We start from the raw sequence: 144179 nt of genomic DNA on the forward strand, positions 1-144179 counted from the left end.
ACCTTTTTACAGCCCTTCAGCAGGGATGTCATCCTTCCCAGGTGCCTTGCAGGAGGTGAGGGAATCCAGGACCGCTTTTATTTCTACTAAAGTTGGCTCATTTTCCAACTCTTCCAAGACAGGCAGGCATTCAGTGTTACTTAATGCCTCATTGGTTCCTACGTTCTCTCTGGAGTATAGCTCAGATTAGTGCTACACCCAGAGTTCGATCTGCTGTGCTCGGTCCTGGATGAACACGCGTGTTGCAGACTTCAAAGGAATAGATTTCTTCTGTATTGGACCTAAAGCCTGCTTGATACTGTCATGCATTCCCTTGATGTTACCTGTGTCCGCTGCTATCTGTATCTGAGAGCAGAGCTGAAGCCATTTAATTTTTTAAAAAATAATTATTTTAAAAAATAATTAGGCTTCCTGTGAATCACGTAGTGAGAATTTTTTAAAATCGATTTCAAACATGGTAAATCCAATTTTAAAATGTTGTTTAGTTATTAAGTCATGTCTGACTCTTCATGACCCCATGGACCAGAGCACGCCAGCCCCTCCTGTCTTCCACTGCCTCCTGGAGTTGGGTCAAATTCATGTTGGTAGCTTTGATGACATTGTCCAACCATCTCGTCCTCTGTTGTCCCCTTCTCCTCTTGCCCTCACATGTTTCCAACATCAGGGTCTTTTCCAGGGAGTCTTCTCTTCTCATCAGATGGCCAAAGTTCAGCTTCAGGATCTGTCCTCCCAGTGAGCACTCAGGGTTGATTTCCTTCAGAATGGATTGGTTTGTTCTCTTTGCAGTCCAGGGGACTCTCAAGAGTCTTCTCCAGCACCACAATTCAAAAGCATCAATTATTCGGTGGTCAGTCTTCTATATGGTCCAGCTCTCATTTCCATACATCGCTACTGGAAAAACCATAGCTTTGACTATGCGGACCTTTGTCAGTAAGGTGATGTCTCTGCTTTTTAAGATGCTGTTGAGGTTTGTCATCACTTTCCTCCCAAGAAGCAAGTGTCTTTTAATTTCAGGGCTGCTGTCACTATCTGCAGTGATCATGGAGCCCAAGAAGGTAAAATCTCTCACTGCTTCCCCTTCTATTTGCCAGGAGGTGATGGGACCAGTGGCCATGATCTTAGTTTTTAAACTAACTCCATGGACAGAAACAAAAGGCTAAAATTAAAAAATAGGGTGGGTTTTTTTTTTAAAAAAATGTAACCACATTCTTAGATGAAACTTAAGTGCTGCTGGAACACAGAACCAAATCTGATGTCTAGTTCTCACAGACAGTAGATTGATAGCCAAATGCCCTGTAGTATTTAAGACTGTCAGGAGATTTACATGAGTGAATAACCATGAATAAAACAAAACATATGCATATACATAAAAAAGTAATATGACATTGGGAAAAAACAGCATGGCATTTTTCTATGTATATGCTTATTATTTTCCTCCTCAGAGAGCGCCATTCCATTACCTAAGCTTTCACATATGGAGAATAAAGTGATATAGTTAAGATATAGTTTTACCACTTCATCTTGCATATGTGAGAACGAGGCCCTAGTGTAGATTACTTTTACATTTAACAAAATTGCTTACCTGTAAGGGTCCCTGGATGTGCAGTGTAATGCTAAAACATTTCATTTTAATAGTCCAGGTTTAGAAAACCTATATACACAGAAGGCAAATATAAAATACTTAAAATATTAGGACTTACATCGGGCACAAGGGAATAAATTTACAGCTGGATAAATCTATGATTTTCTTCTGTTGCCTTAAGTGAGAAATAACATAAATATTTCAACAACTCTGCAAAGCATAAGTTGTTTATTTAACAATAGACAGAATTCTTTACGTTCTACTAGTTCTAAGGTATGAATAATTCTCACTTTTAATACATTAAACATATCATTTTCAGGAACTGCATATTTCCTATGAGGCCTTGCTCCAACTTTAATTCAGTGGAAAGAAAACATGAATGTGTACAAGAAAATTAATATGTTAGAAATCTGTTATCTTTAAATCTTTTTTTAAAAAAGTGAAACAATGTCTGATTACTCTTCCACCTTCTGGTTTCATCTCTATGAAAGCCTTGTCAAATTAAAAATTGATGGTGAGTGTTCATTTGCAAACACCCATGGATTCTTTGAATCAACTTATCTTAGGATTCAACCCAATATTATTTTTACTGAAATCAGAAAAAGCTATCCGGGAGGAGTTAACCATGACACCATTTCTACAGAGTAATACTGGGTTTATGTGGAATTAGAGCTCACTTTTGAATGGCTTCAGCATCTCATTGTATTTTTTCTTCATAGGAAATTTTAGAGCTCTGACTGCTAACATCACTTTTTGAGTAACATGTTCAGAAATGTATGAAGTTAGTAAAAATTAGTACTTAACAGATGCTACTGCAAGTTAAATGTCACATAGAGTCAAAAGTTTATTCCTGTTAATCGTAGATCTACTGAATCTTGTTGAAATTTTTGTTATCATTGATATTGCTTTATAGTTTTTGCTATTTACCCTTTTTTTTTACTCATATACTCGAGTATAAGCCTAGTTCACAGATATTTTAATCTGAAATGGTTCAAATTGTAACTAAGATATTAAGGATGTTGAAATTAACCAGTAAATACTGCTTCTGAAAACAGCTGTTTATATTTTGCAAGCCAGCCATTAGTTAATGCCCTCGTAAGGCACAGAACAGAAATTGCAAAAACAGAAAGAGAGCACTATTGTTCAGCAAAACACACTTCTGTAATTCATATCACGTCTGGGGTTTTGACTTTCTTTACCCTGCTGTTGACTCTTACAAGAAATAAATCAGTCAAATCCCATAATGACAGTACAGTATTTAATGGTACCAGAAAAAGCCAGCCACCAATTTAATTGCACTGGCAACCATGTAAATGGTGACAAGATTTTATTGTGGTGGAGGTCTGAAGGGGGAATCTGCTGTTTCTTGGTGAGCTATGTAATATCTGCAAACAACACTCTTATTTGTCCAAGGTTGGCCATTTGGGGATAACCCACACCCTGGTGACCAAAGTAATTGCCTCTTATATGCCTTCTAACCCATTCAGGATGTACCAGCGTTGTTACTTCCTGTTCAGGGAAACCATGACCCCATTATGCCCACCCTGGATGCCAACAAGCCTGAAAACAAGAATAATAGATTTAAAGCCTTTGGCAAAGTCCTCTGCAGAAGGCTTCTATACAAACATAGCAATGTAAGGACAAGAAAATGAATCATCTTTTTGATCTATTCACACTTTCCAGATATTGAATTGTGGATAAAAATAACTGAGCAGAAATGAACATTCTGGCCTTTGACAACAGTGCTCTAACTAATGTCTGTGCCCTCTCAACAATGCAAGCAGCAATGACATATAATTAAACAGCATCTTCAGATTTTGAAAACCACTCTCCCATTTCAAACTCAGAATTACCAAAGACAAAGCAGGTGGACCTCTGTATATGAAAGTGCAAGGGAGAGGGTTCTCTTGTACCCAAATGTACTTTGGGGCTTCCCAAACACATTTGGTCGGCCACAGTGTGAACAGAACTCTGGTCTGATCAGGCATAGATTTTCTTATGTCTCTAAGATGACAACTGGCAAATGGGTCGTAGCGTGCCCATCACACGACGAATGCAGGCAACATAAGTTATCTCAGGGGACAAGTGGTTCTGCATCTAAAATATACGAGAGAATGTTCTTTCTGGCTCCTGGCCAGCACAGGCTTCGCCCTGTGTTTACCCCCATGCGATCTTACCTTTGAGCCTTATTTTCTTGGTATAAACTGCACAGAAAGCAAATGTCAAGTTAAACATATCAAATAGCATTACTCTCTCTCTTTTAGTGCGAGAAGACATAAATTTTTCTCAACAAATGCATTCTTCCCGTGCTTTTAATTTTTCAGTATTGATTGATTACTTGATTGATTGATTATCCTAACATTACTGTTATGTAGGCAGATAAAAACTTATTTGGTCACCAGTTTTATGGTCAGGTGCATTCGATGTATGTTCATTGTAATTTGATTTATGTACATAGTTTAACTGCCTCAGGGCAAAGTGAAACCGTGTGAAATATTGCTATTTATCAAGTTCATGCAAGACAGATACACAAGTTTGTTTTACCCTGAGCTAATTCATTTCTTAGTGTTTCATTTTTTTTCAAGGCCTTCAATTGTGGCTTATGGCAATTTGGAATGACAGATGTGGCTTCTTCTATAGTCTATCAAATTTGTATCCAGGAAGCTTCCTGTCTGAAAGTATGAAAAGATTAAGAACTACCAATATGGTTAGTGGCTCTTTCGATTATTACCTGTGCGTAGGAGCAATTGGGATTAGAGTCGTGAGGGTTAACACGGGCTCATAACTAGGCCAACAGCCGTCTGCACTGAATTCCACGTAAGGTGTAGAGATGTCCCCTTTTAGGCTGGATCTACACCTCAGAAAAATGCCACACAAAAGCATATTTAGAGCCTTGGAAATGCATGGTGCATAGCCCACCAGAGTTAATATATAATAATACTGTATATAGTAAAAATAGATCCTTATGTTGCTACAAAAGAAAAATAAATGAAACAGTGTCCATTTTAATCCATAGTGCCAAATGACATCATGCGAAAGAACAAGAATAACGGCAGGTCAAGGAAAGATTAACAGAGATCTATAGACCCAGTCTTAATTAACCGTAATCCAAGTACAAGGCATTTACTAGTACAGGAATGCACACCCTTCTCGGGGCTATATCCAGTGTTTGCTGGTGGCTGGCAATCACAGCTGGGGATGCAGGCTCTCTACTGTTGTTTCCCACATATCCACAGTTCAATGTGTGGGGATGTGGAGCTTCAAACCTCCCCTTCCAGACTCCTGACATCTGGAGATTGTGGGGGAGGGGGAGGGGTGAGAAATGGAAGTCTCGCTCATCTCCCAATGACTGCCTCTAAGGGCAAAATTATGTATTACAGGTAGCCTATGATTAGAAGCTAGAAATCTGTTAGTGTTCCAGAGGTATAATTCAGGCAGACATTTGTGGTTACGCAGTGGTCCTTACAAACGAAACCTGCGTTTATATCCAAAGATCAATTACAGAATAAAGCAAGCTAATTTACAAACCAAGGAGGTTGTGTAAACAACTCTTGTGACAATATACATCACTGGCATTTAAAGAATACCTTCTTCTAATCATAGTCTGTTTGTAGCCTATAGTTTGGCCCGAAGATCACCATTTCATTGCCACTAATAGTTATAGTAATTAGTTATAAGTAGGTACTAATGGCGGGTGAACAGAACCCTCAGGGGTTAAGGGCCTGGGAGAAAACTTTCCTTTAATATCCATAGATATATTTTCTAATTTAAAGCTGTCTTTTCATCACTGTACAAATGTACCTGCATTGAATATAACTGAGACTAAGCTACCTCTGAGTGTCTATAATGGTGTTTTCAATGACAAGGCATAAGGTGGCACTTATTCCAGTCTTGAAGCAATTTTTGCAGAATCACCCACATGCTTACATTTGTCAATCTATTCTGCCTCTGCAGCACACCTTACTACTTGCAGGTGGTGGTTTATAGAATAAGAAAGTTGTTGAACTACTTAATGTTCTATATTACTACTTGGCATTTGCTGTGTATCCGTCTCACATAAATTATGATAAGCATCTTATAAATGCTTTGAAGACACAAATGGGTACAATTTGTTACTATGACTCCGCGCACATGGGAATGTTCCAAAAACTTTTCAAAAGACAAAATATCCCCAACATGAGAGGTTCTGCTAAGCCAAGCCTATAAATTAAATAATCGTTTTCAAACATGATGTAAATTCTGCCTTAAGCTCAGGTCTGTTTGGCCAGAGTCCAAACAAAGACAACAAGAAGAATAGTTTTATTTACAGTCCTTAGACCAGTCACAAAACAAAGACTATTTTCTTCTTCTCCTTCTTCTCCTCCTCCTCCTCCATTTTATTTTTGGCAAACATGCTCTAATTTGAAAGAGTTAGTCTCAAACTGATCATCTATTGGATTTTGGTCAAACTCCTACATTTGAAATTGGAGGAATTTCGATGGATGTCCATGGGTGAACCAAATAATAATAATTACCATATTTTTCGCTCCATAAGATGCACTTTTTCTCCCCCAAATACTGGGGGAGAAAGTATGTGCGTCTTATGGAGTGAATACAGTAAAAAAGGGTTCAGCCACCACCACCCAGAAGCCTCCCACTGCCATGCTGGGAGGCCTCTGAACTGGCACCAGAGGCTGCTTCCTGGGGCAGCCACATTCGACCTCACCATTCTGCCATCTGCACTGTTGGCTTTCCAGGATCTGCTTCCTGTAGCCCAGCTGCAAAACCAGCAGGGCCAACAGGCCTATAGCAGCAAATTTAAATGGTTGAATGCAATGAAAATAGCCAAGGAACAAAGGGAAAATAGTGATTCTAAAAAGATCAGGGGAAACCATAAACACAAACCCCCCCATTACCACAAACTGGGCAGTTAATTTTCCCACATTTGGGGAAATCACAGGCATCACCACATCCAAAGTGCAGTAGATGAGCCTTACCCTGGGAAAACCACTTTTACGATCATGGTATCTCCCCTGCCAGGTATGAGTTGAAATGGCCCCTGCAACTCCTGCCCCTGTCTGTGCCCTGTCCCCCAAAGGCATGGTGACCCCCCCCCAGCTGCACCTCCTGATCAGAACAGGGCTGCACAGCCCCAGTCCTGCCAGAGGACAAGAGAGCTCCTCAATGTTTTGGGGTGCCCCACAGGACCCCCATCAGGGGCTGGGTGTTCCTCCCACAGTGCACAGATATTAGCATACCTAATATGCAGGGAAGGCAGGGAACGCGGGAAATTCAAACTTTCAGTTAGTGAAGAGGCTGTTTGTCTACTTCCCTGCTAGAGAGAGACCTGGGACTGCCTGGTATTGTCATTTTAAAATGTAAAATTTAGTTTAAAAGCTGTTTGTTTGGGGTTAGTGCTTGGGCGAAAAGGTGCTCCGTTTGAGTTGAAACCTGCTTGTGTAGAAACGTGCATACTTGCTTTAAAATGTGTTAATTTTGCTTTAAAAGCTGCTTGTTTTGGGTTAAACTGTGCTTGGGTGAAAAGGTGCTCCGTTTGAGTTGAAACCTGCTTGTGTAGAAACGTGCATACTTGCTTTAAAAGCTGTCTGGGAAGCCTTTTAGACCAGCACCGATCAGCTGTTACGTGGGGAGAGGGGAGGGGGCAGGAGCAGAGATGAGCACAAAATGGCTGCCGTCTGCCGGCTGGCTTTCAGCTGTTTGGTGCTCTTTTTCAGCTGTTTGGGGGGCTACAGTACCTGGTAAGTGACTTTCTTTTAATTTTTAAAAAAGTTTCTGACCTCCCCCCCCCTAAAAATGCATTAATTAATTTTCAATGCATTTCTATGGGAAATCTGGATTCAACTTGCAAACTTTTCAACTAGTTCTGGGCATCTAATAGAGAATGTATTTCCAAAGGGTGTTGCAGCAAGGAAACTAACTGTGTTAACAGCTGTTAAATAGTTTAATTTCACTATTTATCCTCCACACAACTAAAAGGGACCTCTTAATGCAGTGCCAAATCAGACAAACTATTTCTAACTTAATATAGGCTTGAGCTGTAGCTGGGCACAGTTGCACAACAATCTCATCTGTCATTGAGACATTTCTATAAGCATGGGGAGGAGGTGGATGAAAGGAAATGTAAAATATAGGTAGAGTGGTATAGGTCTTATCACTGGCTGATAATGGTCTATATGTACTTGACTAAAATTTATGGTACACAAATTTATGGTACATAAACTAGAGTACACAATCCTTTAAGTCTCTCCATTCGTTAATGACAGTGGTAATGGTTCTTAATGACACTGTTGACTGCTGTTCACTTTACATGGTTCAAATGTTATTCTGTTATAGTTTATTAAATATTTTATTATACTATTTGGTTCAGAATATATTTTCCCTGTTTTCCTCCTCTAAAAATTAGGTGCATCTCAAGGTCAGGTGTGTCTTATGGAGCAAAAAATACGGTACATGCTGTCAAGTCAGTTCTGACTTATAGTGAACCTTTCCTGGGTTTTCTAGGGTGCTCAGAAGTGGTTTCCGGGGGGGCAGAAGATTCTTCTGGATCTTCTTAGAAGGCACAGTGGGGACAGAACTCCCAGCCTCTGGCTGAACAGCCAGGTACCCATCTGATTGAGCAATCCAGCCAGGATGAACTAAATCATGCCAAAAAGATTTGGGCAGTCTTTTGAAGCAATCTAATGTTACGGTTGACTAGAATGGGCCTATAATGTGGCATAAAGGTAGTTTTTAATTGGTTGCGTCACTTCAGCAAAATAGGCTAATCCAATGCTAGGCCTACCTACCTGGACCCATCAATAAGTGAGTTTTAAGTTAGCTGTGACTAATTTGGTTCCTGACTGTTGAGTCAGAGTTTGGGAGTTCTGTTCCCGCCATGCATCCTCAAAAGGTCAGCCTGTGTGTTCCCTGAATGGAATGGTAAACCACTTCACAATGAAACTACATACTCACCAGTTAGATCAGACTCTATAGAACAGTGGTCCCCAACCTTGGGCCTCCAGATGTTCTTGGACTTGAACTCCCAGAAATCCTGGCCAGCAGAGGTGGTGGTGAAGGTTTCTGGGAATTGTAGTCCAAGAACATCTGGAGCCCAAGGTTGGGGACCACTGCTATAGAAGACAGTTATGGGGAAAGAGGTGCTGAACGGCAATGGCTCATAGCTTGCAATAGCCTCTGCTTGTCCTCTTATAGATGGAATCTCCATCTGTGTTATACTACTCCCGGCATACTGACTGTAGATAGCATTGTTAACTATATCACATCAGGTTTACATTGGATCTCACAGAAACAGGGAATGTTTGCTTATTTTTCAATGTCTTCCAGAATGCCCCAGCCAGTAGGGAAGGAGTGTTCATGCTGGATCAGGTACCACAGAAGCTCTGGTGGAAAAACAACAACCCCTCATTTCTGTGGTCTCAGTAAATATCAGAAGAGATTTCATTTTTAATTTAATGCATTTCTTAGCCATCCTTCTAGACTTACTTCCTCCCTTAAATTCAGGTTAGCCTTTTCATGAGATTCAATTGTAAAAAGACTTGGGTCATATTATAAAGCAACAAAATAATTGCTGCGATTTGTACCTTAGCTAAATAGTTCTTTGCTTTAGTTCAGGAAGGCTAAAGGCCGAGTATGAAGAAACTGATTTTTCTAAACCCCTGCTGTAATAATTAATATATATTTTTTTAAAAAAAACAACCTTGCTGTAATGCTGCAATGATTAATTATTCCCAGAAGTACAGCATCAAAGGATTGCTTTATTCCAAGCAGAGCTATGGATGCCAACTGGATAGTTTTAAAAGGTTTTCAAAAGATCATTTTTAGTACTGTGCCTTATTTTCCATCAATTCTATCCACTGGACAATCTTGCATATATATTATTGACATACTAAATAATAATTATATGAGCAACTAACATTAAGGAGCTACCGAATGAAGGAAAACAATATGCTCACACTCATTTTTAAAATGTCCAGTTAATGCCTATGTTTTAGCTCATCACCACACTGGAGTGCTCTCCCCTCCCCACCCCACTCTGGTCATAAGCTGCCTATAATTACTTCCCACTAAAAGAATTTCAGCTTTTCAGCTTTGAAAATTATGCCCCTGTTTAAGTATATTGAATCATGCCTTATGATGTTTGCACAATAACTACAAATATACAAACATTCAGTTACAGTGGAGGAAGAAAACCCACATACTGGTGCCAATAGCTGGTCTTCAGGCAGGGGGCTGTAAAAACATCCCCCCCCCCATGCTCTGTTTCCCTTTGGCTCGCAAACACAGTGCTTTAACTCTCCGGAGATAAAATTAAATGGTGTTTGGTGTTTCATGTTTGCCACATTACATCTGAGTGCAATAAGAGCTCTTTCAGAAAATTCATTCAGCTGGAACCCCTGAGTGAAGTAACTGTAACAAATATTGCTGTAGTTGATGAATGTCACCTTAAAAGCAACTTTTCCAAGTGTATTTCAAGGCAGGAAGAGTTTTCCCTCCACTTCAGTTCTTCAAAACTATAGAGGTTGCTGTCTATTTATGAAAGAAAGTAGGAAAGAAAGCTAATATATTACAGATCCATTTGGAGAATTATAAATATTGCATCCATATGGCAGAATAGCTTGGTTTTATAATGCTCAAGGCTTGTTCTTTCCAGCTTGTTTATTTTTCCTGAAACTAAAGGGACCCTCTTATGGCAGGAAAGAATGGGATTCCTGACAGATTGCCTATGGGATCTTCAAACTGTTTCTATGAGGGTCTTGGGCAAGCTGCACAGTGCCAAGGCACTCCCAGAAAAAGGGAATGGAAAACACACTTCTGATTATTCTCTACATTGAAAACCCTGAAAAGGGTCACCACAGGTTAGAATTGACTTGATGACATATGATTATTATTATGAGAAAGGAGGTAGACCCTAGGTTATGCAAATTCTCTTCCCTCCAAATATGAAAGCAGAAGAGAATAAGGTAGAGACTACCTTTTAACTACATTTTCTCCATTCTCCTCCTTCCTGGTGAAAATAGTGATACCAAAGTCCTTCATTGATGCCACAATATGCTGCAGCATTTAAGGATAAATCCCCAGCTAGAACTTAAGAAAATCTTTACAGCAGTCCCCGTTCCATGGCAAAACAGCAATGCCACATGCTTATTTTCACCTGTCTTTTTTTTTTAAAGCTTTTAAATGGAATCTCATGTTCAATTTAACACAATAATAACATTTCATATTTGAAAAAAGATGGAACTGTTCTGGGCCTAAATCAGGCCTAGGGCAAACGAAAAAGCTTTTTCAAAAATGCCAATCACAGCCCCAGAGGCTTCTAGAAGTACACCGTTAATTGTTTTGATGTTGTTTCAAGGGGGAGTGCAGGTGTTCGAGGGACACAGTAGGCACTGCAGGTCCATGGAGCCATGCTTTGTCCACTGCTACTACAGGGCAAAGATAACCAACCTGTGGGTCCAGGAACATAGGTATAGTTCTTTGCCTAATTCCATGAAGCTTTCAGTCTAAATTTTAAATTACTTCTGCAAGACACCTCTTCACATTTCCGTCAGAAACAATCTAGCCCTTTCCTGTGAGACCAGTATGTGGGAATAAAGAGGATGAGGACTATACTTATGTGGTGGAAAGAAAGGCAAGGCGCAAAAAAGAGAAGAAAACATGGCCCATCTATTTTAGCTTTGCTGGCTTCTGTTTTGCCCACCACCAACATAAAAGCCTCCTACAGATTCTCTGAGTGGGAAAATAGCTTTCTTTTTTTTAATAGCTTTATTTATTTATTTATTTATTTATTTATTTATTTATTTATTTATTTATTTATTTATTTAATTTATATGCCGCCCACACTACCCAAAGATCTCTGGGCGGCTTACAGCATTTAAAATACAATAAAGATATGTACAATTAAAATACAATTAAAATACAATTAAAGTTGCCATCAGACCCACAGCTAATATTATTTCAGTTAAAAAGCCTTTGCCTGCTGTACAGAAGCCCATACATGAGACTGAAAGCAAGCACGAAAACAAACAATGCATTTGCTCCCACCACTGCTTCCAATCCTACAAGTTTTAAGTAACTTTCAGTCTTCTAGGTCAGCCATTCTCAGTGGGGGCCATATGGCCCTCTGGAGGACTCTGGCACATTTGAAGGGGGCCACAGACTGAAAAATACGAGAAGAGGAGCCCAAAGGACCTATGGGGGGGGGGGCTGGCAACTGAACCAATGAAATACTCCCCCTCTCACTCACTCACTCTCTGAGTATATGCATGTCTGTAAAGGTTTTTTTTTTTTAAATTAATTTGGTTGCTCTATGAAATTCCATTCTCTTTATCAAAACCTTGAGTTTTAATCCTGAAGGGCATGGGATTTGATGACATTTGCAGCCTTTATGATATGACAACTGAAAGGAAAGGTTGGAGACATCCTCCTAAGTTTTTAGCTGCTAGGTGCTCCCTAGCAGCTAAACCTTGGGTTTTGATAATGGTCAAATGTTCTAGAAGTCTGTCTATATACCAGGCAAAGTACATTGAGTATAGTTCATTCACTCTTAGCTCATTGCACAAACAGCCAACCTAGTGCAAACTTAGTCCCAAGTTATGAGAAGACCATTCTTCACACATCACCTTATAAGGTTTGTTTTGCGACTTATACAATCCTGACTCAGCCTATATTTCTTTAATATTATGTCTATATTCAGTATTTTTCTAAATTAATCAGAACGGCTAAGGATTTCTGTATTGTTCGTTAAGTCCATTATGTGTTCCTTATTTTCCTTATAAGAAGTGCCTCATGATCATTTATATTATTTTCAGAAATAATTTTGCCCATGAGTTCCTTGGCGAAGAAAACAAATATCTACAGTATATGGTGGAATATTTATTGAATAATTTCATTACATCTCTGCAAAACCCATCTTTGCCTGTGTGTTTAAACTGCATGACTATATTTTCAAGTGAATGCATGAAGCCAAGAAAATAGGAAAAAACACTTGAATACCTCTCATCCAGAAAAAAAAAGATAAACCCTTGGATTTAAAAACCTTTGAGATAATTTTGAGAGAAAGGCAACAACTATACAGCTGCACACTCAAACATCACAGAAATTGTTGCATCATACAAAATTAGTGAACTGATTGCTAAAACTAGAAATGCTGACGATGTTGGTGAGTCCTTTATCCTGCCTTCAATGTCCATAATTATATCTGATGTCATGAATTTGAGTGTCAAAGAAACAATTCAGGCAATTACTTTGAGTAACTCCTCTGTTGCCAGAAGAATCAATGAGATGACACAGGACCTTGGAGAGGGATTGGTCGGTCCAATCCAATTCCAAAAAAATTCTCTTTACAAATAAAACACGATAAGAAGACTCTTCTCATGGCGTATGCGAGATTCTTGAACAGAAATTAAGAGATGTGGTTTGCCAGGAAGATTAAAATGTATGCTAAGGGGCTGTCTATTTTTTAAGAAGTAAAAAGTTACTTAAGCAAGAACAATATTCCAATGGAGAATATAATTGCTTGCACAACTGATAGTGCTGCTTCTATGGTTGGTTGATACAGAGGATTCATCACCCATCTAAAAAAGGTTATACCTTCTATCTTTACTATCCATTGCATGATTCACATGGAGCACCTAGCAGCCAAAAACTTAGGAGGATGTCTCCAACTTTTGCTTTCAGTTGTCATAAAGGCTGTAAATGTCATCAAATCCTATGTCCTTCAGGATCATCCTTTTTTAGAAGCTGTGTGAAGAAAATGATGCATACCCAAGGTGCTTTCCAAGCAAACTGTTTTCAACATTTTGTTACACTCTGGGACACCATAATTTCTTTCATATCTGATAAAGGGCATGGAGAAAAACTAATTGAAGCTAAGGCAGAGAGATTTGATCTGGCAGATGCCTTTCAGAAACTAAACTTTTTAAACTTTACCTTACAGAGAAAAAACAATAACCTCATAGATCAGTGGTTCTTAACCTTTGTTACTCGGATGCTTTTGAACTGCAAATCCCAGAAACCCCAGTCAGGACAGCTGGTGGTGAAGGCTTCTGGGAGTTGCAGTCCAAAACTCCTGAGTAACCCAAGGTTAAGAACCAGTTTCATAGATCATAAGTAAGCCATTGTTTCTTTCTTTAAGAAACTTGAAGTCTATTGGCACATCAGGAAATTTTACAATTTCCAAACCTGAAAATGATTACAGAGGCACTGTAAAACAATGATCTTACCATTTATGTGAAACATCTCAAGCAGATACACAAGGAAATGCAAGAAAGATTTAATGACCTGTTAAATCTCAGTACTCTGGATGGGATGTTGAATCCATTTGAAGCACAACCTACTCAAGTTGAGGAAAACATTCAAGAGAGTCTGATTGATCTTCAGAGTGATATAATTGCACATCATCAGTTTGGTCAGTTTAAAAAAAGATTTTTGGATCAAGGGAGATCTGCTGAATAAATTTCCAGTGATGTGGAAAAAGTCTCAATGATTTTTTATTGCCTTCCCCTCAATATATTTAGTTGAGTGTGGATTCAGCAAGGCAGTTTCCTTGACAAAATCCAGGAACAGAATTGACCTTGCTACAAAAAGTGATCTCTGACCATCATTGTCTAATTTGGAGCCTGATATCATGAAACTTGCAGAAAAGCACCAAACTCATGGATCACGTTAGGCCTGAGAGATGTTTTAAAACCCTTAATTTCATACAATATTTTAAAAGGTGTTTCCAGTATGCTGGAACGTTAAGTTTCCTTGGTGCTAGTTTGTTCATGTTGTATCCTTGTTTTTTGGGGGGGGGGCTGTAACCTGAGAAGAGCTACTAAAAGGAGTGTGACTCTTCCCCCCCCCCAGTTGGAAATGGCTGTTCTAGGCCAATGGTTCTTAACCTTTTTGAAAGAAACACCCCCTTGAGCCTTTTAGGAAGTTATCATCGCCCCCCCCTCCCCGCGGTGATGGTATCTTTTATTTATTTATTTATTTATTTATTTATTTATTTATTTATTTATTTATTTATTTATTTATTTAAGACACTTAAATCCAATGACCCATGAAAACAAAATTCAATTCCAAGAAAATGAAATGCCCCCCAAAAGTAACATTTAATGATTTAGTTGCAAACAAATTTTAAGACACAAAAAGAAATATAAAAAGGGCATAAAAACAAACCGCAATGCAGGAACTAAAAATTTCAAGATGAAAACTCTGAAACTAAATTAAGATTGGAGGAAAATATATATTCATGCACATTGTAAAAAGGCTGCAGCCATCTTCACAGGTTTGGCTTGCTCCAGCACCCCCCTACCGCCCCCCTTCTGCTCCAGCGCCCCCACGCCACCCCTTTTCGTTCTACCGCCCCCCTGAAAAATGAAATCGCCCCCTGGGGGGCGTTATCGCCCACGTTAAGAACCACTGATCTAGGCAATAACATTGATGCAAAAGACAACAATAGCAGCCTGGTGAGAAAAGTCACTTCCAGAGCGAACATCCTGAAGTTGGTGATAGAAACAGGGGTGGAGTTAAAAGATGATGGCCAATGGTACCTGCTCGAGGGTTTTTTTCTGTCTACTTTGTACATATGCAACTGCACTACCCTTAGGGGTACCAAATTATATAGCAGGCATCTCTATAACATTGCAGAATCAGTTACTTTTGATTAATCTCTAAGCTCTCAATGCCTTGCTTCAGACTCTATGGCTGACTTCCAACCTTATGCTGATGAAGAAAGAGTGTGAATATATGGAAATGCCACATGCAGGGCAAAAGGTTCTTGCTTTTAAGATACCAACTGCCATTTTCAATTGCTGCCCTAAATCATTATCAACAAAGGAAATGACTGAAATGCCAGTTAAAGAGTCATCTGGAGCCATTCACCTGGGGACAAGAAAACCTTTATTCCGACATGTGGGTGGTAAATGGAAACAGCATGTCATAAACACAGAAAATGAAGTTGGACATTGTGTTAAACACAGGCTTTTCTAAACGGATGAAGGGAAACGGTGCTGTCAATGAAGGCAGAATGGAACATTGAGATAAACAATTGAAAGTATGTTGGAGGAAAGGCATAGAGGAAACAAAAATGAATCAGAGTAAATGATTCTGATATGGAATAGATGGTTTCAGAAGAGTTTTTAATGAATTCTGGGTGTTTTCTGTGATGACAAATGTAAAAACAAATGAGTGACCAAATGTTGAAATTTTGTCTGAAGTTTTACTGACAGCACACAATGGAACAAAACATACAGGCTAATAATTTCATTTTAGTCAAACCTGTAAAAGCCTATAATTTTACACCCTGTTTTCTGCTTCCCAAAGAGAGGAAGAGTTATCAAAGGAGGCTCAAGCATTTATTACATTCTCATCCCTTCAATAAATTGCATTCCCTTCCAAAGAATAATATGGAGAAAAGATCATTACAATTAAGGAAATTATTCTATTAGACTTAACTGTTGGCTAAATTGAAACCTGTTTGTCTAGATTTATCCTTGCCTAAATCTATTCAGCAGTCTCTGCTTTGAATTCATACAACGCTTGCAATATGGGATCGCTGCCAATATTTTCCACATTTTATGTCACTTCTCCATATGGTAATAAAATCTTTGTTGCTGCTGTTATGATTCTGCCACCATCATTTGAAAAAAAATCCTTATTATTCTGCACTTTTTAATTTGGTGAGAATTCCTTTCATTCAAGCTGAAAACAAGGCTTATTTTTTAAAAAAATGTATGCAAGGACCACATGGCATTTTCTTCCTTCACCCAGGCCATATCAAATATGTAACAATATGTTCAATTTTCATTTAAAATAATGGCAACAATTTGTATTGTTTTAACAAAGCCAAGAAAATAATGAAACCTCTTTTTTTTGTATCTTTAAACCTCCGTTTCCAACAATCCAAATTGCTCTTCTCCTGCAACTAACTCCCTATGGAATCTCACCAGCCAATCAGGAATGAGATATTTGATTCCATTCAGTATAATGTTAAAGATTACAGATGATAATATTTAGAAGACAAAAACAATGAGTGGATAGTATCTTTTTGCCTAGACATGGAACTGAATACTGTATTAATTGCATGAACATCCTCTCCACTGCAGTAGTCGCCTAGTGCTTGTTCTGAGCAGATAGGCGGGGTATAAATTAAATAAATAAATAAATAAATAAATAAATAGACAGACAGACAGACAGACAGACAGACAGACAGACAGACAGACAGACAGACAGATAGATAGATAGATAAATAAATAAATAAATAAATAAATAAATAAATAAATAAATAAATAAATAAATAAATAAATAAATAGTCTCCCTCTCACTTTCCTTTTGAGAGGGAGCCTCATGGCACTGTGGTTAAATTGCGGTACTGCATCCAAACTGTGCTCATGACCCAGGGTTCAGTCCCAGGTAGCTGGCACAAGGTTGACTCAGCCTTCTATCCTTCCAAGGTTGGTAAAATGAGTACCCAGCTCACTGGGGGGGGGGGCAATGTGTAGCCTGCATAATTAACTTGTAAACTGCCCAGAGAGTGCTTGAAGCACTATGGGGCAGTATATAAGCAGCACACTTTGCTTTTGCTTTGCTTTCTCACACTGTTCTTGTTAGGCATCCTTCAGTCTCAAGAGACTATGGTAATGTGCTCCGTATTGGGGACTTGGGAACAGCTTCTAGTGACTGAGAAGGCCAATTTGAGAGTGGCAATCCCTTTCCGTGTTGTTTCGGCGCTGTATGCGAAGCTGGAGTGTCCTCTCCAGGGCATGAAGCCTGGGTAAAATAATATGGAGGATAGGCTGCTACCCAACCGGCAAATCCCCCCTCTCCATTTCACTGAAATAGTCCAATGGAAAGGCAAGAGCCAATACAACTGGTTTCAGCGATGTCACAGGAGTTGCCAGAACGACACCAACTGCCTCCGGGACTCCGGCTTTGGATTTTGCCTCTAGGTTAACTCCTGAAGCCTTTTCCATCAGTGGATATAGCCACAAGGCAGTGGAGGTTTGAAGTCAGAGTTTTCCTTCTCCTAGATGGGCTACCTCACACTGGTTGCAATGGATAATACAGTGGATATCATGCTGGAGCAGCAAGAGGACACTTACATGATTTCACTTCTGCTTTATGTTTCGGCATAATAATACTAGCCAGTGATCCCAGAAGTGTGATATACCTTACCTGTATACAATTAAGAAATCAAAGTTATTATTTTCCATGCCTCCAATCATTAGCCAAAACAGAGAAATAAGTGAAAAGAAGATTGAGACTGAAAGGGTAGCTGTGAAGCAACCAGAAGAGATTCCCTAAGCATAAAGATGTGTCACTGGAGACCAAGATCATTCCACTATGGTGTTCCTGATTACTATGTATGGATGCAAAACTATGTATGGATGAAGAAAGCGGGCAGAAAAAAAAAGAAAAGAGAGATTAATTTGAAATGTGGTGTTGGAAGAGTGTTTTATGGATATGTGTGGGCTGCCAAGATGACATATTTGTGGGTTCTGAATTAAATCAAGCCTGAACTCTCAGTAGAAGCCAAAATGACTAAACTGAGCCTGTTGTACCTGGGGTGTATCTTGCTGGAAAAGATAATAATGTTCAGAAACATTGAAGGTAGCAGAAAAAGAAGAGGACTTAACATGAAATATATTAACTTAATACAGGAGACAATGACATTTTGTCTGAAAGATCTGAGCAGGACTGTTAATGGCAGGGCCTCATGGAAATCATTAATTCATAGGTTGTTGTGTGTCATATGACTAATAGAGTTGTCCCTTTAATTAATGTGAGCTGCAAAAAAGAATGATGTTTCACCATTATAAGCCTCAAAATTGTATTTCTTTCCCTACAAGCGTTCTGAGTTTCAAACTGATCTGATAGCTGTAGCAGATACAGCAAGTTAAGAGTATTGTTGCCCATGTAAGGTTTGCAGAACTTGCCATGGCTAATTGGGTCTAGCTGATAAGGTGCCAAGGCAGGTCTCGGTCACATGCATCTGATTGCACTACCAATGTTTTCTCTGGCACTCCATCAGTCAACTGCAATAAGACATGACAAGTTTAGCAAACCTTACATGAACCTCAGTAGGATTCTGCCTGCTATTTGCTCAGGTGCACCATATATTTCTGTCAATTTTGGTAAAAAAAAAAAATACTGGCATCAGTTGTTCAGACTTGTTCAGGAAGGCAACACTTCATTGACTTGATTACAGTCTGAGCAATGGTTCAAAAGTCATTAAGGTCTTCCTGCTCCACTACAGACTATGTTGACAAATGTTAGCGAAATTATGTTCTGCATGCTCAGTTTCATTCTGGAGTTAGAATGCTGTAAATACTCCTGTGTTTTGAGGGGGTTCTACAGCGCTATTCAGGCATCATAGAATGCCAACACATTTAGTGTTTCGCTCCACGCAAGCAAGAACCTAGATTTTCCAGAAAACCAGAATCACTCCTCTTCAGACTCATCCTTGCTTGTGTGAAGAAAGTGATAGCAGCGAGGATGGGGTTGGCAGTTGCCTGCAAGCATGTTGACAATGCAGGATTCTACAACATCTGAATAGGGCTCTGGTCGTACAGGGAATCTAATGGATTCTATTTTTAATGCATTTTTAAAGATTATGAATAGAGATGGGGTGTTCGTATTTGTATATGGATCTGAATCCCCCCGCACAGGTGGTGATAACAAGGGTCCAGCCCCCTGGGGCCAGACTGTCCACTCACAATTTTGCCACTGCCGCCGGCTCCACAATCCTTCCTATCACTCACGATTGGCGAGCCACTCTTCAACCTGGCTTGGAGTCTTCTCGTCCCACCTCCTGCCAGGAATGGCAAGCCAATCACGAGCTCCAGAGTGATAGGAAGGATCCTGGAGCTTGCAGCAGTGGCAGAATTGCGAGTGGACTGCCTGGCCTCATGGGGCCGGACCCTTGTTATCGCCACCTGTGCGGGGGTATTTGTATTCATATACGAATACCCCCATCTCTAATTATGACTTGAAAAGTTCAGACTATATGTTACTATGCAGATCAGCACCCTATTGTGGTAAAATAAGGAGTTTAACTTTTCCCAAACCTGCACAGATAATCAGAAGTACAACTAGGTTTGGCCCTGAGCAGCTGCCATAGAGATTCTAAAGCAGATTTCCCTTTTTCTTTTTTGGTCAGCCAGTTCAGAAGGAGAGTAGAAGAACTGAGAAAGGGGAGACTACGGAGAGAGTGTGGGGGAAAAATGAGCTAGTAGGAATTTCAAATAAGAATGCAGAATAATGACTATTCAGGCCACTATGTGACTAGACTACTTGTATTTATGATCACTGAGGTATAGTATATAGTTTTCCTAGATAATATAACCATACACACACATGCAGAAACCTTTATTGGCATTACAGGGTACAGGGAGTACACAGGATAGTTACCCCCATACTCCTGAGTGATTTCTCGCCTTTTATCGCCAGTCAAGTTGCTGACTTTCTTCTAACTGTTATGAAGACCTCCCCTCCCCCCCCTACCCTAAACCCTCTGTAAATCTCTCTGAACTTAGCCTACTATAATCCCAACCTCACCCTTCCCCCCACCCGGTATTGGAACCATACACAAGCTATGCTGAACATATTAGACCTTATTTCTGTGTTGATGAGAAACTGATTGATTTTTTTAAAAATTACCTATTTACTTAATATCCCCAAATTTCTGATTTCTACAATTTGTTAATCAAGAACTTAGAATATAGCAGCAGATTAGGCATTCTTCTTTCTCGAGAGACTATGGTAACGTGCTCTGTATATAGCAGCAATGGAAGAAGTATTGTATCACATGTTCTTCTAGATGATACAAGCTATGAAATTACTGGGTTTTTTTGTTTTCTGGCTTGGGATGGTCTTACTCAATTTGAACTTTGATGCCTATATCTGGTCAGTTTCAGCCATTCAATCTGCCTTGTCACTATGCAATTGTCTGGTAATAAAGGAAAAAAACCCAAAGAAGTTATGCGCCATCAAGTCACTTCTGATGTGTGTTGACTGTAGGAATTAATGACCTCCCAAATGACCTGCCATTAATAACTCTGCTCCGATCTTGCAAACCAACATCTCATGTTAGGTTGTTCTTATTTCCTGTTGCCCCTCTACCTTCCTAGAAATGTGTTTTCCAGTAAGTTTCCTCAGGTCTTGTAAACTAACAGTGGTGGCTTCCTTTATTGAGACACTCTGCTTTGTGTTTGGTTGAGAACTGGTTAAATAACAACAACAACAAAAAAAAGATTCAGCATTTGGGATCTTCCCTTGCTTGGTGTCCCTTTATGAATGATAGTAAGCACAAGAGGGTATCACACAGACCATCCTGACTGCTGACGTTGCTGTCAGCAACCTTCAGACTGGCCTTTACTATGTAAAGTTTGGCATTCTTTTTCCGCTGGCAATGCAGGCATGATATTGTGCAAGAATACTGGGCCATTCATAAACTGGTGTTTTTTTTTAAAGGAATTGAACAAAGTGAATTCTCACATCATTCAGTCCCACTGCAGCACCATACAAAAACCTTTTCGATATTAAGCCAGCATCAGGATAGTGGACTGATGTGGAAGAGGGACTATGCTGAACATTTGAGATGGCCACATGCTCTACATGTGCTGAAAGTAAATTGCTGGAAGTTGAGAAACATGCGACCGTGCTTGATATTGTATGCCTAGTGACAGATATTCAGGACTACCTCTCTTTACCCTACTTAATTTTTACTTATAGACTGATGCTCTCAGTGATGGCTTGTTTTCTTTTACCTTCAGCTTCTCCCAGAATGTAGCTGACCTAGCTTTAGCTTCTCAGCCTGTCCTTCTATTCCTGGATGGCGTTCCTATCATGTTTATTTTCCTTTTTTTTTTCCTTAGCAGTCTTTGCTGCTAAATCAAAGCACCACACTTCCATCCATCTTTCACACACACCTGTTCTGTCAGCATTCCTGCACCACCAGGCTCTTGGGAAAATAAACCAGGAGAAGAGGAGAATCACATAAGCTATGGGAGAAGAATCGGGCAGACAGCTTCACATTTGTTTTAATTCACTACTCGTAGGTGCTTGTTAGTAATCTTTTCTTAAATTGAACATGCCCAGTAGAGTTCCTCAGTATTCTGATAAGGAGCTGGAAAGACCAGAAGGTAACTTCTCCTATCATTCAGCCTCACTGGAGCGCCACACAAAAACCTCCTCAGAGTCAATACAGCAGCAGGATAGTAAAGTAGCAGAAGAAGGATTCCCCTCACAGTGTGATCTGTCCCTCCAGGTTGCTGATGTTTGCAACAAATGTGGTTCTTTCTGTGGTAATTCTTCTAGCAATACTGAAATGCTGAAATGATTCATGAAGCCCCATACTGCCAGAACAATGTGCTGTGTTCCTGCTTGTCTCAGACACTCCATCATCCTCATCTGGTTTGGGTTGAAACAAAAGTGTGAGAGCATGGAGGGTAACTTGTAAGCAGACATAATTTATGACACACAACATCACAGAGCATGTGTCTGTTCTGGCGCATGTCTGCTAACAATCTGTGGCAAGCTATACGTTACATATGATCTGTCATTGGAACTGCAATTGCATTAGTGTTTCAGAGAGATGATTCACTCTTGCCAATGGAAAACATACTTATGTCCTGAAGACCAGTCACAAAACAAAGCAAGCTTATATGTGGAGTCTGAGATACTGGAAAAGCTTCTGTTAGGACAACCGTACAGCAGCTAAAGAATTCCCTTTTTTAATGGTTATCCGAAATGTATATATAGTTCAGGTTTCAGACTTAGGTTACAGTTGTTGGCTTTTTTGTCAATATGAGAAAACCTTAATCTAGTCAATCGGGCATTTAAATTTTGGGATCGCTATTTCTGTCTCTCTGCATTTGTATGTCTGTATATTTTTTGAACATCAAGAAAATTCTCTGTTTCACCACAAATGTATATTTTCTACTACATATCCAAAAATCCGTAGATCTATCACACATTTGGATATGTGTTCCAGATTCCTTGGGAAATCTGCATGCAAAACCTTGTTAACTGGTTGGAAATGAGGCAATCAACAATATGAGGTGTTTTGAAGAAGTTATTTTGACACAGCAGGAGTCATTAGCGGTGACTTTTAGCCAAGATAATAATAGTGTGTCATATTACATATTATTGCTGTTAGGATGGGGTTGGTCATAAATCTAGCAAACCAGATTATAATATTGTTTGAAGTACATTTTTTTTTTATTTAAGATCCCTCTTAGCCAAATCTCCATTACTGTGATTTCACATGTGGGAAATCTTAAGTGTTATTTTCTTTCCTATATTTTATTCTGGACATTCTAATAGTATGTTATACAGTAATGTGCTTCATGTCAATGGAAGGGTTGCCTTTACCACCACAGTAATGAAAGGCAGAGTAACTGTCACAGTGCCTGGCTCAAAAATACTTTAGACACTGTGAATAGTATTTATTAGCATACTGCACAAACCACAAAACGTAGCCACTCTTATAGAATTGGCGTCTTTCTCCAGATGAAGTTGAAACATCACTTTTTAAATTAGCTCACCATATGAAGCATCTCCAGATGCACAATCTCCCAGTCTCACTAATGGAATGGTACATCTTCCACTTCCTATGTTTTCCCATGTTGACTCCAGAGCTTGAAAATATTACTTTTTAAAAAATTACAATTACCAGAATCCCACAGCTAGCATTGTGACTGGTCTAAGAAAGTGGGTTTCCTACATTCTGGATTTTGTAACAGTTCATCTATTCTGTTTTCCTTAGAAAATCTGATGCATCGTGCTTTGGATTAGTAACATTGGGAGCCCTTCATTTGGAACTACCTTCATTGATGTCAGTGTCTGACTAACTAAATTCAAATTCAGCTCTGTATCCTTTATCTATGAGATGAAAATGCAAGCAAGTTCAGGGCATATTTCCAAATTAAGTGGGCTCTAAAATAAATTCAGAGGTATCTGACTGATTGATTGATTGATTGATTGATTGATTGATTGATTGATTGATTGATTGACTGACTGACTGACTGACTGACTGATTGATTGATTGTATTTTTTAGCCGCACCATTACCAGTGGCCTCTTAATGCCATAGCTACGGAATATATTTGGAAAATGCTGTAATGTTTGTTTTTTGGATTATAATTCCAAAATTCTGTGGTCAGCATGGCCAGTGTCAATACTAGCTAGAGCAACTAGCTAGACCAACAAACTCTGGAAGTTATACATTAAAATGCTGTGTTCGTTCTTATGTAAGGAAGGTGAAATTATTTCAATGCTATGATAAAAATGTAATTGGAAAGGAAGACAGATCTACATTGCATAGTTTTGTTTGATTATGTCCTTGGTGGCAGATATTCTGTTTTTAACAAAAGCAACTTTGTTTGGAGTTCCTTGCAAGGGCGACTTTCCTGTCTCTGCCTTTACTGGAAAATGAGGGATTTTCCACTTCAGAGGAATGCTAATGTATTTTCCTTCCATCATTTTTAGAATGAGACACTTCCATTATTCCTTTTAATTGCAGTTAATAGTGCCAGGAAATTACTGATTTACATAATTCCCCAGTGAAGCAGTCAGAAAAAGGTCAAAATGGGACTTTATCTTATTGTGGGCAGGAGCCTTCACAATATAGATGTGTTTTTACTATATTAACCCTTCCAGTTGCATGTTAGTCATGGAAAACATCCATACTATTCATAAATTCCCTTTTGAACATGTAGAGATCATTCTCTTCTTACACTTACATAGGCCTGCACACCATCTCCTTGTTTGCAGGGGCAGACTGTGCAGATACACAGCAATACTCGTATATTCCCTTGCTACTAATTTGTCTGTGCCTTGAGTACTGAAAAATAGGTTCACAAGGCTCTGAGCCAGGGTCACTTTATTTTTATGGTATGCTATATCTCCCACAATACTTTGCACTAAAACCAGTTCATAAAGCCAAGTAAACGTAGTAAATATAATTACAGCATACAAATAGGTCACTTAGCATTCATATTACATTTCAACAGCTTAAACAAGACTATAACACAACAATAGGTCAGTTAACAAGATCAAATATCAAGGGTATAAAGCCAGGAGTCTGGTCAGAGAGGCATGCATCTATGGAAGCATGGATAGGATTGATTGTAGCCATAATTTGTGTTTGTGTTATCTGCAGTTGTGTGTGTGTGACTCTTGAGATGACTCAATTGCAAGAGCAGTTAACCTACTGTATATATTTTTAAATCTAATCACTTTGCACATGCTCTTGATTGGTAATTTCTGAGGGACTCAGTTATAAAGGAGGCTTGGTCCAACTTCGCCTCACAATTTCTGAGGATACTCCACCCATCCCCATCTAGTTTTAAGGAAAGCTGGAGCAGAGCCCCCCCCCCTTCATTCTGGGGTTATTCGTGAGCAGAGTTTTACTGCTTGGTGCTTTGAAGCAATATCTTCCTTTCCCTGCTTTTTGAGCGGAAGCATAGCAAATACTTGTAGACACAGCCCGACAGCATGATCCTGCTTTTTCCCAATAACAGGGAAGGGGGAGCAAAGTCAGAAAGGAATTTCTATTTTCTCCAATCAATGATCAGATTCCCTCTGGAACTGAGCCTGGAAAAAATTATTTTTGACTGTAACTCCCCAAAAGAGTGGGGAACATCAACATTAATTTCTCACAAGTGTAAATGCACCATTACACAATAAGAACAACAATGTGGTAACAAGTTGATTCTGACTTACACTTACCAGGGTTTTCTGAGTTCAAAATACTCAGAAGTGGCTTACTGTTCTTTTCAGTAGGGTGGTGCCCTGGAACTGTGCAGCTTGCCCAAGGCTACACAGACTGGCACTTTTTCTTCAAGGGGGGAACTACCCATCTTTGGGTGCACAGACATTGCACCCAACTCACTGAGCTATCTACCCAAGCCACTAATGACAATGATGACTGTGTGCTGTCAAGTCAATTCTGATTTACGGTGACCCTTTTCAGAGTTTTCCATGTAGAGAATACCAAGAAGTGAGTTTACCATTGCCTTCTTCTGGGACTGTGCAGCTTACCCAAGGCCACACAGGCTGGCTCTACTTCACAGGAAGCAGAATGGGGAATCTAACACCCAACCTCTGATTCTGCAGTCAGATACTGAAACCACTGGGCTATCCAGCCAGCTCATACATATCATAAACAGAACACTCAGGTATTATATATTATGGCTTTCCAACAGTAAAGATAGATCATGCACACCAGCTTCTGAGAAAAGAAAAGAAACAAGTCATCTTGCACATGTTTAAATGGATTGTTGACCCTAATAAAAATATTGACTGTAGATTTTGAGTTGTTTCATCAGGTTCTGGTCATCTCATATGGTTTCTGCTGCCTTGTTTGCACACAGGGGAGGCAACAACATTGTTGTAACAGTCGATGCCCCTGATGCCTGTATCTAAAGACAGTTCACGCCATTTCCTGGGAAAACAGTGTTCAAATCACGGGGGAGGGAAAAACATTTGTTCTAGGCCCTTGCGAGGTTGCGACTTGGCTCCCGATGGAACGTTTTGCGGGTTTCCCGAAGGTCCTTTTCCTTTTACCGCGGCGACTCCCTCACAAAGAGAAAACAGGAGGAACCCTGCTGAGAGGGAGGACACGTGTCCCTTCTGTGGGTAAGAAGCTGCTCACCTATGGGAAGCCGAACAAATGAATCCAGCATACCTCTCAGACACCGACCCGTTGAACAGAAGGGTCATGAAACAAAAGTTGGACTCCCGCCCGCCCTGAGCGCGAAGGGACCCGCCTCTCCTCCTCTGTCCCCCCCCCTGCCCGCCGGCCTGCCCGCCTTCGTCCTCCTCCTCCTCCTCTCCCCTCTGTGGGGAAAGAGGGAGACGTCAGGCCGGAGCGGCGATTAGCAGGCGCTTTAAGTGGATGAGAAAGCGGCCAAGCTCAGGAGGAGCGAGCGGCGGAGGGAGCGTCGCAGGCAGGCAGGCAGGCAGGCGCCGCCGTTCCCGCCCCTCTCCGGCTTCAGCCTTGTCGCCGGGCGTCCTTCTCGCTCCCTGACCAGCTCTCCGGAGAAGAGGCGCCATGCCCCAGACGGTGGCTTTGACGGGCCCTTCGCCCTGGGGATTCCGGCTGGTGGGAGGCAAAGATTTCAGCACCCCGCTGACTATTTCCCGGGTAAGTCCGAGGGAAAGCACCCAGCGCCCGGGAGAGACGGGTCGGGACCTTGAGAAGCGCCTCAGGTGATGGAGGCAGGAAGGGGCTGCGCGGCGGCACCACAGCTCCTTGCGCCGGCTTGGGCACGGCATGAGGTCTATCAAGGAATTGTGGCGGGAGAAGGTGTGTGTGTGGGGGGGGGGAGGCAACAAGCAGCCCCTTTGCGCCCCTTCGGTGCGGATAGGTTCTCAGTGGAGCCGGTTAATCGAGAAGTGGGGGAGGGGTTGGAAGGGGCTCCCCCGTTGCCCCGCACCTCCGTTTCCCCCTCCCCCTCCTTTGCGCTCTTACGGTTGCATCTTGTCCGAGGAAATCTGAGGCAACCCCCCCCCCCGCCGCCCTTCCCCGGGTGGTGGGGAAGGAGCGAACAAAAGAGCGAGGCGGCACTCCGGGGGCACCAGCCGCCCGCTCGCCCGCCCGGCACAGGCACCGGCTGCCTGCCTCAAGTTCGGCTGCAAACTTTCCGAGCCAATACAGCAGCCGGCGAAGCAGCCTCAGGAGGGCCGCCCGGGAAATCGCCGTCCGCGAGGGCAGGACGCTCGCTCCGCTGCTTCGGTTTCTAAGGGAACATCCAGGACTCACTCACTCTCTCTCTTCCTCTCTCTCTCTCTCTCGTTGGGAGGGAAACTGCACTGGGAATGCTCTGAGCTGCGATCGGCATGAGTTACACCGGGTAGCAGCTTCGCTGTTTTGGAGCCCAGTCTGGAAAAGAGGGTTTTTAAAAACAGAGGAGAAGGAGTTGCAGAAGGACTACGAAAAGCGGGGGGGGGGGGGAGGTTCTGGTTTCGCACGACTCGGTTTAACTAGCGTGCCTGGTCCCATGAAAGCTGTCTGAAGGAGCCAGTGAAAAGTTTGCGTATAGTGGACCGACGGCAGGATGAGTTTCCCTTCAGCAGTGAATGCACTGAGAATAAATCGCCAGCCGAAGGCATAGCACTTCTGCCCTCTGGAGCATCATGTTCTCTACTATTATCCTTTTTTGTCTCACTGTTTCGGAGAATTGTGGGAGTAAAACAATTCAGGGCCGTGTTATTCTCGGGAATGACACTACAGTATTGAAGTTTATGGAATTATACAGGGGACAAGTTTAATTTGTTCTAACAGGCTCATTTTTTGCTCTTTTAAGGGAGCTTTTCTGAGAACTAGTGGGATTTCTGAGTAAATTTGTATTGGTGTTGAACGCTTAGTTTAAATTCACATTCCGAAATGTACTTCATAAGATGTATTTTAGAACTCGGTAGAATCTCTGAGAAACCTGTATAAGGCCAGCAAATTCTGGACTATATAGGATCATTCATACTGGACTATTACACGTAATTGTTAATGCATTGTTATATTGATGTGTGGGTATAAAGTGCATATAATGAATGAATACATAATTTGTCTACTGACAACAATACTTTATTTCCAGAAACCTTTCAGAAAAGGCATGTCTCTTCTGGGATGAAATGAGTGCAGGCAGTGATCCACCCAATAGTATTGTAACCTGCCTGTGTAACCTTCAGTCATTTTTGCCACCACGAACCCTCCAGTGACTGTGTGTGCATGACAATGGATAGCCTAGACCTGTTCCTCTGGTTTTCCATTTGTCTTGCACACCATCCAACTTTAGTGACATTGAGTTAACTCCTAAACTGTGACGGTTATGTATATCTTTAGGATTGTGGTGTTTTGCTTTGGAGTTCCTCCTGTGAAATATTCATGTGTATCTGGCAATAAACACATGGTTTTGGGATTTCTGAGTTTCCTTATAGTAGAACTGGCATTTCTTTCTTTCTTTCTTTCTTTCTTTCTTTCTTTCTTTCTTTCTTTCTTTCTTTCTTTCTTTCTTTCTTTCTTTCTTTCTTTCTTTCTTTCTTTCTTTCTTTCTTTCTTTTGCTTTGAAGTAATGAAAAAGATGTCTTATGTATGCAAACAAATTACTGTATCTGCAACCGTTCAGCTGTGGATACCCATGTGTTTCATTAAGCAAAGTGGATATACCACTGGACCAGAGTTGGTGAAAAAACTGAGCCAGCTTTATCCAGGAGGCAATATGTTTTTGTCTTGGGGAATTTTTGAAATGCTTGTTCCGGAAAATACAGTTTCCTGTAACAGAGTGCACATATTTAGATACTCTAGAACAGCGGTCGTCAACCTTTTTCAGTCCGTGGACCAGCTGGGGAAGGTGGGGCACACACACCCCGCACACACTCGTGTGCATGTGCAAACAGTGGCATGGCACTTGGGGGTGGGGTGGGAGATCTGTTTTGGCGGCCCGGTCAGGCTCAGGCCACGGACTGGCACCAGGCCATGGACTGGGGGGGTTGGGGACCTCTGCTCTAGAACATTGTGAATGTTTCCCTGAAATCACAGCACAGATGTAATCATATGCATATTTACTTGGATGTTAAGTCCCATTGAACACATTTTGATGGGCTTGTGAGTAAATGTGTTTAGGTGCTGAACAAATGCTTCAAAGCATTTTTAAATTTTCAACTTGGATATGGATAGAGATCCCATTAAATCTGTGATTAAATGTAGTTTTCACCTTTCACTTTCACATCTACAGTACTAACGTGTTAGTCATGTACTGCTTTCATAGACCCACAAAATAAAACAGGAGGCAGCAGGGACAGTTTTACTTATGTGTCTGCCCTTTTCCTGGGGGGGAAGTTAGACCCCACTTTACTCTGCTACGTTATGTTGTTTCAAATGCTGTTCTCCCTAGTTAATTCCATTCTCTCCTGTGATTTCTCTGGGTTGTATTTTAGGATGCCTTCCTTGATCCTAGCTGTATGAAAGAGGCATCCAGTTAAAACAGAAAACAAGCAGATTTTGTGGGAAGTAATGATTCTGACAGCTTTTCCAGAAAAAAAAGTCAAAGGACATAGAGCAAAGGACAAAAATCTGAGGTGCAATACCTGGCTGACGTTGGAGTTCTCCACAGCTATTAAGAAAACAATGACAGAGTATGATTTGTGTTGCTGAGTCAGACTGCAGTTTATGTAGTTCGGTATTATATTTCCAGCAGTGGCCAGTTGGACACTTCTGGAATCCTACAAGTGGATGGGAGAATGATAAACATGTCCTATTGGTTGCCTCCTCTGTCTGTAGAGTTATACTGCTTTTGAACACAGAAACTGTCATAGTCATTAATGGGCATCTGCAATGGAACTGCTTTGATCTTATAGGAGCATGGCCACCTGAAGTGCCCAATATGAGATCAGTTTATTCCAGTCCTTAAGTATTACCAACTTGAAGCAAACCTGTTGAGTTCAATGTTGAGGGAAGAAGATAATACATTTGAGAATGCTGAGGATTGGATCTTTCAGCTGAAAGGAATCGATGTGGGCTCTCGACTCTGATCTGGCAAGAGGGAAAACGTAAAGCATGAGGGAGTTTCTCAGAGCAAGAAGTGGTATCTTATTTGTCACCTCTCCTTATCACATAGAAAGCTGTACATCTCTGGAAGGCAGAAGTAAGTTACGTGTGATAGGACCAATAGTGGCTGGTGCCAAACACAGCTGAGGCTAAGAACTGCATGTTATGGAAAAGTGTGCAATGCTCCAGATTAGAGATGGGCATGAACCAGCAGTTCGGCAGAGTTCATTTCCCGGCCAAACAGCTGATCTGTAATTTGATACCTTGCCCCTTCCGATGGACACCCACTTGGTGGCAACGCCCCATCCTGCCTCCTCCAGGTGCTGCCTCTGAGTGGGCACCTGTTGGAGGAGGCAAGGCACTGAACCGCAGGATCAGCTGTTTGGCCAGGGAATGAACTGTGCTCAGCTGCCAAACCAGCAGTTCATGCCCACTTCTATTCCAGATCACACCATTTTTAAAAGGTTTTACCTGCTCACCATCAGGATTTGCCAGATCTATTAAACTGGCAAGAAGCATGGAAGAAACGTCCTGGGAATTTGGAAAATGACAAGGTACTGACTTTTTTTGGACAGTTTTATGGATTTGGAGCCTTTTCCAAAGGTGTAAAAAGAGCCTGAACAGATCTTGACAACTTTTTTATGGGCTGTAGTGGCCTACTGCTTAATTACTGTCTCCACATGCATGGTGTAAGTGACATTTTACCAAAAAATATGTCAAGCAGTATGGTATGCAAAACAAGTACCTTTTAGAAACATTTTGGAGATCTGTGTGCGTATTTTTTTTTCTTGCAGATTATAAGAAATCAAGTTGCTTAACATTTCTTGTTCTTCTTGAAACAAAAAGGAAGTGGAATGTGACAGTCTCAGTTGACCTGCTGTGAGACTATATTTTCTGAAGCAGCACTTTGAAATCATGTTCTTGTAAAGGGAATTTCAGGCACAGAAAGAAGATGGTATTGCACATGATGTATGCAACAGACTTGTTAATACAAAGCTAACCTTGCTATAATTTAACCCAGCTCTTGTTAGCAGTTAAAGAACAGTGCTGGATTTTGGCTTTCAAACAATTTGACTCTGGAAGTGCTTCCATCTATAATTATAACCCCTTTGGTCTTTTATAAAATTTTACTTTGAGTCCTTCTCCAACAAGAAGGAAAATGTCTGAAAAGCTACAGTGAAGTCTTCAATCCTATAATATTTTCTTGAAAGTAAGTCCCAATAAACTCAGTTGGGAGTGTATAAGATTGTACTGTACATGTCCTAATACAGTATATTTTCCTCATAGAAGCATTTACTGCGCAAGCGCAGTGAGAATATTTGATTCTAAATTCAAAAAGAAGATGATCCTACATTAAACTGTGACATGTCTTCTGGTTTCTCTGAATAATGTATATGCAAGAATCCTGGAGCAGAATGTACATGAACAAAAACACCGAGCTAAAAAATATGGAGGGGTAAATTAGATAATCAGTGCTGTTTGAAATGCTGTCATGAAGACATAGTATGAAATTTTCTCTGTTTGATTTCTCCATTTAATATTAAAACATGCTTTAGCTTATTTTGGCATAAAAATAGCAAAGTCTCTGAAGTAGATTAGCATACATGATCCTGCCCTACTTGGAACATTCCACTTTGATTTATATTGTGGATCTGTCCTATGATTTTGACTGTTAATATACTGGCCTCCCTTGTCTTTTCATAACAGAAGTTTTGAACCTTGGGTCCCTCTCTGTATCTTTAACGTCTGAGCTGTTTTCCCCCACCCATCTTTGAAGTCAGAAAGATAACTTGCTTTGTTTATAATACTTTTGTATCCCATTTGTGTTTGAGATAGATATACAATAATGGCTCATAAAGCTGTCACAGGCGTTGCAAGGAGAAACAGATGTTTAAAAGGTGTTTTCCCATTTGCAGCCGTTCTCTGTAACATTACAGAAAATTTTACTGCCGTAGAGGAGAACCACAGCAGAAATGATAAAAACAGGCGCACTCACTATGTCTTTAAACTATTCTGTTTCTAACACTGAATTTGAATATTTTTGGCTGGAAAGCTCTACAAATTGTTTTAATCTCAGGTTCTTCTTAAGTCTCATTGTTTTATGGGGACATTTTAATCATTCAAACATTATAGTAGCAAGCAAGAAACATGTGATGAGGCACTAATGAGGAGTAAGTAAAATAATACGTACACCTGTTAAACAAGCACATAATAGATATGCCCACTGAGATCGCAGTTAGTTTCTAGGTATCAAGACATTTTGTTTATTTTAGAAAGCCTGCTAACTTTGTCTCACTCTCCCTGACACCTTTTGGTCTTGACAGAATTTATCTCATGCACAGAACCATCAGTTAGTTACTTAATCAATTCTTAAACATTTCTCGCTGTCTTTTACTGTTCACTCAGAATTAAATTGCCCTAGCCCAAATCCAGTTATTAGGCCCAACTAGAGTAGGTCTAGGGACGTGGTGGCACTGCAGGTTAAACTGCAGAAGCCTCTGTGCTGCAGGGTCAGAAGACCAGCAGTCGTAAGATTGAATCCACACGATGGAGTGAGCTCCTGTCACTTGTCCCAGCTCCTGCCAACCTAGCAGTTTGAAAGCATGTACAAATGCGAGTAGATAAATAGGTACCTCCTCGGTGAGAAGGTAACAGCATTCCGTGTCTAGTCGATCTGGCCACATGACTATGGAAAACTGTCTTCGGACAAACGGTGGCTCTACGACTTGGAAATGGGGATGAGCACCATTCCCTAGAGTCGGACACGACTTGTCTAAATGTCAAGGGGAACCTTTACCTAGAGTAGGTATATTGAGTCATTGATTGAAATCCTTTTGTGTAGCTCCATATGCACAATGGAAATGATGTCAGCATTGGTGGCAAATTTCTGCAGATTTGTGTATAATACTTTTATCGGCTACATCCTTGTTCCTTGATCTTCCTTTCGACTGACCAGAAGCATCTCTGTCTTGTCTGGATTCCATTTATTTCAATTTATTCACCCTCATCCAGTCCATTACTGATATCAAACACTGATCTAGAGCTGAAGTTGCTTCCTTGGATTTAGGTGGCAAGGAGAGGTAGAGTTGGGTGTCATCCACATACTGGTGACACTGAACCCTAAAACTTCAGACAACCTGTCTTAGTGGTTTCATGTAGATGCTAAATAACATAGGAGACTAAACAGAACCCTGAGAGCCAGGGTGTCAAAGAGGGATCCCTCAGCACCACCTTCTTATTGTTTTCCTCCAGGAAGGACCAGAGCCACCATAAAACAGGGTCTCCAAGTCCCATCCCAGAGAGACATAGTATCCAGAAGGATACTGTGGTTGATGGTGTCAAAAGCCATGGAGAGGCCCAGCAGTACCAACAGAGTCACACTGCCCCTATCCAGTTCCTGGTGTAAGTCATCCACCAAAGCATTCTCCCTCCCTTAACCAGGCCTGAAGCCATATGCTGTTAAGGCGTATGCATTTATTCATGACTATGCATTGTAGTTGTAATAGAAGCTACAGCAGTAGCCTTTCAAATACTGCACTTAGTTTAATTTAGTTTTAGTCACTTAGTCTTGAACATATACCTTTGTCGAACTAGTACACTGGAATTTCTATAGAAGGAGAATGGTAATTTTTCTAAGAGAAATGAGAGAAAAATTATCTATTGCACCTGCAGAAAAAAGAGAGAGAAAGCCAAAACATTAAGAAGTAGATTATACTTTGACCAAGTTTGCAAGTTATGGTTATGCAAAACCATAACTAACTCTACCTGCAAGAATCTTGATGCATTGCCCATCCCTATTTTCAATGTGGTTATAAGGAAGATGACAGAAGTATTCAGTTTTGTTTTCAAGTATCCATTTTTTTCCTGTGTATTAAGCTGGGATTGTGGGTAGTATTAACTGTGGTTTATTGAAACAAGCCAGTGTTGTCATCCATTGCTAGAAGTTATCTGAGTTCAATAAACCATAGGGAACACTAACCACAGATTAGTGGTCAGATTGGCTCAGATTAGATGTCAGAATGAACACTATTAGCTGAAAAGCACATCCTTCTGATATCCTTTTTCTTTGCACACACAAGACAAGGAAGAGAAGGTAAAGGGTGTGTATAAGCCGAAGGCTTGTTCACATACTACTCAACTCTGGTTTTATAATACTCCTAAACATACTGTAGTGTGTGTGTCTTTCTACTGGAGAACCTGGCATTCTTGTAGATATACCTGTGCTGCTGTACAGTGTGTGCATATCATTTAATCATGTGACAGAATGGATCAGACTTCTAACCAAAAACTATGACTGTACTGCATAAGGTGTACATGAGGTTATTGTTTCCTTTCTTTACTTCACAGCAGTTGCTTCTTTCCTTCTAGATCAGTGGTTCCAAACCTTGGGCTCCCAAATGTTCCTGTATAACAAATCCCAGAAATCCTGCCAGCACAGCCAGTAGCAAATACCGATACTTCTGGGAGTTTTAGCACAAGAGCATCTGGAGACCCAAGTTTGGGAACCAGTGCTCTAGATAAATGGACACTTTATGTATCTGTGATGGAAAACTAAATTCCCTTCTACTAACTTTGGAACAGTGTAGTAGTACTAGTAGGTTATAGTACTGGCTCAGTTTTAAAATCTCCCTATTTTTATCCATCATCCCAAATTTCTTCTGACTTCTGAAGTTAATAGCAGTTTTCTTTTTTTGCATATTAGCTAGGGCATAATATAAGTTACTGCAATTAATCAGCCACACTGATTATCCAAGATAGGAAATCGGGTGAAAGGAATGATTCATATTGTCCCATTCATTCAGGGTTTGACCTTGGTGGAAGCTTAACAAAATAAACCTCACACACCCTGAACACTTTCCATGTTTGCCATTTTGTTTTGCTGGACAGTACAAAAAAGTTCAGCGTAATGGAGGGGATTTACAGGACTTTTATAATGTTAGTGTAATGACATCAGTGTTTCTAAAACAAATTTAGAACTATTGTTCTCCTGATGCAGGTGCTTAGTTACTGTGGAAATATTTGCAGACCTTAAGGTGTATAATGTGAACCAAAAACTTGAACAAAGTTTGTCAAGTTCACTGTAGCAGTTTTACATTTTTCAGTAACAAAACAAGTAAAATCAAAATAGAATACAGAGCCTGTGAGATCTTGATCTTGTGACTGGAATAAAAGGGGGAAAAGATTGATTCCTAATAGCCATATTTGTTAAGACAGAATCATGTAAACTGAAGAAAATGCTATTGTGCTCAAGAGTTATGTAAAAGAAATAAGGGGAATACTGCCCTGCTAACCTTGTTGTTATAGAAAAGCTCTGAGGGGGATTAAAACGGGCAATTGGTTGTGGAAATTGCCCAAAAGGTGAGAAGCTAACTTCTGGTTTTTTGGGTATACAATGGGGGGGGGCTTAAAGGCATGAGGGTAGAAAATATTCTGCCTCCTTCCAATATCTGTAGCCCTCTGTATATGAAGGGTAGTTTCCTAGTGGAAAGTGTTCCCCAGTAATGTATAGAGTTGTCATGAACCATGGACCCTTCTCTGTTCATAAGTTTGCTGTCTGTGATGGGACACTGCAGGGGCAGCTGTACTCCCGCCCCCACATTTAACCCACATGCTGTTGAAAGCCAGAATAGGGCTATAATATAATACTGTACATAATCACCATTCATAAAATACATAACAAACATCAATATATTTGTATTGTTGGGCTCCTCTGAGTGACTATGTTGACAGGCTAGAGAGTGAGACAGGGTTGACTGAGATTAAGGCAGGACTTGGCTTAGTTAAGCACATTGTATCTCTTGAATGAGAATGTTCTAATCTTTTAATGACCTCTGTGCACCGCCTTGGTATACAACAGAACGAATACTGTTTTTAAAAAATCTTGTGTTGTCTGACATGTAGTATATGGACCATCAGTACATACTGGTGCCTTACTTTGGCTCACCCACAAAACTAGCAGTCAAACAGTGACTTTGCTCAGTAAGATCAATGCTAAGGGCCACCAGAGCATGGACAGAGTTCCTGCTCCAGTCCTCTGAAGATGCCAGCCACAGAGACTGGCGAAATGTCAGGAAGAACAACCTTCAGAACACGGCCAAGGAGCCCAAAAACCCCACAACAACCACTAAGAGCCACCATTTGATTTTTTTTTTGTGGTGGATTGTAGCCCATTACTATCAATTTATTCTTGCTGCTACCACCACTAGGTAAAACTAGCAAGAGTCAGCCATAGAATTTCCCCATTGTAGGAATGGGTGATGCTCAAGGTGCTCCAGCAAAGCCTTTTACTTTGTATGGAGCAAGAAATACCTGATGTTCAATCTGGATTCTGAAGAGGAAGAGGCACTCAAGATTGTATTGCAAATATCTGCTTGATACTGCAGAACTTGTGTGAATATCACTGTAAACCTCACCGTATATGTTTTTGTCCCCTCTTTCCCATAATTTCTGGAACAAAATGTCTAATGTGATCTCAAAGTGCCAAGTTTCTCTGTTTATACTGTACTTGGTTTCAAGGGCATTCTGGTATTGTGTCTTCCCTTCCCTTCACTTGAGAGAGAATGCAGCTGTTCTTGACTGGCAACAATATTTATATCTAGGATCATATATTTTAGCTGCAAGCTTTTGTGCTTTTGAAAGAAGACAGTCTTAGATTGCAGATGTGAAGGGGGAAATGTGTCTCTCTCCTGGGGACAGCACTCCACACTTCAGCAAGCTGGAGTCAGTCCTCACAGAAACAGTAGTTGGTTCCATTCTCCTAGTTTCCTAGCTGGAAGAAATAGCGTGGGAGGTAGTGCTCAGAAGGCTGGGAAAGCAATGGGAGTGAAAGAGCTTGTGTCTTCATCTAAGAGGTGCGCCTATTATCTAAGCCAGTGGTTCTTAACCTTTTTGAAAGAAATGCCTCCTTGAGCCATTGAGGAAGTTATCATTGCCCCCCTCCCCACCGTGATTTCTTTCTTTCTTTCTTTCTTTCTTTCTTTCTTTCTTTCTTTCTTTCTTTCTTTCTTTCTTTCTTTCTTTATTTATTTATTTATTTATTTATTTATTTATTTATTTATTTATTTATTTATTTATTTATTTATTTAAGACACTTAAATCCAATGACCCCTGAAAACAAAATTAAATTCCAAGAAAATGAAATGCCCCCCAAAAAGTAACATTTAATGATTTAGTTGCAAGTGAATTTTAAGACGCAAAAAGAAATATAAAAAGGGCATAAAAACAAATGCAGGAACTAAAAATTTCAAGACAAAAAGTGTGAAACTAAATTAAAATTGGAGGAAAATATATATTCATGCACACTGTAAAAAGGCTGCAGCCATTTTCACAGATTTGGCTTGCTCCAGCGCCCCCCCTACCGCCCCCTTCTGCTCCGGCACCCCCACACCACCCCTTTTCTTTCTGCCGCCCCCCTGAAAAATGAAAGCACCCCCTGGGGGGCATTATCGCCCACGTTAAGAACCACTGATCTAAGCCGTCATCATCTTTCTTTAAAAGAATCAGAGCTTAGAAAAGTTGCTTTATGGACTACAGTGCCCAGAATCCCCAGAACAGTAGCACCCGCCTCCCAAAAAAGGTTATTTTATGCTCTGAATAGAGCTGGCACACTTTACTTGACATGTTCATTTGGCCAACAGTTCTCTCTGAGGATGGGGACGTGGTGGCGCTGTGGGCTAAACCGCAGAAGCCTGTGCTGCAGGGTCAGAAGACCAAGCAGTCGTAAGATCGAATCCACGCGACGGAGTGAGCACCCGTTGCTTGTCCCAGCTCCCGCCAACCTAGCGGTTCGAAAGCATGCAAATGCGAATAGATAAATAGGGACCATCTCGGTGGGAAGGTAAACAGTGTTCCGTGTCTAAATCACACTGGCCATGTGACCACGGAAAGATTGTCTTCGGACAAACGCTGGCTCTATGGCTTGAAGAGCGGGATGAGCGCCGCCCCCTAGAGTCGGACACGACTGGACAAAAAATTGTCAAGGGGAACCTTTACCTTTTTTATCTCTCTGAGGATGGGGTAGGGACTGGGAGAAAATGACTGCGGTCTTCTGTCCTAATCCACACAATGGAAAGGCAAAGAAAAAGAGGACCGTTCCTCAGAGAGCAATGAATATTCTTGTACAAATTCATCCTTCATTATGGTTGTAGTTCTGGCTGCTGCAGGTGACCTGATTTGTTCATCACATGACAGTGAGTTTTATGATAAAGGAGTACAGGGCTATTGTGCATTGTAGGTAGTTTGAAATGTGCTTTCTATTCTGAACTCCACTGTACCAAATATGGGCCACTCTGCGCCCATTGCTTGTTCCATCCATTGTAGCCATATGAATACAAAAGGGAGTATCTGGGTTGTTTTTCTGAAGTGATCATAATTCCTGCTGTAATGAGCATTTGATTCTACTTGATCTGTTACCACTTTTAACGTTTTCAGCTATGGGAAGACCACCTTTTGGAACATGGTTGTGAAGGAGGCTAGATTAATCCTGCCTAGATAGAGATGGGGATATTTGTATTCGTATTGTGTGGAATACAAATGTCCTCCACACACCTGGCCCTAACAAGGGTCTGGCCCCCGGGACCGGACCATCCACTTGCTGCAGCACTGAGTCCCACTCATCCTGCCAATGGCACCCGGAGCTCTGCTCTCTTCCTGCTTGGCTGGCCACTCAGCAGCCATTTTCCGGTCCCCTGCCTGAAGTGTGAGTGGACAGCCTGGTCCTAGGGGTCAGGCCCTCATTTGGTCCAGCTGCATTGGAGATACAGTATTCATATTCGTATTCAAATACAAATATCCCCATATCTATCTTGCCCTTTTTGTACTAGCGTTGAGTGATGGAAAGTCCGTATTCCTAAGGATCTCATAGTGTGTGTAAATCAGTGTGATCACTAAGTGTCCTGATGACTCATGAGAAAACACATGTTTTGGTGACACAGGATTGGCAAGACAAGGGCAGAACATATAGGTTAAAGGTGTCAGAAGAGGAAAGAGAGTGACAAGGCCCTGTGGGTGTTGCATGATGTGGTCAGCATTGAAATCATGGAGATGAGAGCGGTTATGGGGTTTAGGCAAAACCCACAAAGCAAATAATGACTTTGGGTGTTTTCATCTGGAGTAAAATAAAAACAATTTGTTGTTTAGTTCTGAGGAATAAATAGAAGACTTCCAGAGATTCTTGACCATCAAGAAAGGCAATGTTGGCAGAGTGTGGCACTGGGACCTCCCTATGATAGCTATTCAAAAAACCCCAAGGGACTAGATTGGGTGACACTTGGTAGTTCTTCCAGCCCTGTGATGAAAGCAAATATACTGTTGTTTCTTAAACATGGATGTTTTATTCAGCTCCTAAACGCAATACAAAATGTTCAAGTTTAGAAAATTTTCAGCTCTCTCGACTTAATAAAGAACAAATTAGAGAACCCAGCTATATTGGACTGGGTCACTTAATTATGATTATGAAGTCCATTATAAGCCTTTCTTTGCAGGGTTGAAGTAGTTTTCCTTTCTTCCCCATGAGAGTTAGCTCACATGATTGCCCAAACAGCTGTTTATTCCCTTCTGGAATAGCTGCTGAAGATGATGTTATTGTAATTAATAACAGTTAGTGGCATTTAAGATCGATCTGTTGAAATGTTACTGTCTTGTACTGTTTTAATATAATTGCTGAATCTTGTCAAAATGATAAAAGTATTTTTCTAGGATTTGCCTCTGCTTCATTAGTCATTAACTGGGGCAAGTCTGAGGTTAATAAAATATGTTTTGAATTTTTGCTTTTCCTAACAAGCTATTATAGGTAAAAATAAAAAAAAATAAAAAGAACAAATAAAAAAGACAAAAACACGACGACACCTTAAAGAAACTCACATTAAAATATAGTATTTAAGGTGCCATAATGTTTTTGTCTTTTTTATTTGTACTTTTATTTTTATTTTGTTTTTACCTATACGTTTGCACAGACTAACAGGGCTACCTCTTCTCCACATAACAAGAAAGTGTTGATACATAGATTTTGTTGTGTATAGGTTTTCAACATCTAATAGTACAGTATGTCATTCCTTACTTACCTTCATTTGTTTTTTGTTTGTTTGTTTGTTTGTTTGAAAAATACTGCCATATAAGAAAAACAAGGTGCAATAGTGAGATGAATTGCACTTAAATTTCAGGGGGGAAACGAGCTGTATAGTGTTCTCTGTTAATTTTTAACAGAAGCATGCCATTACTGAAACATATTGTTGAGGATCTCAGTTGCTTCTTCGGGCTTTGCCATTTCCAAAGCTTACTACAACTTCTGTGACTTATCAAGTGATCTCTTTTGAAGTCCTGTTTGTGTTCCACATTTGGGTCAGAATTGTAATTCTTTATTCAGTTGGCTGGCTGGGTAGCTCAGTTGCTTAGGTACCTGACTGTGGAGCCAAAGGTTAGGTGTTCAATTCCACACTGTGCTTTCTGCGAAGTAAACCCAGCCTGTGTGGCCTTGGGCAAGCTGCACCATCCCAGGGTATCCCCACAAGAAGGAAATGGTAAAGCACTTCAGAATATTTTCTGCCTGGAAAAGCCTGAAAAAATGGTCCCCATAACTCAGAATTGACTTGATGGCACACAATGGTGATTCAGGTAAATTCAAATAAGCCTTAAAATAGAAAATAACTATGAGGATGAGGTAGGGACTGGGAGATAATGACTTTGGTGTTCCACACAATTGTTCTTCCTAAAAATCAGAGGGGTAGCCCAAAGGTACAAGGTAAGGATCTTGGAGGCAGGGAGGCAGTGCGATCCCAGGCTTTTTTTTTCATGTAGGTGCCGTGCAGCTGTTGCTTGTATGCCTTTTCACACAAAGAAATATTGTACCATAGACTGCAGTGGAACTTACAAAGCATTTGATATACATTGCAGGGTTGGGTGAGGTGAGCTTAATGTACTGGAACAACAATAATCGTTATTCATGTTGCTCACACATCAAACCAACAGAACAGTTTTCAGTAATAATTGTTAGTGTAGTTGTAATTTTTTTCAGTGCTCAAAGCCCTTCATGTACAGTATTTTATAAGGGATATTAAGCTGTATTTTGTGTCATTTCTAAGGTAACATGCATGGATGAAGTTTCTGTAAAGGTGATTAATGTCATTACCTCTACAGACTACATCAGGAGTAATTGATCCTTTTAAAAGCATGGGGTTTTGAGATATCTAAGACCTCCTTTGAATTCCTGGCTTGGACAGATTTGAATGAGAACCTTTTCCACGGATACAGCAACAGCTATGTAGTCAAATGTTAGCATAACAAAGTACAGAGCATAACACAGCATTATAATTTACATGGGAAAAGCAAGACAAAGAAACTGATTTCAGAGAGATTAGGTTAGCTGTTCCTGAGGATCCCCCCCCACCTCAAAGAATAATTCTCCTTTGTCTTCTGTTATTTTAATTTGTTCACTGCTTTTTGTTCATTGGCAGAAAGGCAATACATAAATATAGCAAAACAATGATATGTAAATATGTAAACTATTTTGTAACTGATCCATATTTATCAATTTATTCTTATAGAAAAATTATATTACAGATTATATTTAAAGATGAAAGAGATTATTCATCCCATGAGAAACGCAGTCATAATCATTAACAGCAGATAAGATTAACCAAAACATCAGAGAACTTTCCCATTAGATAATGCTATTCTGGCTTAAGCTTTTATGGACTGTGCAGAAACAATAACAGATGTTGTGAATGAATGTTGAGGGTAAAAATGGGGTTAAATTCCTCACACATTTATTGGCCATTGATCTGCTGATATTACATCACTATGAATTCATCTCAGGGGAGAAAACCGTATTTTTTCTGATACAGAAAAAACGCCCTGTGGTTACAAGGAAAACTTTGTTTCATTTTGGAATGCAGTATCTCTTCTGTTTTATAAAAAAAAAAACACAACTACAGATGTTACCAGGATGTGTCATTAGCCTCCCTCAAAGGGAGTTACAAGCTTTGCAAGATTTTTGGCATTAACACAAAAATAGCAAGGGGGGAGCTAAGGAGATTTAATAAACAGTGTGATATTTCACGCATGACTGGAAAGTGACAGGTAATTGAAATAGGAGTCAGTGAAAGCTGTGAGGGAAGATAACACCTCTGGAGGAAGCTGTTAGAATAGTTGCTGCCGTGTTGACTGCTTCTTTTAATTGGGGGAATTAATGTCTTGTTTGGCCTTTGGTTCCAAGGAAGTGATCCCAAGTGTGTTACAAATCAGTTAAGCTGGAAAATCAAAACTGGGGGTTTCCAGCATCCAAGCCATTTATAGCTTGACCATGATGAATGTTGAGCAGAAGGACCTGATTTCATTTGGTTTCCCAAAGAGTCTCTGGATTAACTGTGCTCCAGGGTGTTGCCATTAATTTGGCAATGTACAAGCTATTTGTCTGTGGTTAAAATCAGGAACTGGAATAGGAGTGCAAAATAAGAAAACCACACCAAATTGTCCACATATTTTTAATCTGCAAACTGGGCAGACGAGATGAGGACAGGACGCTTTATTGTTTCTCTACCAAGACATCCCTCTCCTACCATGAAGCACTGTGTTCCCAGTACTCTGGTGTGCCTTTTCACTTGGCCATGGAATGGAGGTGCGGGGTACGAATGCTTTGCTGACAGAAACCATCAGAGATACTAATCACAGAGGAATGGAGACATATTGTATGAATCTTAATGTTTTCAACTTCCCTGCACTTGAAGAGACAAAGAAACACCCTTCTTAAACTTTTGGGAGGTCCCTCTGTACAGCTAAGAGGAGAAGATAAGAAATGTTGGGTAGAAGAATCTGATTAGTCCTCTGGGTTTTGTGCACCTTCCCCACTCATCTGAACACTTCTTTCTTTGGCTTACAGTGTTTCTGTTAGTTCAGTTTTAGCATTTTTAAAAAACACCGGCTGAGTAGAATTCCCAAGGATTATAGTACCATATTTAAGAAACCAGCTTTTCAAGTAAGTAAGTCAAGCACACAATATGTTGTCTGAACTTCAAAATCAAGATTCATTTGGGAAACACTGGATTTATGTGTAGTGTTCTCTCTTAATATTCTATTGTTGTTGTTGTTGTTGTTTAGTCGTTAAGTTGTGTCCTGTCCCACATAGAGATTTTTCCGGAGATAGTGAAGGTGGTCAGGTGCTCCCATATCTTTAAGAACAGTGCCCTAGTTTGCTGTAGTCCACACAGTCAAAGGCTTTTGCGTAGTCAATGAAGCAGAACTAGATGTTTTTCTGGAACTCTCTGGCTTTCTCCATAATCCAGTGTGTTTTAGTAATTTGGTCTCTAGTTCCTCTGCCCCTTCGAAATCCAGCTTGTACTTTTGGGAGTTCTTGGTCCACATACTGCTGAAGCCTACCTTGTAGGATTTCAAGCATAACCTTGCTAGCGTGTGAAATGAGTGCAATTGTACGGTAGTTGGAGCATTCTTTGGGATTGGGATGTAGACTGATTGTTTCCAATCCTCCGGCCACTGCTGAGTTTTCCAAACTTGCTGGCATATTGAATGTAGCACCTTAACAGCACCGTCTTTTAATATTTTAAATAGTTCAACTGGAATGCCATCACCTCGACTGGCCTTATTGTTAGCCATGCTTTCTAAGGCCCACTTGACTTCACTCTCCAGGATGTCTGGCTCAAGGTCAGCAACCACACTATCTGGGTTGTCCGGGACATCCAGATCTTTCTGGTATAATTCCTCTGTATATTCTTGCCACCTCTTCTTGATGTCTTCTGCTTCTGTGAAGTCCCTACCATTTTTGTCCTTCATCATGTTCATCTTTGCACAAAATGTTCCTTTAATATCTCCAATTTTCTTGAACAGATCTCTGCTTTTACCCTTTCTATTATTTTCCTCTATTTGTGTGCACTGTTCATTTAAGAAGGCTCTCTTGTCTCTCCTTGCTATTCTTTGGAAGTCAGCATTTAATTTTCTGTAACTTTCCTTATCTCCCTTGCATTTTGTTTCTATTTTTTCCTCTGCTATTTGTAAGGCCTCGTTGGAGAGCCACTTTGCTTTCTTGCATTTCCTTTTCTTTGGGTTGGTTTTTGTTGCTGCCTCCTGTACAATGTTACACGCCTCTATCCAAAGTTCTTCAGGCACTCTGCCCACCAAATCTAGTTCCCTAAATCTGTAATTCACCCCCACTGTGTATTCATAAGGGACTTGGTTTAGATCAAAACTGACTAGCCCAGTGGTGTTTCTTACTTTCTTCAGTTGAAGCTTGAGTTTTGCAATAAGAAGCTGATGATCAGAGCCACAATCAGCTCCAGGTCTTGTTTTTGCTGACTGTATATTGCTTCTCCATCTTTGGTTGCGGAGAACATAATCATTCTGATTTTGGTTTTGCCCATCTGGTGATGTCCATGTGTAGAGTCACCTCTTGTGTTGTTGGAAAAGAGTGTTTGTGATGACCAGCTTGTTCTCTTGACCAAACTCTATTAGCCTTTGCCCTGCTTCATTCTGAACTCCAAGGCCAAACTTCCCTGTTGTTCCTTTTATCTCTTGCCTCCCTACTTTAGCATTCCAGTCCCCTATAATGACAAGAACATTTTTCTTTGGTATCAGTTCTAGAAGGTGTTATAAGTCTTCATAGAATTGGTGAATTTCAGCCTCTTCAGCATCAGTGGTTGGTGCATAAACTTGGATTATTGTGATGTTGAAAGGTCTGCCTTGGATCTGTATTGAAATCATTCTATCATTTTTGAGATTGTATCCCGGTACAGCTTTTTCCACTCTTTTGCTTCCTGTCAGGGCTACTCCATTTCTTCTACGGGATTCTTGCCCACAATAGTAGATATGATAATTGTCTGAATTGAATTCGCCCATATCTGTCCATTTTAGTTCACTGACAACCAGAATGTCAATGTTTATTCTTGCCGTCTCCTGTTTGACCACCTCCAGCTTCCCAATGTTCATAGATCTTACATTCCAGGTTCCTATGCAGTATTTTTCTTTGCAGCATCGGACTTTCCTTTCACTTCCAGGTGCGTCCGCAGCTGAGATTCCTTTTAGCTTTGGCCCAACCACTTCATTAGCTCTGGAGCTACTTGTACTTGTCCTCTGTTCTTCCTCAGTAAAATGTTGGACGCCGTCTGACCTGAGGGGCTCATCTTCCAGCATCATATCTTTTAGTCTTTTATTTCTGTCCATGGAGTTTTCTTGGCAAAGATACTGGAGTGACTTGCCAATTCCTGCTCCAGGTGGATTGTGTTTAGTCGGAACTCTCCACTATGACCTGTCTTTCTGAGGTGTCCCTTCACGGCATAGCCCATAGCTTGTCTGAATTACTCAAGCCCCCTTCACAACAAGGCAGCAATCCATGAAGGGGAATATTAATATTCTACTCCTTGCTACATTTTAATATTCTACTCCTTCCTAAATATTCTACTCCTTGCTAAAGAATGAGTGATTTCTTTCTGTTCCATTATGTAATTCTTTGGAATTTCTGACACACTTTTGCTTGTACTGTATTTGCTTGTATTCTGCTTCAGTTTCTGGAGGGCTTCTAGATTTGAAGTGTCAGATTGAATCTGCAGTGCCCACATTTGAGAGTGGTAGAGGAAGAGAGAAATACATGATAGCCAGAATCCTTTTGCGTCATTATGCCAGCAAAAGGGAAACTCACTAGTTAATGAGTCTCTGCTTGGATTCCTAGACCAAGACCAAGTAACCTGACTGGTGCACAATGGGGAATCCAAGCAGGAACTTGCTAATTAGCAGCAATCTGCCATGTCCCTTTAACCAGTATAATTATACAACAGTTTTGGACAATCAAATTTTGAAGCCAAATGGCTGTGTTTCAATAGTTACATTTTTATAAATTATACACTTGTAATGCTTCTTTATAGTGGACATTAAATTGTCCTTGGATGTGGAGAGCTCTATTCCTTTACTGTTGATATAGTTACTCTAAAGAGGCAAATAAGGAAACTGGAATCCCATTTCACCTGGTTTGCAAAACCCTGAAAATGTACCTCCAGAACACCAATGGTTTCTGATGTTTTGAGTTTTGCTCTGGCAAACATACATAGTGTTTCAATGTGCAGAGGAAGCAAATGTCCTAAGCATTTTTGGCTTTTTACTGTCTTTCAATGCTGGTGTGTCACATTGACTCCAGTGGATCCAAGTTCAAAATAATTGTACTGTATGTAGAGCTAATATATAGGATTGTATGTACTGTGAGCTTCAAGCTACTGAGCAGATTAAGTCAAGAACAAGTATAAAACTGGTCATATTATTAAGAACATTCAGAGAAGAGAGAGGAAAAGAGAGAGTAAGGTGGACTCCAGGTGCAATCAAATGACATTTTAGATCCTATTTTGGACTGCTTGTGCCACAGTCATGTTCAATCTGTTTTCTGGGGACTAAACAACATATAGGAAATTGCTTACTAGCCCGACCCTTTTCCTGCTCATTTGGACCTTTTTAGGCTCAGCAGTAGGTCTAGTCCGGTGGCTAACCTTTTTTGGAGTGGGCTGGAATGATAGGTATTGGATTATGTGTGCATGGAAGAGTCACTTTAAATCAGATTGCACCCAGCAGAGCAACCGTTTTCCAGTGAGATCCAACACAATCCTTCACCTTTTAATCATATTCTTAATGCATCTGGACCTTGTATGGTAGAGAAAGTTTGACCAGCAGTTTTCCTGAGAAAAGATTGTACGCTGGCCATCAGAGTTCAAAATTGTTCACTAAAAGCAGCTCTAAGAATACTATCTTTCGAATAACTATGTTGCTTTATTTAGTTCCATTAAATTTTGTCCTTGATGTGGTTTTTCCTCCAATCCCAAACCCTGAAGAACAAATATGAATATCCTGTTATCAAAACATTATAGCTTATCTCTCTCTTTCATAGATTAATCCTGGAAGTAAAGCTGCTCTTGCCAACCTTTGTCCGGGTGATGTCATTCTGTCAATTAATGGTGAGAGCACAGAAAACATGACACATCTAGAAGCACAAAACAAGATCAAAGCATGTCTGGACCAGCTGACACTGTCTGTGAACAGGTAACTAACTATCTGTGTTTACTGGCTATTTTTTCATGCTGAGACTCTACATTTGTCCACAGAGTCAGTGTGTCTGTAAATACTGAATGTGTGCTGGACTCCATGTCCATGTTTCCTGCATATTATAGTTTTAAATACCTACAGGTACACCCACTGTTTTATTCTTAACCTAGCACTTAGTTTGATTCTCACGACTTCTTTTGATGTGAAGAAATAATACATATAAACATAGAAGTGGCGGTTATAAATTGACTTCTAGGTTTTACATCATTACCATCAATATATGGTCTAATGGGGCGGGGTATAAATAAATAAATAAATAAATAAATAAATAAATAAATAAATAAATAAATAAATATGGTAATATGGGACTCTTTTTTACCTTCCTGCTGACGCAGTCTGCTTATACAGGAGGTATTAAATGTTACAAGCCTAAATCCAGCCTGCACTTTGGTACACTCAAGCCCATGGCAATCAATGAGTCTTAAGCACCCCAGCTCTGCACTGGATTTACTCAGCAAGTGATCCCAACATTCACATGGGCAATGCAGGCTTATGTTCAGAAAGCTCCTAGTTTTTTTCCTGAAAATAATGGGAAATGAAAAGTGCCATCTGCTGTACTCCACCTTTCCCTGGTAGGGTCTTCGCCTTTGGAAAGGCAAAATTAGGAAAGTAGAAGGAAAACCACATCAGCAAAGTCAGAAGTCACTGAACAGAAGACTTGGAGGCAGTTCTTAGCATCTAGAGCTGTTAGAGAAAACCTGTAGATCCTTAAAAGAAAAAAAAATCCAAAAATTGATTCAGGGTAGTAGCTATGTTAGCATTTGGCAGCAACAACAATGGAGGATTCTGTGGCACCTTTGAGACTAACAAGTATTGTTTGGTACTAGGGCTGAAAACATTATTGCTTTTAGTTTATCAAACCCCATCATTATTCCCAAGTTTGTCCCTGATACTGGCCAGTGCTGATCCCGAAGAAATATCTTAGCATTTATAGATTATATTGTAAAGTTCAAAAATACACATGATTTAGTGTAGGTGTGTAGCTACAGGGAGGACTAGAAAGACCTGGACACCCAGATATTCCTCAGAGTTTTCCTGACAAACATGGGACAGTTGGTCTTTGATCTCCTTAGGCATTTCGTACCCTGCTTGAGTGCATATTTATTTCTCCATGGAGGATATAACACATAACAATTATAACTATGTGCTGTCAAGTCAATTCTGACTTAAGGTGACCAGTGTCTTGTGGGTAAACAGTATTCAGCAGTGGTTAACTATTGACTTTTTCTGGAGGGCACCCTGGAACTGTGCAGCTTGCCAAAGCATAAACAGACTGGCTCTTATACCTAGAGGCATAGTGGTGAATTGACTGAGGTGAATTGAACTGCCAGCCTCAGGCTCCATTTCGTGCATAGTTTCTATTTTGGGGAGGAGGGCAGATGTTGCAGGGAGTGGGGCTTTGAGGAACAGACATGTCATAAGAAACTACACACTTCTCCAGATCCAGAGAAGGGCAAAAAAGACACACACACCCCGGACTCTCATGGGTCACCTACCCCAAGCTTAGACATTAAATAGGGAGTGAGTATTGCAATTAAATGCCTATGTTCTAAAGACAGTTAGCAATAGAACACACTGTATTAAAAAATAAACACAAAGTCAGTCCTCCTCTATTTCAGTTAATTTAACTATTGGAATCCTACATATATGCAGGCAGATTGCCCTGAGATTTCTCTTCTAACAATATCACTCATATAGTTTAAGGCAATTAGATGTACAAGTGTGTTGGTTTATCTGCGTCACGGCAGTTCTGAGATATGGTAGCTGTGATTGGATGGGCCGAAATGTGTAGAGACAACATGGTGTCCTGCTTTCAGTAGCGTATGTGTTGTCATACTGCTTTAACTAGCTCATTTCTGAATGACAGCAAGCAAGATTTTGATGAAAACTAGATTGACAAATGGTTACAAATCTCAAATACAGTATGTTCACTCTCCTTTTTTCAGTTTTAGTTTTCATCTGAAATATTTTATTCTCCAGTGCTTCAAACTGTTGGGAGTCTGTATCAGCACCTTCCTTATCCACAGCCCTGTTGCATAGGGCTTGTCTAAGACGTGTTACTTCCTGAAGCAAAGACTGAGGCTGGACTCTGTGCAGAAAAGTTGATCAGATTGTCAATGGAATTAAACTCTGAGAGTAGTACATCAGACAGTGTATGTATGTCACTAAACAGACAGCAAACAGCTTAGCGGGTACACCCTCTGCATCACACAGTCCAGCCTTCCGGCCCCTTACTATCTCTTCCTCCCCTGTGAGGCAGCCATCTTAGTCTGTCTAATGGCAAGGCTGGCCCTGTTACTGAATGGGCTGTTTCCCTTCTTAAGAGTTCGCTTATTCTCCAGAACTTTCTGATGTTACTAGAAGATACAGACTCCTGTTAATTCTTTCCGGTCACAGTGCATTGCATGAGCAGCTGGGCATTTTCCAAGCTTTTGCACGGCGGTATCCAGTTATACAGTACTTCTTCATGCAAACCTGGGGACTGTGCAACTGCTTGCACAGAGGACTACTGTGCAGGTCAAGGATTCTTTCCAGGGCTTTTTGGCCCATTCACTTCTCCATACAAAAGGACACTAGTAAGTTTCTGAACCAGAGTAAGCATTTATGAATACTTACGATAAACATCTCTGCACAATTTACATCTGTAACACATCTTCTTCCAAAGTAGTTTTTTTAAATAAAGAATGAAAGGTCCTTACAAGTGGAAAAAGTCAAGCTGTTTATTTTGTACAGTAGGCAGAGTAACTACAGTAACACGTTTACTAATTCTGTTTTTAGTCTGGATGAAATTAAACATCTGAGTGACATGGTTTTTATATTTCTCAGCTTCAGTTCCAAGCCATTCTGTCTGGCCAATAAAGTTAGTCACTGCTAAAGTCAGGTCCAGGCTTATTTTGTGACTGGACATGAGTCATCCTCGTGGAGCAGTGTTTCTCAAAAGACAAGTGAAGCCAATTGTATCAGGAAGCTGTCCTAGTAATAATTAAGTCAGACCTCCCATGTTCAAATCCTTTCATGGACTGAGCACCCTTTATGCCTGTTTCCTATGTAAAGTATCTGTATGCTTTGTGAACAGGAAATTGCTGTTATTTTTATAGTCAAAGATGAGGAGTTCAGAGTGCATTTACTTTAAATTTCTTGTTTTCAGAAATTCTGAGTTCCTTGATCACTTCCACATAAACTCATTTAGAATTTATGATGATGTTTTGTTTGTTTTTTAAATGTCTGTGAGGTATAAGAACGTCAAAACCAGAAGATACAATAAAAACCTGTAGTGTCCAAGTCTCCCTAAGGAGCTTAGCACTCAGTCAGAGAGTTCGACAGGCCACTTACCTACCACCTTCGCAAGACCTCAGCAGTGCGTAGCGTAAGCCCCTTGAACAAGTCTGACCTTAAAAGAACACTTTATTTTTGCTTAGTAATCTGCAAGTACAGACACATGGGCTTTGTGATTTCTTAGAATTCACAACAGCTCAGTTAGGTAGGACTCTTAACGATAGCTAGTTTGTGGCCTTCGCCTCTCCCTTGGAATTAGCCAGACCCTGCTGTTCAAAAGACCAGTCCTTTGTAAGGATTTCTTATAATTAATTTTTATTAGAAAAATAGAGTTTCATAGAATCAGTTTACAGCGGTGCCTTGCATAACGAGCGCACCATTTAACAATGAATTCGTATAGCGATCCGTTTTTTGGGATCGCTAATGCGATCGCATACCGATGGTTCCAATGGGCAAAAATCGCTTTGCGAAGATCGGTAAGCATTTCGCTTACCGATCTTCACATTGCGATGTCGGGGGAACAGCTGATCGGCGGTTCCAAAATGGCCGCCGGAAGACCCAAAATGGCCATGCACAGCATTTTCCCGCCCTGCCCTCACTTACTGAGGGCGCGAAAATGCCTGCACTATGGAGGAACATCGCTGAACGGTGAGTTTGGGGCCCATTAGAGCGCATTAAACGAACCAATGGGTTTTTCTATTCCTTTTAGCGATGTTTCCGAGTAGCGATGGTTAATCCAGAACGGATTAACCTCGCCATGCCAGGCACCACTGTATATTGCTCAGGCTTTAGCATAAAGAACATATTCAAAGATCATTACAGTTAAATAAAATAACTAATACCCATTAAAATAATAAACACTACTAAGCTGGCCTAAGGTGGGCTAGCCCCACCTCCTTCTTTCTCTCCACTTACATTCTTTCTCCTTAAAGCCATATACTCAAATCATCAAGTTCTTTTTATCTCCCATCATCATGGAATAGAACTTCTGAACTTCTTCCACATAACCCATCATCCATTTTCTACATTCTCTAACTCCTCCCTTCTTCTTGACAATTCATGGCTGTTAACTGATTAGCCTCAAGGGGCTATAACATCTTCCTCCTCCCTCAATTCCCATGAAAATCCAGGTGTTTTATCTCTTCTCAAATTAGCTCAGAATGTTGAGTCTTTCATGGGCTCCTTGTATGACCTTCAGCTTTATCTTGAACCACGCTGTACCGGTCTTCAGAAAAACACTCTCATAGCACTTAGAAAAGCACATTCCAATGTGTCTCAAATCATCTTCACACAGAACCTTTCTGACTCCATCTTACATTTCTCTGACTACATATCCCATACTGCTTCAACTCAATCACAAAGCATATAACAAAGCAATGATAAAATGTTATAATAATAAATTATAATCTTAGAATAATAAAATATTTATTAAAATCAGTTAAATTGTTACCCGAGCAGGTGAGCAAACAGAAAGATGTCTGAGCAAGCAAATAAAACATCAGGTGCTGGGTAGAAACACCCTACAATGGGAGGCCTCTTGATCTCAATAGGGATATCATTCCATGTGCATGAGCACCACAACCCAGGAAATCCTCATCTCCCCATGACTACACAAACTTCGTTTGGTTAACTGTATGGTAAGTACCCCCCCCTCCCCAGATTGTCGAGTGCACGAGAAGGATGTACCTCAGATAACCTGGTCTGGAGTTGGCCAAGGCCAAGCAGGAACATTATCTTCATTGTACTTGCATTTTTCCTCTGTTCAGAGGAATGTCGTATGTGTTTCTCTTTCTTAAAAGATGAGTGCTGTGGGTCAGATTCCCAACTGATAGCTTAGTTGGCCTCAAGATTTTAATTTATTGACTCAGTAAGAGTGGATCCAAAATAAACTTCTACAAACATAGACAGAGACACCGTGGTCAGGCAGTTCTCTACAGTGTGGGCAAATGGTTCCTGCACTTTTGAGACACTGTTCTCACACAATTGCATTCCTATCAATGAATAATGTGACTGCTTTCCTGTTTATGTCCTTGACATATTCTGTTTTGTTTTTTTCCACCCAACGGAAAGTCTGGGTGGTGGGGTCAGGGTGAGAAGTGTAACCAAAAATCTGGGTTTTGAAAAACAGTAACAATATAATTTCACTATTTTCTGTTTACTGAGAGTTAGGAAAAGAGTGAAGACAGGGAGACTTCTGAAGGCTGATGGAAATAACTTTGTTTACAGATTTGTTTCTCGTTCTGTCTGCTGAGTGAATCCCCATGGAATTTGGTGCTGCTCATTCTTTGCCAAATAAGGTTCCTTGGATACCCAGCTATGACTGTGTGATTAATGGTCATGACAAGCAAAAAGGACACATCTCAATGAACATCTTTCAACCTCTGGCAGCTGTTTTTCTACCCACTATCCTTTATTCCATTCCCTTTATTCCTATTATGTTATATACAGATTCACCACATCTCCCTGTGCTCAACCTGTGCCTTTCCACTGGAGATTTTAGCTGATTTTATTATAGAGAATATTTCCACATCAACATTAAAAGAAGATTTTGATCATGAAAAGTGGGAGTAAACAGCAAAATTTTTTATAATTTCAGTCAGGACTGTACTTTCGTTAATGTTTTGAGGGATTTCAATTGAATAGCACTCTGTTCTATTTACATATCATATTTTTCAGTCATATCAGGGGTCAATGAGAAGTTCTTATTTGAAAAAGAATCTTCAAAGGTAGAGTGAAGAAAATTAAAAATAACCCTAGTTAGTATCATGACAGAGAATCCCAGCGTAACATAGATTTAAGACAAATATCTGTATAGAAACCTCTTGGAAAAATTCAAAGCCCAGTATCAAATGTATCAGTATCAACACAAAGCAAACTCTCAGGGAAGGTAATTGCAAAGCTAAGACACAATCCTATCTCTACTCCTGGGTCATATCTCAGGGTCAAGAGCATAGAGGGGGGGTCTCTGGAAATGACCACATTGCATAGGCAGCTTCATGTGGGTAAAAGCAACTCTTCACTGAAGTGTTCCTCTTAAAGTTCTTAAATCCCATGGATTAACTCATGGATATGTGAGACTCTTCATGAATTACAGTACATTGACTGGATAAGTATAAGACAGTAGCCCATTTGTTATAGGGTAGTAGAAATTTCTGAGTAGCTTCAAATGCAGCTCATTTATGGAAGTGAGTCATTTATGGTTACTTGCACAATTTGGGAAGAATTACCTAGATGTTTCCTTGAAATGTAGCAGATTTCAGGGCGAATGGTCTTCAGATCCAGCATTATATAACAGTAGCACATAATTACTAGTTTATATAAGAGAAATAAGTGATGGGCCTGAGTTTTGGCACAACAATTTTGGCTATAAATCGACTTTGTGTTTCTGTGTCTATTCTTAGCCAGTGTAGAGTAAAATATGGGTTTCATTTATTGTCTTTCTGTGTCCAAAGGAGACTAAAATGACAAGTCTCTAGCAGATGTTTAAGCAAAAGGTTTCTCTTAATATTTAACGTGGTTCTGCATCAATTATGTATGGTTCACTGAATGTAATGCAGATTATTTATTTAGCTATTACATTCAGAGGACTGAAAGTATTTGTTTTAATAAGGTTTATTATCGGTCAATATTATGGGTAACCGAAGCTGCTTTAAGCACTTCAAGTGCTGTGCGGTGGTATATAAGCAGCACATTCTGCTTTTTGCTTTGCTTTTCCTTCCCAAAGTATAGAAAACCATCTCAATCCATTATTTAATATACAGAATAGAAAAACATGGGCCTCTGGCTTTCCATATGCCGAGGCTTTCCAAAAGAGTGTATCAGTTTTATCAGCCTTCCCAGACCTAATGTTCTTTTTATGCCAGTCTGGAGGATGACTTGTAGCCTATCCCATCTGGAGGTCACGAGGTTATAGAAAGCTGGATTGCTGAATAACAATATGCAGAGTGCCTAGAAGAAGTAGTTTGGGTGGTTTATGATTTATCATTGGCATGGCTAGCACGCATGTTATGTTGGTCTCTTCTTGCCAACTCATTTCCACACAAAAGGAGTACAGGGTGGGGTCATTTGCCGCTGACATCCTGTATATTTTTTCTTAGTATAACTGAAAGATATTGATGAATATGCAAGGTATTACTATATATGAAAACATCATGTTTTCAGAGAGCATGCCACTGAAAATATAAATTACACATGTCGCCTCAGCTTGCTTGTTTTGATTTGCTTTTAATTATGCAGCTTATGGTCCTGGGAAGACACAAATGCTCATCAGCAATTTTATTTAAGAATGATTATTAGAAAACAAGACATGTTTTATTTTATTTAAATAGGCCTTTGGTACAGTACTGTGTTTTAGCTGCTGTGCTGTTTTAATTTTCCCTCCCTATTTTTAAGGCAAACTATTATCAGTATTTTGTTGTGAGTATTTAGGGTTTTTAAAAAAATGTAGTTGCATTTTAATAATATGAATTTAATGTTATTTTAATATTTGTAATATATTACATTTTAGCTTAAAAAAAAAGAAACTACATTGTACACCGCTTTGGGTCCCAGTTCTGAGGCCAATTCTTTAAAAAGTCAGATTTAGTACCAGGCAATCTAAACATCTTTAGACTGTCACAAATATTCAGTTTAATGGCAAGTTGATCAAGAGGGTGGTGGCAGACTAATTGCAAGCATTCCTTGAAGAAGCCAACTCATTAGACACATTCCAGGCTGGGTTCAGCCTGCAAAATGGTTCTGCATGTGCTGCATGATGACCTGTTAAGAGAGCCTAAACCAAGTAATATGCCCCTGTTGGTTCTCTTTGATTTCTCAGCTGCCTCTGATACCATTGACCACAGTAGCTTCCTGGATAGACTATTAGGGTTGGAGGAATCAGTGGCCTTTCATGAAGCTGGCTCCAGTCTTTCCTTGAGGATCCACTCCAGAGTGTGCAGCTTGGGGAAGCTGTTTCAACTCCATGATTTCTCAATTGTGGGGGTCCCATAGGGATCAATCATCTTCCCAATGTTGTTTAACATCTACATAAGGCTGCTAGGAGAGGTCATGAGGAGATTTGGAGCTTTATGCCATCAGTATGTAGATGATACACAGTTGTATCTCTCCTTTAATTCATCTACAGTGGATGCCATCAGATGCCTAGAGAGCTGCCTGACTGCACTTCTGAATTTGACAAGGAAGAATATGCTGAAGCTGAATCCAAATTAGATGGAGATCGTGTTGTCAGAGGGGCCACCTACCTCTGGGGGGGGGGGAATATTTCCCCTAAACATGGGGGATTTACCCTGCCTGTTAAACATCAGGTGTGCAGTCTGGGCATGATCTGAGACCCAGCATTGACCGTGGAAAGACAGGTCTTCGCTGTGGTCCACTCTCTCTTTTGTCAGCTTTGGCGAATCACCCATCTGTGTCCCTACCTAGATAACAGGTCACTAGCAACATTGGTCTACACATTGATAGTCTTGAAAAATGACTACTGTAATGCACTCTAGGCGGAGCTTCCTTTGAATCTAGTATGGAAACTTCAGGAGGTCTAGAATGCACCAGCCAGGTTGATCACTGGGTTAAGGAAGCTTGGCCATATCACCCCAATTCTGCTCTGCCTGCACTGGTTACCGGTCTGCTTCCATGCCAGGTATAAAGCTTTGGTTCTAACACACAAAGCCCTAAACATTGTGGGGCCTCATTATTTGTCTGAATGTGTTTTACCAAGTTCTGCTGCCCATCTGACTCAGTCTTCACAGAACCTCATGCCTACAGGTGCTGACACCTCAGGAAACTAGAAACTGGGCTTTCTCAGCAGTGGCACCTTCCTTATGGAATGCTCTCCCTCAGGAGATTACAGCAGGCGCCCCCCCCCTTCATGCATTCAAAAAACTCTTTAAAACCGAGCTGTTCAGAGAAGCTTTTGAGGAGGTTCTCTCCATGTAACTGGGACAGCGGATGAAATGGAAGAGGAACATCTTAGTGTAGGATTCAAAATGGTTTTTGCCACCTATCTTGCTGTTTGTTTATTTGTGTTTGTCACGATTCCACATGGCCCCTGTTTGTTTCACTAAACAAAGATTAAATTAGACTGGTACTGTGGTTGTCTGTGGCAATTAAACAAAAATGATAAGGAATTATGCATGGGTCGAGAATTGTGAAGTAGATGTCAAGATTACTGTCAAGTGCAAAATTTTTTAGCACAACCAATGAGACAATCTGTGTAATATTTTAAGAACATACTATCCTGAAAATAGTGTCAGGCAAACTTAAATAGTAAAATAAAAAGTAAAACTATAAACACCCCCCCCCCAAGAAGTGTTCTTTGTTAGTACAATAAAAAGTGAAGTAAATAAGTGTCTTAAGTGTGAATACTTCTTATGAAAGTGTTTCTGTGCTCTGTTCAGGCAGTGCTTTCGTTGGGCTCCACCACTCGCACTCTGCCTGGTGAAAACACAAGAGATATTGAAGATAAAATAAGTCGAGCTATCAACTTCAGAGAAAGTACACTGCTGCATTCAAAATAAGTTACTTCAAGATAACTGGAACCATGTGAAGACTATATATTTATTTATTGAAAAATAGTATTTTGTTAATTGATTTGCTGTAACAAGTGTATGCCCATGTTTTTTGTGGGAATGAATGGTGACTCGTACCAGAAACCATACATTTCACAACTGCACATTTCACAGAATGCAACAAAAATTTCAGAAGGAGCCAAATAGTATCAATAGTATTTTAGGGCTACAAGTGTTCCTCTATCCTCAGAGCCCTCTAATGAGCATTTGAAGTACCATGGACTCCTTTAATGAACATATTAATCAGCTGCAGCAATATACTGAAAATCTGGAGTTTGGTGCAGATATAATTACTAATTGTTTTTAACCATGGCCATGTGAGTCTCTGATACCTATGTAACAGAGACAGATTTTTTTATCCCACTCACTGCCATTGTCCAACCTTTGCTGTACAGTATAAGTGATTCCTGGAACAGAAATCAAACATTTAAATTATTCCTGCAGCACTATTGGTTTCCGTTGTTGTTTTGCTATCATAATTTTAAACTCACCTGTTGTCCTTGTCTGTAATATGGATTATAGACAGAACAGAAGGCAGGTTTCCCTTTTCTGTGCAGTATAGATTGTTCCTGGACCAGAAAAATGTCTTTCAAAAGGAGTGTTTTGCGAATTCACACAAAACCTCTTTTATAGATGTTATCTTAAAATTAAATTTCCTCAGTTTACAGTGAGCTACTGGTCTCAAAAAGTGCTTTTTTACATAGCCACGTCAGGGTCTTTGCAAATGAGGTTAGTCAGGAAACTCGGCTTCATAGGCTTCATCTACAGTGACTTCATAGTGGCACAAAAGTGAGTACTAGTTGCAACTTGTGTCCAAGAGTGGAGACAGTGTCTTAACTATGGTTAAAAGATTAATACTGATTTGTCTATATTGTGCAAAACTGTGCATACCTCTATTAGAGCACTGTAATACATTTGCGGTAAACCATTGTAGACTTGTGATAGTGGTGAAGGAGATGCAGCTAGATACAAAAGCCTCTTTGTAAAACAGAATGAAACAGATTCCATTTTTTGTTAAGGAAAGGTTGATGATATATGAGAGACACACTCCCATCTCTTTGGCCTAGTTTAGGAAAAGGGTTTTTTTTTAAAAAAAAATACAGGAATAACAAAAGAAATTAATGCTATTAGTTAACCAGCTAGTATGTTTTCCTAATGGCCAAAATCCTGTTGATTAGAAAATCAAACTAGAGGAGTAAATAGCACTAGAGTAAATCCGTTGAACCAATGATATTTATAGAAGAGTTGACTCACTAAGTTGACTCTCCATTGATTCAGTGGGCCTGCTCTAGTGTGATTTACTACATCAAGCAATAGGATTTTGGCCATTATGTTCCTGCTCTGTAAATAAATTGTACTGTTTCCTTTTTAAATGCCATCAGAGTTTACCTGGTGAGGAAAAATAGATGGAATTCAGTTATATACCTATAAACCAAGCACATGCAATCTGAGCCTTTAGTGAAGTTCCTTTGGTCCCTTTAATAGCCTTCCAAGAGAAGGAATAACCTGGCATAATTTGGAAAATAAAAGGTGACATGCTTGGGTCATTGTAAGATACAATTCTACAGTTTGCTAGTTCCTACCTTGCTGCCTTCATGTTTGTTTCAGAAAGAAATTTTCAGTGAATGAAGTGGGCTGTGCATCAGGATATGTGTGTATAGTTACATTTCAATATGGTGTGAACATAGTGCATAATAAATAGCATTTAAGTTTTATTATTATTTTTTCAGACTTTTGATTTGGTGTGGGGTGTATGTGTAGGTGTGACAGAAGGAGAAAGAAAGAGAGAGAGAGAATCCTGAATTCAGGTTCAAATTCCTTGAGAATAAATGACATGCTACATTGTTGTATAGCAAACATGCTACTTTGGATTTATCTTTTCAGGGCTGAAAGCAAGGTGTGGTCCCCTAATATTTTAGAAGATGGAAAGGCACAAGCTTACCGAGTCAATGTAGAACCAGAACCACAGGTATGTGGCACTCCTGCTTTTAACAGTTTTTACTGTTTTACAATATAAAAAGGAATGTTATCTCCTTGCACAACAGAAAATGTCAATTCCCTGAATAATAGTTATAGGATGCATGGTTATAAAAATTGAAAAAAGAATTAGCTTTACTAAACCCATACAGTTTTTCTATGTATGCCATTTACATTTACTACAGCATTGTAAGGTAGGCGAAACCTAAAGAGCCTGTGTTATTAGTCCACGGTAATCTAGAGAGTTTCATAGCAAAATGAAAATTTGAGCTCTGATCCAATTCTGTCTAAACCACCTCTGTATCTGTTGTATTCCCCCTTTCATCTGCTAAAATCTTCATACCATTGATCTTGATTAGGGTTAAACGACACGCTGAAGGAAATGCATGTTTCCCATTATTATAGTATTTCAGTGCTAGGCACACAGTCACTTCAAAAGAACATGTCGGAATAATCAGATTTGTAAATGAAATCTATGTTTTCCTCCTGGTGACCACTTACAAAATAAAACTATGCTAATTTGTAACACAGAATGATATGAAAAATTCATTCTAGAATAAATAGATGCTTTAGATCACATAAGGGAGCTCCATTTCTCACGATGTGCTCGCTGTATTGTCTAGTTTTAGCTTTAGAACCATAGTAAGGCTTTTAAGATCCTGAAGCTGAGGCTCCAATACTTTGGCCATCTCAAGAGAAGAGAAGAATCCTTGGAAAAGACCTTGATGTTAGGAAAGTGTGAAGGCAAGAGGAGAAGGGGACGACAGAGGATGAGGTGGTTGGACAGTGTCATCGAAGCAACCAACATGAATTTGACCCAACTCCGGGAGGCAGTGGAACATAGGGGGGCCTAGCGTGCTCTGGTCCATGGGGTCACGAAGAGTCAGACATGACTGAATGACTAAACTACGACGAAGGCTTTTAAGTATTCCGAGATAAAAAGCAGAACAATGAGTCGTGAACTCTTACTGACCCTCTTTTTTAATCTGCAACATCAAAATCTCCGCTTTGGACAGGATGACGTAACACTGTTTCTAAGAGGTGGTCTAACAATTTTATCCCAATCACATCTAGAGTGACTTTATGTGGTTCATCACCCCGTACACCAGCCCTAAAGGGCTACAGTGATTTAAGTCTGCACGCAGTGACAGCAAATCACAACATCACCCAGTTTAGGCATTAGAGGTTCTGGACTGCAGGTACAGGATGATAGACTTGCCATTTAGAGTTAGAACCAGAGTTTAGAAACAAAATCCTGTGGTTTGATTGTATATCTTAACAGTCTAGAAAGGTAACTGAGTACAACAACAGAGGAGATGAAGGGGATTTACACTGACCTCGCTGCTCTGCATTAGCTGCTGCCCTGGAAAGAAGTAGAGTTTTCAGCACTGTTACCATGAGCCACCAGGAGAGATTTTTCTGCACTTAATGGTTTCATCTGTTATGCTATGGATGATTTGATGTCTCTTTGCTGGCAAAGCATGGGCATTGTGGGACCAACCAGAAAACACAGGCCACCAGTTCCAAATGGGATTGCGTTTCCATTAATAGGTCATATTGATAATTTGGCAGGTAATGTACTTCTGGAGCAGATATTGCTGGGGGGAGGGGTCAGGTGGCTGGCTGTTGTGGCCCAGAGTGCTTTTGCCTACATTTGACTGGTGCACCAGCGGCACGTATTTTCTTGAGAAGGTGGATTCGGGCACAGCGTTCTGTGTCTTGATAGCTTCTTAGAATTTCTCAGCACACGGTTTGGTGCCAGAGCAGCTGTAGGACAGCCTCCTCCCCTATTAAACTGATTGCATGGCAAAGAATCTGCCTTCTTTCTTCTAAGCCACTAATATAGACCTCACTGCCAAGGTTGGCTTCCACCAGCACCCAAGGCTCACCAAGCTGTGGGGATGGGGTCTCTTTGCCTCCTGTCTTGGAGGAGGTGAAAGGATTGTGGAACACTGCTTATGTCCCCATGAGCTCACAGTGGGGACTTGGGTGCCTTATAAAGCTTCCCTGCCCCTCTCTCACCCCTTAGGGATAGCAGGGTTCCTGGGGCATGGAGCTCACCTTGTGTTTCAGGAGAGGAGGTCAGGTGGACACTCGGCTCCTGATTCAGGTTCCTCCGCACTACAGCAGGACCTCCTGCAAGAGGTTAGAACTTTGAGTTTAATTGTTTAGTCAAGTTGTGGTCTTAGTTAAACCCATTCTCTATATTTTGCTTCTTTATTCCAGGATAGGGTGGGCAAAGAAGACACTAATATAGTAGATGCAGATATTCTATAGGGCCTCTTTTGCAATAGCATCCTCCCAAAGGAGATCCGAATAGATCCACATTTGAATAGCTTTTGATAGGCAATAAATACATTTAAATTTTTTATTGAAAGAGTTTTATTTCATTTTGTTTCAATTATGATTGATGTGTTCATAATTTTATATTGTTACTTGATTATTTTTAAAGTTCTGTGTACCCTGGATATTCTTTCAAGTGGAAAGACAATTCCTAAACATTATTAAGTAACTAAAATTTGTTTGAAGTGACCTCTGTGAGGCAAGTGCAGTCTGTGTCCAATTCATTCTACATGTATTGGAGATATCGGATGAACTTTACCTTTTGTTCCCCTCTGATGTTTCTTGGATGTAATTGCTTAATGAATCAGTTAGTATAATTTGTTGTGACAGCTGTTTTCAAATGGCTTTGATGTTTCCCAAAATTCTTGTGTAAGGCTTAAATAGGGAACATATGTACGAATTTTTACTGTCAAATACAACAATTTCTTATTTATGAAGAATATTAGTTTGATTCCTCTAATTAATGAACATTAAATGCAGTATTTGCTTTTCCTTTTTTTAAAAAAAAATAAGTTATTTGGAAAATAGGCCGTGAAATGGAAAATCAGACTGAACTAACCTATATTCTTCTTAAGATATATGTCACATTATAACAACATTTAAAGTCACTTATAGTAGCTTCCATTATTACTATTCTAATTATTAAGTATTCCCATAGGTAACATCCTTGGTTGTAGAGAAGCCCTGCGTAAGGGTGGTGTCTTGAAACTGTTGTGTAATACAGTATAAGCAAACCTTTTCAACAAAACATACTGGTTAAATATGTCACTTAAAGCTAACAGATGTTTTCAGTTTTTCCATGAGAGGAAAAATACTTTAAAATATTAAGTTCAGAGATTTAATCTACTGGTGGAATTTTTTGTATATTTTTTCTAGAGTCATTAATTTTTGCAAATAATTTTTGAAGGAAATCTAAATTGCTTTGCATCTATTCTTTAATAACTCCTGAAAATGTAATCTGACCAGTGTTGTATGTCTCTCTTCTGTTTTATTTCATCATAGAGCAATCCTGGGTTGTTGTTGTTTTCACTTTTGTCACTTGCTTAGCAAGATCTTATCAGTATATGCATGGTCTCTGTGCATGGCCTTTTCCAAGATAATGCTTTGGCTTCTTAATTATTCATCAGAGAACTGAACTGGCTTAATAGCTTTATGCCCTGGGGAAATTCTCATGTAGTAATTGTGCCCAAAACTAATACTAAGCAGAGCTGGAACAGTTACATTTGAGGGAAACATCATTCTCAGCCACATTGACTGCCCATGTTCTTTAACTGTGATGTGTGCAAAATTGGCTTAATGTGTTTTTTCTTTTAAAGAAAGGGTGATGTATTGAAATAGGACAAGCAACACTATGGTCAAGAGGAATGACACCCTGAGTTTTTCATAGCACATGCTAGTATGTCTCTAATGAAATACTTAAATATTGTGCATGTAAACAATATTGAAATAGATAATCAAGTACAGGAGAGGCTTTAAAAAGTAGTAAAACATTGTAGCTATGAACAGTATTTAACCTTTAAGCATTTTAGTGGACCCACATGCAAAATATTTTAAGTGCTCATCCATCCAAGCCAGTTTGAATCTGTGGAGTAAAGTCCCTTATTTATTTATTTATTTATTTATTTATTTATTTATTTATTTATTTATTTATTTATTTATTTATTTATTTATTTATTTATTTATTTATTTATTTATTTAAATATGTTCCTGCTGCTGCTACATGATGCCTGACACTCCTTAGTATCTGTGTTGTTGATATTCAGTGTGTGACATGTTGTATTACATAGGTTACTCTTGCCTCCTTATATTTATATTTTTCTCAGTTGTTTACTTTTCCCTTCCACTCGTAAACAACTAAATTTTGCTGGTACAGTAAGTTTTCAATCTCTGTAAATTAGGCTATTTTTAATAAAAATCTTTATTGTTTTATCAGGGTGGCAAAATATGGCTCTTGCAAACTACAAGACTAGCAAGCTGCTGTTATGGCAGATAACCTTTATTTTGACTAACTGGGTCCCTGCACCTGAAGGAATAGTAAGTTACTTGGGTACCATTTTACTGGGTAGGCAAAATGCCATTAGCATAAAGTGCTGGTAAACTAAGTTTGTAAAGCACCAATTTCCTCTATCCACCTTTTAGGACTCTAGGAGGTCTTTTTTCCTCAGTGTTATGTTTTTCTTTCTCCTTGTGTATTTCTTATCATTTATTTACATCCACACTCAAGTATTAGGTCATGATGAAAGAGATTCTTTGAGAGACATGTGAGATGCGAGGCGAGAGTGTAAAGGCTCTCACCGGAGTGTCGTCCTCCCTGAAAAGAGAGCAAGAGGCGCAGACAAACCCGCCTACACAGCCCATCGAGACTAAACAGTGGGGAGTTGACACCCGGGAGTTGGAGCGGGAACTTTCGAAAATGACAGTGGCCACACAGACGGGTGGTGAATTGGCAGGAAGAGAGGAAAGGGGGAGGTCTGCCATAGAGGCGGGAATGGGAGATATAAAAGGGCAGGTTGAATTGATACCAGGGGGTTGGGAGATGATATGGGTAGAGGACCCATGGACCAGTAAATGGCAAAAGGTGTGGGTTCCCTGAGAAGAAGCCGATTACCAGAGAAGAAGGGGTCAACTGCAATGTCCTTCCTATTGGGGAGAGTCTGAGGCCAGAGAGTGGGACAGGTGGCTCAGGGAGGAGAAAGAAGTGGTGTCTAGAGATGAGAGAAAACCGCCGGGCATGGCATTTAGAGGAAGCCCAGAGGAGGGACTACTTAACGGGCCCTGGACCCCTCTACGAGCAGAGGAGGATGCCTACAGGATGGAGGGACAAGACGATGAGACCACCCCACTTCTGAACCCAGAGATAGAGTCTTGTGAGTAACGCGTTTTTGAAAGGACCTTGGGACGAGTTGAGTAACAACTCCTTTGTTAAAGATGTTTGGATGCCCTCACCAGACTCGTTGGTGACGAGAGAAAACATAGAAGCTGAGTTTGCTCAAAAAGATTTATTGTTACATATTCCAATAAAGACTCATTATAATTTTACATCGGGCGTGTCTCCATAGTCTCATTTAGATATTGGGGAGGCCAAATACGAACCCTCACAAGACAATGTTATTTAAAATTGATTTTGCTTTCAGACTTGGTTAGATAACTGGTTGTTTGTTTCACAGTGATTTTTAGTAAAATGCTGTTCAAATCTCATTTTTAAATCATAGTGTGCACTTTCAGGGGTGCTTTTAATACATTCACCTTAATTATTTTAACACTCTCTATATATAAAATGTCAGACTTTGACAAAGTGACTGGCAGACTTAGGCAAGCCAAGCTACTGGTTGTAGACACTAAAGGACAATCTTTCATGCCTTCAGTGCATGTTTTGGCTGGACATGGCTCCATGAAGAGATAACAGGAAGCCATTAGGAGCTTTGTATACAGAGAAAAGGGCCACCTCACTCCCAAAATTGTTGATGCTGCAGTGTTTCCCATCCCAAATCATAGCCATTTACTTTCTGTATTTTCAGGTTTTTCTTTTTTTTTTTTCTTGACCCAGAAACATTCAAGTTACAAACAAATGTCTCCAGGAATACAAGAATGAATCAGTTCAGGCCTTGTGCAGATCCATTTGGGGTGGGTTGAACTGATTTTTACAGCAAATATTTGGATACAAATCAGATTGGATGGTATTTCCCACACCCCTATTCCATTGTCTGTTATTCTCCATGAGTGTTCTCTGTTGCTTCCTTGTGAAGTAGTCATGATGCATTTCAGTTTTGTGTATAGGCTGCCTCAAGCATACACAGATATTGTTAAAGCCATTATTATCCGAACATTAACAATGTGAGTCATGGTCAGGTTGCTAATTGTAGGGCAATCATCTCCCTTATAGGGGATAAAAAAATGCACTAGAAACATCTAAAAGCTCCTGCTCTGGATACATTTCATCTTCTTTGATTTCTCTAAAAGTCTTATTTCCTTAGTTATCTAAAGAAAAGTAGCATTTTTTGCTTATTGTTGAAGAACTCCAATTGTGCAGTGGTTAAGATAGTGAGCTATAAACCAGGATTGAAAGCACAGAATTATTATTTTATAAAATGACTTGCCTTACAGTGTTGGAATAAATACTGTGAACTTTCTAAAGCACTATATGAATTCTACTCTTAGTATTACTTCCACTTTTGTTCCAAATGTTCCCTTAAAAACAATTTGCCCAAATAAAGTCCCTTTTCCTCTACAATGCAAAGAATGCTTCGTACTTTCGAAGAGAGCGATTCATTAGTATATATTCTCCCAATCCTTTGTCTCTTACAGAAATTTAGTCAAAATACAACCATATGGTGTTAATAAGAGAATGGGATGTTTGCTTTCTTGACCACTAGCATAACTGCCAGATTTGACAGCTTGCTGGCATAGCAGATATTGGAAACTCATGTTTCAAACTGTGAGGTCAGACTCTGGTCTTGTTCATTGACAGTAGTTGGAGATTCCTGGTCATTAGGAGGAAGGAGAGAAAGGATTGCTACAAAAATGGGCATGGGCAGCTTCCTGGAAATTCATGAGGCAGAACTGGAATAAAGAACAAGGAGTTTTACAATACACTGCAGAGCCTTTCATAGTGAGGTCACAGGTTCATTTCCAGTCCAGAATAAGAATGATCAGACTTTTCTAATGAATTCTGTTTTGGATTTCTGCAGTCAGAGATCAGTGATCATACATAAAGCAGCCCATTCAGCTGCCCAGTGCTCCTGACTAAACAGACACCTTTTGTTGAGCTAGCTGTACCACCCACATGAAACATACATTTAGAGTCTTTCATTACCTCTTTGAAGGCTTACATGACAGTAATTACAGCATTTAGTGTCATTCTGTTACTCTAACATGTCATTTCTCCATCTTTATTTCCTGTTGGGCAACACTCCCTTAAGAGAAACACAAGGAAACATGAGTATTAACTGCTTTTAGATCAAAATTTTAGTGTTAAGATGTACAGAAAAGAAATAATGTTTGAGTCTGAGGAAACATATTGGATGAAATCCTGCATCACCTACAGTAGTTTTTTTATATATAAATCAAAAGTATTCTAGTTCTCCCTCCACTTACAAAGATTCTTAGACTTTGTGGGATCCCGTTCATCCTGGGGGAGCCATTGGAGGCTCCAGGATGGTGCGGGGAGGTCTTTAATTTCTGAAAATTGCCACTGTTGTTAAAATCATCCCAGTGGCCACGGTTTTTGGTAATTAAAGATTCCCTCCCTCCGCTCTGTAGACCCCAATGGCTTTGCCAGGATGAAAGGAATCTCATGGGAGCATTGGAAGCTTTGGGGGGAGTCAAAAAATTTTAATTTACAAAAAGCCACTGCATATGAATGTCATCAGCATTATGGAGTACTGTATAGGGTGAAACGGGATTTCAGTCTGTAACATATTATCAGTCTGGATATTGTTAAAAGTGGAGGTTTTAAAAGAGTTACAAATGAGCTGTGTTGTTTCTTAAATGCCAAGTTGGGAGATGCCACAAAACTGTGCTGAAAACAAATTCTTGCTTTGCTCGTGAAAACTGAGCAAGGCTAATTATCCCTGAATTTCACATGAAAACAAACAGAATAGTACATCAGGAGGCTTAACATCTGTCTCACCCTGCGTTGCTGACTGTAATTGGTCACAGATGCAGTAAACTTATTTTTTAAAAAGCAAAACAAAATATAGGTGGTTGAAAGCATTCCACACAGGATCTTAGGGTTTGGTTGACTCTTGGAATTGTTATGACTGTTAGTTTCTTTCAGCAAATTTTAGGGATTCTGCTCTGTGTGGGTGCCACACAGTCATGGTTGCATATACACACCTTTTGCAGTCCAATGACAGTGCCTGTACACAGTGAGATTGTGCTGGGCAAGATCTTACCTATGATGGGCACATGATTACCACTAACTTAGGGAATTAAGGAATGAACTTGTGCCCATATGTTTATGTGAATGTTCTTTACAGGATTGCTTCCTTGGCTATCTTTCTGGCCTGTTCCTTTGGGTCTTAATTTTTGCAATAGTTACATTGTCATGAAGTTTATTTGAAGTTGGCCATAGAATTTGTTGTTATTGACATCAACATGCCTTTACGGACTTTGAAACCAATTCCTCCATATAATAAGTAACAATAGTATATCCATTTGAGAGAGGGTAGATGTTTCAAATGCCTGGTGCTGTTTTGATTTCATGAGTCTTATATATGAAAGTTTTTCCTTGTAATAATTCAGTGAAGATATAAATGCCAACTTTTTGTTTTATTACTTATGTAACAATATACAGTACTACCTAAGTGCTATTGGATAATATTATCTATTTATGAATGTTGCATTTATTTATGATTATTGATCTCCTCCAGAAGAAAAGAGAAAAGGGCGAGGTGTGTGGAAGTTGCTTGCTTATAATATCTATATTCTCTCTCTTCCCCCTCAAAAATTGCATCAGAATCATCTGTGAAACCATACCCAGGTTGATGAGGTTTGATCATTCTGAATTGTCAATCTTTCACCATGTATGTTTAGTTTGAAGTTGAAAGTAAACTGAAGTGAGAATCGAATGGGATGACTGAACCTCAAGGAATTTGAGGTTTCAGGTTTTGAAATTGTAGTACAATGAATTTGCATTGCTTCACTATCGTTTAACCATTTGACCATTCTTAAATTATAGTTATAACATACTTAAGACACAAATGCAAGTGCCATACAATTAATTACTTTGTTTAAGACATAATATTTAAAAGTTTGAAAAAACAAAATTTTGACAGTTTCTTCAACCTGAGCTATCAGGTCTCAGTACTGTACAGAAATAAACTATGTGTGTGCTAGAAGAGTAGGTTCAAGAATGCATCGGGTTTCCTACTGTCAGTTATTTCCTTACAGAATATTGACTAGTTTCTCATGTCTGTTTTGCCCATTTACACTCTTCATTGATGCAGATTCAGACCCCGATAAGTTCCAGTAGAATGAGTAAAGCTCCTTGTGTTGAAATGTTCTCTTCTTTCAGCTCTCCTAGGTCAGAAAAGTGTGAGCCTAAAGAGCTGAGGTTCATTTGGGCTGGGCTGATTATACCATATGTGTTGCTATTGCTCAAAGGTGCAAAAGAAAAACGAAGATTAGACATGAAATATTCATACTCGAGTCCCTGGGAATATGAATATTGGCATGACAGGTGCCTGGAAAAACCAGACCTTCCCCCTGAACTGGCACTTACTGTTCGCCACATGGCATGTATGGCATGCATCAATCTTATTGTGGCTCTCTGGGAAGCCGTCTGGCCAGTACTTCCCTGCCTCTCTGTGCAGCCAGCCACTCCAGCAAGGAGGCATAAGGATGAGTCTCCCAGCTCAGCTGTTGAGCGGTTGGCTGTGTGAGGAGGCAGGGAAGCACCAGCCAGGCTGCTTCCCGGCTTAGTGCAATAAGAACAACACTGGCTACGCAGGGTGAGTGGTAAGTGGACCTGCCAGTTCAGGGCAGGGTCCAGTTTTCCCAGGCACCTGCGGTATCAACATTCATATTCATATCCCCAGGGATATGAGTACAAACATTCCATGTCTAACAATGATAGTTTGATTATTTGAATTTATGGATACAAAGCAAAGCAAAAAGCAAAGCAAAGCATGCTGCTTATATACTGCCCCATGGCGCTTCAAGCACTCTCTGGGTGGTTTACAAGTTAATTATGCAGGCTACACATCACCCCCCCCCCCAATGAGCTGGGTACTCATTTTACCGACCTCGGAAGGATAGAAGGCTGAGTCAACCTTGAGCCGGCTACTGGGGATTGAACCCCAGGTCGTGAGCACAGTTTTGGCTGCAGTACAGCAGTTTAACCACTGTGCCACAAGGCTCTATACAAGGGCATCCTTTAATAAAATTAAGTAACCAGAAGTTGTCATTTGCAGAATAAATAATTGATGCTGTAGATCTCAGAGTTAAATGGAATGTCAAAACCAAATTTTATGGAGACCATGTCTCTAATAATAACTAGTTGTTTCATGCGAAGGTTTTATAGCAGCAGCACAGTCCCAGGAATTGTAGGAAGAGATACAAAGCTGTTCACATGACCAAGACTGTATCTCAGGAATCTTCTATTGTATTATTTGCAAGCAGATTTGGGGATAAGAGTTTAAAACTATGATGCTTATGTGAAGGTCACATCCTTAATTTTGGTCTGGTTTACCCGAGTGGCTAAATCTTGTAGGTGATATAATGATGGCTTTAGTTAATAATGTCTCTCTCTGGCTCTTTTCCATATAGTCACTTCCTGTGGATAAATCACTCCACAATCATTTCTTACCATTCTAATATTGTTCCACTTGTAACCAAGCAACCAGTACTGTAGATAAATATTTCTCATCACCATGCAATAATCATGGTTCCTCTTAAGAGAAAATGCATGTCGAAAGTGTAACAAAGTGTGACAAACCATTGCTTTTTATGCGGCACTGAATCACTGGAAAATCCAGTTAAGCAAAGAGACTTGTCTATTTATAATGCAGAAGAATAATTTGTCCAGAGCCCCAGACAATGGAAGCTGTTCCCATGGAAAGTTATGTAACGTGATTTGAATACCAATTAAATCCTTCCAGATTATTAAGGATATCCAGTTCACTAGAGTTACCCAGTATGCACAAACAGATATGTAAAGCTATGTTTTCATTCATTGATGTTGAGGCGAAAAAACCCTCAACACCCATCAGGAGCCAAATGAACATTTTAAATATAACGCAGTACCTCATAGATAGATAGAGGGACGTGGTGGCGCTGCGGGCTAAACTGCAGAAGCCTGTGCTGCAGGGTCAGAAGACCAAGCAGTCGTAAGATCGAATCCAGGCGATGGAGTGAGGGACGTGGTGGCGCTGCGGGCTAAACTGCAGAAGCCTGTGCTGCAGGGTCAGAAGACCAAGCAGTCGTAAGATCGAATCCAGGCGATGGAGTGAGCGCCCGTCGCTTGTCCCAGCTCCCGCCAACCTAGCGGTTCGAAAGCATGCAAATGCGAGTAGATAAATAGGGACCACCTCAGTGGGAAGGTAACAGCATTCCGTGTCTAAGTCGCACTGGTCATGTGACCACGGAAGATTGTCTTTGGACAAAGCGCTGGCTCTATGGCTTGGAAACGGGGATGAGCACCGCCCCCTAGAGCCGAACACGACTGGACAAAAAATGTCAAGGGGAACCTTTACCTTTACCTTACCTCATAGATACAGAAAAGTTGCAAGATGTGAAATAGAATGTGTAAGAATAATTGAGGTGGGTGTAAAAAAAGCAGCCCTGAAAATGTACTTTGTGTTTTTAAAATGAGGTTTGAACAGCTGTTTATTAAAAGTCACTGCAAAATACTTAGCTAGCTTCAGCCAAATCTGAAAGCAAGGTCAGAAGTCCAGTGTGAATGTAAGCAAAGGAGAGAACTGAATCGATATTAAGTAGAACACAGCAATGTGTTAACATTGCTAGCAGGTTATGTCTGCAGATCTTCTGATTTGCCCTATTTTATTTTACTATACAGTACCCTTGTATTTTATACCCATTGAAATCTACAGGCTTTGTAACTGTCAGGCAGAATAATAATTCTTATCATTATGGTGGTAGCTTACCAGATTCTGAGTTCAAGGGTTTGATGCTTACTTATAAAACTCTCCACGGCTGAGACCTTGTTACTTGTCAGTGTGCCTTTCCCCAGGTTCATCTAACCCCCCACCCACCCCCACATCCTCTCAGGCGATGCTCCTCTGAGTGACCACCCCAAAGGAGGCCAGAAAATCATCTGTAAGAAATTGGGTCTCCTCAGCAGTGGCACCAGCTCTTTGGAACCAGGTCCTGGTTGAACTGTGCCTGGCCCCCTCTCACCCCATTTTTAGGGGGCGGCTGAAGATGCAGCTCTTCAGAGAGGCCTTTCAATGCAACCTTGCTTGATTTTGTTTGCCTCACGCTCGGCCTTCCTATATGGAAACCTTAGGCTGTCTTGCCTGGATGGCTGAGTTAATTGGTTCTGCTTGATTTGCTTTATGATTTTATTGTTATTTCACTTATGATTTGTTCATTCTGTTATGTTCCAAACCACCCAGAATAGTGCTATGCACTAACAGTGTGCTATATTTAATTAATTAATTAAGTAATTGGTAGCACTTGCATTTTACAGAGGTTGTGAAGGCAATAGAAATTTCTATTATAAATTTTTCCATGGTGAATTAAGACCCTGCGGTTACAGATCCAGCAAAGGAGAATGTTGCCAATTAAGTTTGAGTAGGTGGGAGAAAAGGTTAGAAATGATGGCTAGAAAAGATAGCCAGGGCAAGGAGAAAATGAGGAGAGGAGAGCACATTGGAGAGGAGAAAACTCTGCTGCTGGGTGGGTGATTTAATGCCTTTTGAAAAACTATATGCTAATATGATCTTGAAATTGCCTGTGTTCTGTACCAATGGTTCCCAACTTTGGGTAACCCAGGTATTCCTGGACTTCAGTTCCCAGAAGCCTTCCCCACCAGCTGTGGTTGCCACGGTTTCTGGGAGATGCAGTCCAAGAACACCTGGGTTACCGAAAGTTGGGAACATCTGCTCTATACAGTATTATTAATTTGACTTAACTGAGAGTTCTTCTAACTTCTTTTGTAGTAATTTCTATTATTATTTATTTGCAACACTTTGATTGAATTCTTATTATTACACTATGAAGCATCATATTAAGTTTGGTTAAAGCATTATATATTCCATTCAGCTTATTAAGTTCTCATAGTTATATTTCTAAAACGTGTTAAGTTTTGTAGTTACAATTTTAGATAATATATCTATGTCTTTGGAGAATAGAAGATGATACCTTGATACCTCTGCCTCAACTGAAACTGCAGCCTCCACAGTGCCTCGTTAGCAGTCTTTATTCAAGAACAGTGGGCATTGTACCTGACTGTCTGCTTCCTCCTCTGCCCTTAGGGTTCACATCATCGCTGCCTCATGATTTCTGGTAGAATTCAAAAGCTCATCTTGTTTGTAACTTTTCATTGACCCAGCAAAATTCTTACCCAAGCCAGAACAAACCAGGAACAAGTTTCTGAAGCTTGTTGATGACATGAAGATGAAATGCGCTGTTAGTAAATAGATGCTGACAGCATACCACTGAAAAAGCTACTGTTTTGTTTTTATGTTTTGTCCTCTGTGTGAGCTGACCTGTCATGTCTCTGGAAGGAATAACCAGACAGCCTCCAGAACAGGGTTTTCAAAGCAGGCAGTGTTTGGCAGGGCTTGGTTTGTTTGGAAATTAACATACAAGTGTGGATCTGCTTGGATTCCATAATGTTGATCTAATATTTCAGCAATCTGCTCTAGACATGAAAGATGCCTGCAAGGGAGTAGTCTAGTGCTGGAGTTAAGTGGACATAACAGCCTTGTATTTCTTGTAATGATATAACATAATCGGTGCCAAATACTAGGTACTTGTAGTAGAGTAGGTGAAATAGGGGATAGTCCCCTAGCCAGCACAGTTGTGTAAAGCAGACCCTTTCATTATTTTGTTTAATTTTCAGGATGGGGAGGACTTCCTTCTTCACCAAAACATGCTCTGGAATATGTTAACATAAGGATTGTATGTTATGTGTTTACACACACACACACACACAGAGAGAGAGAGAGAGAGAGAGAGAGAGAGGAAGTCTTTGACCTAAGTGGCCCTTCCTTCAGCTATAGCATTGGCAGCAAACCTAAACATTTTGGCCTATGTTCCAGTTAATTGCAAACATACCAGTCCTTATTTTGAAGTATCCAAGATGCCAAGAGGCCAATATGAAGGAACCTGTTCCATTTTATTATATTTTAAAATCCACCATGAATGCTCAGATCTGAAGAAGCATGTCTTAATGTCAAACAAAACAAAACAAAAACTTAGAATGCCTTCAGAAGTAAAGGGGTGCAATAAATTTGTCTGATAAGAAACAGTATTCCAAGAGATATTCCTTTCTCTAACATTAAAGTCTAAGTTCAAACATATATCAAAGTACCACATGAGCAGCTGTGCAGGATATAATAGTGCAGACGTAGCCCTACTTCCTAGGTCTTGCTGTAGCTTTCCAAACAGTTTAGCTGCAATTAATCCCATGTTAAATTTACCTAAGCCATTTAGGAAGTTGCTACGTACCAATTGCTTGTCCACATAGATACATTTCAAATGGTCACCCACACCATTGCTTATAGATAACATTTCGGTGTGTTTTAGCTGGAGTGAGAATCCATAATTTTCTGTTACTTGAAGGAACTGCAATGAGTTGCAGGAATTCACTTATAGTTTTAAACTAATCACAGTTCTTTATGATATCCAAATCCGGGGAACTGTGATTTGTTTAAATTATGGTTGGTGAAAACAAGCCAGGCTCAGAATGGTTTGAGGTAGTAGTTTGCACTGGCCACAGTTTGAACAAACCAGAAGCCATTGAAAGTTAAAATCAGATGTGAAAGCCTGTCGCCTCCCTCTAGTATTCAGAAGAGGATGGGATGGGAGGAATATGTTATCATTCACATATTGGGAAACTATGGCCAAAGTATTATGTTGAATTATCTTATGGATAAATCCAGTGAGTAGAGTTAGCCTGTGTGGCTTTGGACAAGATGCAGAGTGCCAGGATGCTCCCAGAAGAAGGGAATGGTAAACTACTTCTGAATTGTATTCACGAAGGCTTTCACGGCTGGGATCTGATGGTTGTTGTGGGTTTTTCAGGCTCTTTGGCCGTTTTCTGAAGGTTGTTCTTCCTAACGTTTCACCAGTCTCTGTGGCCGACAACTTCTGAATTGACTTGATGGCACAGTATTATTATTAAATCCAGTGTAATAGTAACAGAGTGAAAAACCTTGCATGCACAGTTGTGTTGGCTTAAATTGGCTGAAGTCCTGTTGTGGTGCTACACTTGTCTAACTTGGATTTACACAAGAAGGAGTGATAATGGCACCAAGGCAGAAGTTATGTTCACAGAGCAGTTGCATGTGCTTGTAGTGCAACTATGCTGTACATGAAGACCAGACTGGGAAATTCAGTGAGTGCCCTGCACAGCTCAGAGTCTGATTAACAATGTGTTACTTTAAAAAAAAAAACACCCACCTTTCTTCCCCCTCTATTGTTTTGCCCCTCTTTATCACCATCAGCATCTTTAGCACCAACCTCCAGCACTTTCTTCATTGGAGTGAAAAGAGTCGCAGATTTCCACAAGAGGTGGACAACCTCTTGTCCTTTTCTTCCACTCCAGCTGGCTGCCTGGGCTTAACACCCTGTGATTTTCTGCAAACCTAACTTTACATTAAGAGAAACTGGATTTCAGCTCTTGTTGCATAAATGGCTGTTCAAGTAAATTGCATAAGAAGTTGCACAATTGATTCTGCCGGCACTTGTGCAGAGCTGTGTTGGATACCACCCTTGTGTTGAAATGTGCAACCACTAGTGCAGTGGATGTTGTAGTAGTGCCGTGATATCACTGGATGTAGGCTAATAAAAATTTCAGCCCTAGAATTTCCTTACAGACTATGCACAGAGGTTGTTAAATTAGCCTACAGTAGCAGTAGTGATAACTGCAGCTAACAAGCATTTCATTAAAGGTACATGGCAATCTACTTCAATTCCATCAATTGTCACAACTGGTAAATCACTTTGTTGTTTGTTTGGTAAATGAATGTCTGTTAAATTTGGATGTCATCTTGCAAAGTATATGTAGATATTCCTGTCATGTATAATAATCAGGAAATGTTTAGATATCTTTCATAGAGGTGTCACAGATAAACTTCATATCTGGTTGTTGAAAAAGCAAGAGATGTCTTGTGGCAGTTTAAATACTATCAAATCCTTAAGGTACTCCAGGACCATTTTTCAGTTCTGTTGCAACAGGTTACAGACAAAACAGGGCCACTCTGCTGGAAAATTCATATAGGGTTGTTTCATGCAGTGCATCACATAATGCTGTGACTGCAGTACTATTAGCTGCCATTTTACATCACCTGTAATTATGCTTGGCTACCTAGTGTGGGACAGTGAAAAGAGTGATGGACTAGGACTCCAAAGGCCTGAGTTCTTAAACCCTGCTCTGTCATGGAGAGCGGTGGCACCACTCCTTAAACATCTCAATTGCCTTGAAAGCCCTATTAGGGTTCCAGTCAGCCCTGAGTTGCCAGCACATAACATAACATAAATATGCTATTCTGAGACCTTTTTAGGATATGAAGTTTTTGGGGTGGGGGTAAACTGTTGAATTCACAGCTTCATCTGTCAGTGATCCGTCAGGCAACAGTGTACATGCCTTTGCCACATCCTGAATTCATTTCCAGACAAGTGTTTGCCATCCTGCTATCCACATCCCTCTATATTTGTTCCAGCAAGCAAAAGTATGTTGATGCTGGATACAGTAATGTATGGCAGCAGTGTGTATGTGACTGTTTCGCTATAAGCTAACACAGATAGAGTCCAGGTCACCTCAGTTATTTTCCCAACAGAAAACAGAATAATTATATATCAGAATATTCAGTATATTAATCTTTTTCTTCGGTAATATTGTGTCTCAAGCAAGAGAGAGGACTTTCATGTTAAAAATTCTTACTTATGTAAAGAATGATATCATTTTAAACAAAGACAGGGATAATATATTCCTTCTGCATTCAGGATGTACTTTTACCTTCCAGGAACAATCTCGTGATAACATTTCCTCTCCAACTTTTTCCTGACCTGATAATATGTAACTAACATGCAAATGCACAGAAACACATTTTACTGTACTTTTCTTGTAGCTGCAGTACCACCTAAGGCTGCTTTGCAGATTTCAGTTTCATGGGTGAAACCACAGATCACTGAAAAATGTACTCTGTAATTTCCACACCAGCCTAAACAGGGAAATCCCAATATCCCAGATCAAATTCTTCAGCCAAGATTTAACTCACCCTGTTTATATACTCTTATTACAAAACGCATGCCTGATGTATCTGGCTTTGCAGTTCAGTGTTCTATGAATGCATTTTGAGGCTCTTTTCGCTACAGATGTTTTGCTGCGAATATCTGGACCATTTCAGTGTTCTGTGGTTTCCCCCATTTACATGATACTGTAGAGATGGAGGAACATAAAGAATAAGGCTATATAACCCGACCCTCACTGGCCTGGTGCCCCGAAGATGTGTTGGACGAGACTTTCCGTCATGCACAGCCAGCGTGGCCATTCTGATGAGAGTTGTAATCTATTACTTAGCTGCTCACCAGATTGGAAGCAATGAACCAAGGTACAGACAAATTAGGGTAGTCTTTTGATTGGAAGGTGATAGGCAGAGAAAATATACTATCCAAAAGTAACGAGTTAAAGTTGCAGTTGCAGCTCCACAGCTCTAATAATAATAAACTGTCAGTATAGTGCCTAAATTATGCACTGTCTGAAAGCACCTAGTTAGTTTTTAAAATCTGATTGCTAGAAGTGATTGGGCTGTAGTCCAAAACATGCATAACCCCCTGTAACTACAAAACTAATTTAAAAGTGACTAATACAGTTAGTAGATGCAAAAAGAATGAAATGATCATTAACATTGCAGCCATAGCGCTGTATGTGATGCTGTCTTTGCATCCTACAGAATGTTGTCAGCACTGGATAAGGGTAGTGGGACAGGCAAAGACAGCATTGTGTTGGCTTTCAATCCCAATGGAACTTACACCTTTGAAATAAGTTCCAAGCAACTTATTTTTTGTAACCAGTTATTCCTGGAGTCTAGCCAAAGAATGCCTTGTCTTTGATATGCTGGTGCAGTATTTTCTGTCTGTTGACACTTTTTTTTTGTAGACCAATTTTTTTGAAAAATTGCACAACTGAAGTATGTTAATTTCAAGGGACAGAGAGGAAAATATCAATAAACCATGTGGAAATTGTTTTCTTCTTGCTTGTTTTTGTTTCCATTGTGTTTTGGGAATCAAAAATAGTTTTAAATTGGGGGTATTTTTGGTTTCATGTATACTCAAGGGAAAGCTTGTAAGGTTTTAATTTATCTCTGCAGAGGCATGGGAGAGCTTCTTTTTTTTTCTAAGTCTGGTCACATCATTGTAGTTTTCATTTTCCAGTTTCTCCTCTTATGATAATTTATTTCTCCTGAACAGAAATGCACGCAATTCACTCCTGTATGGACAGTTAAACTGTGTCATATTTTTAAGATCTAGCTTTGCTTCCCTCCCTCCTTCTGACTACTATTCGAAATTGCTCAGTGAGAGACTGATTTAATTTATTATGGTGCCATCTTTGTAAGATCTACCATTTGGAATGCAGAATGGAAACTCCTGCATAACCCTTTCTAACACTTTTCTAAGTATATCAACCTCTTCCTCCTCCACCCCAAAACATTTTGTAAGTGCCATTCATACTGGACAAGCTAGCGTGAGTGCTGTTTTCCCAGACCTAGAGAGAGAAGGTCATGTTCCTATGACAGCGGCAATTATACCACCAATTTTTAGCCTCAGCAGGCTGAAGGAAAGGGAAAAGAGAGTTTGAACTAAGTATGATGGTTGTTATAAGGCAAGAGTGGCCAGCACATAGGCCATTGGCTACATATGCCCTCCCTTTTATAAAAATGACATTTGTTTGTTTGTTTAATACCCCTCCACCTAATTTTAATAGCACTGTGGGAAGAAAAAAAATCTTTTCATGCAGGCTTTCTCATAGGGACTGGATGTCTGAGAGGAATTTTTTAAAATGAGATTGTGACTTGCTGCTTTTAAATATGTGACTCTAAATATTTTTAGTATTTTTATCTACTATTTGTAATATATTTGCTTAATTCTTTTTAAAAATTTTGCATTTTTAAAAAAGCTTTAAAGCTACCTGGGTCCTTTTTCGGAGAAGAGTGGGATGAAACTGTTTGAAATAATAATAAATCCTACTTGTTTTTTAGAGAAGACAAGAGTGGGTGATACCTTTATTAAGCCACTAAAAAATAACAGACATTCAGGTCTTCATCAGGTGGTGAACCACACGACTGTAGATGGTGCAGAAAAAAACATAAGAAATTCCCAAAATCACAGCCAGATATGCATGCCGTATGACGTTATTAAATCAGATTTTGAAATGGAGCCTCAGAGTCAAGTCAGAGGATTTCAAATTCCATTTCTTGCAGTGTGTATTAGAATATCTCTCCCAATTCTGGTCAACAAAGGATTGTCACTCAGTTCAACATTCCACCATCATCACTTTCATCACTCTATATTAAAATATAAGATTCCTTTTGCTGGGGACAGAGGCACACGGAAATGTGACAAACCCCCTATAAGATGACTTGAGATAAAGTTCAGTGTGCAGGCTAGGTTAAGTTTATTGCAGCCATGTTAATAATATTATGTAATGGTTGGAGGAAGATGTCCTCAGTTCACCATCCTGTTTGGACAATGTTAAACATCCACATTTGGTTGTAGATGGTGCTGTGATGATTATTCAGGGTATCTTCTGCATGAATCAAAAGCTAGCTTGTGTCTTTGATATTTTAGTAGTCTAAACATATCACCCATCTTTTGCCTTTTGATATTTTATAAAGATAATTTCGTTGTATGGTATACTGTGTATATACTTACAATGACAATAAATTATATTATTATTATTTATCTTCTTCCTTATGTTTTGGCAGTATTTGAGTGTGTTTAATTGGCCCCCTACTTGCCTGTGTTCTTACCCTTTCTGTAATGAATAATAACCAGTAAGTTTACGTTGCTTTTACCCTTAGCTATACAGCTGGGGGCACAAGCTAGAGCTGATAGACAATGAAAGGAAGAGAAGATGGAGGCAAAGGCAAGAGGCAAAGGTTCATCTGGGTCAGCAAGCAGATGGAAAATTGGGAAGAGAGAAAATGGGCTTGTTTATATAAAAATTATTCATTTGTTCTACTCAAAATATTACATACTAGTAGTACATAGTCCAGAAAGAACAAGGAATAAGCCATGTGGTTTCCAAGATTATACAAATGCAAGCATGGGTGATACCTTTTATTGGACCACAAAAAAGACATCACCTACAAAATACTGTGGACTCTTCAAGACTAGCCACATGAATTCTTCACATCAACCAGAGATGACCAGAATATGAAGAAACATTTCCTGATGCTCACCAGGTAAAAACATTTAACTGACTTTTAATTAGGCACAATTGGCTGCTTATTTATTTATTTATTTATTTATTTATTTGTTTGTTTATTTGTTTGTTTGTTTGTTGTTATTTGTTTCATTTTGTAGTGCTCAAATAAAAGGTATTGCCCACTCTTACATCTGTGTAATACTACATAGCTATGAGCAAATATATTTTCTGAAGATGTTCAAACACTAAATGACACTGTTTTCCAGAATTTTTTAAACTCAGTTTCTGTTCTTTTACATTCTGATCTGATCATCCTTGGCAATATTTCTAGATGCACATATTTGTTGTCTTATGACACAGCCCATCATCTTCCAAATCTGCTTACACTTTTTTTTTAAAAAAAGGGAAATTATAGTTCTCAATCTCTGATTCAGAAAGGGTAAGTGCCTTGTTAGGATCAGGCAGACTGTGAAGGGTGCACGTAGTACCGCCCAATGGTGGGATAATTCCGGTCAGGCTGCAGAGGCATAAAAAAGTTCAGGTCAAAAAAGCCAAATAGAGAAGGACATGAAATTCACAGTACAACAAAATTTCCTAGTTAAAGTTTATTAACATGAAAAGATAAGAAGGCATCTATCAACTGAGGATAAAAGCACATAAGGAAGGAATACAGGGGCAAGGTCTTGTTTTTTGCTAAGGGAAGAAGGAAGGCCTGTCTCTTTCTAGTAGGAGACTTGATATCCTTGCACGTGATTGAAACAAAGTTTTCAAGGAACCTGTGTGGTCTAGTTAAGAGAGTAGCTGAGCCCAGGTTTGTACAAAGTGGAGATCAGCAAAGCCGTTATTACTAAACATATTTTCCAGATCACAATCATTTTTAATTTAACCAAAATTGTTTTGTATACTCTGGCCTTAGGTTCAGACCACCAGCACTTTCATCTGGGAGATAAACAGATTGTGCCGTTTTCTGTAGCAAAAGAAAAGGGAGGTCTAAAAAAGCAACAGTCGGAAGAACAGAGAAATCTTTTTTAAAAAGAGAGAGAAAGAAACAGAAAAAGAGTTCTGCTCACTAAACAGATACTTTTACCGTATACTGACAGAGGTTTGGGAGGCAATGTCCTACTTAAACGCTGAAGTCTTGTTGCACAAGCGATGGCAACTAGAATAGGCCCATAGAACCAGTGAGTCAACTCCTCTGTCATTTCCGTTGATTCAAATGGACTATTCTGGTTGTGACTTACTACTGTAAGCTGCAGGACTTCAGCCAATATTGCGAATATTTCAGAAAACGTTAGCTGGTATAAATCCTTCTCTAAGAACAGAGAACATACCTGATAGCGCCAGAAGATTTCAGAAACATGGAGAGACAGTGACTGTAGACATAACATTCACCCCTCTCCAAATCTCTTTGTTAGTGGCATAACTAGATGAAGTATCATTGATTGCCAAGAAAAGGCTTTATATACAAACCCCTGGTTTAAGATCTTTTGAAAATTTGAATCCTACAGGATCTGCCCCCCCCCCCGGGGCAGGCAGTCTTCCAGTCTCATGCTTACTTTGTCAGATATTTGTACATTTTAATGTGTTTCATATTTGTTTTGATTCTACATAACTAAGACTGTAAAATAGGATAAAAATTGCATTCTCTAAGTGTGCAGGGAAAAAAAAAGAAATACTTTTAAAGATTTCTTTGAAGATTGCATATTTTTCCGTTATGAGACCCAGACATTCATAATAAAGCTGCTTTGCTTTTCTATAAAGATTGCATTGTATGTGTTCATTGGGAATTCTAGGATCCATTAAACCTCTATTTGTCTCATTCATCTAATAGAATCACAGGTCATTATAAAGCTCTAAACATTTTAATAAAAAGCCAAATACACATTCCTCTAGATTGTTTCGGAGTATAATAATAGCCAGATTATAGTCTCTTTTTTGGCCATATTTAACCCTTTCTTGACCTACTGCATCAAGCCTTGCTTGTTCTTCTGTACCTCCTTTGTCATGTGTCTTTGGCTGAAACTGGGGAGTTTGACATACCTACAATGCATATTAACACATACAGTACTATTTATTAGCATTTACCATAGTAGTGGGGATGATTTTTTAGAAAAGAGTGAGAGGATTAAGAGTGGCCATTTGCTGTGTTACCTCTACAGGAAGTATATAATCTGTTTTAAAGTATCTGATAAAATGTAAAGTAAACCTAAACACTCATATAACAACTTTTTGTTTCTTTGTTTTGTTTCCATTTTAATGAACGTTCTGTGTGTTAACAAGGAAAAAATTTTCAGGCTAAATTTCATGATTGCAGCCAAAGTTCCTTTGTAGTTATAGGGTTTTCCATTGATCATCCGTCAAATTGTAGAGTTTATATTCTAAACATTTGGGGAGATTGTAGAGTTTATATTCTAAACATTTGGGGAGCTAAAGTGACTTCAAGTAAATTGTTTCTAACTCTGAATGTCCAGGTTTCAATTTTTTTCTTAACAAATGGTTAGTACTCTGATAAACAGAAAGCTCATCTGTGTTAGATTCTGAAGGAAGTATTATAAAGTGTTTGCTTGCACTTTTAAAAATGGTTTATTTGAGTTGATTTTGTGAGATTAATAATTACCATCAAAATGAATAGTGTTGAGATAAATATAAATGTCTGCAGAAAATGGTGCTGAAAGACTTTCTTTAAGGAGTCTTGATATATATTATCTGTATACAGTACAAATTTAACAATGAATGTATTATTGCTTGTCACACAAACTATTTCTACAGAATTGTTTGACTTACAGTGCAGTTATACTAAGAAAAAGCTGTATATGAAGTGGGTTTAGCATGTTTAAATCAGTTTTTTAAAAGGAGACTACAAAATGCACATGCAAGCGCAGATTGTTTTGACAGAATCATGTTATTTTGATCGGAAGTGACATATGTTACTTTTCTGACAGAGGATCATTTATTTTAACTCAGATGTAAAATCCATTTATTTTGAATTGTTTTGGCATACCTGAATGCCTCTGTTAGTTTACATTGTGTCTGTGGGGTTCGCTATTCACTGGTGTGCTTTCTGTGTTCCCTCTCTTCCTCCAGGCCCTGTGTTTGTGTGTTTATGCATCTCTCTCCTTCCCCAGCCTAGTCATGTTTCTGGTCAGTTTCAGTTCCAGCTGGCCTTTCCCTGCTCCCTCTCCTTCCCTCCTTCTCCATGGTGTGTTTGCAAGTCTACTCAATAATGTCTCTAATCAGTTTAAGTCCACTGTGTCTCCTTCTTCTCCACCTGCTCTGTGTGTCTGTGTACACATGTGTGTGTTTGTTGAGCTGCAAGTCATTTTTTTCCCTATCTGTCATTCTGTTCTCCTGCTCTACCAGATTTTAAGAAAAACAAAAAAATTAAAATTAGTAAAAATAACACCATAGCAGCAGATAGTGGCTGAAAGAGGCAGCCAGGTGCTAGACAAAATCCCAAATGCAACCATTCTCAAACCCCAATTAGCCCCCTTGACCAATATATAGCACAGCTTAAATGCAGGGTTTTTAAAAAAATTCCCAAGAGAACACATGCAGCAACACAAAAAACACATGACTACCATGTGGCTTTCCCTGAATTCAAAACTCCCAATCCAACACCCAGTTTATTTCACTAGCATAACTGCACCCTTATGCAGCTGTTTTCTGCATTTCAATGCTGAAATTAATTTTGCTTTAATTTAATGGGTCTTGCTTCCCAGTAAACGTGTACAGATGTGCAACCAAATGCTAAAAATAATAGGGAGTTTCCATCTACCAGTTTCTCTGAACTTTCTAAAAGGTCCCTTGTATTAATATAAGATTAATTCATTGTTTTATTCGTTTCTTGGAGATTGGTGTTATATGATGTCATATGATCTCACTCATTTTAATAAGAAAAGAGATTAAATTTATTTATCTTATTCCCCCCCCCACACACACACACTTTCAGCAGAAATGAGGCAAAGCAATCTGTGCCTTTTCCACCGCCTTTACTTTTGAAATCCTACCACATATTGAAGTAAGATGGTGATTGAACATGTGTAAAATGTATGGAACATAAACTTTAATGAAATAATTTATTTAAAATCCAATCGCTTCAGATGCAGCAAGCATTTTAAAATACTCCAGATGCAGCAAATAAATCAGATTTTCATATAATGGCCTACTTGCTGCTGGTGTTTGAATTTCTGTAATATGTATCCGCCTGCCTATGCTGTGAAGAACACACATAGGAGAAAACAGGCTTTTCGATTGTATGTATTCTTCTATGATAAACAAAAGGGACGTGGTGGCACAGCGGGTTAAACTGCAGAAGCCCCTGTGCTGCAAGGTCGGAAGACCAGCAGTCATAAGATTGAGTCCATGCAACGGAGTGAGCTCCCATCATTTGTCCCAGCTCCTGCCAACCTAGCCGTTCGAAAGCATGTAAAAATGCAAGTAGATAAATAGGGACCATGACAGTGGGAAGGTAACGGCATTCCATGTCTAGTTGCACTGGCAACATGACCATGGAAACGGTCTTAAGGACAAACGCCGGCTCTGTGGTTTGGAAATGGGGATGAGCACCACCCCCTAGAGTTGGACACAACTAGACTAAATGTCAAGGGGAACCTTTACCTTTATCTATGATGAACAAAATGCGATCCAAAACTGATATTGAACAAAATGTAGACTATCTGCTCAGAATAGCAAAGATAGGTGGCTTAACAAGGCTTTTTAGTCAACTGGTCTTCGTTTGTTTTTAACGCTATCCCAGACTGGGAGCGAGGAGGCAGCAGCCAATCCTGGAAAAATGGAAGGGTTTTGGATTTTTCCACCCTGCCTTTGGATTGCATGGATATAAATGGGGCTTCTCCCCTCCCTCATCCCCTGCCAGGAAAGCTGATCTTCACAAGGGAAAGTTCTGCCCTCACCTGACATGGCTATCTAGGTTTGCTCTGCCCATCCTAAATCCCAGTGTTCCTCCATGATGGCATACCTAAATGACATTTAAGGAAAGAGTAATGACTATGGCCATTTACAGGACCTAAAATATATACTAGAATGGTATTGCTCAAACTGTTATTGCATTTGGATTCTTCTGGAGAAATTAGCTTTGGGATAGTGGCACGTCCCCCCCCCCCCAAATATCTCTTAGTGGTGTGGAAAAATTTGTTTTCCCTTAATATTTTCTGTATCTGTTCTCTCTATTCCACTGTAATACCAGAGAGAAAGGAATATGGGCCTATGACTCAGAAATGGGGAAAAAGTTGGCCAATGGTGAAACATGACCCCTTGAGGTGTTCATTTAATGCTTTCAAAACGTACCTTGGTAACAATACTCTGTGGTGCCTATATGGAAACCTTCAGGACCATCGCATGGCTTTTAAGAACCATGCTCTCAGAAGGCAGCATACAAAAAGGGATGATGTGCACAGCTGTTCAGATTCTTAAAGGGGCACTAAGGAGATGCGTTTTCAGTGCCTTCCTGCACTGGATTGACAGAACGTTAATTACCTGGAAGGGATTCTGTAACCACAGAACCAGCACTGAGAAAGACTTCTCCCTTATCATTCCCTCATTACCCAATTGATTGGTAGGCAAACAAGCAGCACCTCTGACATAAGCCTGGGTTGGACCATACATGTGAAAGTGGTCCTTCCTTAAGGTAATCCAAACCAAGGTATTTATGGCTTAGAAACTAAACACCAAGAGCTTGAATTAGCATGGAAGTTTATTGGTCGTTGTGCAACTGGTGCAGAAGCATTGTTTCTTGTTCACATTTCCTGGTATGTGTTGGCATCTGGGCAGCTGAATTTTGCAGGGATTTAATTTTATGAACTGTGTTCAAAGGTAGCCCCATGTAAAGCATGTGGCAGTTGTCCATCCTGAAGTTAACTAGTAGATGAGTATGCTGAGCTAGTTGTGGCTGATTCCAACTAGATCCCCATCTGATTTATGGCTTATAGTCCTTTGTGCCATTGATGCTACCTGATCCTCTCGTAATAGTGATGAGTCTGAAGCCCTGTGCAATCATCTACATTCCCATGTTTGTCTGCACAGTTAGAGGGGAGTTCCCGATTCTGCCTTATGTGCTGCTTATTTCACATGGTAAAAGAGATGTCTAAAGAGAACGTGTTCTTGCTTGTGCATAGACCATATATACAAGCAGGAGCCCGTGTAGAACCTATAGACTGGCACAAATGCTTCATCTTCAGATAACCAATAACGGAGAGGGTGAAGTTAGAGACTCCCCTCTAACAACATTCATGAAACCATTTCTGACACCTGAACGGAACCTTAGAGCACCTCCAATCTACATACTTTCCAAAGGAGTAAAATTCTATTCGGATCTAGTTTCATCCCAATATCAGGACTGAACTCAGATTGGAATGGATTTAAATAACCAGTTTCATCCAAAGCTACCTGGAGTTGTATCATGTGATAGTGCTGTACAAGTAGGCCCTGTACTGGAAAGTGTATTGTCTAAGCTATCATCTGAGTTTATCAGCACTTTTTGTATGTCTTAGGCTGAAACTACATGTTGCAGATAACCCACAGTAAGCTTTTTATGTGGGTTATCAGTAAAACAAAGCAAAACTGCTCCCATCAGACACCTGTTTTAATGCGGCCAAAATGGAGCTATTGGCTTCCCCCCTGTTGGGCAAAAACAATGCTAATCAGCCAGGGCTGAAGTAGCTGGAAAACTTCACAGCATTGGCCGCCAATGCCTGGGTGGGTGGGGGGTCACCTTCAGCAGCTCACAAGTGGATCAGGCACAGATATTTCTGCCCTTCCTTCTCCTCAGGGCTTTCTTCTCTGTGTGGCCACACAATAGTGGTGGCTAGGAGGTGCATGTTGGTGGCAGGAGGGGAATTCCTGGCTGTCAAAGATGCCACTGCTACTGCGCTCCTCAAGCAAGCCCTGCAGAAGAGGAAGGACTCTCTTCCTTGCTGAAGCTCTACTGTACTTTAAAATGGCACCCAGTGCACACTATTTTAAAACATAGGAAGGTGTCCTTTATGTGAAGTGGTGAAAGTTCTTTTGCATTGAATCCAGTTTCAAGCAAGCATGTATTTCCAGCCTAGTTGTGTATTGGACTACATCTTCTCTCAAGCTAGGAAGCACAGCACTTGGTTCTCATTGGCATTTCCCACTATTTTCGTTGATTTTTAAATTGAATTCGTTTTTATTGTGAGTGCTGCGTTGAAGATATTACACCCTTAAAAGATACCCCAAAGTTATTTTAAACAAAGGAAGATACAAACAACGGCATTGGAGAAAGGAAGTGTCACATTTAAGGCCAAAACCAGTTACTGGAAAATGCAGTTTGTAGCAGCTGACTTAACTGTTTCGTAAGATGTCCGAAAAGAGTAGAAAATAAAAGTAGCAGTGTTTGAGCTTCCCTGATCTTGTTGATTGGGGCAGGAGCTCTTCTGAATCTTTCGGAATATGAAACCGGGGCTCTTGTACTGGCCCCCATTGTTCTCCAGAATCTACAAAATAAGTAAAGTTACATAAATCCTGAAACATGCATTATTAGGGTCTCACCAAAAAAGGAAGAAAGAAATGGACAAAGATCTAGACTTTGGCTCTAGAGTCAAGCAGTTTCAACAGTCCTTTGAGAAGCCAAATATCTGGCAGAGCTATTACAGTTATAAAGGCCCTGTGTGCTCGTTGACATGACTCAGCAGGAAATATGACCACAAACCAGGAAAGTTTTGTTCAAGGGAAATAAATCTATGTACTAGCTTATAACATTCAGCAAAGGCAAAGTGAACCACACAGGATACAGTTGAAATCGGCTGCCTACAGTCTCAGAACCACCTCAGTTTTTCTAACAAATTGACACGGGCCCCTCTGATATCCCAAACATTTTGAAAATTTATAATTTTCACTTGGTTTTGCTTTGTGTACCAAGCTCTTAAAGAGAATTGAAAGCCACAGTTTCTATATATTTCTCGTCTTCATCTCTTTTCCTGTTTAATATTACAGGACCAAAAAACAGAATGGATATAGAGAGGAAATCATATCAGTGGACAGCCCTTTAAAAATCATGATGAATCTGGAAGTTAAAACCACACACTTCAGTCTAAGGCACCAAATCCGATCTCTAAACCTGCTCAGATTCTGAAAGATAGTCTGAAAAGTCCTTCCAGACCACATTTCAGAAGGGTTTTTTTTTTCTTTTGAGCCTACAGTCATACTGTGTTTCCCCGAAAATAAGACAGGGTCTTATATTAATTTTTGCTCCAAAAATGTATTAGGGCTTATTTTCAAGGGATGTTTTAATTGTTTCATGTACAACAATCTATATTTCTTCAAATACAGTCATGTCATATTCTTCTGGTTTCTGCACAATGGTGGTTTCGCTTAATTGGGGCTTATTTTTAGGGTAGGGCTTATGAGCATCCTGAAAAATCATAATAAGCCTTATTTTCAGGTTAGGTCTTATTTTCTGGGAAACAGGGTACCATTACTGAAACATTTTACTGTATATAGCTTAAAGCAGGATTTGTCAACCCTTCTCATCTCATGTCTTACCAATCACTGCACCAAAGATCCTACTGTAGCAGAATCAGAAAGGTGATTTTTCTGAAAAAGGATATGGACATTTTGTTATAACATGTTATCATTTGGGATAATTTGGGCATGGGAAATAATGATTAGGAAAAACACTGCATCTTCAAAGTTACTACTAGCATGCCAGAAAGTTATCGATGAATGATCCATGGAGAAGAGGGTACATAGAAGATGATGCATTTCACTTGCAAAAGGATGTAGGAACTGAGGGAGAGTAAATTCTAGGTAATCATTATAAAAATGCAGTGACATATCTGGACTACCTTTGTCTGGAAGTTGAGTCATGGCAACTGGATTTCTTTCTTATTAGGTTGAAGTGTTTCACTACTCACCCAAGTAGCTTCTTCAGTCTGAGGAGAGTTGGTAGGAGACCTCTGATATATCCTCCATTTTGGTTTCACTTCCCCCTGGTCTTTCATTAGATGGACAAAGGCCGGGGGGGGGTTGTGAGTGGAAATCCCACTTCTGCAGTCCTTCTCCATCCATTGTCATGGGTCGTTAACAATCATTAACAGTGGCCTTTCTGGCTAATATATGTGGTCCAATGCAAAGAGGAGTGTTTGGAGCTCTACATTGGAGAAAGCAAACAGCCACTAAACAGGAGAGTGGCCCAGCACAGGAGAAGCAACGGCTCAGGACCACAATCAGTAGTTTTCCTTCATTTGAAGGACCAAGGTCATTCATTGATGACCAAGATGTACTCATTTTAGACTGAGAAGATAGGTGGTTTGAGAGGGGGGTGGGGGGGCTAAACATGTACGTATAGAAAATCCCTCACTCAACAGGGGTGGAGGCCTTAGATACAATCTGTCTCTTATTTACCACACTGCCCTTCATCTGTCCCCAGAAAGATCAGGACCACACAGAGTAGAAGGACCACTGTTAACAACCCATGACAATGGTTGGAGAAGGACTGCAGAAGTGGGATTTTCACCCATCCCCAGTCCTTTGTCCATCTAAGGAGCCTATTCAGACCAAGGGGGAGTGAAAGCAACATGGGGGCTATAACAGAGGACTCCTAACAACTCTTCTCAGACTGAAGAAGCTACTTGGATGAGTAGTGAAACGTCTCAACCTAACAAGAAGTCCATTTGCCATGACTCCACTTCCAGATAACCTCACCTGGATGACTGAGAATCTTCACAGATATACTGGATTACCTTTGGTTTTCCCGTTTCACTGGCTTACAGCAAGTCCATTAGGTAGGCATCTGTCTGTGTGTCTGTCTACCTACCTGCCTATTTCTTTTAAGTACTTTTAGAAATGTGCTCTTCAGTCAACAAGCCTCCCATTGAGCAGTACAACATGCAGGTGGTCTTTCATAGCCTGTTTACAACAGTAGTAGCAGAAATATTTTTGCTCATTGGCTGCCGCTACTTCTCTTCACCGCAGGGGAGTTTGTTCTGGCAGACTCTGTGGGATACACAGCCATTGAAATTCTGCAGGATGTTTTTGCTTCCCTTTTCAAATTGCTTCACCTCTTGTATTTTATTGCCATGTGGTTTGCACCAGTTTAGCTAGCCTAAATGGGAGATCAGGTAACCATTGGAACGCAATGTAAAATTGGTAGCCTTGTCCGCTGAAGGGACATGCTCCTTTGGAGCTCACAAAATTGTAAAAAATTGCTTTCCTCTGTTCAGAACAACCTTCTCTTGTCTCACCACAACGCCGCTGCCATCTAGCACTAACAAACGTGACATTTCTTTATAGATAAATCTTTTCAAATGCGTAGTATATGTGAGAAAGATTCACACGCCCCCACTGAAGAATCTTAACATCCCCATCAGGTTAACACCCCCATCAGAAGCTTTACTTCTACAAAGCAGTGAGGCAATAATTATAGCCTTGTAAAATAAGTCAGCATGGATTTAAAACTCATTTTATTTCATACTGAGTGATTTACAGAATTCCAAGGATTAAAGGTAACTAGGGAAAATGTGACTCCCTGGATTACTTAAAACAGAAAGGAGCCAAAAACGAGGCAAAGACAGATGTAAGAATGTACAGGATAACTTTGTTTTCTTCTTCTTGAGATCATGATGGAGGTCCCAGCCTAGTTTAGGTTCAGGGAAGCTGTTACGTATGCCACAGAAAGCAAATACAGCCGTTTTCCACAACCAGGCCTGGTTCTCATTGTGGGGTTCATTTGCAAGAGGGCCCACTTCCCTTCCACAGTCACTTCTGCCCATTTGCTTGTCTTCTGTCTCTGGTCTCCATCATCACCACTCCCACTAGAGGGGAGGTACCTGGAGCCAGACAAAAATTGGCCCTGAAGTTGAACTCAGAGGAAGAAGAAGAAGGAGAAACAGGAACATAGATGAGATGTTACGTTGCAAGGGGAGAAATAAGTTGAAGAACGTTTTTCCCCCGCTACCCATCCAATCTGAATAGGAATTAGTAAGCATTCCAGAAGAACACAATTTTGTGTTTTATTCCTGTGTTCAGTGTCCCACATTGATAGTAAGGCGTGTGTAAGAAGTTTCCATGGTCCCCATGTTTATGAAGCCTAACTCTGCCCCGTTAGGATTTGCTTGCATAATCCAGCACTGAGAAGATCCCTCGTATCTGGAATTGTAAATGTTTGTGTTAGCCAAAACCCAACTAAATGCAACTTAAAACAAAACAAATAAAATGAAACATAGCAGACATTCAACAAAGTCTGTCATATGTACTTCAAGTAAGTATCTCTTTCTGCTCCTTAGCAAACTTGTACCTTCTGGTTCTTTATTTACCTGTTACCAGCTACATAAAGTTGGATTGTTAGTAGTTGAAAGGCTGCACACAAATTACGGCTAGAGATGTGATATTTAACAGAAGAGGTTACCTGATGGCATTGCTCAATGTTACAAAATTTCTCTCTTTCCCTCTCTTCCTGGCTCCCCTTCTCTTTAGGATAATGGGCCTGTTCCAAACAGAAGACCTGCAAACTTTCCACCTACAGGAAACCCAACAGACAATAAACAGACATCAAACCTGCAGTACAGTAATCCTAACCGTCTATATTCAAACAGCAATGCAGAAAATCTCAGTTTACCTTCACAGATGAGCAGCCTCCATCTCACATCTCCTCAAAGGTACACTGGCGAACTAGACATGACAAGAGAGATACTTTCGCAAAGCCTATTCAAGGGAAGGGGTGTGTGAGTGGCTGCACTGTTTGCAGAAAGGATTTCAGAGCAACAAAAGTCTTATGTTCACACAGGAACACTCATAGTCCAAAGGCAAAAGTTTTTATTTGCTGCCATTGGAAGAGCTTGAGACTAACAGAAAAGCTGATTGACATGTTTATATACTAGAGATATATAATGGTATCAGTATAGGAATCCAATCTACGTAGCATACCACTCTTAAGTTGAATAGCATGTTAAACTTTTTTAAAAAGTAGTTTAGCAAAAGATAGGCGAAAATCACAATGGAACATTCCTATGTTTATATGTTTATCTATACAAAGAATACAAAGCCTAAAGAAGGACTGCAAACAGGATGATAGCTCACACATGTGGCATACTGTAAAGCCTTAGTGCTGCTGCAAACATTTTAAAAACAGGCATAAAGAAGTTTTCTGCGAATGGGAACATGCAAACATTTTTGTGGCAAGTGAAACATTAAGGCTTGAGACTGGAACTCTTCTGGTCTGCGCAGATCCTGTTCAGACATCTGTACTTGGGTTAATAATGTACTTCCCACAGCAGTAGCTTAGGGACATTTACAGAAGTATGTAAATTGCAGATATAGAATCACACAAATGAAATATTGTGCAGTGAAGGGAAACTGAAAAACAAAATAGGGGAAGGATCACATGCATGGGACAACAGCAACATGGGACAAGTCACTTGTTTGTCTTACATGGCAGTTTTCATACTACACAGGTGTCCCAGGTGTACACATTGGGGTCCCATCCTAACTCCTAGCACAGAGAATGAAAGCAGTTACTCTGTCACTGATGCATGAGTTCACTGGAAAGTCTTAGACTGTAGTGCACAGCAGCAGGTGGAGTGAGTGTGTTCTCATTTGTACCAGTTTGTTCTTGCTAAGTGTGCAATTCTTTCTACTGTAATGGGTTGTCTCTGAAAGAAAAACCTAATCAAGAAAAGGAGGGATGATCAACTGAATCTCTGTTAAAATTAAAATGGGATTTGTTTCGGGGATAGTTATGAAACTCTTGGTTTTGTGTGAAAAAAAGTATTAGAAAATACTATAAAATGCTTGACACTTCACAAGACTTTCTCTTTCTCTGATGATCTGGCTCTTTTTTTTAAAGCATTCAGTAGTTTCACAACTTTCCACTTTCCATTGTGTAGTGCTGACCCTTTGAGGTCTCTACCAAGAAACAAAAATGGAATTGACATGGACTCAGATGTGTACAAAATGCTGCAGGATTATGAGAGGCCTGTTTCAGAACCTAAACAGTCAGGGTCTTTCCGATATCTACAAGGAATGTTGGAAGCTGGAGAAAATGGTGAGGAATACAACTTTTCAATTCTTCTAATATTAATTTTGTAAAAATGCTATCTTTTTTTTTTTAAATCAATTTTGGCCAATCAAAGTATATAGCCATGTCCAGCAAGAGTGGCACAATGATCGCCTAAACTTTATTGTTCGGGTAACCATCATAGGTGGGGCAAGTAATTAAGGTCCCCAGAGCTTGAATAGGATGTGAAAATACATCTTGTTCACAACCATACATACCCACAATATAACTGATCTTGTTTGATTTCAGAAGCTAAATGGGGTTTGCCCTGCTTAGGGTGGGAGATCCCCAGTGCACATTACAGATCTCCAAGCAGGACTAGGAAAGACTCTTTTGTGAAGCCTTGGAAAGCCACTGCCAGTCAGAGTTGTTGATATTAGCTAGAAGGACAAATGATGTACATATAAGGCAGCTTAGTATGTTCTGGAGAGTTGCACTGAACATTGCTGTGAAGGGCTTGCCATTTCACCTGAAAATTGGACATCTGTTATCAATGCAGGGGTGTCTCAGCTCCTACTAGACTCCATCTCCACTGTCAGAAATGTGTGTATGTGGCAGGTAGGCAAATGTACTGGCTTCATCTAAAACATCGTCTTTCGCTTAAAAAAACCAAGGGAAACCCTGACTCACAGCACAACAAATAATGCCCCTGCCATTCTCCCTCAGTGGCACAAAGAAAATACTGCTAGAAGATATATATACCAGGCTTGAAAGGCAGCTACTGAGCAACAGCTGAAGAAGGTCACTGTAGCGGAGGATTTTTCATTGTCAAAGGCAGTGACATTCAAGCTGATTCTTGTTAATACTGTGCAGAAGAAGGCAGTATTAAACCCCATCTGAATATTTTACTTTGAAAACCCTAAGATAACACAATCAAAAATTACATCAGAGATGGTGTTGGAAGATGAGATTCGCAGGTTGAAAAACTGGGTAAGACTAAAGGATAAGCATGAATAGCACTGTTGCTAATGAAGCTACTGGATGAAGCTGAAAGGACATCTAGGTGCACAGAGGCAACAGGAGAGTCTGGTGCTATTTTACACATTTAAGTGGAAAATGTGAAGTATCACAGGTATGATCCAAGGCAAGCATGAAACCATAAAACAAGAAGCAGAACCTTTAAAAATTATTATACTTGTTCTGACTGAACTAAACTAGACTGGAATAGGACATTTGTGTTGCCTTAATAGTGAGGTGAAACATACCACAAGCAGTTAGGGGCTATTATTAGTCTGTGCTCCATTTACAGAAGAAGAAAAATTAAAAACCTTTTATGTAAGTGTCAAATGGAAAACTGGTGACACACCCAAAAGGGTAGTGCTGCTAATCATAGGTGACTGGAATGCAAAAAGATGAAATAAGGGAGAACCAAATATTGCTAAAGAATTTAACCTAGGTGTCAGAAACAAAGTAGGAGAGTAGCTTGCAAAACTCTGTGAAGGCAACAATTTGGCACATAGAGTTAGAGAGAACTTTAAAAAGCAGTTGCAACAAATAAATCACGAGAAGTATATGGGATATCAATAGAGCTAGTTCCAGCTACAGAAATTGAATCTATCACAATCCTAACAAGAACATGACAAGAAATAAGAAAGCAAAATAGTGACTACTATTTTGTATATTTTATTCAGTATATATTTGGATCCCAAAGAAAGAGAATATACCAAAGGTTGCAATAACATTAAAATAATTTCCCATGCAAACAAAATGGTGCTGAAAATTTTACAACACAGACTTTTTCTGTACATAAAACAAGAAATGGCAGATGTTGAACCTGAATTCAGAAAAGGAAAAGGCATTATAAATTATATTGCAAATACACACCGGAAGAAATCCTATTGCACAGTTATGCAAATGGTGTACTTTTGGAAGTAAATTACCTGCATTAGGAAGTTGCCATAGACATCTGTTGTACAGCAAGTTCTGCAATTCGTTATGCAACTGATAATTTATGACCATTCACTTCCAAACGTTATGCCATTTGTGTAACTGCATAGTAAGATTTCAGCCATTGGCTACTGAAGTATTTCAGAAGAAAATCAGTTTGGACTTAATAGAATACAGTCAAGCATTTGATTCTGTGATCCATGAAAATCTACAAATTATGCTGGAAAAAAAATGGTGTGCCACAACATTAATCCTGCTATGTAACCTGTAATTGGGGAAGAGGATCCTGTTTGGACAGAATACAGAGAATCAGAATGGTTTCCAGTTGACAAAGGTGCTGAATTAAATGAAGAGGCAGGAGATGTGAAAATCAGACAATGGTAATTGAAAGAGACAGATATGATACCGTATTAATGGCAGAAAACATTAATGCTTTGAAACAGTACTGAGAAAGGATAAAGAAGAAATTACAAAATCAGGGTCATAGGTGAGCATCAAGAAAACAAAAATAATTGCTACAGAAAAATTTGATAGTTCCACTGGTAACAATGAAGAAATTAGAATGAACGGTTAAAAGATTTTCTATACCTTGCTTTAATCACCTAATTGTGGCCAAGAATTCAGAAGACAGAAATGTGGAAGGATGGCTTCGCAAGAACTACAAGAATTCCCTAAGTGAAAGGATGAATCACTGGAGACCAGGGTCAAGGTCATCCAAGTTACAGATATGAAAGGTGGATAGCAAAAAAAGCTGATAGAGAAAATCTTGATTCAGTTGATACATGGATGTTTAAAGAAAACTTTATGAACCATTAGTTAGGCATCCTTCAGTCTCGAAAGACTGTGGTAGCGTGCTCTGTATGGAGGACTTGGAACAGCGTCTAGTGTGGCTGAGGAGGCCAATTCGAGAGTGGCAATCCCTTCCACACTGAAGACAAATCCAATCTGTCCCCTGTCCAGCTCCCTGGTTTTGCTGCTTTAGTGACTTCCTCTTTGCCTCGGCCTGCTGGGCAAGGGTCGCTTCAAATTGGGAGAGCCCGCGATGCAGTGCCTGCCTCCAGGCTGAACGCTCAGATGTCAGGGTTTCCCATCTGTTGAGGTCTATTCCTAAGGCCTTCAGATCTCGCTTGCAGACGTCCTTGTATCGCAGCTGTGGTCTCCCTCTGGGGCGATTTCCCTGCACTAATTCTCCACACAGGAGGTCCTTTGGAATCCGACCATCAGCCATTCTCACGACGTGCCCAAGCCAACGTAGACGTCGCTGTTTCAGTAATGTATTCATGCTGAAAATTCCAGCTCGTTCTAGGACTACTCTGTTTGGGACTTTGTCCTGCCAGGAGATACCAAAAATCCGTCGGAGGCAACGCATATGGAACGTGTTCAGCTTCCTCTCCTGCCGTGCACAAAGGGTCCAGGACTCGCTGCAGTACAGGAGTGTGCTTAGGACACAGGCTCTATAGACTTGGATCTTTGTATGTGTCGTCAGCTTCTTATTGAGCCATACTCTCTTTGTGAGTCTAGAGAACATGGTGGCTGCTTTGCCAATGCGTTTATCCAGCTCAACATCCAGAGAGAGGGTGAACCATAGGCTGCCAGAAAGATAAATAGGTTCCTGATCAAATAAAGATACCCAGCACAGAATAACAGATAGAGCAGTGGACTAGGACTCTGGAGATGAGGGTTCTAATCCCTGCTCAGCCATGGAAACTGACTGGGAGTGTGGAACTGGTAAAACCACTCCTTAAACATCTCACTTACTTTGAAAACCCTGTTAGGGTTTGAAAGCATATAAGTGAACACATAGAAGCTAAAGTGACTAAAGTGAGCTATTTTAGTTTGGACGCGACAGTAGAAGACTCAATGTAGACCGTAATGCTGGAAAGAGTTTAAGGTAACAGGAAAAGAGAAAGACCTAGCATGTGATAGAATTGGACATTTTAGAGGTCATTTATAGGGTCACCATAGGTAAGAAACCAGTAGATGGCACGTAATGATGACAACAACAAATGCACAGGCCCTAACGCACTAAGAACCTCATTGTTGTCAATCAAAATAGCACAGATCTATAGAATATTTTCCCTCTTTGGTTGGGAAGCTCTAGGCTTTCCTTTCTGCATGTGTCTCTAAAGAAGAAATGTTTTCTGCAGATAATCTAACCAGATTTGTAAGGAAACATAACACCTTGGTAGGTGCCTCTCAGCCATGAAAGATGAGCCCACAAGCCACAAAGCAAGAAAAGGATGTTTGTGATTGTTTGATCCTTTTTTACAAAGTTATGTAGTCACAGCCTAGTTGTGAAATAAAAATGTGGGGTGGGGGGAGGGCTTACAAAGGGAGGAAAAGCAATCATGAATGTTGTTGATTCTGGCATGATTTTAAAATTTCTTGTGTGCACTTTCAATGGGCAAAGATTGCTCCTAAACATTATCTATGCATACGTCTTTCTTTCATTTGGTGGCAAATAAGATAAATGGTTGAATAGGCAGTATGGAGTTTGGGCCAGGTGATAAGATGAATTATCCATTACTTGTGTTATAATGATCAAAGGCAGCCAAACTAAACCAACCACCACTCCATCCATTTTCTGCTGCCTGAACTGGCCACTGCCAATTTTCTTCATACCACTGCCTACTTTCATCCTTATCCAGATACAGTGGTGCCCCGCTTGACGATTACCTCGTTGTACGACGAATCCGCTGTATGATTAGTTTTTTTGCGATCACTATTGTGATTGCAAAGTAATGTTTCAATGAGGTTTTTTCGTTTGACGACGATTGGTTCCCTGCTTCAGGAACCATTTTTTCACTTTATGACGATCAAAAACATCTGATCGTCGGGTTTTCAGAATGGCCACCTGCTGCGCAGAATGGCTCCCCGCTGTGTTCAGGACAGATTGCTCGCATTACAGGCACTGTAAAATGGCCGCCCTATGGAGGATCTTCGCTGGATAGTGAGGTATTTTGCCCATTGGAACGCATTAACCCGTTTTTAATGTATTACAATGGGCTTTTTACTTTCGCTTGACAATGATTTCGTTCTACAGTGATTTTGCTGGAACGGATTATCGTCGTCAAGCGGGGCACCACTGTATGTGAATCATTGGAGGAGGAGAGCATCAGTGTTATATTTTTCTCTCTAGTCAAGGTATTATGGGAAGAGGTGGTCAAAAATGTGACTGCATGTGGGGTAAGTGGGTGGCTGATGGGAAGGAAGGAAAGAAGGAAGTGTTGCAGCCCCAGGGCAATACATCATGACAGTGGCAGTGGTGCTTCTCTTTCTGCCTTAAGAAACAGAAGAGCTTGTGCTGCTCCTGATAATAATAGACAACATATATCTCAAAAGTAATAAAATAAATATGTTAAACACTCATTCCGATTGTAGTGGAATAGGGTTTGGAAAAGAGCATAACGAGAATATAGAAGACTGAAAGATTAAGAGGCTTGCATTTTAGAAAGATGCTTCCTCATTCCCCACTCTGTCTTTTCTAATCCAACACCTTCCTTTCCCAAACAAAATGGAACAAGACATGAAAAATGTCTTCTTCGTGGAATTGGCCACACCCAGTCTGGAAGCTTCAGAATTTAGTTCCCGTCACTATAAATAGGAGATCATCAACACTACTTCTTAAGTGGAACAAAGCACACAGTGATAAATTGCTGGAATGTATCATTTGTCACAATTTATTGGTTATAACTGAACAGCCTTGGAATGGCATAAGGCAGGAGGTCCAGGTGCTAGATCACCTGCGTGTCATCAGCTGAGCTGAAAACACACACACACCCCTCTTGCATGCTGGGGAAGCCCCTTGATGAGAATGCAAGGAGTCATGCCACAAAAGCCAGGATGAAGTTGTCCTAATTGACACCTTTTTTAGAGATGCAGTGCAATACAGAGCCAAAAGTAACCAGTTGTTACTTTCATCTCAGCATTTCCAAACTCTGAGTGAAAAATATAACTCGGAACTATGGAGGGCTGGAGAGTTTCATTCCATGATAAGGTTGCCAACTAGCTGGTGTTTTACACAGGTCTAACCAGAAGAATCATGTTCTATCAGACATCCTGTATCTCTTCTGTGGAGCCATAAAACCTAAATTCTTGCTTTTCTCATTCTAGATGTTTTGAACCTCAGTTCCCAGAGCCCCATCCATTTGGACCAAATAGTTAAGAATGTTGGGAGTTATAGTCCACAACTGTCAGGGTTAGAGCATCAGGTTGGGGGTGGGTAGGTTAATATCAGTTGTGCCTTAGTTCATCCCAGTAGTCACCATATTCTGTTTTGTTCTTGCATCCTGTCTCCATCTGAAGATCCAGGACTTAGGAAGCCAGCTCTGTGTTTTGTTCACCAAGAATAATATTCCCAGAACTAGTCCTTCACCACCTCTAGCTGTGACTGGAAAGCTTAGAATGGGCAGTTGTCCAAGCAGCCAGCACCGAAGGTGCAGATCAGTACATAAGTGCTTGAATATTGCAGTATATGGACATTCCAGGATGCATTAAAATCTTGTACTGTATATAATTTCATTACTTCCCCTTCCCCCCAGTTTGATGTGAATATATAAAACCAAAGCCTAATATCAAAAACGAGCCAGCTGCTAACATGCTGTCTTTCTTATGTTACAGAGTCTCAAAATTCTTCCTGAGTCATGACATACAATAAAAGCAAATAAATCTCCTAAGTAGTAAAAGTGCACTTTAGCAGTGTTATTGCTAAGCTTTATTTCTCTTGCAGGGCAAAAGGTTTTAAAGCTTTTTTCCATTGGGTTGATCATATATAAAAATCTTACTAAGCTAGGTGACACCTTTGGCTCCTCTCTTATTTTACAGACGTTGCTCTTTCTTACCAGCTTTTCCCTTCTCTTCTTGCAATATCTCCCATTAAAATTTCACAAAAGATCAGTACTGTAGTCAGTTTCATCCATTTAAGTAAGAAGCACTTCACATATGGTCTGAAATGTATTATGACCTCGTTATTCTTATAAACCATTTTGTTAATTTTCTGCACATATAACTGCAGATATGGCTGTGACAACAGAGAGATATCCTTTTGCCTGCCCGATTGTGTGGCTACTTGGAGTGTGAGGCAGGCAAGTGGACCTCTGTACACTGCAGCATCCAACTTCCACGCTTGCAGTTACACACGTGGACTACTGAACTGGCCACAGTCACGACACCCCTTTCCAAGTAAATGTTTCTATTAAAACCATAAGAATCAAGCTGGATCAGGCAGAAGGTCTGTCTAGTTCACCACTCTGTTTACACAGTGGCCAACCAAATGCTTATAGGAGTCTGCCCAAAGGGCCCAAGTGTACTAGAACCCATCTGATCATGTTCCATAACAATTGGTATTCAGATGCATATGACATACAGGGCAGTGGGGGTTCAGTATAGACAGTTGTCATGACCAATAGCCATTGGTAAGGTTACCCTCCATCAGTTTATTCTGCCCTCTCTTTAATCTGTACAGGTTGATACACATTACATCTTCTAGTAGAAAATTCCATAGTTTTGAATTATGTGCAAAGCACATTCTTTGATCTGTCCTGAATCCTCACTGCCCCCCCATTAGCTTCAAGGGAAGATCCCTGTTTCCAGTACTATAAGAGAATGGGGAACTCCCTATCCACTTCATTTATACAATGCATGCTTGCTTTTTTCACTTGTACCATATTTCCCTTTCCACATCTTTTTTTTCTAAGACAAATAGTCTCAAAGGTAACTTCTCCACCTAGCAGAGTTTTTCTAGTCCCTTGGCCATTTTTGTTTACTTTTGTGCTCCTTTTCCATCTCTACAACAGCTTTTTTCAGGTTAAGTTGCCAGAATCGTACATGTTGCTCCATACAAATCTGCAGTGGGACCATAGATTTGTATGACAGTGGCAGTTCTCTTTTTGACTGTCATCGTAGAAGAACTCTCACTTTGGAATATCATGTCCAAGAATTTCTCATTCACCTCTCCCAGCTTCTCCCAAGTTAATTATTACTTTGACCTCAGGGCATATACTTATTCCCTGATGGCTAGAAATTCAGTGCCCTGAGCACATACGTCCAACAATTGTCCAGCACACACCTATGCAAGGACTGCTCTATGCAATAGACAGCATAGCTTCCATGATTCTGCTGGTTTTCTGCATCCTGTATTCATACAGAGCATGCTTCCATTAATGCTTCTGTCATAATCACAATCCTATTCTAAGTTTGCTTACTCAGGGGTAAATTTCATTGATATCCAGGAGGGTTATTTCCAAGTACATGTACTGCCTAAGTGCAGCCTTAGAACCTCTCTATTACTCCAGGAGCAAGAGAGATAGGAATTCACATGACAGCCTTACCTACCATTTACTGTACATGTAGCATTTAAGAATTGGTTGTTTAATCAGACTGAGAAGTTTGCTTATTCATAACATTCCACATGCTTCAAACAGATAACGCTGAAATATGATCTTAAATTCTTGGCAGGTGAAAAACATGACAGGCTGGCTAGTCCAAGGCATCTTAAATCTCCAGTATCGAAACTGGGTGGAGCTGTGTCTGGCTTACAGATGCTCCCGGAGTGCACCAGATGTGGCAATGGAATTGTGTAAGTACATGAATCTTCTCAAGAGCTTTTCTGTTTAATGTACTCCTTGGTAAAACTAAATAATGAACACACCACCTGCTGCATTGTAAAATCTTGCTGTAATATATACCATAAGGCAGTAGGACGTGCAGGGTGGAAATAAAGCAGTAGGAGGGCATTTATGCAGCATGTTTCTCAAGGATTTAATATTAATATATTGTATCATCTGAGTACCCCAAGGCATAAGAAAGAATGTACACATCAGATTGTGCTTCAGAAATAGCAATTTTATTTCAAGGCATCCCCAATGGTATACGGAATCCAGTGTGCAGCAGATCAGTGTGCAGCAGGTGCCAGGGAGAACAGAGACGTTTGGAGGCTGGAGAACTGAATCGAGTGTCCCAGGTCCCTTTAAAGCAGGGCATATGATGGAGATGAATGGGGAGAGGGAGGAGGGGTTGGGTTGAGGTGTTCTTAACGTGGGACTTAGGAAAAATGAAATACTGACATCCCTGGGAATAAAGATTAATATTTTTAAAATGGCTGCATGTCTAATTTTACCTTTCCTTTGTTTTGCACTGTGATAGTGGTACAATAGTGAAAGCCCGCGACAAGCTCTACCACCCGGAGTGCTTCATGTGTGATGACTGCGGGCTCAACCTCAAGCAAAGAGGCTACTTCTTCATTGAGGAGCAGCTGTACTGCGAGACGCATGCGAAGGAAAGGGTCAAGCCACCAGAGGGATATGATGTGGTAGCTGTTTATCCCAATGCAAAAGTTGAACTTGTCTAAATAGATACTCTTATTTCCGGGAGAGGTCAAAAGGTAGCACACCCACCCACAGGAACAGGCAGTTTTAAATGCACGGCTGTACTCAACTCCAGTTACTCAAGTCTCAGTAAAATGCATTTTCAGAGATAAAATGGGTTTACACTTGGGATCTTAAGGGGAAAATACTGAAAACTTCTGAACAGCCTTTTGACACTTTGCTTTTGAGTTGCTGTATTTTTAGGGTTTGGTTCTTGCTTTTGAGCTGCAGATATTTTCTTTTGTGCCCTAGTCCAAAACTTCTGTAAATATGGATGGATTTTAAAGCATTGTTTTATATTCAACCAGTATTCTTCCCTCCTGCCCTGTCTCATTTAAAACATGATGAAGAGTGTTTCAAGGCTGAAAGGAAATAAGGCACTTTAAGAGATGAAATCAACATTTTGTAGCATTGTATTTTTCTTTTGTCAGTAACACACATATACAATAAACATTGCTTTATGGCTTTTTGGATGATAGAACATGGACACCTTGTTTAATGAAACTGTAAATATATAGCTGGATAGAAGAGTCTTCGCAGTTTTTCTGTTTCCCACTGGGAGATGTGACTTCTGAGAACATAAGTAAAGTTTTTAGTTACTTTGTTTTTACAGTCGCAGACTTTTTTATTACATTGCTGTACAAGAGAGAAGAAATATTCTCCTTGCAGTTTCCAAATACTAATACATACTCCCGTCAAGGAATAACCATTAACACTTTTGTCACCCTGGTGATGCATGGCATCCACTGCTAGAGACACTCACAGGGTCTTATTCCCAAATATTACCCTCTTTGCTATCCTAAAGATGACATTACTAGAAGCCCCATGAATGGTGACTAGTTGGCTGATAGCAATGAACAAATCAGGGATAATAGAGAACTTATCTTAGGTCTTTCCAGGCCAAGTAATGATCCAAAGGCATAAAATTCCACTGCGGCACAGACGGACAAGCTGAGAATACTGTAATTGTGTAAACTGCTGATGGGCCCTGAATGTATAGCTGAAGTTAAAAATCAGATCTACCAGAGAATTCTCACACATGGTTGTTTTGGTTTTTCTGAGATACCATTGGCATTCTTCATGATATCCTCTGGTAGAGAATCATACAAGTATCTACATTTGTTTCCTTTTACTTTGAAGAGTAAGCTTAACACTTCAAGATTAAATTCACTACACGAAACTCCTTCCAAAATGCATTCAGGGTGACTAAGAGTATGAGATTATGTGCAGAATACCTATATCCAGCCATGTACAAAAGGAAAAAACAACTCCTTCCAAAAAGAACAAGTTTGGGGACAAATTCATTTGGTTCATTGATAATTAAGACTGTCATTAGATCACATAACAACTTCACATTTGTCACATTTAAAATGATAATAATAAACAAAGATTGTTTCTTTAGAGGAATTCTAACATTGCCCAATCCGATTAATTATGGCGCTACCAAAGAACATTGCTGTGTCTTATGGAAAGATTATGACCTGGCTGTTCACCTAAAGTCTACACCTAAGGAGTAAGTATCAGAAAAGCACACATCATTATTATTTAGATAGATAGATAGATAGATAGATAGATAGATAGATAGATAGATAGATAGATAGATAGATAGATAGATAGATAGATAGATAGATAGATAGATAGATAGATAGATAGATAGATAGATAGATAGATAGATAGATAGATAGATAGATAGATAGATAGATAGATAGATAGATAGATAGATAGATAGATAGAGTGGTGCCCCGCATAGCGACGATAATCCGTGCAGCAAAAATCATCGCTATGCGAAAATAAAAAAAAGATTCGTCGCTATGCGAAAATAAAAAGCCCATAGGAATGCATTAAAACCCGTTTAATGCGTTCCTATGGGCAAAAAACTTAATTACTACAGTACACCCTGAAATAGTCAATGCTTTGAGCACCTAAGCTGCTAAATCTTAATGATAGAGCTGAAGGGCATGGTGGGGTTAAACTCTGAATATTCAGGGCACCATTGAATTTGGGAAAGAATTTCTGTGATATTTAAAATAACAGGGATGGACTGCCTCCCATAAAATGGATTAGTACTAGCTCCAGAGGCAGATTCTATCTGAATCTTTAATATGGTATCACGTCACAGTAAGTGTTAAACTGCTGGAATACATCAGCCTCTGTGCCTCAGGGATCACCATTAAATAAGAGATTCTACCTGAATCACTCCTCCTTGCCCATGAATGGTGGGAATGGTTCCATTTCTATCCTACTAACACTTCTGTGGTGGTATGTCCATTTCTTTCAAGTCGAAGAAAAGGAACTCTCACAGCTAATATTTTCTCAGGGTTCTGCTGTATGGCTTATTGATATGAATTTAATAAACATATGATAATGGATAATAAAAGGATTCACACTGATGGAATGGCTCCATATTTCCCATGAATGCTTATGCTTAGATGAAGTTTACATCTGTCACAACAGGAATCCTCTCCAGACAGGTTATTCTTTCTCAAGGACAGTGGCTCTTTTACGATGATACTTGGCCTTCGCCGTTGCTTTAATTTAAAGCATTTACAGAACATTCTAGAGTAGGACTAAGGAGCAGCAGAGCAACAAATCAATCGGTGTCTCCCAAGGATTGTGAGTTTGTGCCGGCTGGGGCAGAAGGTAGTGGCAACCTTCTTTCTCACGACAACCGCTTGAGGCTGGTGTAGCTGAAAGAACGTGGGGGTTGGAACCCACATGTGATACCTGGGGCTTTGCATCCAGGGACTCCAAAGGTGTTGCCACCTCACCCCACAGAATGCTCCCCTTGAAGGCTTTCTGTTGACAGGCGGGAGAGAACTCTCCGCAGTCACCTTCCACGGGGCAGTCAGGGCAGTAGGAGGTCAGGAGAGGATGTAAACAGTTGGGTGTTGGGTGTTTTTTTTAGAATGACACCCAATGAATCAAGGACACTCTTTGAGTCCATTAAAATATAAACTAACCAATCATTTAGCTGGCTATTGGAACCCTTAATATTTTCTTATTGTATCTTTTGGGACATTTTTTCGTTGCATGATAAAATGAAGCCACATCCCATTTTGTAACTCTTGTCACTACTTTCCAAACTAAAGATAAAAGACAAAGCTTTAGCATTAAATAAAGTTTAGATTTATGAGCATATTTTTGGGCATGGTCACATCAATAGAAATTCACAGAACACCTGTAAATTATTACTGTTTCTCCTTGACAAGGACTGGACTTGATGATCTACAGGGGCCCTCCCAGCTTTGCAACTCTAAACTGACGATAATGATTACAGTTTAGCTATAATACTGTACAAAATATTGTTGCTATTTTAATTACTTCCAGCAGTAAATAACAATTCTGTTCCTCGAGTGTCTAAGCATTATTACAATATTTTAAAGGTTCCTGTTTAGTGGTGACCAGGGAATACATATTACAGAGCTATGATTTTAGCTCTAAAAGGAACCTCGTGGCACAGGGATTAAACTGCTGCACTGCAGCTAAATCTCTGCTCACGATCCAGGTTCAATCCCAGGTAGCCGACTCAAAGTTCACTCAGCCTTACATTCTTCTGAGGTCTGTACATTGAGTACCCACCTTGTTCTGGAGGGCAGCAGCAATGTGTAGCCTGCAAAATTAATTGTAAACTGCCCAGAGAGTGTTTTAAGCTTTGCTTTGCTTTACAGAATGTGGGAACATTTCTCTTCAGATTCAGAAGTGTAGTGCTCTTTCCTTTTAAAGCCAACTTGTAATTCCTATTTGCTGAAGTTAACAGTACAATAAGCTAATTTATGGCAAAATTAAGAATCACAGGGCTGCATCCCACCACCCCGACCACCCATTTTTGCAGCTCTTGGAGTTTCCCTTGCCTCCTGGAAATGGCAAAAAAACAGAAGCATTGTGCCTCCAGAAGGCCATAACTCTTTTCTGAAACAAACCCTCCTTCCAACCTGGCTGTGGGAGGCGGGGGGGGGGGGGAGAGAGGTTTTTAAAAAACAGAAATCACCTATTGGTCAGCCATTTCTGGTTTCTCCAGTAGGTCCAACAAAGGGGAAGCCCACCGTTTTGTTTGTTATGTGCTATCATGTTACAAGCAACTTACAATGATTCTAAAAGGTACATGAGCCATTTAAGAGATAGTTTTATTATTGCTCTTCATCAGTTAGCTTCTACAGCTGAGTGGAGATTTGAGCCCAGATCTCCTAAGTCCTAGTCCATCACTCTTATCCACTATACCACATTGGAGGTTCTTTGTATGTACACACACACACACACACACACACACACACACACAAGGTCTATGAACTCTCTGAAGTTGTCTATTCCTAGTTTATCTCTTTTCACTCATCATTAGAAAATAAGCCTATTAAATATGAATTAGAGGAGCTATAGAGCAAAACAAGTAAAACACTGAGTAAAACAACATCAGAACTCTCCGTATAATTAGAATGCCTCCAGGGTGTATTCAAATCATCTACAGACTGCCTGGCTATGATCTTTCAGGCAAGCCCTTTGAAACATCTCTCCTTTTTTTGCATTTTCTATCAGTATGATAAAAATAATGCCATTGTACTAAGTTGGTGGGAGGCCATTTCAACCAATATAGAAATGCCAAAATATTTGTGTTTAATCAAATGTAAGATTCAATCAGACATTTGTTTCTTTTTCATCAAAGCTCAGTTACCTTCCTCCGATTTGGAAGAATTCTTTCTTTGGGGAATTCACAGCATGCAACATTCCTCTATCATATATATTGGCAAGAACTGTACGGACTGCTGAAACGTTTGCTTCTTACATATGCTTATTATCTGTTTAAATGCTACAAAAGCCCGTCACAGAGTTTGTTTTCAATGGAGTTGCCTTCTCATTTCTCAAACATTTGCAGCAGTAGAGCATTAGAGCTAAAAGGACCTATAGGCAAGCATGTAGAAAAATATTCCTCAAATAGTTGCCTGATGCTAGAAAGAATCCCTAGTAGAACAGAAGGTTGTAAAGATATGAGTCCTGTCATTTCTGGGCTGGAGAATGAATCAAAAGCTTTATGTAACCAGCTTTTTCTCATTTAACGTGGTAAGACTACATTTTTTACATGCTAGGCCATAGATCACTTTACAGTGCTTTTTATCTTCAACTCAGCTTCATTTCTAGAGTCGTTTTTCACTCTGCAGGTGTCGGCTGTCTAACACAGATATGTTGCAATAATGCTGAAACATGTGGTGTATCTTGAAAATTCATAAATGGTTTCATTACCCTTGAATTCTGGGTGTTATAAATCATCTAAAATGGTTTAGGAAGGCATTCTTTAGTGATCCCTTTCAGGCCCTATATAATGAACCCTGGCAAAATAACGATTCTTAGTAGTAGGCATCTTTCAGTCTCGAGAGACTATGGTAATGTGCTCTGGAGGACTTGGAACAGCATCTAGTGTGGCTGAGAAGGCCAATTTGAGAGTGACAATCCCTTCCACACTGAAGACAAATACAATCTGTCCCCTGTCCAGCTCCCTTATTTTGCTGGTTTCGGGACTGCCTCTTTGCTTCAGCCTGCTGAACAAGGGTCTCTTCAAATTGGAAGAGGCCATGTTGCACCACCTGCAGGCTGAATGCTCAGATGTCAAAGTTTCCCATCTGTTCAGGTCCATTCCTAATGGACCTCAACGATTCTTATCTGAACACAAAATTGTGGCAATTAGAATTTTCACAAACATGTTTCCTGGAAACTTGATTTTTATGAGATGAAAACTTACTCAATTTTCCAGAGGCCTTTAAAAGGATCACCTTCTCCAGCAACATCCAGAAGTAAAGCAGACAGGCTCTAAACAAAATCCTTGCCCTGTTCTAATGGCCCAAATCATCTTATGTGGCTACCTCAGTGCAACACTAATGGCTAGGGATGGGACTGTTGGAGTTAAAGGACTCTCAGGCCAATCTATGGGACTGAGAGCCCTCAAGCCAGCAAGAGACAGAGCAGCCCACTCACTCCCATGCTGTTCCCATTCCAGTTCTTCAAAGTGTTAGAAAAGTGTTAGGCTGCGCTGTGATAGTTGCAGGGAATAATTACAAATTGCAAAGGGGGCACTTTTCTAAAGGTCTGAAGAAACAGTCTGAGAAAGGCATGGAGGTGAGGGGGCTGCTCTCCTTACAGCCAGTTTGAGGGCTCCGATAATTCAGCCTTGGGTGTTCCCATGAAATTATGGGACTGAGAGTCCTTTAATTCCAAAACCCCCATCCCTACTAATGGCATGACTTTTGGAAATGAATTGCCTCTAGTTAGGACACTGTTGTGTGCTAAGTTGCATGCTTCCCAACACAATAAAGAAGTTCTACAGTGATCTTTTAACTTGAGGCAATTCACCGCTTGAAGTTACGCTGTTAAAAGTTACACAGGGGTAACGATGTAACAGGATTTTGGCCATTGTCTTACAACAAAGTATTAAAACAAAAATGTAGCTTATATACCTCTGCCAAAGTCAAACACTATTTTCACACAGTTCATTTGCAGTTTTAATGCATGACCCATTGATCTCACCACCAAATGAACTGCAATTCAGCCACTACACCATTTGCTTGGTTAAAGTGACTCTGTGCACAGCCTTTGTTAAAATCTCATTTTAAGTAGCTGTGGATGTATTTCCTTCCTCAGCAGTCACACATGAACAGGTGCATCCACCTGCACCTTGCTACCACTATTACCTGTTTGTTTTTCCTTGATTCTTGGCCATATATTTAATTTCTACATGATAATTTCTCTCAACGTGTAGTCTGACAAAGGACAGATATAAATTTGTTAATATATTTACAGTACTAAAGAAAAAAGTGCATCTTACTGTGTTGAGTGCTGTCAAGTCACATCTGACTTAGAGTAACCTTAATAGGGATTCTAGGGATGTGGTGGCGCTGTGGGTTAAACTGCAGAAGCCTCTGGGCTGCAGGGTCAGAAGACCAGCCATGGTAAGATCGAATCCATGCGACGGAGTGAGCTCCCGTCGCTTGTCCCAGCTCCTGCCAACCTAGCAGTTCGAAAGCATGTAAAAATGCGAGTAGATAAATAGGGACCACCACGGTGGGAAGGTAATGGCGTTCCGTGTCTAGTTGCACTGCCATGTGACCATGGAAACTGTCTACGGACAAATGCTGGCTCTACGGCTTGGAGACGGGGATGAGCACCGCCCCGTAGAATCGGACACGACTGGACTAAATGTAAAGGGGAATCTTCACCTTTACCTAAGAGGTCTTCTAAGATGAGTCGGATATTTATGGCATGATTTTACCAGTTACACTCCCCAATGAGTTTCCATGGGTGAGAGGGGATTCAAACTTAGGTCTCCTGTGTCCTAGTCAATCACTCTATCTGCTACACCACACTGCACTGCATCTTATTACCTACTGCTATTTTTTCTTTTCTTTAATACAGTGTGACGGATCTGTCAAGACTTATGTAAGTCTTTGCACTGAGTGAGCCAGAGATTGTACTCCCTATGTCAATAGAAAGGTGATCTTCTTACGAATCAAATGGGAGAAAACCTAGAAGCAAATGGTCATACAGGCAAACTGTCCTTGGTATAGTGCATCTTGGCTCTGGAGTTGGACATAGCAGCATGTTTCCGAACAGAATATTTGTGCCATGACCAAATTAAAATGGGTTATATTTTATATATTCTTGAAACAGAGCAGAATGAGAAAAATAAAAATCAGACAAGAATACAGGGACTTCAGAGGGAGTAATCATATTTTCTGAGAATCCAGCTGAAACTGGGGCCAAACTAAAACATCTTGGAATGTTAAAAAAAAAAATCCTGTATACCTTTATTAGAAGTAAATTCAGTGGTTCATAAGGCGGACTCCCAGCTAAGTATGCGTAAGATTAATGTGGTTTAGGTTGCAATCCCATATGTGTCTCTTTGAGAGGAAGTGTAATGGATCTAAGTTGAACTTCCGAGTAGACATAAATCCTATGAAATATGTGAAAAATAACTGCAGGTTTATTGTGCTATAAACTGATGGTCTGGAAAAACTCTTAAAATAGCTTATGGTTTGAGCCTTTGAAACTGCACTCATACGTCATGAGCAGGATCTGATATTTACAGCAACAATGTGCCGCATGAGGCTTCCAGGTGCAATCTCTGAATGAGAATTCTTATGGGCCCTTTTTTGTGTCGTGAATATATGCCTCCTTATCTCTACATATAGAATGAAATCAATGCTAACAATTATTACATTTAGAAGGTTTATAAAACATGTACTATGGGGGGGGGTGCCATTACTCTCAGTCTCTCCACATTCTGTGAATATGAAATGACTGTGTTCATTCACTCCCTGAGACACTCCTGAGAGTGAGCATATGGCAAATGTCTTCCGACCCTGGTTCCCAATACATATTCACAGACGTTTTCCTGTACATTACCTCCTCATCCCAGAGATCAGTCTCTCTCTGCCTGAAGTCACCCCATCTTATATATGAGATTACGTATCCAGCCATGGCCTGATCTGGGTGCCTTTTAGAAAAACTTGCATACTGGCACAAAATCTTACGCAGAATACAAACAGCAAAATCCCGAACCCAGCAAATGTCCTTCTGCCTCCACATGAATTTGACCCATTAACTGTTTGTGCAGGCCATACTCTGATCTGGGAGTGTTGACTTTGAGTATTGGAGAGGTTTATTGTGATCTTTCCTCCTGTAACCTTAATGTTTCATAAAAGTATAAAACTGGATGTAATGAAGCTGGAGCTGTACATCGTGCTTCTGTTGGGGTTTACCTGCCACGTTACATTGGATATACTCTAAGCAAGGAGGATTGGGGTGTGAATGAATTAGGGCTGTCATTGAGTTTAATAAAGTTTGGCAAGATTTCTTCAATCAATTAATTAAAATGCATTCCCACCAGTAAATAACATATTTATTGGGACATACATCTTTATGGGGGAGAGTGTCTTTAAGAAGATACATGATAAAGTGGATGTTTACTTGACAACAAAGATGGAAGGGCACTTATTTCACTTAAATGCAATCAAAAAGCCAAGGAACACATGAGATTAGCTATGGTGCAACTAGACAGGGTCCCCAGTTGATCTGAAATGATCCTACATTTCCTATGGCAGTTAAATTGCTGTTGTCGTTCACACAGAGTGTTTGATAATCCTGGACAATTTCCAGGGTATGAACCCACTCTGTATCTGAAATGGCTACAGTTCTTATGGAGATCCCAGGTTGCCCTCCTTCCTCTGCTTTTCCTTGCCTCTTTTAAAAAATACCTGGTTAGCAAGTGACATAGCACTGAACAGTATAACATCTTGTGCAACTGCAGCACTTATCCGAGAGTGCTGAATTTGACAGGAATAATTAAAAATTTATTTGGAGGAGAGACAAGAGGCCCAATATTTCTGTATTTCTCCCTCCATACCTTCTTGATTTTTCCCCCCAGCGGAGCCTCCTGTTCTGCTGCTAATCAAGGTAAGCTCCCTCCCATCCTTCCTTCTTTTGCTGGCCTGTCCCTTTAAAAGCCACCCTCCAAGCCACTGCTGCAGTTAGCTAAGAGAGTGCAGTGGGAAGAATGTGCCTCTGAGCAGCAGCTGGCCAGGCCAATGTGCAGCAGGGAAGAAGGTGGGTACAGAGTGAGGGTGGCCCACTTAAAGTATGTGGTAAGGGGGAAATGAGAAGGAGGTGGAAGTACAAACAGCAGCACCCATGCTAACTCTGCCACCATTGCCATCACCACCACCTGTGCTGCCTCTGTTACAGTGGTGCTGCCACTCTCTGAGTCCCACAACTGGACCAGTGTACTTCTCCCATTGCCTGTGAGTCTGGGAACCTGCAGATCAAAGCCTCCACCATCCACAACACCATGTGCCCTGGGAACAAGTGGAAGAACATCTGGAGTGAGGTGAAAGGTACTGGCTGCCTTCTCCTCACTTGCCCAATGCCCTGCTTTGCTCCCCTTTCCATAGCCAACAAGATGATTCAGGGGCACCTTCCATCAGGATGTACAGGCCAAAGATGCTGCTGCTCCAGCTTCACAAGTTCTTATATCAATTCAACACAATGTCACTTGCCAAAATGATTTTTCAAAATGCTGTCCTGCAACATCACTCTAGGACACATCCACCACAGCCCCTTGGACTAATATAAGTGACCATGTATGCCAACAGCTGGGGGAAGCAATAGGAGTGAAATCACTACAAAATGACATTAGCCCCTACCAGCTGGACAAAACAGAAGAAATGTCCATGAACAAGGATCTGGCTTACTCGCGATTAGCTGTATGTCATGCAGTCACTGGGGCGGAATCAGCTTTAACATGCCAACTCTGATACAAATCATGGAATAAATTGTCAGGTATTGCACTGTTAATGAAGCATAAATATTAATGACCATTTGAAACAGTAAAATACCCAGTCTAAATTGAACTTGACCAAATGGCCAAGAAAGAAGTAGCGTCGTTGTTGTCGTTTAGTCGTGTCCGACTCTTCGTGACCCTATGGACCAGAGCATGCCAGGCCCTCCTATCTTCCACTGCCTCCCGGAGTTTGGTCAAATTCATGTTAGTTGCTTCGATGACACTGTCCAACCATCTCATCCTCTGTCATCCCCTTCTCCTCTTGCCTTCACACTTTCCCAACATCAAGGTCTTTTCCAAGGAGTCTTCTCTTCTCATGAGATGGCCAAAGTACTGGAGCCTCAGCTTCAGGATCTGTCCTTCCAGTGAGCACTTAGGTTTGATTTCCTTTAGAATTGATAAGTTTGTTAGCGTACATAACCACTTATCAAGGGACAACAATTTCAACATGAGCTAAGCCATCCTCGGTTGTTGTTGAACCCAAGTATGAGAGAGTTCTAAGATTATTACAGTATTATAGACTTAGACTTGTATGGAAGTTATGAAGGAACTTGAAAATCCTTAAGTGCAAGGATTTGTCACTGGAGATCAAAGCCAAGATCATCCATATTATTGTATTCCCAATTAGTATATATGAATATGAGAGCTGGGCAGTGAAGAAAGCTAACAAGGAAAAACTTGAATCACTTGAAACGTGGTGTTGGAGGAGAACTTTATGGATACCCTATGAACTGCCAGAAAGACATTTAGATCAAATCAAGCCTTGTTATTAATAATGCTATAATAAAAGAACTCCATTCTGGCTTGTCACTCAGTCAATGGCAGGTTTGGAGCTTCGAAACTTCACACCTCATCCTGACCCCTTGTCTTTTCTGTGTTGCAGCTCCCAAGAGAAGCAGTATATAGTTCAAGCTTTTAGTCTCTCTGTTTCTTTCTCTGGTATTCCTGTCTGCCTGGCCTAGGAAGTGGTTCCCATTTCCCATAGTTGTAACAATTACGGGAAGAAGTAAAGTTGCCAAGTACTGTACGGTCAAACATGAAGCAATCAAAGGACCTCTATGAGACTTAGCCTTCCTGTATAAAGCACATCCTTTTGTTAAAATGGTGCTGCATTCATTTTCCTAGAAAGGGCTGTTGTTGGGCTGGTGGAGGAAGCAGAACGGCTATTGGATGGAATGGACCTCAAGCTTTTTCTGGGGGGGGGGAGTGTGTGCTGCTTCCTGGGAAAAGAATGAGGACTCAGCAACGGTTGTTGAGGGCAACAACAGCAGTGCTGATGTGCCCGAGTGCAGCTGGTCCCCTTTGAAAGCTTGTTAGTTGCATCAGAGCATGGCTTGGAAACAAACAACTGTACATTCGTTCCCAGCAGCGTGGTTAAAAGCATGCCAGACCTTTCCATGGGCCCCAGCTCACCAGCCTGTCCCAGTGCTTGACAAACAGTCCTGGCATGGTAAAAAAGCGGCAAATAGCCAAGCTTGCATCTCTGCTCCCAGCTGCTCTCTGGATTTTATGAACTTGTTCCAGAGTCTGTAACAGAGGCTTATTATATTAAAGAGACAGCTTGTTAAACCAAAGGGCATTTTCACACGACGCTGATGTACTTTTTGTGCCACGGCCTTCTGTAATGTGATTAGAAAGCCTGCGTGGGTTGGCATGTGTCATCACCTCAGCTTCTTCTCCGGCAGCCATCACAGCTATTGCATGTGACATAAACACCATGCGGAAAGGTCAAATTCTTATACATGTGTCGCAGTGAAAATGGCCCCCAGTCTAGAAGCAAACAAACCCCAGACAGCTTAGCAATATATCCATTTAAGCATTATCTTGCTATGCACCAGCTAATGTACAGAACCACCTGTTGCTAAATCAGCTTGTTCTGAAGTGAAAAGAAAACCTCAGGGCTTTAGCATACAGGGGGTGAGGTGGGTGGGGTGGGATTCTCAGCAGGGCCAAGGGCCATTTTTCAGATTTGCCAGCAGCTCCAAAGCAACACTCCTTTTATTTAATTTTTTAAACTTACTTGTCTTTGGAATCAGGGAGACCATGTTTATTCTTGAATCTAGGGTGCCCCATTTCTTTCTTTGTGCGATAATCCCTTTCATAGATCAAAATGCTTCCAAAGACTGATATCAGTATTTAGTATTTAATGTCAGTGGTCCCCATTCAGTTCTTGGTAAAGGTAAAGGGACATTTACACAGGATTGCTCATGTCAGAATTAATATGAGTTCCACTGGCATCATGCAGCTGGGACACTGCATAGATGGTGTATGTGCACATACAATCATCCTGCCACCCACTGGAATGCACACCAAATTTATGTGCCTCCCAGTTCTGGATCTAAGAGGTGCCATGCCTGTGGAAGCCTGTTTTATATGGCAGTTGGTTTTACTGGAATTTCAAAAGCATTATCTGTGCATGCCTTAAAAGGATGTGTTTTCCTTTTCTTGGCAATCAAGAACAACAGAAGACCAGATGTGATCAGCTAGCTTCTGTATCTTCCTCATGTTGTCATGACTGAAACCAGCATTCCAAAAACCACAGACACAGTCTGTAGGGAGCAGAGGAGAGGATGCTGCACAGAGAAGCTTTCCACAACATAGGTGGTCCAAAGGCTATAAACAAGTACAAATCATGCTGGGTCATGTGTAGCAAAGAGCATCTGGAACTTGGAAATGCTGGGTTTTGCTCTTTTCTAAAATCATTAGATACATTTCTCTCAAGGGTTTCCACGCACCTGACAGTCATTTAGATGGAGCAGTTGGAAGAGAAGAGCTGGCTCTCACCAAACCTCTGCCTCCCTCCAATTTCAAGACTACTACAAGAATCCAGCAGAACCTCTAGCTTTCATTCACCGGAATTTCCGCAGTCCTCTTCTCTCTTTCCTTTCCTCCTTATATTAAATGGAAACCAGTAAACCTTTGCTGTGAAGGACAATGGCCACAGATATTAGATAGTCTCATCCTCCTTCTACTTTAATCTTCAATGTGATGTACAGGGTGGATGTGTCAGCATGTGATATGAAGTTCAAGGGATGGCACACAGGCCACATAGGGTGATATAATCTGCATGCACTCCCGCTGGAATTGAGTGATCACTGAATCATCCCTTAAAATAAATTACTTGAAAGATTTAGAATGATTATTTCTACTTACTACAGCTGTATAATTAATTTCCTCTGGGGCTATCTGAAATCTGAGGAAGAAAAACAATGGCCAACTTTTTCCATAAGGAATCAAAAATCGCAATGATTTTTTAATAATAGCAAAAAGCTGAGAGGAAAAAAAATGATTTGTTCAAAATGTGGTGCTAGAGTGCTTTGTGGATACCCTAGAGTGCCAGAAAGACACTCCTATCTCTGGAGGCAAAAATGTTGAAACTGAGGCTATGCCTACTTTGGGCACATCATGGGAAGACAGGATTCTCTGGAAAAAGAAAATAATGCTGAGCGAAGATGAAAGCAGTAGGAAAAGAGGAAGGCCAAATACGAGATAGAATGACCCCCTAAAGGAACACAAGGGCTTGAAATTGCAAGAGTTGAGCAGAGCTGTTGAGGACAGGACATTCTGGAGATCGCTATGGACCAGAAGCACCCTGAGGGCACATAACAAAACAATGATTTTTTTTCATGTGCAAAAAAGATTACTATTCCAGAGTTCATTGTTCTTTGTATTTTAAAAGGCATACTAGAGTTCCCCCCCCCCCCTTAAGCTGCCTGTCTGGTGTGCCCTTTGAAATGGTGCAAGTGCATACTGAATGCATTGTCTCACTTCATGAGCAAAGTATGAGAGTGATTTTTGGAAAATAGGTTCCTTCCAAAGACGCAGCAGATCTCACTCTTCATTTTTTTTTCTTTGATATAGCAATAGGCTGCAGAAGAAATTGTAGACCCAATCAAACATTTTAAAATATGGATATATTTTCTTCTGCCTAGATTAGCCCTCCCCAATGCAGTGTTCTCCAGATGTTTTAGACTATGCTAAATGGAGATAACGGGGGTTGCTACCTAAAACAGTGGTTCTTAACCTTTGTTACTCAGATGCTTTTGAACTGCAACTCCCAGAAACCCCAGTCAGGACAGCTGGCGGTGAAGGCTTCTGGGAGTTGCAGTCCAAAACTCCTGAGTAACCCAAGGTTAAGAACCAGTGATCTAAAACAACTGGAGTGCCATAGGGAAGGCTGGCCTAGATTATTCATGATCTTGGCCATCAGCTTTTGTACAGTATTTGCATTCTGCAGGGCAGGCAAGCTTTCAGATTATATTTGCAATAGTAGTGACATAATCAGCATGCTATCTGCAGATGTTGTTGGTTTTCCTCAAGAATATTTTCCTTTGACCACATCTGTAAAAAATGTTTCCCAAAAAGCATGAAGTCACTCTCGTTCAGTCACTGGAGCACATCATATATCCCAAACCAATCTTCTATGATAGCATGTTCTAAATTTAAGTCTGAAACCCTGGCATTAAATGGCTTCACTTCTCTTATTTGTCTCTATACTTCATAGAGTACATTCAGTGATGAACACTTGAGAATAAATACATATGTACAGGACAGGCAGATGGGATGAAGAAAAAGGAGCTTTAAATTAAGCAGTTTTGTGTTGAACAGAATTCTTTTTCTTTAACAAAAAAATCAGGTTCTTAATAACTTCCATCTGGAACATTTATGAAGGACAATTAGGGACCTCCATCCCATCTCAGGGAACTGCAAGATGAAGGAGCCTGTATCATCACCCATTCCAATATTTTCTCATACAACAGCTAACCATATAAACTTAAATGATTGGACCATCTCTACTGAAGTACATTCAAAAATGTATATGTTGATCTTGTTACATTTTTATGGCTTAATGCTCAGCCAGCTTTAAGAAACAAACAACCATCCCAAAGAGCATGAAATTGGCTGATGCTACAGTTATCCAGTGTTACCAGCCAAGACTACAAAAATATTGCTTCCATCTGCCAAAATTCAGGAGTTAAGCAAAGGTATTATGGAATACTACTATGCAACTGGTAAAATGTATTTTGTGCATCCCATTCATCTAAATTAGCCTGTGATGGTTGCTGTAGATGTGACATATGAAGGTGGACAAACTTTGGGCCTCATGCTAACAGTACTCTTTTATCCAAACAAGAACATTTTCCACATGTGTCACCACATATTATTAAACTTTACTTTAGGCAGATTCAGGATAATTTGAGCAAGGTAAACTTTGCAGTCTCTGTGACATATTTATTTTACCATCAGCAATGACTTGACAAAGTGTACAAGCATGGAAAGGATGGAAAGAATCAAGAGAGCAAAACAAACCGTTCATGGGTATGTGCCTGTACGCTAATGGTCAATTTCCCCATCCTGTAGATTTCCCAAATTCCAGAACATTAGTTTTTGTCTGTCCCAATCTCTTATCCAGCACAACTGCCTTATTCTCAGGTTGTGCTATATACCCCCATCTTTCAGACTCCTTAATATTCTTCAGGTGGGCTGACATTGTAGTGATAAGGTCTTGAGGAGACACCAGGATTTTAACTCATTAAAGCAAGTTGTACCAAGATTATCAGCACTAATGAAATGGATACCTTAATATCTGAATCACTAATATTACAAAACTTTCATCCACACTGGCTGAAATCCTGTTGCTTAGTGGAGTAAGTAACAACTAGAGGAGGTCCATTCAATCAGTGGGGATTTGGTGAGTCAACCCCTCTGTAAATTCTATTGATTCAAGGGCTCCAATCTTGTTGATGCTGACTACACTAAGTAACAAATTTTCAGTCATTATATCTTAAATCCAGTAGTTAATCCCAGATTGAACAGATTTACTGAATGAGTTGGGATTTGATCATTCAACACCTTTCCCACTTGAAAGTTCTACTGATAATTCTATTTGGGATTAACAAATGGATTTCGTAAATTCCTATTTAAGCATGGGAGCATTGTTTTGAAAGAGAAGACTGAAACATGATCAAATTCAAGTTGTCCTAAGGAAACTTTTTGTTATGCTGACATGTTGCAGTGGCAAATATTTTTGTATTAACTAATATTTGGAAGATAGTTTTAGAATTCAGTGTAATATTCTTCTATGTAGTGGAAACTATCCAAACTAACTTCACATGTTGCACTGTTTAGAAGGATAGTACATCCTACTGCTATCCTAGTAGTAAGATCCCTAACCATGGGATCAGTATCCACACTTTCAGTCATCTGCAGTTTTCTGTGGCCCTATATGCAATATACAAGGGGGTGGGCCTTGTGTCCTTTGAAGGCCTTTGCCCTGCCTCCTTGGTTTGCTACTGTCTGTAGTTTCAGGCATTCATGGAACGGATCCCCCACAGATATGGGCATCCAACTACACATCTCAAATGTTTCAGGAACTATAGATGTGAAAAGAGAATGTGACAAGCATGTGTTTGCACATAGATTTTTTCACATTTTTCCACTCATAAAGTGATGATGGACAAATACACAGTGGAAGAGAAGGGGAAATCAGGTTTGCCTTTGCAGAGTCACAGTGCATGATGTGTCCTTCAGAAATGGGCATGCATGCTCATTTTGCATACACAGGGATAACCTCTCCTATGTACACTCCTGTCTGAGGCTTGCAAACACCAACACTATATCACTGACCCTTTTAATAGTCAGAGGTTGTTTAGATTCCTAGTGTGGTGTAGTGGGTACAGCGATGGACTAGGACTCTGGGGAACAAGGTTTGAATCCCCACTTGACCATGGAAATTCACCAGGGGAATGGAACTGGTAAAACCACTCCTTAAATATCTCACTTAGCTTGAAAGCCCTATTAGGGTCACTGCAAGCCAGCTCCAACTTGATCGCACAGAACACACCCTGCTGTTTGGGGCACAAACAGTCAACCAGTGTATCAGCTGCCTTGAGACTCAGTTTTTAAACATTCTTGCTCCCCCATACTTCCAATTCCATGTACATATGTGGCAAGAAAGGCCTCACTAGATAGTTGGGATAAAGATTTTCATGTGGGTGCAGCCATCTTGTGAAGAGATCAGAAACTACTGTCACATGGAAGAGCAGAGATGCACTGGATTGTCTGTGCTGCTTATGGCTGCTGCCATTTGCCATCCAGCACCTGGAAGGCCACACACTCCCCACTCCTGTATTAAAGTTTCCCATTGTCCATCCATCAGATCTCTTAACAAAAAGTTGCAGAGGAGACCTGTGACCCACTGCAGATAACTAATACAGGAGCGTAGCTGCTGAAGCAGGGGAAAGCAGCCCTGAAAGGCTGACTGGCCAAAGGACACCAAAGAAGCACTGCTGTGACTAAATAGAGATTTGGACTTGGGTCTCCTTTTCCAAGTCCAAGTCCATTATACCGGGTCTTTCAGGTCAGAGTTTACTACACAAAGGATGCTAGCACTGGAACATATTGGCTGAAAAAATAATGCAATACTTAACATACTTAATTTCTGCAATCTACAAATTCGAATGCAAGTTCCCATAATTTGCATATTACCAATCTAGATTTCTGGATTTGCATAACTGGAAAATGGCAACCCTCATAATGACTGCAGTAAGGATATGGCCATAATATAGTGGCAGAACAAATGTTTGGCCCATAAAGTTCCCGGATTTGGCCTTTGGTATTCACACGCCCCTTGTTGGAACCCTGAGAAGTTGAGATGGTTGGACAGTGTTACTGAAGCGACCAACATGAATTTGACCCAACTCTGGGAGGCAGTGGAAGACAAGAGGGCCTGGCGTGCTCTGGTCCATGGGAGTCACGAAGAGTTGGACACAACTTAATGACTAAACAACAACAACAGTGTTGACAAAGGCCCGAGTTGGTAGAAGGCAATTATAGGAACTATAGATATAAAGCAATTATAGGACTTATAGATAGCACTGGATATAACATATCCAGTGCTATCTATGTTTCCACATATAACTATATAGTCACATGGAAATGTGCTGTTATATTGTTAAAAACTGGGAGCTCACTACAGCTATGTAGCTTGGCAATCTAGCAAGCTCTTACTGATTCTCCTTTGCTTGGGAAATTTTGATCACCCCTCCCTCCTCATTAAGTGTTTTTCATGATGACATAAAAATAAGATACACAGTCCACATTCTTTTTCTATCACAAGTTGAGTAACTGCATATATTGTAAGATCCAGCATGAGCTACTTAAAGTTGGAAGAAGCAAGTCTGGTTAGAGACAGTTTTAAACCTCAGTTCCTTGATGAAAATATAAAGACACACGTCCTATATTTCATTCTATAAGGAAAAGCTCTTTACTCCCTGATGACATGGGAAACATACCAGCAGGAAGGGTGTGTTCATGTGACCATTATCCCAAAATAAATGGTTCAGGCCATTTCCATAGAAAGCCATCGAGTGTGGTTTTAATTTTGCCAGCTGTTTTACTCCATGGCTGAGCCCAGCTCACCTGGAGTCAATTGTCACCGTTCTAAAACAGACAAAATGGAAGATATTCGTACGAGGCACAGTCCCCATGTAGAAGGCCATAACCATAAGAAAGAATGGTGTGATCAAAACGCCAGCTGTGTAAACCGTTTTAATTCTAGACAAGAGCTATATAGTAAGACCTGAAATCTGATCCACCACCCTTCGCCGTATCGTTTTCCTTTGGTCCTTTTAAAGCTTTAGATTTCTAGATTCAAAGTCCCTGGGTTGCACAGATATGCAATATAAATAGATTAAAAGGCTTTATACAGGGAGGGAGGCTGCATTTTACTTGCACGTGTTTCAGAAAGTCATTTTTACGTGTGTTTTTTTTAAAAAAATCTTTTCCACTAACTCCACAATTTCCCTGGTCAATTCTGTAAGCCAGGATATTACCTGTTCATCTGGTAAGGTTTCCTCTCCAGGGCTCTCCTAATGCTGAGTCTCTACAGTATACCCTAAGTACCGCTTTCCAAATCCCCTTCCCAGGAGCAAACGCTTTTCATTCCTGTCCAAGACCAAGCGAGATGACATAATGCGACTGGACAGATTTCAAGGACTTTCACCATCAAATTGCAGCATGAATCCGCCCAATCTATTCCTGGAGCACAGTTGCAGGGAAAACAGCACACCCCCGCCCTCCCCAGAACATGAACAGGCCTTAAGCTTGTGACATAAAGCACTTCCACCACAGAGGTTATATATGTTCATCTTTCTAAACCAAAATGTAGATGTCTTGTACTAATTAGAGCGGAGGGACGTCTTGCAGCCAAACTGATTACATTTCTACTTCATTTCCATTTTCCATTCATCATTGTGAGTGTCCTACATAGCCAGTGTTAAAGCATGACTTTCCATTTCGTTCTTCTGTTTCTGATTTCTTTTGTTTAAAGCTGTTTAACATTTCTTTCAGCTGTTGGACAGCTGCCACCTCACGGCCTTAAAGAGAGCCTGACTTTTTCCTTCCTAGTAAAATAAACTACTGGTGCCATCCTGACGTGACAGATCCTATGAAAGATATCTGAGGGAGGGCCCCGACCATGGAATAATGTGAAACAGCCCCTCTTTTTTTCCCCTTCTGTTGCTGTTTAGATTTGAAAATAATAGCCACCAGGACTAAAAATTAAAAAGAGAGAGAGAAATACAATAGCTCTGGAATGCACATAGAACCTACAGGCAAAGCTCTCCCTTCAGTAGACATAACAAAGATTGTCCCTGCTGATAATCATTTAGAGAAAGACTTAAAGAAACATCCCTTTTGAAGAGGGCTTCCGCCTCAGATGTCTACTCCAGAATTGCCCCTCTTCAGTTACTCATTTTGTCAGATGGCTTTCTGTGTGCTTTGTGTGACATTATCATTCAATCTCCCCATCTGGCTATTACCTATATAGGCCCCTATTGTACAGTCTACTTTCTCAAGGCAAGGGGATGTGGCGGTGGCAAGATCTTGGAAGAATGACTTCCAGTGGCCATACTGGCTGGGGGGATTCTGCACACTTTAGCCCAAAAAGTCACCCCCCCCCAACCTGGCAGCTGGAGGATAGAAAGTAAAGAGAACTATTCAGCTGACTGTGGAACAACACTGGCTGTCTATGCAAAATATTAAATCCCCCTGCAATTGTGATGTATACATTTTAATAAACAGTGTAGCTCTTCCACACCTCATGATTCACGCCTGCCGGCCTGATCAAGCCGAAGAAGGGAAAAAAACAGACCGGACAATTGGCTGAATCAGAAAGGGCCAATTGGCAAGGATTCCCCAGTAACATTTACCCTTACATGGATGTGTCATGATACTCCCACAATGGCATTTAAACAAAAACATATTTTAAAACAAAAACAAGCAGGCTGACAAACTAGGGTGCTCAGGTGCATTTTGATGGTCAAGTACCAGCTAAAGTAAGCTGAATTTGTCACTCAACATGCCCTAGCAAAAGTGAAATATTTTTAGCTTGAATCTACAGGCACACAAAGGCAGTGTTCACACCTGTTGCACATATTTGTGAAGAGCATGCCAAAGTAGGGCACCAAACTAGTAAAGCCCTCCCCCTTTGTTTTGTACAAGTGTAGCTCAAGTGCTTGGAGAAGACCCTCCCTGTGATGTAACATCACAGTGTAAGCTAGGGAGAGACAGTTTTGCAAATGTTTAGCTCCCAGCCATTGAGAGGTTCAAAGGGAAGCACCAGCACCTTGAAATGGGCTTGAAACATACAGGCAGCCACTGCAGGATCCATGCAATGCGATTCCTTCTAGCTATCCTGGTTACTTCTATGGCCACCACATTCTATGTGTTGGCTGAAGCTTTCAGGTCATGTTCAAGAGCAACTCTATGCAGAATACATTGAATTAATCCAAGACGCAGGTAGTCAGAACATGGCCCATGGTGACCACGCAGGCACTAATCTAGGAACAGTTACAGCTGGCAGACCATCTGAGGCTGATACAAAAAACCTACTCAAAGTCACTGAGGCCACCTGAGCCTCAAATGACAGCTCTGGAAGCAAATGTCCAAGGTATGCTCATGCTTTTTCCAGGAGGTCAACCCTGTCTAGATCAAGGTAGGGCAATGCCATCCTGTACCTGTCGATTCTGATGTAACTCCCACTGAGCTTACTGGGAGAGGAATATGACCTTTCTCTCAGGGATAAAAACATAGCTTGGAGAGCAGGGCAGCAGTTCGAACAGAGTTAAGTGAAAGTGGTAAATCAAGACATAAGGCGGAAGAAATATAAGCTCCTTCTTTGACTTTCTGTGAGCCTGTCTTTTGAGCTGACCCCTTCCTTTCTCTTTAGAAAACCCAGAACAGCATAAATATATTTGGCCCCCTACCAGCCTCCCACACAAGCAGCTCATAGGATGAGGTCCCTTTAGCTTCAGGAAAGAAATTCACCATATATATTTGGAGCAGGGGAGTTCTACTGGGGGCGCAGTAGAATGTGTTTTCCTGTCACTGTCGCTGTGGCAGGACTTTGTAGAGTTACATAAGCCCCAACAATGAGGGCTCAACACCTTTGGAATTCAGCCCAGTCTGCCTTTTGTTATGTTTCCCTAAGTGCACAGTGAATCAGACATCCTAAAGAGCTCAAAGTTAGCACACAGGATTAAAAAGGGGGGATTAACCTCTTCTGGAAACTGCAGCCCTCCGTTACAAATGCAGAGGTCTTTTGAAAATAAATGCAAGGTCACTTGGCACCAAGATCAGATCACACACTGTTCCTCTACCCCCGATAAGAATTCAGATGAAAGGCATTCAGATAAGAGTGGAATGAAGTGCTTAACTGCCTTTGTGGTTTTATTAAACAGGAGCAAGTCATCCCATTCCATTTGTATTACATCATAACAATATTCTAGTCTGGGCTACCCGGGCAGACAAATATACCGAGAGCCGGAGTCATAAGGTGGCTTTGGCTTTGAACAGCCTGTTCTGGGAGGGTCTCGTGGTCTGAGACAGAGGGATGCCTCAACCTCCATAACTCCAGCCATAAAATCCCTGTATTCTGCTGTAATAAAGGAAAATCAAATAATCCTACACTGATTTTAGGTAGCTGGATAGCTTAGTGGTTTAGGTATCTGGCTGCAGAGCCGGAGGTTGGGAGTTCAATCCCCCCCCCTTGTGCCCCCAGGGAGAACAGCCAGCCTGTGTAGCCTTGGGCAAGCTGCAGACTCCCAGGGTGTTGCCAGAGGAAGGAAATGGTCAACCACTTCTGAGTATTGTCTACCTAAAAAGGGGTTGCCATTAGTCAGACTTTACTTGAAGGCAAATGATTATTATTAAACCGATCTCAGCTTTCCTGCTGCCTCCATGCAAATGACCAACAATGCACTCTCTTTCTAGTACCATTTTCTTAAAATAAAATTGTGCAAATGAGGCCCGCTGCTGAGCAAGTGACTCGTCTGCCAAACAGGCCAGTGCCCATGTCAAAACCACACTTATATATATATATATATATAAAAGACAGAAGAGTAGTCCAAAGGGCATCCATGCCTGTGGAGATTCTGCTATTCTTTTGACCTTTTCAAAATGTCAGGCTTTCTCAAGTAAGAAAAATAAACCAACGTAATGCTAGAAAAAGCAAAGAAAGATTGTTAAGTGGATAAGATATAAGAAACAAACAACAGCAAAGTCTTGTGGCACTCTTTTAAGAATAGCAGATTCATTTCAGGCTAAGCTGTCAGAGATTACATTCCACTTCCTCATTGACACAACCCTGTGATTTAATTTTTAAAAAGCTAGAGAAGTGCTTTCCTGATTTTTAAAAGAAAGCCCCCCAAACCCCAACGAAATAAATGGGTGATAAAAATGATGCCCACTGCAAACTTTATGCTGAATGTGTGTTCACCCGCCCAACAGATCACTGCACCACACAATGGATAGCCACACTATGTGGACCGCCTCCTAGAGAACAAGCAATAGCAATTGCACTTCTCTGGAAGCAGGTTTGAATCTGACCAAGCTCCGGGAGGCAGTGGAAGATAGGAGGGCCTGGCGTGCTCTGGTCCATGGGGTCACGAAGAGTCGGACAAGACTTAACAACTAAACAACAACAGAAGCAGGTTTAAACTCAGGATAACTTATCTTTCCCTCAGATTGTTTTCTTCTATATCACATTTAGCCATAGCATGGGAAGAATAGAATCTTTCAGCTTTCTGCCAGAGAGTGGTCAGACAGGGGAAGAGGAGGAGGAGAGGAGCACACACCAGCTGGTGGTGGTGGGAATCCAGCTGGGGAAGCAGGGGAAGGGAATGAGTGGTACCTGCGGTGTGGTGCTTACAAACTGGCACGAACTTTCAAACTGAGGTCGGTGCCCATCTCTACCAGTAACTAAGACATTTATCTGAAAAAGACTGTAATCTCAGGTATAAAATATATGTACATAGACATAATTATATGCACAGCATATCAAACAGGACATATAACACAAATATATATCTTTGAGAAGTTGAATAGCAGAGGCCCATCTAGAGGCAATGCCCAGAAAAACCACTTCTATGATTGTGGAGATTAGGCTTCTCCTTCATCCTGAAGCCGCCACTGAAAATGGGCAACCAGAAGTGAGATGGTGTGAAATGTAAATGGATTTTGCTACCTCAGCTACGACGCTCAGGGTCACCTCATGGTGCTGGCACAGGATGATGGGAACACCATGGCTTTTAATCACCAGTATTAAAGCAGGTACCAAAGATGGATGGGCAACTTTGAGGCCCCTGGTGTCTCTTCTTCAGTTCTGGATGCCACATTTCAAAAAAGGGTGGGAACAAATTCAATCAAGTCCAGAGGAGGGCAACAAGGATGATCAGAGGGCTGGAAACCAAGACCTGTGAGGAAAGACTGAGTATGCATAGTCTTGAGAAAAGAAGACTGGGGGGAGATATGATATAAGACTTTTCAAATACTTGAAAGGCTGTCATACAGAGGATGGGCAGGATCTGTTCTTGATCATCTCAGAGTGCAGGACATGCAACAATGGGCTCAAGTTACAGGAAGTCTGATCTTGGCTGAATGTCAGGAAAAACCTCCTAACTGTTAGAGCAGTACGGCAATGGAACCAGTTACCTGGAGAGGTGGTGAGTGCTCCAACACTGGAGGCATTCCAGAGAAATTTAGAACACCTGGCAGATTTTCTGTGATTTGCATTCCTGCACTGTGCAGGGGGTTGGATTTGATGGTCTCATAGCTCCCTTCCAACTTCATGATTCTATGAAAATACTGTATAGTGTAGAGGTGGCCCCTATTAAGAAACCCACACATTTCTAAAAGGAAAGAGGAGGGATATACTGATTCCCCTCCCTATTCTTTTCTTCCTTAGTTGTTTGGGTGCTATTTATATTAAAATATTGCATGTCACAGAGGTGCCCCTAGACAGACGGAGAAGTGTAGGACCTTCCTAGTTACAATAAAGGAAATGCTAAGACCTTTCTGTTTTCTGCTCAAAACTGAGAGGAAATGCAATGGGACCGTGGCGGATAAGGGATGTGATGAGTGTAGAGTAGCATGGGCAAAAAAACTTGAACATACAGCATCTTCCAAATCAGTAATTAACACTGCCTTTGCCCCCCCCCAATTCTTATGGACCAGACAAAATGCATTCAAGAGTCCTGCTTCTCAGAGATGGGTCTTTTTCAAGAAGAGAAAAATGAGAAGTCTCTTGAATTCTTTAAGGCCTTTACCAGGTTCCTCCTTACTTAATCAGGAGTGACCAGTAGCACTCCTGGAATACGTTACTTACTCTGTTATTTCTCCATGGCGTTTGGACCAGCACTGAATGACCATCCAAGGAAGCAGAGGCTAATGCATATCAGACGCATTTAATGACCACACAGGAATTTGAACCTGTGTTTCCTCAGATCTGCAGGCCAAACTAGGCAGGGGATTAAGTATAACAGCCTGCTGATTTTCTAAAAAATGTTTTAAATGGGAAGCAGCCATAGAAGGTTATGTATTTTACTGGAGCTCTGGCGACCGATTAACCCCTTCTTCTTCTAGTCATTTTGCACTCAGAACTGGGGAACCCAAGAGGTTTCTGAACAGTTCAAAGTGGACGCATGAAGCTTCCTGCCTCCTGTCCATCTTCCAATCAGAGAAGCCACCATCGCATAATCTCTGCTATGGATGCCAAGCTTGTCCCTTAAATCTGATACTCTAGTCCAGACAGTTCTCAGCCCAAGTCTCCAGAGACTGGACTATGACTCCCAGTGTGGACACGACCATCCTCTGGTGATGTACAGCTGGCAACAGCTGGACTCCCTGGCACGAAGCCCATGGGCTCAACTTCAGGGTGTAAACATATGAGCACTTTATTTACAGCTGCATAGCTTTGCAGAATCCCCGCAGCCTTGTAAGATGCAAGTCGAGGGGCACAGACCTGTCTTTGGGCACCCTCTCCCTCATTGGGATCCTCAATTATCTTCCCTGAGGGTCCCCACAGTTCAAGTCCATCAACAAGAAACTTTGCCCACCTCAAAGAGGGCCTGTATTATCCTTGATATAGATGCCAGCTGCCCAGCCCTTCCCCTCTCTCTGGTCCTTGTCTGTCCAAGATGGAGGGAAGCTCTGCTGGCAGTCCACAGTGCTCCTTCAACTGGAGGAACATTATGGAGTCCTCCCAGCTCCCTCAGGTGGCAGCACCACCTCCGGAGCATCATCCCAACTCCCTTCACCTTCTGCTTGCTCTTCTTCTGTTGACCAGCAGCCTCCCAACGCCCCGTCTTCCTTCCTTCCTTCCTTTTTATCAGGCTCCTGGCTGCCTTGGGCATGGGTTCCTCATCAGGCTGCTGCACCTGCACCAGCTACCTTCTCTCCTCCTTTCCCGGTGCCTTTTCCCATGGCTGAGCATTCTCAGCCATCTTACAGGGGCCCCGACGGGTCACCATGAGCACACAGGCTACCTGGCATGCCCACCCATCATACCCTGACAGCTTTATTGGTTGGCGCTTTGGAGTGATGGTGGAAATCCATCCATACCTGGGCACTCGTTAGGAACTACTGTATAAAGTGCTGTGTAACGGCAGCACTGTTGTTCTGCTTCCTGCATTTGAATGACTTCTGCTACCATCTCTTTATGTATTTAACCCTTCAGAAATGAAAAGAGCCAGCCTGTGTATCCATGGGCAAGCTGCACATTTTCAGGGTGCCCCATCTTCTTATTTTCATAAACCTTAACTAGGCGGTGTGGTTGTGCCATGAATCTCACGTCCTTTTCTATTTGGCCTTTTTTTTGACCCGAACTTTTATACCTCTGCAGCCTAACCTGAATAAGTCCAGAGTCAGGTGGTGTTTTGTGCACCCTTCACAGTCTGCCTGGTGACCTGCTCATAACAAGGCACTTAGACTTTCTGAATTAGAGATTGAGAAAGTGCAATTTATTGTTTATTTATTTAAAATATTTTTACCCCACCTTTCTCCTTTAAAGGACCCAAGGTGAGCCCCCCTTTTTAAAAAGAAGTGTAAAGAAATCTCGGGATATCCAGTATGGTGTAGTGAAGAGTGGTGGACTAGGACTCAGTAGGTCTGGATTCTAGTTGCCACGGAGTCATGGAAACTCACTGGGAACTGGTAAAACCACTCCTTAAATATCTCGCTTACCTTGAGAGCCCTATCAGGGTCGCTATAAGTCAGTTCCAACTTGACGGCACATCTGGAAGATGATGGGTTGTGTCATAAGACAACAAATATGCACACCTAAAGATATTGCTAAGGATGATTAGATCAGAATATAGAAGAACAGGGATTACATTGAAAAAACCTCTGAACAACGGTGTCATTAATGTTTGAAAGTTTTCAGAAAATGTTACGCAACTGAATTCTAACCACGTATGAAGTAGAAGGGACTGGCTGGATAGCTCAGGGAGTTAGGTGTCTGTCTGCAGAGCCAAAGGCTGCGAGTTCAGTTCCCCGCTGTGCCTCCCAGGAGAACAGTCAGCCCAGTGGAGCCATGGACCAACCGCACAGTCCCACGGTGCCTCCAGAAGAATGGGATGGCAAACCATGTCTGAGTACTTCTGCCTAGAAAGCCCTGGAAAGGGTAACCACAAGCCAGAATTGACTTGATGGCACCTTGTTATTACTATATGTAAATCTTACTAATATAAGCCAAATTAGTCTCCATAGTTTTCACCCTCTTGAAGTCTTGTCCTCTACCAGTACATTTGAAGTTTGTGCGCTCTTAGCCCTTGTTAATACGTTTTGTTTTGTTTTTTTAAAAAATTGTTCCAGTAAATCATTATATTATTTGAACTGTCATTAGAATTAATTCTAATTAATTACATTAACAGCATTGCTAATATGAATGCTATTAATATAAATATTAATTAGTATTATTTTGTAATACTACTAATAAATGCTTTTAAAATTGATAAAAATTTTACAATTCTGGCAGCATGCATAAACACAGGCACGTGGGTAAATCCTGCAGAAGCAGTACACAGTAAACTGGAGAAAAATCCAGAGCAAACTTATTATGTGATGCAAATCATTCTCACTCTAGAAGAGGGTCCTCTTGTTACTAAGGCTGAAAAATTCTGACACATTTTCTGGCTACTTGGACTACCAAACAAATAAGCAAAAATCCCAAGGAATAAACCCCATTCCATAAACCCATTCGCGCTCTGGAGATCCAAGAATATTCTTGCAGTTTCCTAATAAAAGGGAATGCCCAATACTGTATGCTGCTTCCACATGGCTGGGAAATGTCATACACTGAACCATTTTATTCTCTGAAAGAAAGAACCCTGACTCTTATTCTACACCATCAGAGATCAGATGCCGATGTCAGGGAAGCCTCGGCCAGCTTCTGTCCTTTGAGTCTTAACATTTAACTCAATCCCAGCCAAGAGGCTCCAGGTTAAGGACCAGGTCCCTTTTCGGCAGCTCCCTTCTACTTGCTTGACTTCACTGACATATCTTCCCCCTGCTGGCAATAAGCAGCTTACGCACTGGACATAGCCCCTAAAGCAGGCCAGAGCTACTGGAAGCATCCCTTAACATTTTATCTACCCGAAAATAAGACAGGGTCTTATATTAATTTTTGCTCCAAAAACGCATTAAGGCTTATTTTCAGGGGATGTTTTATTTTACAGTCATGTCATCTCCTGGTTGCTGCACAATGGTGGAGGGCGGGGTTTCACCTAACTGGGGCTTATTTGGGGGGTAGGGCTTATATTACGAGCATCCTGAAAAATCATTCAAGGGCTTATTTTCAGGTTAGGTCTTATTTTCGGGGAAACAGGGTCATCTAATCTTAGAATCTTAGAACTGCAGAGCTAGAAGGGACCCCACAGATTATTGAGTCCAGCCTACTCACTTTTTAACATAAGAAAAAAAAACCTAAGGAACTGATAAGCTGCTGCGTTGAAAGGGACAGTAACTGTGGTTAACCTTGTTCCAGTTCTTATGTAATTGAGCTGATCTAAGGTGTGCAACAGGATACCCAGTGCAGTGTAGTTGACAATGTGACGGACCAGGAGTCATTCTGGATTCAAATCCCTGCACCGCAATGGAAACTCACTGGAGGTGTGGAATTGGTAAAGCTACTCCTTAAATATCTCACTTACCTCAAAAGTGCTATTAAGGTCACTATAAGTCATTTCTCACTTGACGTCAAATAATAACAAAGGCTTGCAACAGTACATTTAAATGAGGTGTACAATTTTATTATCAGAATAAAACTGATAAAACTAGAAATCTTCCACAGATGATTTGTTCATCTAGACTTAACAGAATTTCAGGAACTGGCCTTTTTCCTTGTTGCCACCTGATCCTTTAGCTGGCAATACTACGGATGAATAGGGTGGGGGCAGAGTACCATCTCTATGCTAAGCCCACACATTACCATGAATCGCTGGTCCTCTTTGGAGGGGGGATATGGTGGCGCTGAAGCCTCCATGCTGCAAGGTCAGAAGACCAGCAGTCGTAAGATTGAATCCACACAACAGAGTGAGCTCCCATCACTTGTCCCAGCTCCTGCCAATCTAGCAGTTCAGAAGCATGTAAAATGTGAGTAGATAAATAGATACCACCATGGTGGGAAGGTAACGGCATTCCGTGTCTAGTCATGCTGGCCATGTGACCACGGAAACTGTCTATGGACAAACGCTGGCTCTACGGCTTGGACATGGGGATGAGCACCACGCCCTAGAGCTGGACATGACTGGACTAAATGTCAAGGGGAACCTTTATCTTTACCTAAACTCCACAGGACAGGCATTTTAAACAGGCCACAATATCTATATGCTTATGGAACTCGCAAGTAACAAAATATACAACCGTTTCTTTAAAGGCATGCAAAATGTGCATATGTTGCTGCTATAGAAGGACTACCTTCATTGACAATATAGAAAAGAAGGCAATACAGGCAAGGCACTAGAACAGTGATTCATAGTAGTCTAAGTGTTCACTTAATAGAACGCAGTATCAGTCACTGAAGGCACTACTAATCAGCGGAGTATAACCAGCCCATAGGTAGGAAGAACTTCTTTACAGGACGGGGGCTATTAAACAATGGAACAAACTATCTCAGAAGGGGTTAGACTCACCTTTACTAGAGGTTTTCAAACTAAAAATATTAGCTGTTGATTTCTTGCTTTGGCAGGAATGGCCCTTAGGGCCCCTTCCAGCCCTGTAGTTATTAAACCCTTCCTTCTGAGTTCCTGAAGTCAGCACAAGATCAGTCCTGGAAAAGGACTTGTCTATAAAACAGGGCAATACATTGTTACTCAACAATCTTTTACAAAAATAATTTTAAAAGGTGCCCACTGCACTCTACTAATGTGTGAGAGTCTAGAGAATAAAGAGCTGGAAAATATTCTAACACGTTTCCACCTCCTGTGAATAGTCATATTACCGTAATTTATCATATTATGGTCACACTAGGAAAAAGAAACTAAACTGAACTAACAACTGAGAAGGGTCCATCTCTCTGGAACCTGCAGCCAAGATTACAGAACTGGATGCTTGTTTTGTTAATTGTTCAGAAAGACAGGTGTAGGCGTGGGGGACCAAGCTCAGGAAAATACTAGAAAGAATGGTGTCCAAACCAGGTTTCTTGCTGTTGATTTAGTAGCAGCCGGGCGCCCTCTAGTGGCTGCTTAACATTAACTGAAAATAAACCACAGTTCAGATGATTGACTCTTTATTAGTTGCAATCATTTGTGCTTAAAAAGCAATTAAACGGTGGATTTTGTTTTCCACAGGTGTATGGAAAATTACTGAATACCTACTGAAAGATTCCACTTTGAATTGAAAAAAAACCATTGGGTTCTATAGCACTAATACATTTAATGACTGTTTAAGTGGTCACAGACCACCATATCATCAAATGATGGCAAAGAATGTGAATTCACAACTGTCAATTTTTTAAAAAGCAAGGTGTGATCCTTAGGTTGGATATAGCTGTGCCTAGAACATTATTTGGTATCCTGCAGGACCACAGAGAAAATTGAACAAAGAGGCTACTCAAGTAGTTTGGCAGATTTCAGCTATGACAGCATAACCACATTTTTAGCTGGTTGCATTGGCATGCTGAAAACTGGCATCTCTATTTGTGAAACGAAAACATCACCCAGAGTTTGTTACAGAGTGGGTTGGGCCCACCAATACATACTCAGGGTAATAAGGTGTGAGCTTATGTGCAGAAGCATGTCATCGGATTGTTTGTTGTCATTCGCTCTCTCACCACTCATACATTAGTTTTGTTATTGTACATCCTTAGCGCATGGTCAGAAGAGGATCAATGGAGATATGACAGAATGCCAGAAATATTTCTTCATGCAAGCCAGGTTGCAATACATATTCTTTGCTTGGGAAACAATAAGCAGAGGGACCAAGACTGGAAGACAATTGAAGGCAGGCATCTATGCTCAGTTTGTATCTATAGACTGAACAGAGCTGGCTGCCTTCAAATACAGTGGTGCCTCGCTTAACGATTGCTTCGTATAACGAAAAAATTGCTTAACGATGGCTTTTTCAGAGCGATCTTGTGCTCCATTTAACGATTTTCCCTATGGGCGATTTTTGCTTAATGATATCGGGACCATGCTTCGCATAACGATTAGGTTTTTTGGTCCCCTTGTTTCGCTTAACGATTTTTTGACAGCCCCGTTTTCGCTATTTTTAAAATATTCTAAAATGTTTAAAAATGTTTAAAATGTTTGGAATCGTTAGTGCACCTAATAAAACCGTTGTTAAATTAATTTGGCTTTGTTCTGAGTCTTTTTGAATTTTTTGTGAATTTTTTTCTCCCCCATTGAAATGCATTGAAAAGGCTTCAATGCATTTCAATTGGGGAACCACATTTTGCTTAACGTTTTTTCCTATGGCGATTTTTGCTTAAGGACGGTAATCCGTTCCAATTGGAACGGATTATCTGGTTTTCAATGCATCTCTATGGGAAATGGTGTTTCGCTTAACGATGTTTTCACATAGCGATTTTTTTTAACCAATTAAAATCGTTAAGCAAAGCACCACTGTACTACAAAACCCATAAGCTTCCAGGGCTATCTTCAAAAATAATTTGCAACTTCCCCATCATTGAAAGTAGAGATCACCATGCAAACAAAAGGGCAAGTGTAATAATATAATTCTTTGAAGGACATACCAATGGACTACCCATAGCAGCCTCCCCAATGAGGCCAAATAAGGTTTGGCCTTATTTCACCACTGTCTTCATAGTGAGCAAGCGAGCAGTGCATCTGATTTCTATATAGATATTGTTTGTAAAACAGAATGAGTTGTAATGTACACTTCCCACTGGAGTATGTAGTTTTACTTACCTCATCCAAGTTCTTTGAGCATGTACAGTAGCTCTTTTGCTGCCCTAAGAATCCTAGGATTTTCTCAGCAGATTTTTGAATACTGACATATTCTTGTAGTTCAATAAAGACACACCAGTAATAATATTTACATAGTTTGATTTGGATATTATCAGCTTATGTAAACCAGCAATGTTCTATTAAAACATCAGCTTTATTTTAGCTGATTAACCACCAGAGATAGGAAACACACCTTTTTGGACTACAACTCATAGAATTCCACAATGAACATGGCCTGTGGCGACGACGGTCTGAAATTTTAAGGACCGTAATCAAGAAAGTAGCATTTTCTACCTCTGCTAGTGGCCCACCCTGTAAAATTGATGGAGACATATAATGTTAATCACATACGTTCTGTCCAAAAATATAGTCTATGTGCCGGTCTATGTAAACACAATTCCCCAAGTTATTTGAACTAAAGAAACCATAACACAGAACTGGAGAATGTGCACCCCTCCAGATGTTGTTGGACTATAACTTCCATCTGCCACAGCCAATGTTAAAGGATGATGAGAGATTAAGTCAAACAATATCTGGACGCCCAGGCATTCCTCATCAATATCTTAAACAAAACCTGGACATTAAATAAAGTAACTTTTAAAACCACCACTGGACTGGGGTTTGACAGTGATTTGTACCAGCTAATACTGACTTTTCCTTCATCTGCTTTCTATCACTCTGTCTTTCAATCACAGCCTCTGCAATTCAAATGGCACATACTTTGGGATATAATGATGCACGTTTTCCTGACCTAATTTATTTAAATAGGCTAACAGCAACTCTACTCTCTCTTGAGGATGAGTATATTTAGAAAAGCAAACATTGCACAGGAACTTTCCACTCATTCAAGAATTCCCTTTCCCCTTAAGAGTGAATAAGCAATTAAATTTCCCTTTTCATGTCAAGAAAAATCATTACACATTGGAAGCCCTGGGCAGAAAACAGATCTTACATTTGGAATTTTTTTCCTCTGCCTTGGGTAAATGACTCTCTCTAGCTAGCTTCAGAAGGGCCATGTGATACTGACAACTACTAGAGTGTGGAGCTATTACATTGCAATATATAATACCCACGACATGAGGTTGTCCAAGAGATGTTAGGATGGGGTGGAAAAATACCATTAAAGGAACATTGCCATTTGCTCCCAAAGCCACCTGTGTACCCATGGAAACCTCTGTAGGTATAACTTTCTGGCCAATCATATTCCCAACTGTCTAGACATCTGTCTGACACAGTCTAGAAGGGCGGGGTAGAAATCAAATAAATAAATAAATAAATAAATAAATAAATAAATAAATAAATAAATAAATAAATAAATAAATAAATAAATAAATAAATAAATAAATAAATAAATAAACTGGACCGGACACCGACATACAGCATTCTGGTGAGGAGATGAGTCACATGGCACCCCAAATCCAACAACTCTATTTCCCTGGAAGGCTAAAGGCTCAAACCTCATGCCGGCTTCAGGAGGAGGTGTGTGTGTGTGGTGTCGGCCCAGGTCATGAATATTAATGATATATCTGCATGGACCAAGGAGAGTGCTGGAGGGGCGGAGTCACACGATATAAGAGTCCCAGCAGGAGGAAGGGACGTTTCAGATCGACAGTTTAGAGAACTGAAAGGTTTTGGAGTTTGGGCGGGAGAGTGGTGGTTGGGAGTGGATAAAGGAGGATGTTTGTTTAAGAGCTAACAACATTGTTCTGTCAACATCTGTAACAACAAACAATTTCTGTTTGGTTCTTTTAAAATGACACATTGCCCGCACCTCTGTGATTAATAATAAACAATGTTGATGCAATCAACCAGTGGCAACTGAAATACACGTAGTTTGTGCTCTTGCTTGATGAAATAACCAAGTAGCAGGTGGGAACGTGACAGGGGGTTTCTAAAAAGAAACCACCAAGAACAAAACAAAACAAAACAACCCATCTCCCCAATATGATGGCTCTACCTCTCCCATGGTACACAGGATGGCCAGCCTAAATACTGTTATGGATTTCTAATCCACAGTAAGGTGATCCCCACACACACACGCTTGAGAGCCCCAACAGACACATCAGAAGCGGATGCAGTCTTCATAAACTATCTCCACTCCATAAAAGTTTTTCCTGAATAAAATGTGTGAGTCTTAGATGTGACCCTACACTCTTTGTTGGTTTTGCTGTAAAAGATTAGCCCGTCTACTTCCTTCATTATCCTAATAATGAAATATGCTTGACAACATTCAACTACTATGAGGATGGGATCTTCAAAATTGTTTGGCATTTTTCAGTTGTATTGTCTCAGTCTTATTCATTTTTCTCTTACAGGCTAAATTGCCTAAGAGGTTGATGAGAAAGTGGTGTACACCTTTTGCTAGTAAGTCATTGAGAACCTTCTACTTGAATCCTGCCAGTGCACTCAAAAATGCCATCTTGACTTGGCAACTCCATCATATTTAAACTATTGCTCTTAAACAACAAATCATTTTTATTTTTACTTCAGGGAAGGTATCTCATGTCTTCATTCCAAGAGCTCAGAAGTGAATTCAAGAGCACTGGAGAACTAGCACAATATATTAAAATAAAATCAAATTACAGCACAATTTAAAGACAGAGCAGACAAAACTACAAAAGAATTTTAAGGGAGCAAAAGAAAACAATGTGAAGGGGAGACTGACTATTACAGGTCTGCCAAAATAAAGACTTCCGAAAGTGAGCAGTTAGTTTGAGGCTGCGTTCCTACATACACTTAGAATACTTCCCTTTGAACTCAAATGGGACTATTTTTAGTAGATGAGCAAAGAATCACATTGTTAATCACCATCTCTTCTTGTTGTTCATTTCCAAACTAAATTTTGATGTTTTCATAGCTGGATGTTCTAAATTTTTGATACCGCAGTATAAAAAGAATGTGCTGCACCAAAACCAGTCACCTAAATTCCTCAGGTGACAATTTCCTCTCCTTCCTGCATTTCTTTTTCCATTTACGTTATCATGAATGATCAGTAGTAGGAATCTGCACTATTTGTTTTTTATTACATGGTCAAAATCCTGTTGTGTTCTGCATTTATACGTTTTATGATCTCTATTCACTAGAACTTCATTTATTCACTTTAGTATTCCTTCACTGGTATCTTTCTCAAACCAAGAAATTCTTAGCATCAGCTGCATCTGTTAATGTGTGCATGTATGTGTGTTGTTGATTAACTTACACAGACCACAAACACACACACATACCCATAGCTCCAATGATTCACATAACTCTGTAGTTTCTGGTTCTGCCCCGAAGTGTTTTATTTCTGCTAGTCTTGAGTGGCTGAATACAAGTGAAGAGTCCGCTAAAGAAATGTTACTTGGTTGTAAAGCAAAAAGCCTGCTTGAACAAGGCACAATAAACTGAACTCAGTTTCGTCATAAAGATGGAAAAAAAATGCCTAACAGAACTTATTTTTAAAAAATACACAGGAAGCCTAGGTGAAAAGGGAATGTCTGTAGTTCCTCTGCAGATGCTAGCTAATATTCCCCTATTTGTGCCCAAGGCTGCCCACATGTGCCTAAAAGAATAAATTAGCCCTAAAACCTAAGTGACACAATTACACATACAGTAATTACCGCTTAAAATGTCAAAGGAAAATTAATCCTTAGGGTGCTCCTTTTGGGGGAGGATGATATGATGCCATCAATGTTTCCATTGCTCTGTACCTGAAGTCATTAGAATGAATTCAATGTTCATGTCATTTGTCTTTTCTCACAGATGTGAGATCGTAATACAAACAGAAAAAAGAATCCAGCAATCCATTTTTGCAAGATTACTTTTAGGAAAGAGAACTTTCCAAACAGTCAATTCTAGGAAGTTATTAATGTGGCATTTCAATATTAATTTTATATTCCAAAATTAATACTATGGTTGTAAAAAAAAAAGGATAATTTCAACCGGACATTCTTTGCATGCATCATATCACAACATGTTCCTTCATGGAACACAAAATGTTCCTGCCCTAAAGCATAGTGTGAACATATGGGGCAAGCAAATATAAAACCTTGGTTTATGGCAGGACAGGCCATGTCTTGCCACATACAGTATTGCAAAAACTAAATGTTCCCTAAAGGAAAATATAAAAGAAAGCCTTTGTGGAAACTATTGCTATAAAATCCAAATGTTACTAAATCATTTTGACGTCTCCTTCTCTTGCAAAATTCATCCATGCCAATCTAAAACAGGTTTTTAAACTTTCCTTGACTACCGATTTTAGACATCAAATGCTAAAATATTAAATAGCGGCCAGTATCCTGTTGCATAACAATGCCTGCACAATAAGAGAGATGTCGTTGGCAGTAGCAGATTGCTGTTAATTAAATAATTCTCTTTTCTTATTTCAGACTGTGCATAACTTCATGTCTTTGTGTGCAAGTCATGCGTATTCAAACATTAAAAAAGAACTCTTTGATCAGCAGCAACTGCTACTGTTAGTGACATCATTCTTCTTGCCCAGGCAGAGCTACGTAAAATGATACCAGCAATTATTTTTTAAACAAACTACTTAGATCTTGCCTTCCCTCAAGGATTACTTCACAACAAAACTAAAAAAGGCACAAATAGACACAAATATATAGAGAAACACAAAAAGTTAAAAAGATAAAGCAAATAAATCATAGTATTAAAACACTAATTGGGTTAAAAAGTAGTGCAAGACCATTTTTCACCAATCTATTAAAAGTCTTTTTCTTTATCCTTTTCTCAGCAGCCAGCCAGCAACTATTTTTTAAACAAACTACTTAGATCTTGCCTTCCCTCAAGGATTACTTCACAACAAAACTAAAAAAGGCACAAATAGACACAAATATACAGTGGGGTCTCTACTTAAGAACGTCCCTACTTAAGAACAATTCCACTTAAGAACAGCTCCATTTGCTAAATTTTGCTTCTACTTGAGAACAAAAATCCAGATAAGAACAGGAAAAAAAAAAACTTTCCTGCTCTTTTTTTAACCTTAGGTCATCTTAGGTTAAAAAAAATATTCTCCCCCTAGTGGTAGAGTACGTATTAACCAGCTTTGCATTAGTTCGTATGGGAACTAATGCTTCAATGTACGAACACACCTCTACATAAAAAAAACAGCCAGAACGGATTAATTGGTTTTCAGTCCATTGCTTCAAAATTAGCTTCGTCAGAAGTGCTTTTAACACTGTTCCCTGACCTAAGGGGAAAAAAAGAAAAAATCCCCCTCTAGTGGTAGAAGGCGGAATAGCAGCTTCCCATTAGTTTCTATGGACGGAAAAGAGCAGATACGGATTAAATGGTTTTCAATGCATTCCTATGGGAAATGCAGATTCTACATAAGAACTTTTCCACTTGAGAACCACCTTCCAATATGGATTAAGTTCTTAAGTAGAGACCCCACTGTATAGAGAAACACAAAAAGTTAAAAAGATAAAGCAAATAAATCATAGTATCAAAACACTAATTGAGTTAAAAAGTAGTGCAAGACCATTTTTCACCAATCTATTAAAAGTCTTTTTCTTTATCCTTTTCTCAGCAGCCAGTCAATTGTCAAAAGCCTGCCTGAACAGAAAAGTCTTTGCCTGCCAGCGGAAACACAATGACCTGCAGGGAGCCCCACAGCCTGGCATCAGCCACTGAAAAAGCCTTCTGTCATGTTCCCACCACATGTGCTTGTGAGGGGGGTGGAAATAACAGCCTCTCCCCAAGGATCTCAGAGCTTAGGCATACTTGGCAAATGTGGTCCTTCTGATAGCTTGGACCCAACTTGTCATGTAAACATAGTGTCATTGCCCAGGGACCACCCCCGTTACTGCTCCTGCTTATATCACTGCCCACCCAGCATTACCAGATGGACACACATTGTTATACAGTATATGAAGGTTTAATGGAATAAATTATGCAACATAGCCACTCCTTTTTCTTTTTTTTCATTTTGTTTTGTAAACTCTTTGCTGGCCAATTTTTAAAAAATATACTTTAATTTTATACTCTGTTTTTTCTTCAGATCATATAAATCTTTTGCCTTTCATGCCGACCAATTTTTTAAAGAAATAAAACATTATGGACATGAGGGCACCAGGACTGCTACAGCAGGATTGCCCTGGGACCACATGGCCTTTCACAGGAGTGCCCCCAAGGGGACTTTCTGAGCACTTTTTCGATGTGTAGGTGTGGGTGTGTTGAGGCTGGGAACCCCAGGAATGCTGAGCAGGTTGCAAAATTGATTTTTTTTTAAAGACATAAGAAATTTATTTGTCATTGCGCTCACAAGTGGGTGCAACGAAATGAGGTGCTCTTCCCAAAGGTAAAACTGGACAACACTACAAAAAAAAGTTAAAATATACACAACTTTCACCATCCAAATATAGACACCCCGTTTTCTCTCAGCAATTAAAATCCACCAAAAACCTATGGCCCCACATTTAAACTCAATACTGCACTTGGGTAAAAACTGTTCTTGAATCTGCTTGTCCTTGCTTTCAATACCCTGAATCTCCTTCCTGATGGTAATAGTTTAAAGAGCTGATATCCCGGATGAGAGGAGTCTTTCAGTATGTTAGATATCTTCCTCTTACATCTGTTCTTATACAATTCTTCCAAAGAGGGGAGTGAACAGCCAATGATGTTTTGGGCCGTCTTAATCACCCTTTGAATTGCCTTTTTCTCTGCCACTGTGCAGCTCGTGAACCATACACAGAGACAGTAGGATAATATGCTCTCAATCGAACTCAATCGAATTTGAGAGGCTTTATGGAGTCCATGAGCTGCATATTGCCCATTCATGTTAAATGATATGAAATTGTACCAACCAAACTCTTGAGAGCTATACAGTATTTATAGTTCTGTACTGAGTCACCAATATAGCTCTGGCCCCTGAAGCTTAGCTTTTTTTCAAAGTCTATGCCTGGATGGATATGATCAATGATTGGCTAAATCCTGGTGGTGGTGGTGGTAAGTGTCCTCTGTAGGACGTGCGACACTGACTTTAACAGATACTTTGCAGTCAAAATGGAAGGGTGGCTGACTGAGATATAGTACTGGAGATTTATCGGTTTACTCCCAGCAGTTCAACAGCCCTTGGTACTCAAAAACCAAAAGCAACATTAAACAAAGAATCCATGGGCCTATTCAGACACCAATATATTTGGATCATTTTTGGTGAGCTTTGGTTTGAATCAAATTAGGGTATTTGTGCATGTTTCATCCTGCTCCTTTCTGGCATAGTGCTAGGGCTTCTTGGATTTTTGGAAGAATTTGACACACTCCTAATTTTCCCATTGTGTAGCCTGAGTCGATGGTTAGTTCACACTCAAATTGAGCTGTGGGCAGTGTTATCTGAGGTGACAACCCTGTGATGTATTAGGTGGGTTGGGACTTTTCAATGGACAACAAGAAAGCCTCTCTTTTATTTTCATTTCCTCTACCACTTTGGTCTTAATATTTCCTTCCTGATGCAGTGCTATTATAGACAAATGAGATAGATTGGCAGTATTATGTGTACCATGCTAGGTAGATGCATTCCTGTTTTGCTAGGCCACTTGCTTTATTTAACAAAAAACCCCAGAAAGTCACTATAGCCGGCTGAATGATAGCCGCAAGAAAAGGCAGGAAAGGGGAAAATGTCAGCCCTTGGCCCCAAATTTATTGGCATATGACAGCATCTCTATCTCCACCCCCCCTCCCCATTATTTTTGGCTCAGTGATCACTTGGGTGGAGATGTGTGGAAAATAAATGAAAGCATGGAAGATAAAAATCTTTTCAGCCTGAACCAGACCATACCAAATTCCCTCGTTTGGACAGGCTCTGTGACACAGAATGACACAAGCATTTGAGCCTCTTTGCAAAACAGTATTATCCTGGGGATAAAATATCTGCACCAGGTAGTCATCTGGCTAGCTCATTTCGGGAAAACATGCACCTTTTCCTTGTCTAATTTATCTTTTGTGGGTTTTGGTGGGGAGATGTAATTGGATTCCAAATCAGGAATGCATGTTGTTGCCCTGGGGATGGTGGAAAACTGTTTAGTACGTACTATCCCTTTTATCCTGATATTTGCCATTTTAAAGATTCATTTACTCCTTTCTGACTATAACCTCTGAGTACAGATAAAATGGCTGGTTTTTGTAGCACTGTGAGAGCTCGTTGTACATAGCACATCAGTTAAAATAATGGAATATATATGTTAACATGTGTTCATTGTATTATTGTAGGATTATGGCTGAAATCCTGTTGCTTAGCATAGTAAATTGCGTTAGAGTAGGCCCATTGAATCAATTTCTCCATAAATCCTGTTGACTCAAATAGGCCGATTACTATGCTAAGCAACAGGATTTCAGCTGTTCTATTTCGATGTTGGCGTTTGACTATAATAAAATAGTTTTTCCTTACTTATTACATTAAAGGGCCCTGTATGTAGCTGATCTTTACAAAGAAGTCTGAAATGCCATGCATCACTTTCTGACTAACTTGATCTTTAAAAGAATATACAGTACTGGGTTTTCTTTTAGGTCACATTTAAAAGAAGCACTATAGCAATCAGATTCCCAAATCAGTTATATTTATTTTCTCTGTCCCCCACTTTTTTAAAATAGCTGAGACCTTAGTGATATTTTCCCCCATTACAGAGGTCAATTATTTACCAGGATGGATAAAAATGATTGCTTTTTTAAAAATAAAAATAAATCAGATGTTTACATATAAATTGGATTTTTAAATAAAATGTTGCTTGAGGAAAAAACTATCAAAAATAGTTTTGTATTTAAGATACTTTAGAATCCAAAGGTTATTCATCATGAAATAAGGATTTGCTTTTAGTTATGCAGCATGAAGCTGTATATTCATGCAGTAATTTTTATTTATTTAATTTTGGTAAATGAATTTTATTAATCCAGTCACAATGTCATGTTCTTTCAGAGGTTTCTGTAAGATTACTGGGCAGTTTTTCTGTCTAAAAGATATTATCACAAATGCTTGGTTTAACAGTTCTCAAAACTGTGAATTTGTGTTTGCAAAGATCACCTGCCTCTTCTTCACATAGCAAAAATGTTATAAAATAAACATACAGAATTGGAGAAAAATGACCTTAATCTCATTGATCCTTTGCAAATCTATGTACACAGAGTCAACCCCTTAGCTCTTAACTGCAAAGTTTCAGAACATCCAATGATTGTTTCTTGTGGAATACTGTAGATTTGCAGAAGAAGCTAAATGTGAATGAGAGGGACAAGCAATACAAAGGACACTAAAACCTTTTGAGCTGCATACTCAACAAGTCCTTGGGTCTTTTTGTGTGTAGCCTGAAGTTTAACATATTATTCTTTCCCTGGAGGAGAAAACCTATAATGGCAGTAAGCCGCAAAAGAGACCCAGTTTTGGAATAGTTTAATGAAGTTCATCTACCTACTGGTAAGGTAGGCACACGTGCAAAATGCAAATGCTGTGACAAAGAAGCACAAGGCCTAGTGGCCCGATGAAATAACATCAGTATTTTAAGTTTTTCATGTATGGACCAGGCTGAAAGTCTTAAAGTTTTTTTAAAAAAACAACGATACTTTGTTTAAATCATATCAACTGTCAGGAGAATAAACTGGTCATTACAAATGCTCTTTTCCAACAACACAAGAGGCGACTCTACACATGGACATCACTAAATGGGCAATACCGAAATCAGATTGATTATACAGTATTCTGCAGCCAAAGATGGAGAAACTCTATACGGTCAGCAAAAACAAGACCTGGAGCTGATTGTGGCTCTGATCATCAGCTTCTTATAGCAAAACACAAGCATAAACTAAAGAAAGTAGGAAAAACCACTGGGCTAGTCAGGTCTATGATGTTTCTAATAGTATAACCAAATCAATAATTTTTTATATACAGTATATAACTGTAAAACTAATCTGAAAAGTTGATATTCAAAAATGAAACCTTCATCTGGTTGTAAATACTAAGATTATAACAGCAAGAATGAGTCTTTTATGTCAAAAACTGTCACTTATATGTAGTCTTACTGAGTAGTGATTTCAATTTGATTTAAATCTATCCTGTTATTTACGTATGTACGTAATTAGAAATGTGAGAATTGAAGATCACAGGATTTTCCAGGTTCTTGGACCAAACTCTCCAACAAAGATTCCTAGCACTTGTATTAATGCAACATCATGCCATCTCTGTGTGAGCATTAACGAAGAAGATGGTGGCAACGTTCAGGCCTGGTGGTTTCTCCACAGCCTCTAGGCCTTGACCGAGCCCAGTCACATGGTTGCTAATAGCACTCCCAGATTACAGTACTTTATGGATGAAATCTGGCAGATCAAGATACCATGTGAATCAGCTTCTCATTTCCTTACAAATCTAATCCCTTTGACTGATCATGATGTTAAAAAGTCCATGATTTCACTAACAACCTTAAAAGTTATCATCTGCTGTTAT

General features: G+C 40.2%; 1 protein-coding gene, 1 long non-coding RNA gene and 1 other non-coding gene across 3 annotated transcripts; 2 read left to right on the plus strand and 1 right to left on the minus strand.

The window, feature by feature from the left end:
- Positions 1 to 6444: 6444 nt before the first annotated feature.
- LOC140705078 (U1 spliceosomal RNA) lies at positions 6445 to 6609 on the minus strand. Its single transcript, XR_012084627.2, has one exon. It is a non-coding gene; the product is annotated as a U1 spliceosomal RNA (small nuclear RNA).
- Positions 6610 to 26497: 19888 nt separating this feature from the next.
- PDLIM4 (PDZ and LIM domain 4) lies at positions 26498 to 102310 on the plus strand. Its single transcript, XM_020807791.3, has 7 exons — positions 26498 to 26713; positions 46983 to 47134; positions 58921 to 59005; positions 90869 to 91050; positions 92278 to 92435; positions 100791 to 100911; positions 101478 to 102310. Exons 1-7 carry the CDS (start codon positions 26621 to 26623, stop codon positions 101680 to 101682), a joined length of 996 nt encoding a protein of 331 aa, XP_020663450.3. The 5' UTR covers positions 26498 to 26620; the 3' UTR covers positions 101683 to 102310.
- On the plus strand, positions 93902 to 96868 carry LOC144586835 (uncharacterized). Its single transcript, XR_013541888.1, has 2 exons — positions 93902 to 95149; positions 95923 to 96868. It is a non-coding gene; the product is annotated as an uncharacterized LOC144586835 (long non-coding RNA).
- Positions 102311 to 144179: the final 41869 nt, after the last annotated feature.

This window comes from Pogona vitticeps, chromosome 2 (assembly GCF_051106095.1).
Source record: "Pogona vitticeps strain Pit_001003342236 chromosome 2, PviZW2.1, whole genome shotgun sequence".
Classification (NCBI taxonomy): domain Eukaryota; kingdom Metazoa; phylum Chordata; class Lepidosauria; order Squamata; family Agamidae; genus Pogona; species Pogona vitticeps.

Bases quoted from the DNA above. Each gene is read 5' to 3' on its own strand.
- PDLIM4 (XM_020807791.3), top strand. From the start codon at position 26,621: ATGCCCCAGACGGTGGCTTTGACGGGCCCTTCGCCCTGGGGATTCCGG. The intron at 26,714-46,982 runs GTAAGTCCGAGG...TCTCTTTCATAG, and splicing joins CCCCGCTGACTATTTCCCGG to ATTAATCCTGGAAGTAAAGC. The intron at 47,135-58,920 runs GTAACTAACTAT...TTATCTTTTCAG, and splicing joins CTGACACTGTCTGTGAACAG to GGCTGAAAGCAAGGTGTGGT.